At 48.3% G+C, this 138,827-nt stretch overlaps 7 protein-coding genes and 1 pseudogene across 20 annotated transcripts; 2 read left to right on the plus strand and 6 right to left on the minus strand.

Annotated features, from left to right (window-relative positions):
• Window positions 1-7,688: 7,688 nt before the first annotated feature.
• Window positions 7,689-20,760, minus strand: CATSPER4 (cation channel sperm associated 4). Of its 5 annotated transcripts, XM_033227680.1 has the most exons (11): window positions 20,656-20,760; window positions 20,500-20,574; window positions 19,908-20,051; window positions 17,952-18,053; window positions 13,673-13,770; window positions 13,379-13,499; window positions 13,038-13,171; window positions 10,973-11,147; window positions 9,600-9,811; window positions 9,121-9,286; window positions 7,695-8,164 (listed from the first exon to the last, which is right to left on the minus strand). In XM_033227680.1, the coding sequence occupies exons 1-11, from the start codon at window positions 20,710-20,712 to the stop codon at window positions 8,111-8,113; spliced, it is 1,338 nt and encodes a 445-aa protein (XP_033083571.1). In that variant the 5' UTR covers window positions 20,713-20,760; the 3' UTR covers window positions 7,695-8,110. The 5 variants fall into 5 exon arrangements, with proteins under 5 accessions (XP_033083570.1, XP_033083571.1, XP_033083574.1 ...); XM_033227679.1 differs by having other exon boundaries at window positions 7,689-8,164; window positions 20,500-20,760; XM_033227683.1 differs by lacking the exon at window positions 7,695-8,164 and having other exon boundaries at window positions 9,190-9,286; window positions 9,600-9,807; window positions 20,500-20,760.
• Window positions 20,761-21,424: 664 nt separating this feature from the next.
• On the minus strand, window positions 21,425-34,946 carry CNKSR1 (connector enhancer of kinase suppressor of Ras 1). Of its 5 annotated transcripts, none has more exons than XR_004441020.1 (21): window positions 34,305-34,944; window positions 30,635-30,792; window positions 30,349-30,530; window positions 29,322-29,406; window positions 28,859-28,900; window positions 28,677-28,781; window positions 28,006-28,065; window positions 27,848-27,916; window positions 27,433-27,534; window positions 27,128-27,198; window positions 26,982-27,055; window positions 26,762-26,868; window positions 26,657-26,684; window positions 26,100-26,272; window positions 24,056-24,129; window positions 23,816-23,887; window positions 22,986-23,059; window positions 22,790-22,874; window positions 22,596-22,695; window positions 22,340-22,521; window positions 21,425-22,023 (listed from the first exon to the last, which is right to left on the minus strand). XR_004441020.1 is itself a non-coding variant. In XM_033227686.1 (21 exons), the coding sequence occupies exons 1-21, from the start codon at window positions 34,354-34,356 to the stop codon at window positions 21,769-21,771; spliced, it is 2,061 nt and encodes a 686-aa protein (XP_033083577.1). In that variant the 5' UTR covers window positions 34,357-34,773; the 3' UTR covers window positions 21,425-21,768. The 5 variants fall into 5 exon arrangements, 4 of the variants coding, with proteins under 4 accessions (XP_033083577.1, XP_033083576.1, XP_033083579.1 ...); XM_033227686.1 differs by having other exon boundaries at window positions 22,340-22,455; window positions 22,790-22,851; window positions 34,305-34,773; XM_033227685.1 differs by having other exon boundaries at window positions 22,790-22,851; window positions 34,305-34,752.
• A 6,101-nt stretch (window positions 34,947-41,047) lies between these two features.
• ZNF593 (zinc finger protein 593) lies at window positions 41,048-42,391 on the minus strand. Its single transcript, XM_033227689.1, has 3 exons — window positions 41,736-42,391; window positions 41,439-41,501; window positions 41,048-41,344 (listed from the first exon to the last, which is right to left on the minus strand). Exons 1-3 carry the CDS (start codon window positions 41,933-41,935, stop codon window positions 41,203-41,205), a joined length of 405 nt encoding a protein of 134 aa, XP_033083580.1. The 5' UTR covers window positions 41,936-42,391; the 3' UTR covers window positions 41,048-41,202.
• A 570-nt stretch (window positions 42,392-42,961) lies between these two features.
• Window positions 42,962-48,094, plus strand: CUNH1orf232 (chromosome unknown C1orf232 homolog). Its single transcript, XM_033229343.1, has 4 exons — window positions 42,962-43,508; window positions 46,080-46,163; window positions 46,275-46,372; window positions 47,756-48,094. The coding sequence occupies exons 1-4, from the start codon at window positions 43,425-43,427 to the stop codon at window positions 48,033-48,035; spliced, it is 546 nt and encodes a 181-aa protein (XP_033085234.1). The 5' UTR covers window positions 42,962-43,424; the 3' UTR covers window positions 48,036-48,094.
• Window positions 48,095-49,244: 1,150 nt separating this feature from the next.
• FAM110D (family with sequence similarity 110 member D) lies at window positions 49,245-53,167 on the minus strand. Its single transcript, XM_033227691.1, has 2 exons — window positions 53,044-53,167; window positions 49,245-50,686 (listed from the first exon to the last, which is right to left on the minus strand). The coding sequence occupies exon 2, from the start codon at window positions 50,604-50,606 to the stop codon at window positions 49,788-49,790; it is 819 nt and encodes a 272-aa protein (XP_033083582.1). The 5' UTR covers window positions 50,607-50,686; window positions 53,044-53,167; the 3' UTR covers window positions 49,245-49,787.
• A 36,297-nt stretch (window positions 53,168-89,464) lies between these two features.
• On the minus strand, window positions 89,465-101,732 carry PDIK1L (PDLIM1 interacting kinase 1 like). 3 transcript variants are annotated; one of them, XM_033227695.1, is made up of 3 exons: window positions 101,525-101,732; window positions 97,909-98,210; window positions 89,465-91,825 (listed from the first exon to the last, which is right to left on the minus strand). In XM_033227695.1, the coding sequence occupies exons 2-3, from the start codon at window positions 98,191-98,193 to the stop codon at window positions 91,085-91,087; spliced, it is 1,026 nt and encodes a 341-aa protein (XP_033083586.1). In that variant the 5' UTR covers window positions 98,194-98,210; window positions 101,525-101,732; the 3' UTR covers window positions 89,465-91,084. The 3 variants fall into 3 exon arrangements, with proteins under 3 accessions (XP_033083586.1, XP_033083585.1, XP_033083587.1); XM_033227694.1 differs by lacking the exon at window positions 101,525-101,732 and adding an exon at window positions 101,029-101,398; XM_033227696.1 differs by lacking the exons at window positions 97,909-98,210; window positions 101,525-101,732 and adding an exon at window positions 101,029-101,153.
• On the plus strand, window positions 100,741-123,683 carry LOC117093073 (collagen alpha-1(I) chain-like). Of its 3 annotated transcripts, XR_004441021.1 has the most exons (4): window positions 100,741-102,182; window positions 103,200-103,260; window positions 121,537-121,570; window positions 123,648-123,683. XR_004441021.1 is itself a non-coding variant. In XM_033227692.1 (2 exons), exon 1 carries the CDS (start codon window positions 101,060-101,062, stop codon window positions 102,176-102,178), a length of 1,119 nt encoding a protein of 372 aa, XP_033083583.1. In that variant the 5' UTR covers window positions 100,741-101,059; the 3' UTR covers window positions 102,179-102,182; window positions 103,200-103,731. The 3 variants fall into 3 exon arrangements, 2 of the variants coding, with proteins under 2 accessions (XP_033083583.1, XP_033083584.1); XM_033227692.1 differs by lacking the exons at window positions 121,537-121,570; window positions 123,648-123,683 and having other exon boundaries at window positions 103,200-103,731; XM_033227693.1 differs by lacking the exons at window positions 121,537-121,570; window positions 123,648-123,683 and having other exon boundaries at window positions 100,741-101,997; window positions 103,200-103,731.
• LOC117093075 lies at window positions 109,470-110,879 on the minus strand (annotated as a pseudogene). Its single transcript, XR_004441022.1, has one exon. The product of XR_004441022.1 is annotated as a protein SET-like (transcript).
• Window positions 123,684-138,827: the final 15,144 nt, after the last annotated feature.

The raw sequence follows: 138,827 nt of genomic DNA on the forward strand, positions 1-138,827 counted from the left end.
GAGGTGCCATGGACTTGGATGATTGAGCATCACTGCCTGGTGTGTTCAGTGCTGTTGAGGATGTAGTTGTAGCTGACTTCCCAGAGACAGTAGGTGCCATGGACTTGGATGATTGAGCATCACTGCCTGGTGTGTTCAGTGCTGTTGGGGATGTGATTGTGTCTGATTCCTGAGAGCCAGTGGACACTGATGATTGTATCCCATTGACTGTGGTGTTTGATGCTGATGGAGTTATAATTGGAGTTCCCTGATTCTGTTTTGGGGTCTCCACTGAAGTGGCTGTGCTGGATAAAGCTTTGGTTCTTGATGTCCCTCCCTGGTCCTTCAATGTAGAAGTCATCATGGAATTTGACAGCAGTGTACCCTTGGAGGTTGTGCCGATAGTTGTGTTTAATTTCTCTTCCTGAGTGTCTTGTATTGAAGTTGTCTGCTCAGTGGACCCAGTAGAGCTGCTGGTTTGTGGAGAGGTTGGAGGAGCAGCTGATGTTGTATGCTTCTGGGACTCAGACGTTGATGTCTTGTCAGTTGTTGGTGAACTGTTAAGTACAGCTGGAGAGACAATGTCTTTCCCCTTGTTAAATAGAGTTGAAGTTGTAGATGAACACAATATAATTTCCTCAGGTGCAGAGTCTTCTGTGGAGTGTATTGTTTCTGACACAGCTCCCTAGATTGTAACACTGCCTGTGAGAAAACAAATAAACAGAAGGTAATCTAGGCTGGGTATTGTGACTCATGCCTGTAATCCCAGCACTTTGGGAGACCGAGATGGGAGGAATACTTGAGGGCAGGAGTTTGAGACCAGCCTGCTCAAAATAGCGAGACCCCATCTAAGTAGAGAAAAATAAAAATTTAAAAAAAAGAGTCCGGGTGTGGTGGCTCACACCTGTAATCCCAGCACTTTGGGAGGCCGAGTTGGGCGGATCACAAGGTCAGGAGTTCAAATCAGCCTGGCCAACATGGTGAAACCCCACCTCTACTAAAAAAAAAAAAAAAAAGAAAAATTAGCCAGGCGTGGTGGCACATGCCTGTAGTCCCAGCTACTTGGGAGGCTGAGGCAGGAGAATCACTTGAATCTGGGAGGCAGAGGTTGCAGTGAGCTAAGATCATACCACCGTGCTCCAGCCTGGGTGACAGAGCGAAACTCCATCTCAAAAAAAAAAAAAAAGTTAAAAGAAGAGAAAGCAATCTACCTATTCCTTCCACCAAACCAGAGTTATTTTCAGACATTTTGACTTGCCAAATATTCTTATTCGGAGACTCCCTAAAAATAGTATCAGGTCGGGCACAGTGGCTCATGCCTGTAATCTCAGCACTTTGGGAGGCTGAGGCGAGAGGATCGATTAAGCCCAGGAATCTAAGGTTATAGCGAGCTCTGATTGTGCCACTGCACTCCAGCCTGGATGACGAATTGAGACCCTGTCTCTAAAATAAAATTATATATATAATGTATACATAAAAATATATATATACATATATAAATGTATATTATATATAAGGTAGTGGGTGTTGATTTATATACATATGTAAATCTCACCAACTCACATTTATGTGCCAGCTCTGTGCCAATAGATTTCAACAGATGTATACCAGGCAGAGAGAATTTTACTTGTGCAGGCAACTATGTCTCAGTCCACTCAATGGCTACTCTAGACAGTGAAAGTCAGTAAAAGACAGAAATCTGTTATCTCAATTGGTATTTGATTTCTTGATACCTTGTTTGATATTAGTTTCCTACTGCATTGAATATGATTCTAGTATTTAGAGATACGACTTTTTTCTTTTTTTGAGACAGAGTCTCGCTCTGTCACCCAGGCTGGAGTACAATGGTGTGATCTCGGCTCACTGCAACCTCCCCTTCCCGGGTTCAAGCCATTCTCTTACCTTAGCATCCTGAGTAGCTGGGACTACAGACATGAGCCACCATGCCCGGCTATTTTTTGTATTTTTAGTAGAGACAGGGTTTTACCATGTTGCCCAGGCTGGTCTCAAACTCCTGACTTCAAGTGATCTGCTTGCCTCAGCCTCCCAAAGTGCCGGGATTACAGGGGTGAGCCACTGCGCCCAGCCTAAAGATATGAATTTTTTAAAGAATATGACCCCTAACTGTAAGCCAAGTGTTTCATTGAGTGAGATAGCCATCAAGGATCATTTTGATATCATTCAACTGTCGCCCTGCCCAGGTAAGGTGCTGCTCCAATGCACAGGCACATTAAATCCTTACAACCAACCTGAAAAAAAGGACTATTATTTCCATTTATCAGATGAAGAAACTGAAACTTAGACAAGTGAAGACATCTGTCCAAGGTCACACAGCCAGGAAGTGGTGCCACTGCATTTGAAACAAAGTCCATCAGACACCAGAACCCAATGCCTTCCCTACCACGCTGCACTGCCTTACAAAAACACAGCTTAATTCTCATGGCTGAGCCAGCTGCTCTCTCTAGAGAGAAAGGCCCAAATCAATTATATTGAGCTGGATTCCTTGGAAATCTTCTTTCCCCTGGGTAACATGCAGAAATAGGCCCATCACCTGATGTGCTGTTTTTGCATCCTTGGCAGTTTTCTTTCTTCTCTTTTCTTTTTCTTTTCTTTTCTTTCCTTCCTTCCTTCCTTCCTTCTTTCTTTCTTTTTTCTTTTTCTTTCTTTCTCTCTCTCTCTTTCTTTTTTTTTTCAGCCTCACTCTGTCATCCAGGCTGGAGTGCAGTGGTATCATCTTGGCTCACTGCAACTTTTGCATCCTGGGTTCAAGTGACTCTTCTGCCTCAGCCTCCCAAGTAGCTGGGAGAACCGGTGCGTGCCACCATGCTCTGCTAGTTTTTTTGTTTTTAGTAGAGACGGGATTTTGCCATGTTGGCCAGGCTGGTCTCAAACTCGTGGCCTCAAATGATCCACCTGCCTCAGCCTCCCAAAGTGCTGGGATTATAGGTGTGAGCCACTGTGTTCAGCCTCTTGGCAGTTTTCAAAAGGCTAATTCAGAAAATCGGAGGCTGGCCAGACATGGTGGTTCACACCTGTAATCCCAGGACTTTGGGAGGCTGAGATGGGAGGATCACCTGAGGTCAGGAGTTTGAGACCAGCCTGACCAACATGGTGAAACCCCATCTTTACAAAAAGCACAAAATTAGACAGGCGTGGTGACACACACCTGTAATCCCAGCAACTTGGAAGGCTGAGATAGAAGAATTGCTTGAACCCAGGAGGCAGCAGTTGCAGTGAGCCAAGATCATGCCATTGCACTCCAGCCTGGGCAACAAGAGTGAAACTCAGTCTAAAAAAAAAAGAAAAGAAAATCGGAAGTGACCCAGCCAAGTGGCAGGCTCATTCTTTGTCCTTCCCATCACTTAATTCTAAAGATGCGCCAACCCTTGTGTCCAACCCTGTGGGGACAGATCCCTTCTGGCACCATCCACACCCTCACTTTTTTTTAGAGACAGGGTCTCAGTCACTCAGGCTGGAGTGCAGTGGTGCAATCATGGCTCACTGCAGCCTGAAACTCCTGGGCTCAAGTGATCCTCCTGCCTCAGCCTCCAGAGTAGCTGGGACTACAGGTTTGCACCACCACACTCGACTAACATTTTTCTTTTTATTATTTATTTATTTATTTATTTGAGACGCAGTCTCACTCTGTCACCAGGCTGGAGTACAGTGGTGCGATCTCAGCTCACTGCAACCTCTGCCTCCTGGGTTCAAGCAATTTTCCTGCCTCAGCCTCCTGTGTAGCCAGGACTAAGGTGTGCACCACCACACTCACCGGTTTTTTTTTTTTTTTTTTTTAAGACAGAGTCTCACTCTGTCACCAGGCTGGAGTGCAGTAGCACAATCTCAGCTCACCGCAACCTCCACCTCCTGGGTTCAAGTGATTCTCCTGCCTTCGCCTCCCGAGTAGCTGGAACTATAGGCGCATGCCACCACACCCAGCTGATTTTTTTCTTTTCTCTCTTTTTTTCTTTTTTCTTTTTGAAGACAGAGTGTCCTGCCTCAGCCTCCTGAGTAGCTGGGACTACAGGTACATGCCACTAGGCCCAATTAATTTTTTTTAATTTTTTTTTTTTTTTTTGAGACGGAGTCTTGCTCTGTCGCCCAGGCTGGAGTGCAGTGGCCGGATCTCAGCTCACTGCAAGCGCCGCCTCCCGGGTTTATGCCATTCTCCTGCCTCAGCCTCCCGAGTAGCTGGGACTACAGGCGCCCGCCACCTTGCCCGGCTAGCTTTTTGTATTTTTTAGTAGAGACGGGGTTTCACCATGTTAGCCAGGATGGTCTCGATCTCCTGACCTCGAGATCCGCCTGTCTCGGCCCCCCAAAGTGCTGAGATTACAGGCTTGAGCCACCGCGCCCGACCTAAATTTTTTTAGTAGAGACGGGGTTTCACCATGTTGGCTGGGATGGTCTCGATCTTTTGACCTCGTGATCCGCCCCCCTCAGCCTCCCAAAGTGCTGGGATTGCAGATGTGAGCCACTGCACCCGGCCTTCTTTTTATTTTTTGTAGAGATGAGGCCTCACTGTGTTACCCAGAATGCTTTCAAACTCCTGGTCTCAAGCAATCCTCCTGCCTTGGCCTCTAAAAGTGCTGGGATTGTAAGCATGAGCCACCTTGCCCGGTCCCACACCCACTTTCTTCTAGACTTGTGCAGAGCTAAGGGATTGCAACAGGGCAGGGGAACTGGCAAGGATGCTTGGAAAGGGTGGGGGGACATAGGCTCTAGACCTGGCTCTATTACTGGCTTGCTGGGTGACTCTGGGAAAGGTCTCACCTCTCCCTCGGCCTTCATGTTCCTCTCAGTATAATGAGGACCTGGCTCAATGTGGAGGAGCATTCTAAACTCTAGTCATCTGTGGGGTCCGTTTGCAACAAAGATCTAGTTTGAACTGAACCTATATGTCTTGCTATAGGGGTCTCAAGTTTTTATTTGCAGAGAGGGATGTTTCCACTGAATCTGACTTTGTTTTTTCCATATAGTTAATCAATTATCCCTGTCCCCTTATGGAAAAGTCCATATTTTCCCCAACCAGTACCACATTATCTTACTGTTACTTTATAGTAAGCCTCAATATTTGGTAGGGTGAGTCTCCCATCTCGGGCTTCAAAATTATCTTGATAGGCCGTGCACGGTGGCTCACGCCTGTAATGCCAGCACTTTGGGAAGCCAAGGTGGGCGGATCACTTGAGGTCAGGAGTTCGAGACCAACCTGACCAACATGGTGAAACCCCGTCTCTACTAAATACAAAAAATTAGCTGAGCATGGTGGCACATGCCTGTGCTCCCAGCTACTCGGGAGGCTGAGGCAGAAGAATTGCTTGAACCTGGGAGGCGGAAATTGCAGTGAGCCAAGATCGCGCCATTGCACTCCACCCTGGGCAACAAGAACAAAACTCCATCTCAAAAAAAAAAAAAAAAAATTATCTTGACTGTCCTTGGCCTTTTGTTCTTCCTTACATATGTTAGGATCAGCTTAACGATTTCTGCAAGCAACCTATTGGAACTGTGATTGGAGGTGCCCTGCAATTATAGATTCAGTGTGGATTGACATCTTTCTGATATTGAGGTTTCCTGCCCAGAGAAGCTCCCTTGAGAAGTGCGACCTGGGCTCTGGAGTCAGACCTGGGTTAGCATCTCAGTTTTGTAATGGAGAATAAGTGCCCCACAGGGACAGGGGGAACATAGAAATCACTTCATGTCTCTGCGCCTCAGTTTCCCCAATTGTGAAACAGGGATAACAGTACTGCCTACTTCACTGATGGTCATGAGGATGAAATACTGTGTGTGAAGCACTCAGCACCGTGCTTAGCACCTAGTAACTACTCAATGAGTAGACCTGCTATTGGGAATGATTATCCCCTGCTGCTCCTCTCATCAGAATTGGTGTCTGCTTCCTGGACAGTTTGCCAAGGATGCTCCTATCCCTGGTAAAAGTTATGGATTCATAGGAGTCCCCAGAGGTCCACTGATTGTAGCTGATGGGAAACCCATCAGGTGAGACCATAGGGGTGATGAGACCCACAATTTCCAGCCACCTCCCAATATCTTCCCCCATACTGTCCTAGGAGCTCAGAATCCAGGGCTGCACTCCTAACTCAGGCTCAGTAAGGCATGGGGAGTGGTAGTTGCTCTTTGCTGCAGTAGGGAAGGGGAAGGGAGCATGACTTCCTAGGTCCTCAGTTCCAGGCCAGTTTGGGAAGGAACTAGCCTGCTGACACTCCAGGCTATTAGGTTGGCCAGGATGGGAAAGACAAAGGCAGAGACGATGAGATAACGAACAAGATGAAGGGAGTACATAGACAAAATAGCATCCTGGAAGAGATAGATGGTCAAGGCCAGGAGCTCCATGGAGGTCATCCTGCCATGCTCCTGCCTCTAAGCTCACTGATGCTCCATACCTTTCAGACAATTAGGGGTAAAGGATAGCCATGCTCAAACTGTTAGCTTCTCCTGAAGACACCATCTGATCTGCCACCTTCTTCCCTCTCTGGCCAGCAAGAAGAGGGGCTGAGAGAGCCCCCAGAGAAGGATGGGTGTAAAGATTGTATAGATACTCACCAGGCAGGTTAAGGGCGCCATCCCCAGTAAGTAGCAACAGCAGCAGCAAAAGCCTTTGGGTGCCTTATCTGTGCTGCTGATGGTCCTGGAGGGTGCCAGGAAGAAGTCCTGGCTTGAACAGGGGAATAGATTAACGGCTCCAAGACAGTAAGGCACTGCTGGCTCTGGTGCTGCCTCTTATCTGCCTGCTGAGTGGCTTTTCAGAGCTGGAACCAATGCTGATGGGAGGAGGATGGGGGGTGGGGTTTCCCATCAGCTGCAATCAGTGGACTTCTGGGGACTCCCATTCCAACTGTTGGATATCACCATGGCCCCTAAGTGTCAGGCTTCGCTGAACAGCAGGCAGATGTCCAGGCCTTCTAGGCTATCCCCCAACACTTGCATCCCAGGGACATAGCTGATCCCATTGGTCTTCCACTTCCTGGGATAAGAGGGTATTATTTGATTTTAGAGATGGAGATCAATCTCACCCTCTCCAAATTGCACAGATGGGGAAAACAAGGCCAAGTGACCCACTGAAGGACCAGAACCCAGGTTTCCTGTCCTCTAAGGCAGCTCTTTCTATTGCCCGTAATTGCCACAGTTTTCTGACTGTCCCCAGATTGCATACCTGCTGAGGCTCTCAAAGGCCTTGAGTATGAAGATCCCAGATAGGCTTCACGGGTCCTAAGTTCCCTGTCAGACTTCATTCACCTGACCCACAAAATCCTCCTCTCCTCCAGGAAGCTGCCAGGTCCCACACTTTAACCAATCACTCTCCATTGCCCTGGGATGGAGCTGCCTGTACTTGTGTGACTTGGTCATTGGTGATCCCATCAAACAAGGGCTCCCTAGAGTGAGGACCAGTCTCCATCTTCTGACAGGGAGAGAGCAGGTAGGGCCATCTCCTTCATCAGACAGGGGCTCCCTCCCATGAGGACCAGACTTTCCTCCGCAAAACTTAGGACCCTGAGGGCAAAGGTTATATCTCTACAATTAAGTCAGAAATTTTTAGGGGTGCAATTCTCCCTCCCATTAGACTGGAGGCTCTTCAGGGCAGTCTGTGACTCTCCCACCAGACAAATGGGATTTTGAGGGGCATAATCTGTCTTCCCTATCAGACCCAGGCAAGTACCCCAAGGAGTTGGCGATCCACCAGTCAGAGACATTGATTCCAACACAAAACTTTATTGTCAACACACAGATGTCTGGCCCTACTGGCCTTGCCTTTCTCTTCTTGGTGCTAGGGCCCACTGAGGCCCCCCACCAGCTCTGGGCAAGAGCAGGGGGCCAGGGATCCCCATCCTTAGGTCAAATCCTGGCTGCGTTGGCCAGCACCCCCTTCTGTGCTCATCCTTGCTGCTAGGGTTCCCACTCTCATCATCCAGCATCCTTCTCTGTCCTGGCTCCTCTGGACCTGGGGCTCACAGGCACCAGCCCTGCAGGTGCTGCCACCTTCACAGCCCCTGGCCTCTGCCCAGGTGTAAGGGAGAGGATGGGCTCTGGCCAGGCTCTGCCAAGCCACACTAAGGACACAGGAAGACGCAGCGGCTGGGTGTGTGTGTGCAGGCCCCTTGGCTCCCATCCTGGCCTCTCAATGGCTGTTCTTTCGTTTTTTAAGGAGTATTTGTGAGCTAGAGTCATGAACCTGCAAACCAAGAGGTCTTCTTGTTAATCCCCCTCCCCTGATATGGCAGACTCCGTTACTCACCTCCTCCAGTCTCACCAGCTTCCTCAGTCAGGCCTCCCAGGAAGTTCTTCATAGGTCTAACTTGAGCCTACCTAGTATCCCCTCTGAGTTTGGGAGCCCAGGGTGTATCCCACGCAGATGGTGTCGAGGTAGAAAAAGAAACTAAGTAACATGGGTGTGTGCCTTTTTCTCTCCAGGAGCTCTGGAGGCAGCTAGTTTTATGCACCTTAGATAGGATCCTGGGGTCCTGTGCCCACAGTATACTTACAGCCTAAGTGTCTGCCACTAGGCAGGCACTGAGCTGGCTCACGCTACACACACTAAGAAAGGGTAGGTTTGAAGGTGCTAGAGATGAAACTGGCTGGAAGGGTGGAGCCACTCCAAGAAGGAAAGTACAGAACCTAACCAGATAGGCAGTGACAGTTGGGTTAGGTGGAAATTTAAGAGGCAGACAGCCAGGCGCGGTGGCTCATGCGTGTAATCCTAGCACTTTGGGAGGCCGAGGAGGGTGGATCATGAGGTCAGGAGTTCAAGACCAGCCTGGTCAAGATGGTGAAACCCTGTCTCTACTAAAACTACAAAAATTAGCCAGGTGCCGTGGCAGGTGCCTGTAATCCCAGCTACTTGGGAGGCTGAGGCAGGAGAATTGCTTGAACCCAGGCGGCAGAGATTGCAGTGAACTGAGATCACGCCACTGCATTCCAGCCTGGGCGATGGAGTGAGATTCCATCTCAAAAACAAAAAAAGAAAAGAAAAGAAAAAAGGAAAAAAAAATGTGGGGTGGTGGTGGTGAGGGGGACCAGATCTTGGAATAGAGAGAAACTTTGACAAATGGTCTAGAGGCCCGGCTGGGCATTTGCACCTGCGTGGAGTGTCAGGGCGAGTACTGATTGGGTAGGAGAAGGAAGGCACACCTTTTCCATGTTAACGAGCGCACTGAGCAAGTCTCGGTGTTGAGACATCTGGCGGATGTCCTTGGATGACGTAGTCTCCAATGATCCGCTCGTGGAAGACTGCCTTTGCAACACCTCTGCCTCCTGCTCCTGGTTGAAGCGGATTGCACGCACCTCCTCCACAATCCTGGGGGTGGAGCAGTGAGTGCCTTTCAGAAGGCTGCAGGGGAGGGAAGCAGCCCTCCCACCTCTTCCCTGGCGTCACCCCCGCTTCACTCTCCCACACAGCCCTGACAGAGACCCAGGCGGAGCTATGCCCTTATGTGAGATGGGAGGAACTTGGAGTCTGGATTCCAGCTCCTCCACCAATAGGATGGGGGACCTCTCTAGGGCCCAGAGTCTGCCTTCTAAAATGGTGAGGGTGTGAGGCCAAAAGACTCCGACACTCCACCCAGCCTTGACTCACATGACTTGGGGGCACCCCCAGTACCCTCCCCTACATGTTGAGTTCATCTCTGATCTCCTTGTACTGCCTCAGGTTCTCCTGTATTGCCTCAAGCACCAAGCAAAAGTTGTCACAGGTGTTTTCTGAGAGGTTGCACAGGGGGCCTCCCACAAGGGGTTCCTGGAGGAAACCAGATTTCTCCGAGCGGGCGACCACACAGTGCACCAGTGGCAGCTGGTCATTCTCCTCCTCTTTCTCTGCGCCTGTCTGGGAATCAGGAGATGGAGAGGGGTCAGGACAGCTCAGGCAGGCGCGCCCCTGGCACTCCTTTCCTGCTTGGCTTCAGGATGAGTCTCTTAGGATCCCAGGGTTCTAAGGCCCTCATTTCAGCTCTAACCAGTCTTAGCCTTACTGCCTTGCTGGAGGAACCCAACTTTAAATGCACATGCCCTTTCCCCACTTCTTTAAAAATTCTCACCCCTTTTCAAAATTTAGCCCTGCCCTAGATTTCAACCCTGATAAACCCTACCCAGCAAATTTATAAAGCCCTGCCTACCCTCAAGCCCAGACCTCCAGCACTCCACTCTTTTAGAAGTACTCCACTCCTTTCCCCAACCTTATGGACGTACTACCCTGAATGAATAATATGGTAGCTAACATTTATTGAGTGCTTACTATGCACCAAGCAGTGTTCATTTACCCATGAACCCTCATAAAATAACCCTATGAGTTAAGTACTATTATTATTCCCATTTTACAGAAGAAAAAAATTGAGGCTTAGATGGGTAAATGCCCCAAGGTCACCCAGCTGCTCAGTTTTGAGTTGCCATAGAAATCTAACATCTAGAAAATCCGCGGGCAGATCACGAAGTCAGGAGATTGGGACCATCCTGGCTAACACGGTGAAACCCTATCTTTACTAAAAACACAAAAAATTTTGCCGGGTGCTGTGGCTCAAGCCTGTAATCCCAGCACTTTGGGAGGCCGAGACGGGCGGATCACGAGGTCAGGAGATCGAGACCATCCTGGCGAACACAGTGAAACCCCGTCTCTACTAAAAAAATACAAAAAACTAGCCGGGCGAGGTGGCAGGCGCCTGTAGTCCCAGCTACTCGGGAGGCTGAGGCAGTAGAATGGCATAAACCCGGGAGGCGGAGCCTGCAGTGAGCCGAGATCGCGCCACTGCACTCCAGCCTGGGCGACAGAGCGAGAGTCTGTCTCAAAAAAAAAAAAGAAAATCCACACCCCTCAGAAGCCCCAGTTGGTGGGTGGGTGGGCACTCAAGATGGGGGGCTGCTGCCTCCAGGCCTCCAACTTGGCTTTCTCCAGGCCCTTGATTATGCAAGCACACACATACATGCACATATGTTCAAGTCTGCTCTCATACACACCACTTTTCCTCCCTTCTGCCCTCCCCATCCCACGCACCTCACTAAAGGTAATTCGTTGCTGTTGTCCCTGCTCTTCTGCCTTCATCATTTGCTCCAGGTTGGTGGTCACCACGATGACAAACAGGTTGATGCCAATGAAGGCACCGATGGTGATGAAGATGGTAAAGTAGATGGCACCCCCAATCTCCATTGCATATTCCCTCTTCTCTGTCCTGCAGATGGCAGGCAGGGGCCCCATCATTTCCCTGGCCCTTCGAGCCTGAGTTTCCTTATCTATGAAACGGGAAAATCATCCCAAGGCCTGCTAGGACTTCTGCCTGTGTCACTGCTGTTGTGCAGATCCCATTCCCTACTCCTGTCTCAATAGCTGCTTTCTACTAAGCACCTGCTGTGCTGCCAGACAGTGGGCTGATTCTCTAACCAACCCAGCAAGTTGGGGATGTGCACATCAACACTATTAAGTTTAATCTATTAGCTACACTCCCTTTTTTTTTTGAGACGGAGTCTCGCTCTGTTGCCCAGGCTGGAGTGAAGTGGCACGATCTCGGCTCACTGCAAGCTCCACCTCTCGGGTTCACGCAGTTCTCCCGCCTCAGCCTCCCAGGTAGCTGGGACTACAGGTGCCCGCCACCACGCCCGGCTAATTTTTTTTTTTTTGAGACGGAGTCTCACTCTGTCACCCAGGCTGGAGTGCAGTGGTGCGATATCGGCTCACTGCAACCTCCGCCTCCCAGGTTCAAGCAATTCTCCTGCCTCAGCCTCCTGAGTAGCTGGGATTACAGGTGCCCCCCCGCCTGGCTAATTTTTGTACATTTAGTAGAGACGGGGTTCACCTTTTTGGCCAGGCTGGTCTTGAACTCCTGACCTTGTGATCCACCCGCCTCAGCCTCCCAAAGTGCTGGGATTACAGGTGTGAGCCACTGCACTTTGTTTTTGCATTTTTAGTAGAGATGGGGTTTCACTGTGTTAACCAGGATGGTCTTGATCTCCTGACCTCGTGATCTGCCCACCTTAGCCTCCCAAAGTGCTGGGATTACAGGTGTGAGCCACTGCACTTTGTTTTTGCATTTTTAGTAGAGATGGGGTTTCACTGTGTTAACCAGGATGGTCTTGATCTCCTGACCTCGTGATCTGCCCACCTTAGCCTCCCAAAGTGCTGGGATTACAGGCGTGAGCCACCATGCCCAGCCAGCCTGATTTTTTTTTTTTAGACAGTCTTGCTCTATTGCCCAGGCTGAAGTGCAGTGGAGTGATCTGGGCTCACTGCAAGCTCCGCCTCCTGGATTCATGCCATTCTCCTGCCTCAGCCTCCCGAGTAGCTGGGACTACAGGCGCCCGCCACCACGCCTGGCTAATTTTTTTGTATTTTTAGTAGAGACGAGGTTTCACCGTGTTCGCCAGGATGGTTTCGATCTCCTGGCCTCATGATCCACCCGCCTCAGCCTCCCAAAGTGCTGGGATTACAGGCGTGAGCCACCGCGCCCGGCCCCAGTCAGCCTGATTTTTATCCATTATCTACGTCATAATGGAGAATGACTGTAGAAGCCCTTTATCTACTGGGCTTCTATACTCACATGTAGAAGATAAAAAGAAATCAGTTAAGGGGGGGTCCCGCTTTCTGGAGTAAACTGGAAAGAAATAGGGCTTAGACTTAATGGAAAAGAGCTAAAGAACAGAACACAAAAATGAATGTGGGCAATGGGTGTAAGAATGAATAAAATGAGACCTGAAGTTCCCAGGAGTTCAGGCAGTTTGGTGGGCTCCAACGTGGGCTGGGACGTTGCTCTGTAACCTGAGGCATAACTACAGACCTGCTCCCCTATCCAAGGCCGACTACCCAGCTGGTTAGCGTGATGGGAGAGGTCCCCACGAAAGGGTTGGAATGGGACTCTGAAGTATGGAGATTCAAGGGTGACAAGGCTTCAGGTACCACAAGCCCAGGTATTTCCTTTTCCTCTGTTTAAAGACCTGGGAACTCCTGCTTCCACTGGGCCATCCTCATCCCAGTCCCTGGAGCTCCCACTCTCAGGGAGAGCCCTTACACCCTACCGGCTTCCCTGCCCCATAGGTGGGGTGAGACTGGAAGTCCCACCGGCACTCACTGGAAGTCACTGTAGATGTCCACCCAGCCATCCTGGGTGATGCAGATGAAGAGGGTGTACAGCGCAACCTGTATGTTCCGGAAATGCTTGGGCACGAATGCACCAAAGAGGGTTACCCCAAACACTGAAAAAACCTGTCAGAGAGAACAGAGCCCCACCCCGACTTCACCAAAGGACCTGGAAATTGGACACGCGAATGTCATGCAAATGAACGCTGCCAAGGAAATCACAGGGATTGAGGCCTAGGGGCCTCTCTGCTCGTCCAGATACCCCTCTATTCGCAATGACCCAAAGGCCCTATTCAGAGAAGGGAAACAGCTGGGGGCGGGGCAGGCACTGACCAGCATGAAGAAGAGGATGAGGACCATGATATTAGCCATGTCAGGCACCGACTGCAGGATGACGCGGATGATCCGGGCCAGGGGCTCCACCGCCATGCACACATGCACCAGACGAAGCGCCCTGTGGCAGAGCCTCTCAGGGGTGCTCCTAAGCCCTTCCCAGCCCCCTCCCTCCTCATTACCCCCACCAGCTGCCCAGAGAGGCAAAGCCGATCTCCATCTGGTCGTTATCCCCCCATCTCATTCCTGGGTTCCAGATAGGTCCCCCTCATTTCTCCAGAGCTCCCAGCTCACCTGAGAGTATAGTTGATGGAGGGGATATTGATTTCATTAATGAAGAACCGCAAGAGCAAGATAAAGACGATAATGAAGTTGAGGATGTTCCAGCCGTCCTGGGGAGTAGGCCAGTCCCAGTGGGGTCTGTCAGGCCCAGCCTGTGGGGGCATCCTAGGTCTGCCCTCCCCACATCCCAAGGATGAGTGCTCAATGTCCCTCTCAGAGCAGGGCCAGTCAGCTGCCATCCACTGCTGTTACCCTGCCGCCCCCCAAACATGCCACAAAACACACGTGTACTCTCTGTCCCATACATGTGTCAATAGCAAAATGCAGTCTCAGAGACACACAGCAAAGACCCTTACAGATACATAGCTGGTCCCTAAGCTGAGTGCCCGCCTTGGCTAAAGCATGTGCAAAACAGCCTTGCCCTACAGTTAGGTAACCTGAAAACACTTGGCTGTTCCTGTCTTTGGGTGACACACACTACAATTAATAATAAACTGAAAATGGATACTAGTAAAAACATAAAGAATACTGCTTCAGTAGCCAGTTCTGAGGTGAGATAGCTCTCACAGCACAAGAAAGGAAGACAGGCGGGCCGGGCATGGTGGCTCATCCCTGTAATCCCAGCACTTTGGGAATCTGAGGCAGGTGATCACGATGTCAGCAGTTGGAGACCAGCCTGGCCAACATGGTAAAATTCCATCTCTACTAAAAATACAAAAATTATCTGGGCATGGTGGCACGTGCCTGTAGTCCCAGCTACTCAGAAGGCTGAGGCAGGAGAGTTGCTTTAACCTGGGAGGCGGAGGTTACAGTGAGCCAAGATCGCACCACTGCATTCCAGCCTGGATGACAGGGCGATAATCAAAGAAAGAAAGGAAGAGAGAGAGAGACAGAGAGAGAGAGAGAGAGAGAGAAAGAAAAAGAAAGCAAGAAAGAAAGAAAGAAAGAAAAGAAAGAGAAGGGAGGGAGGGAAGGAAGGAAGGAAGGAAGACAGGAAGACAGGCACAGTTTGCAAGCCCTTTGTCCAATAAGGCACTTACACAGGAATGAGGTGGGGAGGAGGAGGAAACTCACAGGTATGAAAAATCTGAACAAGGATCACACTTCTAGAAATCTGATCCGCAGATACTCTGGTTAAGGTACAAAATGACAATTTGTATAAGGCTGAGAATAACCAACATGCCAGGTGCAGTGGTGCAAGTCTGTAATTCCAGCACCTTGGGAGACTGAGGCGGGAGGATTGCTTGAGCTCAGGAGTTCCAGACCAACCTGGACAACATGGTGAAACCCTGTCTTTACAAAAAAATATAAAAATTAGCCAGGGGTGTTGGCACGTGCCCCTGTAGTCCCAGCTACTTGCAGGGCTGAGGTGGCAAGATCACTTGAGCCCAAGAGGTCGAGGCTGCAGTGAGCCTAAATGGGTGTCATTGTACTCCAGCCTGGGCAACAAGGGTGAGACTCTGTCTCAAAAAAAAAAAAAAAAAAAAAAAAAAAAAGGAAAAGAAAACCAACGTGTCCAATGATCAGAAGAGACTGATTGAGTAAATGATGGCACGTTAAATTCGTTAAATCAATAGAATACTATGTAGCTATAAAAAGAAAAATGAGGCCAGGTATGGTGACCCTTGCCTGTAATCCTGGTGCTCTGAGAGGCTGGTGGAAGAGGATCGCTTGAGGCCAAGAGTTTGAGACCAGCCTGGAAAACATAGCAAGACCTCATCTCTACAGAAAAAAAAAAGAAAGAAAAATGAGAAAGATCTCTATGTACTGATATAGAAAGATTGTCAGGGCCGGGCACGGTGGCTCAAGCCTGTAATCCTAGCACTTTGGGAGGCTGAGACGGGCGGATCACGAGGTCAGGAGATCGAGACCATCCTGGCTAACACGGTGAAACCCCGTCTCTACTAAAAATACAAAAACTAGCCGGGCGAGGTGGCTGGCGCCTGTAGTCTCAGCCACTCGGAAGGCTGAGGCAGGAGAATGGCGTGAACCCGGGAGGCGGAGCTTGCAGTGAGGTGAGATCTGGCCACTGCACTCCAGTCCGGGCGACAGAGCGAGACTCCGCCTCAAAAAAAAAAAAAAAAGAAAGATTGTCAGGATCCATTCAGTGACAAAAGTAAAGTGCAGAATAATGTTTATGCTATGTTACTGTTAGGAAAGGGAAGACTGAGAGTATATACATACTTGCTGATTATTGTAAAAATAAATACTGGGAGGATGCTATAGTTTGAATGCTTATCCCCTCCAAATCTCATGTTGAAATCTGATGTTCAGTGTTAGAGGTGGGACCTAATGGGAGGTGGTTGGGTCATGAATGGCTTGGTGCCATCCTGAAGGTAATGAGTGAGTTCCCTCAAGAGCTGCTTGTTAAAAGGAGCCTGGCACAGGCCAGGTGTGGTGGCTCATGCCTGTAATCCCAGTACTTTGGGAGGCCAAGGTAGGCGGATCACGAGATCAGGAGATTGAGACCATCCTGACTAACACGGTGAAACCCCGTTTCTACTAAAAATACAAAAAATTAGCCAGGCATGGTGGCAGGCGCCTGTAGTTCCAGCTACTTGGGAGGCTGAGGCAGAATAGCGTGAACCCGGGGAGGTGGGGCTTGCAGTGAACCGAGATTGCCTCACTGCACTCCATCCTGGGTGACAGAGCAAGACTCTGTCTCAAAAAAAAAAAAAAAAAAAAAAAAAAAGAGCCCGGCATCTCCCCTCTCACTCTCTCTTTTGTTTCCTCTCTCACCATGTGATCTGCACATGCTTCACCTTCTGTCATGAGTGGAAGCAGCCTGAAGACCTCACCAGAAGCAGATGTTGGCACCATGCTTCTCACACAGCCTGCAGAACTGAGAGTCAAATACAACTCCTTTCTTTATAAGTGATTCAACCTCGGGTATTCCTTTATAGCAACACTAAATGGACGAAGACAATAAAAAAGAGACTACAAATATAAAAACATTACCTAGAAAGGATAGTGGTGGGAGAAGGGGGATGAGGGGACAAGAGAGAAGCAAGAATTCTATCTGTACCTTTCAATATAGTCTTGACCAGCACGTATCTGCATTAAATATTCAAAAAGAAAACTTTTTTTGGAAACAGAATCTCACTCTTTGGCCAGACTGCAGTGCAGTGGCGCAATCTCAGCTCACTGCAACCTCCGCCTCCTGGGATCAAGCGGTTCTCCTGCCTCGGCCTCTAAGTAGCTGGGATTACAGCCGCCCGCCACCATGCCCAGCTAGTTTTTGTATTTTTAGTAGAGACAAGGTTTCACCATGTTGGCCAGTCTGTCTCAAACTCCTAGCTTCAAGTGATCTTCTTACCTCGGCCTCCCAAAGTGTTGGGATTACAGGCATGAGCCACTGCAGCCAATAAGAAAACTATATTTAATGGGAAAAAAAAGTTCTTAAATGTATTGAGGACCCAATAAGCACAAGTCCTGCTGGCCTCTCGTACTGAGTCTGCACCTTCACATGCACAAGGAGATACAAGCCTGCCTGTCTGCAGATCCACCCGTAGATCCATTCAGTATGTAGCTCCTGTTGTGTGCCATACCCAGATCAGTTCCTGAGAATATAGGATGCCTGCCCTGTTGGGCTCACAGACTATTCTGAGGGAGATGGATAAACAGCAAATTTTAACTCCATGAAAAAAAAATAGTAATAATAAGTGCATAGCATCATGGAGACACAAAGTAGCGCCTAACCTATCCTGGGAGAGACAGGAAGACTTCCTGGAAGAGAAGACATCTGAACGAGTCTGTAAGTAGGAGTAAAGCAAGTGAATAGGGAAAATCAGATTTTGTAACATGTGGAAATTACATGAAATTCCAGTTTGGGTGTCCATGAACACAACCATGCCCACTTCATTTATGTGCGGTCCATGGTTGCTTTTGTGCTGCCATGGCAGAGGTGAGTCATTGTAACAGAGACTGTACAGCCGTGAAGCTTAAAATCTTTTTTATCCGGCCCATTACAGAAAAAGTGTGCTGATCCCTGCTGACCTCTGTAAATTAAGGTAGATGCTCTCAGCCCCATTTCTCAGATAAGGAAGTCAGGTTTGTCCAAGACTACAGAGCTGGGGAAAGCTGGAGCAGTGATTGGAATTGGAGCCCAGGCAGGCTGCACTTCTAGTACCAGTTACTTTCTGCCACGTCATACACATCTCAGAACTAACACACTCTGTCTATACACACACACATACTCACACCCTCAGTTTGTAGGGCCAGGAGTACAGGGGCAGACTGGGTAGTGTGCAGTCCCCAGGGGAGAGTAGGGGCAAAGGGCTCCAGATCTCACCTTCCAGAAAATCCAGAAGCCATTGAGCCAGCCGAGGAGAACCTCACACATAAGGATGGTCAGCACAATGTCATCTATGGCAGAGAACAACTCATAGTGTTTCTACATGGAAGACAGAGAAAAGAGGGGCAGAGAGGTCAGTGGAGCAGGGCCTGGGCAAGCCAGCAGGGAGAGGATGTATGTAGGGGAAGGAAGGCCCATATCACTACTGCTCTTGGTCCTCAGCATCTTTGTCACTTCCTTTAAAACACACTTTGCATGTGCGTGCCAGGCACTGTGCTGGGACTATCACATATCACTTCATGTTACCATGACTGTTGTCCTGCAAAGTAGGTTTTCTTCCCATCTTACAGAAGTGGAATCAGAGTGGTGCCTGTGTGTGCACAGCTAGTTGATAAAGATGGTTTTCTGACTACGGACTTTTGTCCCTAACTTCTAGAATAGGGATATTTTGGAGAGGGAGGTAGGAGAGGCAGAACAGCCTCCAGGATTGGGAGGAAAAGACCTGGCCCCTGAGGGTAGAGAACACCAAGCTCCATCTGTCCTAACCTCTCCTGCTATTCCAGCTCTCCAAATACTCCAAGTTAGGCCTGACCAAACTCCTGGGTATCCTGCCACTCATGGGTCCAGGACATGCACCCTGGATGGATGAATTGGTAGATGGGTGACTGGGGTCTGCCCAGAGCCCAATTCACTTTCTCTCAATCTCGAAACTCCTCCTTCAGCTTCCTTATGGCTGCAACCCCACTAACAGCCCCCATAGTGCCCAACTCCACCTAGCAGTCCCAAGTCACCATGTCTCCTCTCTTTCTTTTCTTTTCTTTCTTTTTTTGTTTTGTGACATCTCAGCTCACTGCAAACTCCGCCTCCTGGGTTCAAGCGATTCTCCTGCCTCAGCCTCTCAAGTAGCTGAGATTATAGGCACCCACCACAACGCCCGGCTAAGTTTTGTATTTTTAATAGAGACAGGGTTTCACCATGTTGGCCAGGCTGGTCTTGAACTCCTGACCTCAGGTGATCCACCCACTTCAGCCTGCCAAAGTGTTGGGATTACAGGTGTGAAGCACTGCGCCTGGCTCAAAAAAAGTTTTTAATTAGCCAGGCGTGGTATCTCGTGCCTGTAGTCCTAGCTACTTGCGAGGCTGAGGCAGGAGGATCACTTGAGTCCAGGAGTTCAAGGCTGCATTGAGCCAAGATGGTGCCACTGCACACTAGCCTGGGTGACAGAGTGAGACCTTGTCTCTAAAAAAAAAAAAAAAAAAGAAATTAAAACATCAAGGATAAGTCACACTGAACTTCAAGTTGGACACAGAGAAGTCTCTCATATGCTGTTTTTCCCCAAAAGTCTCCCCCACCTCTCTTTGCCTGGCCAACTCCTACATGCTCTTTTTTTCTGTTTCTTTGTTGTAGTGACTGAGATCACATCCTACTTTTTACTCTCAACTCCAGTGTCACTTTCTCCAGGAAGCCAGCTCTGATCCCCTAGATTAGGTTCGAGTGCCTTCGTTGAGCCTCCATATACTCTGGGTGCTACTTGGGCACTTGTAATGACAGTTTCTGTGTGTCTGAGACAGGACCCAGTTGTGCTTATTATCCCTGGGACCCTGGCAGTCTGCACAGTCAGTACCTGGCACTGAGTGATTCTCCTTTAGTAAGTGCTGGTTAGAACTGGATACCCCTTCTCCACAAGGCACCCATTTGCCTCCCTCTCCTCACACCATTCTTCTCCTGTCCTTCCTGTACAAATCCAATGCGTTCCTCAAAGCCAGGCTGCAGAGCCCTCTCCACCATGAAGTCTTCCTTGATCTCCAGATTCCTAGAAGGTCATAGCTGACAGACCCTTGAAGAGCACCCAATCCAACCATCATAGACAGATAAGGAACCTGAGGCCGGGAGAGTTCTCGCCCCAGGACCCCCATTAGGGTTAGTGGGGCAGAGGTCATGCTGGCGTCGCACCTGGTCTAGGTAGGAGTTGGTGCGGAGAGCGATGGTGATAGCGTTGATCACCAGCAGCAGGGCCAGCAGCAGTTGGAAGGCGGGGTGTCGGAGCAGCTGCTTGATGTACATGCGAGTGATGTACTCCTGCATGTCCCAGTTGTCCTGGGAGAGGGCAGGACCTTCCTTCAGGCAGGTGTCACCATAGGAAGCCTCTGCCTGGAGGTTTGCTCTTAGAGAATGGGGGTCCCTGGGGCCCACTCTAGAGGGGCAAAGTCACCTGAGAGTGGATCATGGAATGGAGACATCAGTGTAGAGGTCACTACTTAAATGGCCACTAAAAGTGGGTTACTATTGGGGGATTTTTGTGGAAGTCATTGCCAGAGAATCTCTTTGGGCTCTCTGATAGTGAAGACGATCGTTATATAAGGGTTCCTATGGGGGGCACTGCCAGAGAGTTACTAACATATCAAGGGCAGTCACTCAGGGATCAGTGCTAGGGAGGGTCCTCTGGGGGCATTTAGATGGGAGAGGGGGCAGAGTTACCACGAGGGTCTGCTGCCCATGAGTGCAGCTGCAGGAGGGGCCACTGTGGAGCGGGAGCTATCCTTACCGCTTTGTTCATGATGTCCCGGCGGTTGATGAGCACCTGCTCCTCTGGCCGACCGTAGGACTCGTGAATGGTACTCTGCAGGGGAGAGGGGCGGCCCCTCAGTGCAGCTACTCCCCCTCCAAACCCCATATGGTCCTCCTGAGTCCCGCCCCCCACCACAAGGCCTGTGTGGGAGGTCCACTGCTGCCACCAGGCCTTTTCATTATCCCTCATGGTTGCTCAGTCTCTTCTTTCTCCTCAAAGAATCTTCACTCCAAGTGGTCTCACTCCCCCTCCTGGTTATATCACAGAGGCCTCTGTGACCTCCAGCCTTCTGCATTCTACTGAGGAATTCCAACCAGGAGAGAAGCTCCTCCCATTGTCCCTCCTCCGCATCCCACAGAGGATGTCTGGGGATGCTGTAGGGATGCTGGGCTGGGGTTGGAAGTCAGAGGCTGATGGAAGCAGGTCAGATCTCCTGTGCAGCCTGGATGGAGTCATGGGGACATGTCCCTGCCTTGGATCCAGGAGGTGGAGGTGAGGCTGGAATGAGGAGTGGAGAAGTGTTTTCCCCAGGGCCTTCCCAGGGCAGACCTCAACCTGCACCCCTCTGTACCAGCTGCCCTGTCCTACCTGCCCAGTCTCCAGGACTGTCCCCACCACCTTTCCATGCAAAGTGCATTTCCCCATCTACGAAGTGAAAGTTTCTCATTGTGTGCCCCTAGGGAATGGGGGTAGGCGATCACCATTAGCCTTCAAAGAGCTGGGGAGAGGTGGACCCACCATCCTGGCAGGCTTGGAGCTCAGGTACTTGCATGTCCATCAACGGGCTGCACGAAGGGTCTGCCACCCCCTCTCTGGCCAAGAGCACTCACCCCAGTCCCCACCGCGGGGCAGATTTGCAATTCAAATATGGAAGTAAAGACACAAGTAGACTCATTTTTTTAAAAATTGGCTTTATTTGGTTGGAAAGTAGCCCTCATGTAAAATAAAGCACACCTGTACAGACCTGGTTTGGGGGAGAACTGTCAAGGAACTGGAGGGGCAGGGCTGTGGCCCCAGAGATGGGAGGATGGGGTGGGAGAGTTTCTTCTTTGGCAAGAGAGAGGGTGGCACAAAGCCCAGGCAGAGGGGTCAGCTTGGGGTGAGACCACGATTAGCAGTACTACTTCCCACCCTGAACAGAATCCAGGGATGCTCTGTCCTGGACATGTCAGAAGCTGCGGTTGAGGTGGCCCTTGGGTCAAAGGTCAGGAGCTAGAGTGCTGGCCAGGGTCAGAGGTCAGGAGATTAGAGGTTGCTCTCTGAGGTCAGAGGGCAGAGATGGGAGTGCTCTTCAGGGTCAGAGGACAGGGAGTGGGGGGTCTGTTCTCTGGAGTCAGAGGTCAAGATGTGGGAGCTGCCTTCAGCCTGTGCCACTCCCCAGGCCCCCAGGCCCTCTGAGTACAGATCCTGGTTCTGCTCCTTCCACTGGCGGAACTTCTCGCCTGTCAGTTCAGGGTCACCCAGCACTTCTTCTAGGACCTGCAGCTCCTGCAGCTTTGCCTGTGTGGAGAGGAGGGGCTAAGGGACCATGATCACCCAGGGAAGTGGGCAGAGTCTGAGGCCAGACTTCACTCTGGAGTCTGGTGCCTAGAAGCCAGCACCTGGCCAGCGTGGCACAAGGAGCCCAGGTGAGACTCAAATCCCCACTCGGAACCCAGAGCCCGGCCCAGTCCACAGCTGAGCCCATTGTCAGCTGCTAAGCTCAGAGTCCAGAGCTGAGTCTGGAGTCTGGTGCCCAGGGTGGAGGTGAGAGCTGCAAACCAAAGCCTGAAGCCCAGAGCTTAGTCCCTTGCTGTGCCCAGAGTCCCCAGCTGACCTTGAGTGTGCTCTGTAGCGCCCGTACACGGTGCACTCGCTCATTGAGCTGAGGGTCTCGGTTGCGCCGCATGAAAGAGCTCCGCCACTGTTCCTGGGTTAGGGGCTGTGGCCGGCCTAGGAGGGATACACCACCCTGCCTCAGCCCCTGTACCATTCCTTCCAGTGCCTCTTCACTGCTGTCTGTGGGAGGGAGGAGCAGGATGAGGATGTGCCCACCCCAGCTCCCAGCCCAGCTCCCAACTCTAGCCCAGCACCTGTCAGAGAACCAAAGGAGGTCCGTGGGCTGCGCTGTGTGGGGGTGGCTGCAGGTGATGTGTCTCCATGGAGGGGACTCCCAGCTTGAGCAGGGCTGGGCTGCAGGCAGGGTGGAAAGCACAGAGGGTCTCTGTCTGAGCTCCATGCCCTGCTATTTATCCCCACCTCCTACCCCCGGCAGCCCCCTACTCACCGAGGCTGAGCGGGACCCAGCCTCATCGTCTGGGTCTTCTGCTTCGGTCTCACTGTAGCAGTCTGGGGTGAGGAGGAGCAGTGGGCTTTGGGGAGGCCAGGGAGTGGCCTAGGGCATTTGAATTCCCAGCCCCCATCCCAGGAAAGGCAGAGGCTCAGGTGAGGGTTTCTCCCACTCAACCCTGTGAGACACCTACCCTCCTCTCGAGGCAGGGGCGCCCGGCCTGCAGACTGGTACTTGGAGATGCAGGTAATGAGATGACGCACCCACCTACGGAGAGCAAGCAGGTCTCACGGGGTTTCCATCCTCCAGGGTCCTCTTGTATGCTAGGGGCTTTTTACCCACATCATCTTCTGATGATTCTCAGAGCAACTCTGAGAAGGATGAACTCTTAGTCACCCATTTTAGAGATGATGAAACTGGGGCTTAGAGAACTGAGTACTGACTGCGTGCAGTGGCTCACATCTGTCACCCCAGCACTTTGGGAAGCTGAGGCAGGAGGATTGTTTAAGACCAAGTGTTTAAGACCAGTTAGGGCAAAAGAGCAAATCCCATCTGCCCCCAAAACTTTTTAATTAAAAAAAAGAGAGACACCGGGCGCGGTGGCTCACACCTGTAATCTCAGCACTTTGGGAGGCTGAGGCAGGCGGATCACAAGTTCAGGAGTTCAAGACCAGCCTGGCCAACACAGTGAAACTCCGTCTCTACTAAAAATACAAAAATTAGCCAGGTGTGGTAGTAGGCACCTATAGTCTCAGCTACCTAGGAAGCTGAGGCAGGAGAATTACTTGAACCCAGGAGGTAGAGATTGCAGTGAGCCAAGATGGCGCCACTGCACTCCAGCCTAGCTGACATAGTGAGACTCTGTCTCAAAAAAAAAAAAAAAAAGAGAGAAAGAAGTGAGTACCTTGACCAACCACTCTCAGAGAGCTGGACTTCGCATCTCCAGGCTCCTGAGCCCAGGCTCCCCAGCTCACAGAGGTTGGGAATTATATGAGAGTAGGGGCTAAGGGAGGCAGCACTCACATGCTCAGATCTGTCAGGGTATCAGCAGCGAAGATGAAGGGTTTGTACACATCATGGGTGAGCTGAAACACACTGTCAAGAGTGGAGGAGCATCGCTCAGCCTGGGCGTGCCCACCCAGAGCCCAGAGAGGCTGGATTCTGGGCGCCCCAGCCACTTGCCACACCACGCACTGCCATCCCATCACCCTTCCTCTCCCTTTCTGTCTCCACCCCCCAGCCCATCATATCCCAAGACTTAACTATTTCTTCTTCTGATCATGTCCACTTTCCAGACTATAGTTGGAGACATTGATGAGGCCCTCAGCCTTCTCATCCTGGGGGGATCACAGCATGAGGGTCAGGTTGGAACTCCAATACTCTCAAGGCCCAGTCAGCTCCTAGTTACCCCTCGGGCTCCTGAGGGTGTGGAGGGGAGAAGGCATCTCCTGGGCTCTCTAACAAGTCTCTCTGTTTCTGGACTCAGGGCCGGAATCTGGGGTCGGGGTAGGAGGTGTGGCCAAAGGATGCCTCTAAGCCAGGAAAGGGGAGCCAAAGATATCAGAGAAACAGTCAAAAAAAAAAAGAGCAGCCTGAAGGCTGGGCATGGTGGCTCATGCCTGTAATCCTAACACTTTGGGAGGCCAAGGCAGGAGGATCATTTGAGCCTAGGAGAGACCAGCCTTGGAAAAAAGCCCATTTCTACAAAAAATTAAAATCTTAGGCCGGGCGCAGTGGCTCACATCTGTAATCCCACTGCTTTGGGAGGCTGAGGCTGGAGGATCACAAGGTCAGGAGTTCGAGACCAGCCTGGCCAACATGGTGAAACCCCATCTCCACTAAAACTACAAAAAATTAGCCAGGTGTAGTGGCACGTGTCTGTAATTCCAGCTACTCGGGAGGCTGAGGCAGGAGAATCGCTTGATCCCGGGAGGCAGAGGTTGCAGTGAGCCGTGACCGCACCACTGCACTCCAGCCTGGGCAACAGAATAAGACTCCGTCTCAAACAAAACAAAACAAAACAACACAAAACTTAGATAGGCATGGTGGCATGTGCCTGCAGTCCCAGCTACTCAGGAGGCTGAGGCAGGAGGATCACTTGAACCTGGGAGGCGGAGGCTGCAGTGAGCTGAGATCATGCCACTGTCCTCCAGCCTGGGTGACAAAGCAAGACTCTGTTTCAAACACAAAAACCAAAAACCCAAACGAGAAGAGCCTGCTCATGCATTTGTTCCTTCAGTAGACACAAACAAACTGCTTCATGCCCCTGAGTTTTCTGAATGCTGCTTTCTCTTCCTGGTTTTCTTTCCCCTTCCCATGCAACTAACTGCCAGGTATTGCGTTGTCAGGGGGCATCTGGACTCCTCAGGAGGAACTGGATACCTCTGCTGGGCTCCCACATATCCCTTGGGCTTTCCCTTTATCTTAGTACACAGTCCCTACATTGTCCTTGAATATGTATTCATCCCTCTCCCCTAATAGCCTCTAAGTTCTGGAGAAGCAAAAACCATCCACTCTTCTGTGTGTCCATAGTGCCCAGCCTAGAACTGGGTTCACAGTAGGCACCTGAATATTGAAGGAATAAATGAGTAAATGAATGACCCATCATTGGGATGGACAGAATATCAGAAGGATAAGAAGTGGGCAGAATAGAAGTGATTTTTCAGCCAGATGTGGTGGCTCATGCCTGTAATCCCAGCACTCTGGGGGGCTGAAGCAGGCAGAATGCTTGAGTCCAGGAGTCTGAGACAAGCCTGAGCAACATAGCAAGACCCCATCTCTTAAAAAAAAAAAAAAAAGATTTTTCAGGGCTGGGCGTGGTGGCTCACACCTGTAATCCCAGCACTTTGGGAGGCTGAGGTGAGCAGATCACGAGGTCAGGAGATGGAGACCATCCTGGCTAACATGGTGAAACCCCGTCTCTACTAAAATACAAAAAATTAGCCGGCTGTGGTGGCGGGCGCCTGTAGTCCCAGCTACTTGGGAGGCTGAGGCAGGAGAATGGCGTGAACCCAGGAGGCGGAGCTTGCAGTGAGCTGAGATCACGCCACTGCACTCCAACCTGGGCAACAGAGCGAGACTCTGTCTCAAAAAAAAAAAAAGATTTTTCTCTATACCTCCTGTGATACCTTTTCCAAACTGCTTTTATACATATATTAACTCATTTCTCTCTGAAGAAAGTCCCCATTTAACAGATGGGAACATTAGAGGCTGGGACCAGGAATAAGAATGGATGATTGAATAGAGATGAAAATTGAGGCCTGGAGGTGACTCACTTGCCTACCCGTCTGTGTGTGTGGGGTCTTACCTGGGGCTGGCGGTACCAGTAGAGCGTGTGTCCCTTGAGCACAAACCAGCAGCGGCGCCAGCGCGGGCCCATGAAGCCACCGGGTGCCTTTCGCAACAGGAGCCAGCCGCCACAGTCCGGCCGGCCCAGCTCTCGGCATGACACCCGACGGCGGCTCAGCCGGGTCGCCAGGCCTGTAGCAGCACAGCACAAGCTGGGCAGTGAGGGGCTGGCAAGGTGCCCCCGCTAAACATGCTCCCTGGCCTTCCACGAGCATCCCCAAGTGAGATCTCTGAATCCACACTCTGCTCAGAAGGCTGCATGTGTCATCTCTGAGGTGGGATAACCCTTCTTATTTTAGAGATGAGCAAACCGAAGACTAGAGGCTAAGCTGTTTGCTCAAAGTCACAGACCTGGTGAGAGGCCCAGACTAGGAGCACAGCTCTGTCTGACCCCAGAAACAGCTGTTTCCAGGAGAGGCTGTGTGGAAAGGATGGGGGTGGTCTTGCCCAGCACATAAAGATTTTTAACAGCTGCTCAGACAGGGGGACCCCCACTTAGTCCAGCGCACATCATACCTTTTGATTTCTTCCGACCAACAGGACTCTGAAAGGACATTAGAAGGGTGAGAGAAGGATCCAGGTCCAGACCCACCTACCTCCTGGCTAAGCCCCTGAGTTTACCTTGTCAGGGGATTCAGGGAGCCCTGAAGTCCCTGCTACCCCTGCTGGGAGTATGGCTGGGGTTTCCAGGGGGATGGGCAGGGGCTCAGGGCCAAGGGAGGCAGAGTCTGTCAGGGAGGGAGAAGAGACAGGGAAAGTCTATGAGCCCAGTCCCAGGCTTGGGGTCAGAACTGGGCATCCGGATGCCGTGTCCAGGGCATCCATGGGGCTTTGAGACTACCTGTCCAGGCAGGGCTGGGTCCGGGACTGGGGTTTGAAGACAGGTCGAAGGCAAAGACGTCTTCAGATGGGGCCCTGGGGAGGGCAAAGGGGATGAGATGAGCCCATGGTCTCCCCACCAAGACACACCTGGACAGAGCCTGTTACCTGGGAGACAGTGGGGCCAGAGACAGTGATGGGCTCCTCCGGTGCGGGGAGTCCAGGACCTGAGGGGGCGTCTGGGGAACAACCAGGAACAAAGCAATGGAGACAGGGGTCTGAAAGCAGGTTGGGGGGGCAACAGGGGTAGGGGAGCAGCAGGGGCAGGTACCTGTGGGGGGGTCTGGAGGCAGCTGGGGGGGTGGTGGGGGAAGGTACCTGTTGGGGGGCTCTGAAGGCGGGTGTGGGGGTGGTGGGGGCAGGTACCTGTTGGGGGAGTCTGAAGGCAGCTTGGGGGCGGCCGGGGAAGGTACCTGTGGGGGGGTCTCCGGTATCGGGATCTTCTTCAGCACTAAGCTGAGTCCGGCTGGCTCCCGCAGCAGCTCCCTCACCATGTTCTTATGGGGCCATCCCACCTGGGGGACAGAGACACTGGCTGGCATCAACCTGGGTAGGAGGCTCTGAAGCAACCACCAACTCTCACCCTCGTGCTGGGGGCTCTCTCTCAACCTCCCACTTCTGCCTCCCCTCATGCAGCCTCCTGGGAGCTTCCATGGGTCCCGTCACCTGGGCTCTGCAGAGGATGCTCTCACCAGACTTAGCTGGCTCATCTCCTGGAAGGCAGCTCCCACAACCCTGGTCAGAACGCTTGGTTGCCTCCCCACCCACTAGACTTGGGTTCCACTCAGTGACCCCTTCACCTCCTACCACATCCCTCTCCTCACGTACCACCACCTGCTCGTTGATCTGGACAACCTCGTCTCCAGGTTGGATCTGCAGCTGGGAGTCAGTGGGAACCTGGTGTGGGGAATGGGGCCTGAGGTTGGCCTGGTTTGCAGGTGAGAGGCTTCGGGGATGGGTGGCTGGAAAGGGTGTGGGGCTCTCACCTGGATGTCCACTTGGGACACAAAGTGCTGGCAATTGCTGGTGGTGTGAATTTCCAGGCCCTGCAGAGGCAGAGGCTGCAGTCACTGGGGGCTGGGGGGGCAACAGGGCCAGTAGGCAGGACCCCCGCCAGACACCAGGACTCTACAGTGGGTGGAACTGTGGCAAGAGCTGACCCCAAGCTGGTCCTGACCAGACTTGCTGTGTGACTTTGGACTTGCTACTCCTCTGGGCCTCTGACTTCCCCTCTGCTAGGAACGATAGGGAAACTGGAGACCCTGATTTTTGAGGTACCAGCTTCTCAGCAACGTTCCTAAAGGGACAAGCAGGGACAGGGCAGGGATAGGGCTCTGGTCTTCCCCACTGGTCAAAGATTAAATCAAGAAAGGTCACGTCCTCTCCCTTTCTTCTAACTACCCCCGAGCCCCTGCCCTGTCTCCATCCTAAGGCTGGAACACCCTACCTGCGGCCACACCCACGTGGTGTGGGGACTGGGGAGGTGCAGAGCAATGGGAGACCCTGGCCAATCCTCTGGGCCTCCATTTTAGTATCTGTACAAAAAAGGCTTTCCCGCCAGGACAGCACGGGATTCTGCAGGATCCTGGACCCTATTTCAGGGCCCAGACAAGGCTGCCAAGAGGTCAGAAGTGAGAGGTGGGAGGGCAGGGCTCACCAATGGACTGTCCAGCTGCACCTGCTCGAGCACGGCCCTCTGCTCCAGCAGCTCCTTGGGGCAGCAGACCAGGATGTTGTGGCAGATCCCAGCCACGTGGCTGCACTGGGGGAGGGGAGTGGGCTGTCTAGCCTGAGCCCGATCGTCCCCACCCCCACTCCCTTCCCACCCCACAGACTCACGATCCTCAGGACTGTGCCCTCCTTCTCAGCTGCTGGACCATCCTGGAAGCAGAATGAGAGAGTGGGGGCCTCCTCTGAGCAAGGGCCATAGGGGCACTGCCTTCTCCTGGGGACAGGGTGGGATTCCCTGCAGTCCCTCCCACCTTCCCTATACTGGCTCCCTGCCCAGAACCACGGGGCCTCAGTGTTTTAACCAGAGGGCTCGTTTCCCTGATACCAGGCCCCCAGAAGTCACCACACGTGCCCTGCCCTCCTACCCTGTCCTGAGTGTCAAAATTCCCCTACCAGCTAGGAGACCCTAAAATGCCCCATCGTCCCATACCCAGTTGCAGGACCTCCTCTCCTCCTTTCTCGCTCGTCTCAAGCCTCATACCTGATCCTGGGCTGATTCACAGGTTATAAAAAGCTCTAGCCCAGTTTGGTCTCTAGGGCATGGGCCAAGACTGGCCCTTGGTTCTCCTACCTCATGCAAGACCTGGCTCAGCTCCTCCAACAAGTCCCGGATCTCCTGGCATGCCGAGAAGTCATTTAAGTGGGAAAAGAGGTACCTGGCAGGGGAAGAATGGCACAGTGGTTAAGGGACTATGCTTAACCACTCAGAGCCAATGACTCACCAATTACTCACCTCAGAGACTTGGGGATAATACCTGCTCTGATGGGTTTTGGTTTAGAGTAAAGGAGATGATTGAGACATCTAAAGAGATTAGCAGAGGACTTATTTGTCACATGCCTACCCCTGTTCTAGGCACTGGGGAAACAGACATTAAAGACATCATATATCAATATCAATTTAACTTCAGTTGTAATGAGTATCATGAAACATCGGATAATGAGTTTATAATAACAAGTTATTATTTATTATTTATTAATAGTATAGCTTTGAGAGTGTACAACAGGGAAAGCTTCCTCAAGGAGGTGACATTTGAAGTGGCGTCTGAGGACAAGCAGCAACCAGTGAACAGGGTTGGGGAGGCTCTCCATTCAGTGGTTGTTGATGAGACGGATTATCACAAGCTGGAGGATGGGGTGGGAACCCAGGCATCCCAGTGCCCCTGCACGGGTGGACTAATCCCTTTGCCCTGCTCCGCTGTATCTTTTTTTTTTTTCTGAGACAGTCTCACTCTGTTGCCCAGGCTGGAGTACAGTGGCATCATCTTGGCTCACTGGAACCTGCACCTCCCAGGTTCAAGTGATTCTCCTGCCTCAGCCTCCCGAGTAGCTGGGATTACAGGTGCGCACCACCACACCTGGCTAATTTTTAATATTTTTGGTAAAGACGGGGTTTCACCATGTTGGCTAGGCTGGTCTCGAACTCCTGACCTCAAGTGATCTGCCCGCTTCGGTCTCCCAAAGTGCTGGGATTACAGACGTAAGCCACCACACCTGGCTCACTATATCTGAACAAGAGCCAAGCTCTGTTTTTCTCTCCCACACCCTGGAGGAGGCCAAAGATGACAAGAGTCCCTCACTCGTCACCCCAACCTGGGTACCTGCTGAGCCAGAAGAGGAGGGCGTTGGCTTCATGCACCAGCTCCACAGTTGCACAGAGGACATCAACAGGGGTCTTGGCACAGTCCCCCAGGCGGCCTTGGACTATGCTCTGGAAGTCATGGGTTGCCCCCAGCAGCCCCTCTGTCAGGCTCTTCAGGTTCTCTGTTGGTAGCCTGGAGCTCTGTGCCAGAGAGAGGGCAAGTCACCTCCCTGGCAGCAGCCAGCCCTCATCGGCACCCCCCAGGTTGGTGGAAGGTGCAGCCAGTGTTACCAGCATTCACTCACCAGGGCCTGGAGCTGTTCCACCCCGCCCAGGATGAGCTCCTGGTGTCCCAGACACTGCACAGCCAGAGCCTCGAGGCTTCGGGGGCAGAGCTGGAGCAGGTTCTTGCCAGGCAGCTGCCAGTCCTCAAAGGGATAGTCCTGCAGGGAGTCGTCAAGACCTGGAGGGAGAGCAGGGGTCAGCTCGGGGGAAGCAGAGGTGTCAGGACCTTTTGGGCTGGTTCTTCACGCCTGCAAAGCCCTTTTCCCTCTAGTCTAGCCCTAATGATAACCCTGACACCCAGGCTGTTCTGCCCATTTCACAGATGAGGCCACTGAGTTGAGGAGCAGGAAAGTATAGGGCTCTCAAAAGTGGCCCCCAGACCAGCAGCAGCAGCCTCACTGGACAACTTGTTAGAAATGCAAATTATCAGGCCTCACACCACATCTGCTGAATCAGAAATTCTGAGGCTGGGGCCCAGCAGTTTTTCTTTTTCTTTCTTTTTTTCTTTTTTTTTTTTTTTGAGACGGAGTCTCGCTCTGTCGCCCGGGCTGGAGTGCAGTGGCCGGATCCTGGCTCACTGCAAGCTCCATCTCCCGGGTTCACGCCATTCTCCTGCCTCAGCCTCCCGAGTAGCTGGGACTACAGGCGCCCGCCACCTCGCCCGGCTGTTTTTTGTATTTTTTAGTAGAGACGGGGTTTCACCGTGTTAGCCAGGATGGTCTCGATCTCCTGACCTTGTGATCCGCCCATCTCGGCCTCCCAAAGTGCTGGGATTACAGGCTTGAGCCACCGCGCCCGGCCCTCTTTTTTCTTTCTTTTTTTTTTTTTTTTTTTTTTTTTTTTTTTTTTTTTTTTTTTGAGACGGAGTCTCACTCTGTCGCTGGGGCTGGAGTGCAGTGGCCGGATCTCAGCTCACTGCAAGCTCCGCCTCCCGGGTTCCCGCCATTCTCCTGCCTCAGCCTCCCGAGTAGCTGGGACTACAGGCGCCCGCCACCTCGCCCGGCTAGTTTTTTTTTTGTATTTTTTAGTAGAGACGGGGTTTCACCGTGTTAGCCAGGATGGTCTCGATCTCCTGACCTCGTGATCCGCCCGTCTCGGCCTCCCAAAGTGCTGGGATTACAGGCTTGAGCCACCGCGCCCGGCCTTTTTTCTTTTTTTTTGAGACAGGGGCTTGAGACACAATCATGGCTCACTGCAGCCTTGACCTCCTAGGTTCAATCCATCCTCCCATCTCAGCCTCCCGAGTAGCTGGGACTACGGGCACACACCACCACACCCAACTAATTTTTGTATTTTTTGCAGAGACGGGGTTTCGCCATGTTGCCCAGGCAAGTCTCGAACTCCTGGGCTCAAGCAATTTGACTGCCTCAGTCTCTCAAAGTGCTGGAATTACAGGCTTTCACCATGATGCCCATCCAGCTGTTTGTATTTTAATGAATCCTGCAGGTGATTGTGATGCTCCCTTAAGTTTGAGAACTAACGATACAGGGGATAAGAACAAGAGGCCATGGAGTCACTGAGACACTGTGAACACTTGAGCAAGTAATAGCACTGCTCTGTGCCTCAGTTTTCGCACCTGTAACATGGGAATAATAAAAGTACCTACCTTCTAATCATGTGTGTTTTAAATGACACGACATATGTCAAGGCCTTGGCCATTGTCTGGTTCGTGGGAGACAAGTCAATAATAGCCATCATATTATTATTGCCAGACTTTACCATGATCTACAGGCCCTGTATGATTAGGCTACCACCTCCCTTTCCAGCATCATATCCTGAAGAGCCCCCCAGACTCAACACTTCAGATGCACAGAGCTAATTCCTTGCAGCTCCTGGAACACCCTTTTACCTCAGGGTCCTTGCAGTGCTATTCCTCCTGCTGGTGTTGCTGTTCTAGCTCCTTCACTTCCTTTTTCAACTAACTTCCTCCAGGAAGACTTCCATAACTTCCCAGGCTGAGTGGGGTGGGGGGCTCTCCTCTTGTTCCCACCGCCCCCGAGCCTCCACAAACCCCTGAACTTGACCATCGGTCTTTCCCAATTTATTACAGGCTCTTCAAAGATCAAGCCTCAGATAACCATTTGTCTCTAACCCCCAGCCTGTGCCTGGACAAGGTAGACACTCAAAAATAAGAAAAGTGTCTATCGAGGGCTTACTATGTGCTATGCAAAGCTATAAGAGCTTTACATATATTAACACATTTGATTCTCACTACATTTCTAGGAGGTAAAGACTATCATTATCCTGTTTACAGATGGGAAAATTGATATAGAGGTTAAGTAGCTTGCTCACTCTTCAAAGGAATTCTTCCCCTCCTGAGCCAGGCTCCTTCACTGGGGTGTGTGTGTGTGTGTTCCCTGTGTCACATTCAGAGCACCGGACTGGGAGTTCATGAACCTGTTACTCCCTGGCTATGGGTCCCTGAGCCACCTCCTTCCTGCATGGTGACTGTATTCGGCTGCTGCCCTCGCAATAGACCCAGGAATTGAGCTACAAATGAGCTGTGTCATGATTGTCTCACTTTATCCACTTCATGAGGTCAGAGTTGCCTTTCCCATTTGATGGACAGAAAAACTGAGACCTACGGTCACAGAGCTGGCAAGTGGTGGGGGTGGGCCTGGAATCCAGTCTGGGAGTCTGAACCCAGCCCTGAATTCCTGCCCTTACCTGAGCTGGTCCTCCTGAGACTGTTTAGTGCGCTCCAGCTCCCTGCTCTGTGAGGGGTGTCCTGACTGCCTGCTCCTGGCTGCACTGCACTGCGCGTCAGGAGGCCCTTCTCTGAGTCTGACTGTGGGATCTGTTGCTTCCCATCTGTCTGGGCTCGCTGAGCCTGGACAGCACCTTGCCCCTTGGATAGGAGCCCCAGGGTGGGGCTGTGTCAACCTCTTTTCAATCTGGCCTAGGCCTTCTGCTTCTGTCACTAGGAGCTCAGGGTGTGGAGGGGGCAGAATGACAACAGAGACTGAGCAAATCACTTCCCGGCTCTGTGCGTCAGTTTCTGACTCTAAGAAATGGATTTAACAACAGCCCACTGGCCCTGGGGCCAGGGAAGATGAAGAAGATACAGTAGGCGTGGGCCTGCCAGGCCTCCCTCCTGTTTTCATGACACTGCCTCCCCATTACCACCCTAGAGGCCTCTTTGGCTGCTGCCACAATGAGGGGCCCCCTTCTGGGTACTTGGGCCCCCCAGGGTCATCTCATCTGTCTCTCTGCCCAGCACAGTACCTGGAACATGGTAGATACTCTGTAAATACTTGTTGACTGACTGACCGACTGATAGAGCCCGCAGGTTCTTCTGTTTTTTGTTTTTTTTTTGAGATGAATCTCACTCTGTCACCCAGGCTGGAGTGCAGTGGTGCAATCTCGGCTCACTGTAACCTCCACCTCCTGGGTTCAAGTGATTCTCCTGCCTCAGACTCCCAAGTAGTTGGGATTACACGGGCACCTGCCACCACCCCCAGATAATTTTTGTATTTTTAGTAGAGATGGGGTTTCACCATGTTGACCAGGCTGGTCTTGAACTCCTGACCTCACGTGACCCACCCACCTTGGCCTCCCAAAGTGCTGGGATTACAGGTGTGAGCCACCGCACCCAGTCCACAGGTTATTTTTCTTTTTCCCCTCCTCCCTCTTCCGGTGGGACCCACACCTAGTCCCCTTCAAGCCCAACTCTACCCCGGCCCCACCCACCTCTCAGCCAAGTTGCCACCTTTCCGGGGGTCCAGGTCTCTACCGGTTCCATGGCCCAGCGCTGCCGGCTCGCATCAGCTCCTGTATTGCCCCGCTGGCGCCGGAATTTCCGCTCCCAGAGCCCAGGCCTGAGGAGTGGCCAGGCTGGGTCGTGGGCGGAGCCTACTGCATACCTGGGCTCACACAGACGGCCAGGTGAGGCGCTGCGGCAGCCATTGGTCCACGCCCATTCGCCTCCTGCCCAGCCCTTCAGGCATCCTAGGGCTCTGGCATCTCACCCCAGCTAGGGGGCAGTGCCACTGGCCTCATATCGCTGGGCGGGATGCTGACCCTTGGGCTCCTCAAGAAAAAGCCACAAGAGGAGTGCTAAGCTCAGTAGCAAAGCACAGAGGCTAGGGGGCCAGGTCCCTGGGTGCCTAGGCCAGCTCTTGCTAGCTGTGTGACCTGGGGCTGACCCTAACTTCTGCGCCTCAGTTTCTGGGTCTGTAAAGGAGATATAATAGACCTTACTTCAAAGGGCAGGTGTGCACAGTATCTGAATAGCTTGAAAACATTTTAGAAATGGGGTGTTTAGCCTCCCTTTGATTTTGCAGTAGGGACTCTAGCATCTGGTGAGGACTGTGAACACTTTCTCAGAATAGCTGCTTATAAAGGCATAAAACAGGCTGGGCGTGGTGGCTCATGCCTGTAATCCCAGCACTTTGAGAAGCCAAGGTGGACGGATCAATTGAGGTCAGGAGTTCAAGACCAGCCTGGCCAACATGGTGAAACCCCATCTCTACTAAAAATACAAAAAATTAGTTGGGCATAGTGGGTGCCTACAATCCCAGCTACTCAGGAGGCTGAGGCAGGAGAATCGCTTGAACCCAGGAGGTGGAGGTTCCAGTGAGCCAAGATCGTACCACTGCACTCCAGCCTGGACCACAGAGCAAAACTCTATATTATAAATACATGAATAAACAAATGCACAAAACAAAATGCTTAGGATTACAATGAGAACAATTATCAAAACTATGTTTAAAAACAAATTTAGCCAGGCGTGGTGGCTCACGCCTGTAATCCTAGCACTTTGGGAGGCCAAGGTGGGTGGATCATGAGGTCAAGAGATGGAAACCGGCCTGCCCAACATGGTGAAACCCCATCTCTACTAAAAATACAAAAATTAGCTGGGTGTGGTGGTGTATGCCTGTAGTCACAGCTACTCAGGAGGCTGAGGCAGGAGAGTCGCTTGAACCCAGGAGGCAGAGGTTGCAGTAAGCTGAGATCATGCCACTGCACTCCAGCCTGGTGACAGAGCGAGACTCCATCTCAAAAAAAAAAACCCACAAAAAACAAAAAACAAATTTGGAGCTGGGGAGCGCTGGCACACAACTGTAGTCCTAGCGACTCGAGAGGTTGAGAGGTTGAGCGGGGGGAGTATCACTCAAGCCCAGAGTTCAAAGCCACCTGGGCAACATAGCAGGACCCCATCTCAAAAAAATAAAACCAGAAATTTATGATATTATGGGTTTATTAACATTAACAAGACTGGCCAAAAGTTAAATTTTCCTTTTTTAATGACCTCAGTGTGTTGTCGACCAGCTTGAATAAGAACATTAAACTGTGTAGTGGTCTTTGACTCCCCTCCTCTTACATATTGATCAGCAAACAACTAAAGACAGGGAATGTAGAAGAGTAGAGAAGCTCTACTGAGAACAGGCAGATTCACCCTTTGGTCACTGAACCACTGCTAGGCCTGGAGGTGCCCAGTTAATGGCGGCTACATCACAGGAGCATCTGAAACAGAAGGTGCTCATGAACAATTTAGTGGTGGTTTAACAACCACTGTGATTTTGAAATCATTCGAGCATAAATATTTTGAGATACTTGCAATAACTACAATTTGACATGAAAATGTCTGTGATTTCTTTGGTGAGAAGGAGTCTCGCTGTGTTGCCCAGGCTGGAGTGCAGTGGCGCAGTCTCGGCTCACTGCAAGCTCTGCCTCCCGGGTTCACGCCATTCTCCTGCCTCAGCCTCCCGAGTAGCTGGGACTACAGGCGCCTGCCACCATGCCTGGCTAAGTTTTTTGTATTTTTAGTAGACACGGGGTTTCACCGTGTTGGCCAGGATGGTCTCGATCTCCTGACCTCGTGATCCGCCCGCCTCGGCCTCCCAAAGTGCTGGGATTACAGGCATGAGCCACCACACCCGGCCAAAATGTCTGTGATTTCTATTGGTGACTAAGCCAAAGATACTACTAATTCAATCCATATAGAAGGAAATCATAAAGTTTGGTTAGAGTTTAGCAAAAATAAAAATATAATTTTTCCCATCCAAGTTTATGGATCCCCTGAATTCTGGACCCCAGAGTAAGAGCTTTCATCTTAGAAAAATATCTGACACATAGTAAATGTTCATTTTCATCATCATCATCTCAGGTCAGGGGACTACCAGGACTTTAGAATCAGATAAAATCAGCCAGGCGTGGTGGCTCAGGCCTGTAATCCCAGCACTTCGGGAGACTGATGCGGGTGGATCACCTGAGGTCAGGAGCTCGAGACCAGCCTGACCAACATGGAGAAACCCCCATCTCTACTAAAAATACAAAATTAGCCAGGCGTGGTGGTACATGCCTGTAATCCCAGGTACTCGGGAGCTGAGGCAGGAGAATCGCTTGAACCCGGGAGGTAGAGGTAGCGGTGAGCCGAGATCGCGTCATTGCACTCCAGCATGGGCAACAAAAGTGAAACTCCATCTCAAAAGGAGAAAAAAAAAAGGCTGGGCACGGTGGCTCACGCCTGTAATCCCAGCACTTTGGGAGACCAAGGCGGGTGGATCATCTGAGGTCAGGAGTTCGAGACCAGCCTGGCCAACATGGCGAAACCCTGTCTCTACTAAAAATCCAAAAAATTAGCCAGGTGCAGTGGAGGGTACCTATAATCCCAGCAACTCGGAAGGCTGAGTCAGGAGAATTGCTTGAACCCGCAGGCAGAGGTTGCAGTGAGTCGAGATTGTGCCATTGCACTCCAACCTGGGCAACAAGAGCAAAACTGTCTCAAAAAAAAAAAAAAAAATCAGATAAAATCAGTTCCACACTCAACTGCTATGTGACTCAGCCCAACTTCTACAGCTCTCTGAATCTGTTTCTTCCTCTCCAGACGGGGTAGATACCTAGGCCTTAGCACTGTGATGACATTAAGTACTTTGAAATCTGTATCATGGGGTAGATATGAGTTATTATTGCTTTAATTCTGTGGGGAGGAGCCAACCATTGTCACCTACTTCAGAATTTCTCCAGCACCCCCAGTCGTCAAAGCCTGTCACGACCTTACCTGTAACCTAGAGACCCAAAGTCTGAATTTCGCCCATGGTTGGCCCATGTAGTGTATGTGTGTTGTCATTATTTAATAATGTCACATACAAATTGAGATTTTCAGCTTCTCTGAACTTGGCCAGCTCTGGTGATGCCATCCCACGTTCACACTTGGTATTAACAGCCTCTTTCATTTGATGAGCCAGTTGGCTTCAAATTTGCAAAATGCCTGTCTCCTGCCTGTGTTTTGCCTCGGATCTGTGTCCTTTGAACACTCTGTGCTGCATCCTCCTTTAACATTTTTGCCTCTTCATGCAGCAGCCTCCCTATGGCACTCTAGCGAAGTCCAGTAAATTCTAATAGAGCCTTTATCACAGTGTTCGGTAGACAGATCTTGATTTCATCAAATATCTTTCCTGAGCTGCCACCAGAGGTGAGAACCAGCCCCTTTCCTCCCTGAACCACGGCGCCTTTACTCTATGCTTCCAGCATCTGCCAGGGACAGTTAGGGACACAGTAAGTGGCAACTTCTATTTATTTTTATTTATTCTTTTGAGATGGAGTTTTGCCTTGTTGCCCTGACTGGAGTGCAATGGCGTGATCTTGGCTCAGCGCAACCTCCACCTCCCAGGTTCAAGCTATTCTCCTGCCCCAGCCTCCCAAGTAGCTGGGATTACAGGCGTGCGCCCCCACACCCGGCTAATTTTGTATTTTTAGTAGAGATGGGGTTTCACCATGTTGGCCAGGCTTGTCTCAAACTCCTGACCTCAAGTGATCCACTTGCCTCGGCCTCTCAAAGTGCTGGGATTACAGGCATAAACTATCACGCCCGGCCGGCAGCTTCTATTTTAAAGGGTTTTGTTTTGTTTTTTGAGAGAGTCTTGCTCTGCTGCATAGGCTGGAGCACAGTGGTGCAGTCTTGGCTCACTGCAACCTCTCCCTCCCAGGTTCAAGTGATTCTCATACCTCAATCTCCCGAGTAGCTTGGATTACAGGTATGCGCCACCACACCCAGCTAATTTTTGTATTTTTAGTAGAGACAGGGTTTTGCCACATTGGCCAGGCTGGTCTCAAACTCCTGACCTCAAGTAATCCACCTACCTCGGCCTCCCACGCTTGGCTCCCTGGGATTACAGGCGTGAGCCACCATGCCCGGCCTATTTTAAAAAGCTTTATGAATATAAAGTTCTACATATTTGCTGTATACATTTCAAAGGTAATAGGTTAAGTGAAAGCAGGATGTGACCTTTGCCCAGTGTGTCTCTATCATGTTCCCCAGTGGGAACCACTGCTAAATTTGGGATATTCTTCTATTTGCTATATCTGCAGATAGTCTACATACTATTCTGCAAATTGTACTTTTCTTTTCTTTTCTTTTTTTTTATTGGAGACAGGGTCTGGCTGTCACCCAGGCTGGAGTGCAATGGTGCGACCTCAGCTCACTGCAGCCTCCGCCTCCTGGGCTCAAGTGATCCTCCTACCTCAGCCTCCCGAGTAGCTGGGACTACAGGCATGCACCACCATGCCTGGCTAAATTTTTTTTTTTTTTTTTTTTTTTTTGGTAGAGATGAGGTTTCACCTTTGCCCAGGCTGGTCTCGAACTCCTGGACTCAAGCAATCTGCCTGCCTCAGCCTCTCAAAGTGCTGCCCAACCATACTTTTTCATTTAAGAGATAATGGATACCAAATGAAATACAAGTTAAGTGCTTAGAGCAATGACTACTATTTTTAACGTGTCATGGGCAGCTTTCTTAATTGGTATATGCAGATATGCTTTTATCACTGTTTCAAGCTGAGGGCAGGGAAGTCCCTGCAGAAACTTTGTCTTGAAGAAATGGGTTAAACTGGCTGGGCGCAGTGGCTCACGCCTGTAATCCCAGCACTTTAGAAGGCCGAGGTGGGTGGATCATGAGGTCAGGAGTTCAAGACCAGCCTGACCAATATGGTGAAACCCCGTCTCTACTACAAATACAAAAATTAGCCAGGCGCAGTGGCAGGTGCCTGTAATCCCAGCTACTCGAGAGGCTGAGGCAGGAGAATCGCTTGAATCTGGGGGGCAGAGGTTGCAGTGAGCTGAGATCATGCCACTGCACTCAGGCCTGGGTGACAGAGTGAGACTCTGTCTTTGAAAAAAAAAGAAAGAAATGGGTTAAATGTGCCATCCCTCAAGGTAGGGGTGGTTGATTTCACAGAAATCAAATGGAAAAGGCACCCTCCCCTTCCTTCCATAATGCTGGCATCCAATCATCTGAAGTAGGGATGGGGCTCGGACCAGGGGCTGAGGGAGGCCCGCCCAGTACCTGGTCCAGGCCTGGGACTCCTGAGCACTGCCAGCCAAGGCCTCTTCTGCCTACCCAGACCCGCCTCCTTGGACAGTGGGGGAGGTGCCGCTCAAGCCTGATGCTGATCTCTTTTGACAGCTGCTCCTAAGGCTGGCAGGATGGTAGGCAGTGGGGGAAGGGACCAGATTTAAAGGTCCAGTTGCTCCGCCCCCTGCCAGACCTTGGCAGGCAGGCGCGGGTGAGCATCCTCTGAGGGCTTGGGTCTTGCGTATATAGAAGGTCAGAGACCCCTCTACCCTAGTTTCCGCTTCTTGGTATCATAAAGACCACTGGTCTTCATGTCCACTCCCACCCTACAGGCCGCCAGGGAGACCAGTGCCGCCCACCATGCGATTTCGACGCCTGACCCCTGGTTACTTCCGGGTGCTACAGGTAAGTACCCCTGATCAATAGTTTCTGGCACGACGGACCCCTTCCTCCCCCTACCATAGCTGGGTTGACACCCCCAACAGCCAGGCTGTCACGTTCCCTGCCGCCTGAGCAGGCAGGCCTAGATGGGCAGTGAGGCGAAAGGGATTGGGGTGGAATCTCCCTGGGGCAGTACCAGCGTCCTTGTCTCCTTCCCCTAGCTATACCTACTCAGCCCCTTCCCACTCCCCACCTTCCTGGCAGTCTCAACTGACCCCTGAGGCACACCCTCTGTGCACCTCCAGATGCAGGTAGCTGGTGAGCTGAAGGCAGAGCCCCGCAGTCTGTGGGCGGGAGTTGTGGCTACGGTGCTAGCTGTTCTCGGGCTGGGTGGCTCCTGCTATGCCGTCTGGAAGATGGTGGGGCAGCGGCGGGTGCCACGGGCCCCATAATGAAGAAGAGAGACTCTCACCTGGACGCTGGGGGTAGGTGACTCGGGAGGGGGCTGCAATCTCAGAAGCCTTCTTTTCTGGGGATCAGTCTCTGTCGGAAGCAGGACAGAGTAATCTGATCCCACTCCCGCCACCCCACACTGCATCAGGTCTCCATCTGGGTGCTCCAGTTCAGATGCTAGGACCTCAGAGGGAAGGCAGGGATGTGGGCTCCAAAGATAGACCAAGATAGACACCCTAGGCCTGGTGCACAGAAAGTACTAGAGAAGCCCTTCCAGCGACCTGGAAGTTGGAGTTGGAGGCAAGCTCTCTTTGTCCAGTTCCTTTATTGGGGGCAGGGCACCCAGAAGAGGCCCTCCGTTCCCCAAACCCAGAGCCAAAAGGGGTTGGCAGCTCCCTCCCAGCCTAGTCCTTGCGTCACTGTCCATGGGCAACTCCTCTGCCCTGCATCTTCAGGACATGTCAGGTAGAGGTGTCCATCTCAGGGACCTCAGTGGACACTTCTGTGGGCACTGCTAGCCGTCTGGGGGGCACATAGGATCCCATACCCGCTGCCCTCTCCGCCTCTTCCTGACTGTAGGGCTCGACGCTCAGCTGCTTCAGCCTGGGAGAAAGAAAAACAGGAGTTGGGAGCTGACCAGGTGAAAGCCCTATATGCTGAGTACCCATCCATCAATCCTCTCCTTACTCCTTCATACCTTTTCTTGTGGTCTTTGGATCGGAAGTGGGTCTTCAGATTGGCGGAATCGATGAAGTACTTCCTGTAGGGATGGAAGTGAGAAGGAGAGTGAGGAAGTGATAGTCTCCCAAGTACACCTATCTCCCTAGCCCTAGCTTGTCCCTGACGCCAGGATCAGGGTCTGAGAAACGGGAGGCGGGCGAACCCACGGGTCCCAAGAGAGAAGACTGCGCACGGCCTGGGGCGTGAACTTCACATCTCCCGGCCGGTACCGCGGACCCTCCTCCGCCCCAGGCCGGGCTCGTCCGGGACTCACGCGCAGGCCAGACAGCGGTGCAGGCCGCCCCCTGGCAGGTCGGGGTCGGGCTCGGCGTCTGGGTCGGGCTGGGGCCGTGCGGGTCCCAGAGGCCGCAGCTCGCGGTGAATCTCATCCAGGTCCGGCCGCCGCCGCTTCGCCTTCATCTGCCGGGCTAGAGAGTGCGCTCGGTGCGCGCCTGTCCGGCGGGAGCGACCCATGGCCAGAAACAGCCCGGCCGGCCAAGGGGCCAGGAGCAGGGCAGGGAGCACCCGTGTGAGCGCTTCCGGGCCGATCAGCTACGTCAGGCCACGCAGCGGGGCAAGGCAGGCTCGGCTGGACCGCCTCTGATGACGTCACTCTCGGCCAGCGGCTCGAGCGCCGCCAGGCGGCCGTCGACGTCAGTGACCGAGCTCAGGACGGGTCCCCAAAAGTGTGACCACTGAAGGGCATGGCCACGCGGGCCCTAGCTGGGGAAGCGCGGGGTGGTGCGTGCGCTTAGGGGTTTCGGGGCCTTCTTGCTGCCCTGCTCTCCCTGGCCTGGCCCAACCAGTATCAGTGCCAACCTCTGCTCCTGTTGTCCCTTCCTGTTTCCCAGACCTTGGACTCCGCGGTGGGGGTGGGATGCTGTATCTCTGGAAAGCACTGATAAATGTCTGTGTCATGAATAAATTAGTAAATGACTGAGAGTGAATAAGTTTGGAATCCCAGCCCCACCGGGCTTCCCGAGATATCTCCAGTCTCTGAAAAAGCCCTCACTTCTCCTGGCTCCTCTTATTCCCTTGAATCTCCATCCTCTCTCTGCCCCCAGCCAAATCCGTGAAGGGTGTTCCTCCCCAGAGATTGCAGTCCTCAGGCATTCAGACTCCAGAGGGCTCAGTTCCTCTCACAAGTACTGATAGAAGGACGGCTCCATCTTTGCCTCCTTTCTCTAAGCTCTGGGCTCCCAGAGGTGGGCTGGCAGCAAAGGCCTAGGTATTGCATGCTCAGAGTGGGCAGAAGCCTAGAGGGCCTTTCCTCGTTCACAGAATCCTGGTGCCTCCCAGGCTGGCCAGAGCCAATTCAGCTGGAAGGGGCCAGAGGAGCTTAGCAATAATTCAGGGGCTCCAGCTCTTTGGAATCTGTTGCCAGGAAACAAGGAGACAGGCACATGTATCCCTGGGGAGACGAATCAGTTTCCAACCCAGACAAAGGAGTGAAATGTAAGCCCAAGGTGCCCACTGGGGGACTGGGGACCTTCCTCCTCCAGTTCATTGAGGCTGAGTAGGGACAAGGGGTGGAGCCCTGCTGAGGACACAACTGGTATGACTACAGTCACAGGAGCTCTAGTGTGGGTCCCAGACCTCAGGATTTTGTGAATAGAAGATTTTCCTGGAGCCATGCTAAGAGATGAACAACCTCAAGTACTCCTCGGCCCAGGAAGAAAGCCTCTCTAGAGACAGATGTCTTCGTTATTCTTGGCCAATATGGGTCAAGACAAGGGGCTAAGGTGGCAGAAGGCTGTTCCATCCCCCACCCCCCTGACTCATTTGGATCAGGTTCACCTCCTGGGCACTGTGCCAGCTGGGGAGGCTGGTGCATCTTTAATGAAGTCACTGGATCCCTCGGACAGGCTCTTGGCCTCACCAAGTTCCTGGAGCCAGACTCACTGGTATCCACTGAGCCACCACCTTCCTGTGCTTGGGTGCCAGACCCCTTCCCCCTGCAGCCATGAACCAGGCCTTCTGGAAAACCTACAAGTCCAAAGTGGTACAGACCCTGAGTGGGGAATCTGAGGAAGACCTGGCAGAGGAGGTGGGTATCATCCATGCATGCTGGGTGGAGCATATGCAGAGGGGCAGCAGGAATGAGCAGTATGAAGTGGGGCACAGGATAGGCTTGGAGGTGGGGGGGCCACATTTGTGCAGACCAGCACATTCAGGAATGGTAAAGAGCATGGTGCAACATCAGAAAGCCAGGACATTCAAGAAAACTGAGGAAGAAGAAAAGACTTAGGGACCATGGGAGGAGTGGCCACTGTCTCCAAAGATCTCGAGGCTGCCACATGGAAGAGATTCTTCTAGGACCAGTGGGCAGTAGGCACATGGGCACACTTAGCTGGACACAACTTTCTAATGGGAGTAGAATTAGAAGTGATATAGTGAGCCCCCTGTTACTAGAGGTAGGGGGAGTGGCGCCTATACTAGAAAGGTCACTGTAGCAGCATCAGATCAAAACCATACTTAGACCATGTGTTGTTCTGACATTAAAAAAACAAAAAAACAAACAAACAAACAAACAAAAAAAAACAGGCTGAGCTGGGCACGGTGTCTCATGCCTGTAATCCTAGCACTTTGGGAGGCCAAGGCGGGTGAACCGCCTGAGCTCAGGAGTTCAAGAGCAGCCTGGGCAACACAGTGAAACCCAGTCTCTACTAAAATACAAAAAAAAGTAGGCAGACATGGCAGCGTGCGCCTGCAATCCCAGCTACTTGGGAGGCTGAGGCAGGAGAATTGCTTGAGCCTGGGAGGCAGAGGTTGCAATGAGCTGAGATTGCACCATTGCACTCCAGCCTGGGTGACGGGACAAGACTCTGTCTCAAAAAAAAAAAAAAAAAAAACAGGCTGGGTGCAGTGGCTCCTGCCTGTAATACTAGCACTTTGGGAGGTCACAGAGGGTGGATCACCTGAGGTCAGGAATTAGAGAGCAGCCTGGCTAACATGGCGAAACCCTGCCTCTATAAAAATACAAAAGTTAGCCAGGCATGGTGGCGGGCACCTGTAATCCCATCTACTCAGGGGCTGAAGCAGGAGGATCACTTGAGCCCAGGATTTTGAGAACAGCCTGGGTGACATAGTGAAACCATATCTCAACAAACAAATACAAAAATTAGACAGGCACGGTGGCACCACACCTGTAGTCCCAGCTACTCAGGAGGCTGAGGTGGGTGGATCGCTTGAGCCCAGGAAGGTCAAAGCTCCACTGCACTACAGCCTGTGCGACAGGTGAGACTTTGTCTCAAAACAACGACAACAGCAAAGTTTCTGAAACCAGGGACAGTCTTATGTCTGGAGGCTGTGATAAGTGGCAGTCACACAATCACACGAAGCGTGGCAGAGGCAGGAATTGGTTGAGAGGGGCGGAGAATGGTTTGAATGCTTGAATGTCTGGAGAGGTTGGTGTCTAAGGCTGGGCTTGTGCAGAAATGTCGGTGGGTGACTGGTGTGATCAGTGTCTGTGTGGAATCCCCAGTGAAGGTGTATGTGTAGGTGTGAACATTTTGGGCAGCAGTCTATGCCTGCATGCCTCTGTGTAGACATTTGTAGGTGTTATGTTTGTATGGTGTATGTGTTTTGGTGTCTGTGGTTGGGTGGAGAGGTTTTGTGTGTTGCGGATGGGCCTCCGTACAGCTTTCTGTGGTTGTATAAGTGCACAGGTGTGAATGGTATAACTGTGTGTGTCCTTGTATAGGTACCTCACAACATGTACGTCTATGTACAGATGAAGAGCTGTAGCCATGTGGGGCATGCTCATGTACAGGTGTTGCAGTGGCGCGATCTCGGCTCACTGCAAGCTCTGCCTCCCGGGTTCACGCCATTCTCCTGCCTCAGCCTCCCGAGTAGCTGGGACTACAGGCGCCCGCCGCTACGCCCAGCTAATTTTTTTGTATTTTTAGTAGAGATGGGGTTTCACTGTGTTAGCCAGGATGGTCTTGATCTCCTGACCTCGTGATCCTCCCACCTCGGCCTCCCAAAGTGCTGGGATTACAGGCGTGAGCCACCGCGCCCGGCCGTCCATATGCTTTTGAGTGTATATGGATGTGTCTGTGGTGGGCAGGTATGTGTGCTCAAGGGTGTCTGCAGCTCGGGCCAGTGGCTCACACCTGTAATCCCAGCACTTTGGGAGGCCGAGATGGGCAGATCACTTGAGGCCAGGAGTTCAAGACCAGCCTGGCCAACATGGCAAAACCCCATCTCTATTAAAAATACAAAAAGTAGCAGGGTGGTGGCAGGTGCCTGTAATCCCAGATACTCAGGAGGCTGAGGCAGAAGAATCACTTGAACCTGGAAGGCAGAGGTTGCAGTGAGCTGAGATCGTGCCACTGCACCCAACGGCACTCTGGCCTGGGCAACAGAGCAAGACTCTGACACACACACACACACACACACACACACACACGAGGAAAAAGGTTGTCTGCAGGGATTTACTCTGCAGGTATATCTGTATGCATTCCCATTTGCCCTTGTGGATCTGTGGAGTATATAAGTGTGTTTAGTTCTGTGGGATTTGGGGTGCCCGGTCTGTGTGTACTAGGCCAGCAGTGGAGGAGGGAGATCCCACTCCTCTGCGGCCTCTCTCATGCAGTGTGGGGATCTTGTGTCCCAGAGGGAGAACCCAGCATTAGTGGAGTCTGAGACAGCAGAACCAACCGAGGAGACCTTCAATCCCATGTCACAGCTGGCCCGCCGGGTGAGTCTTCTCCCTTCTTCCACCCCAACCCTGGGCAGCCTGGCAGAGGCTTCTGTGGAGTCCTGGGAGGTTGTGTTGGGCCCCTTCCCTGACTCCCAACCCCTTTTCCAGATTCAGGGGGTCGGGGTGAAAGGCTGGCTGACAATGTCATCTCTGTTTAACAAAGAAGATGAAGATAAGCTGCTACCATCAGAGCCTTGCGCTGACCAGTATGTGTGTATGTGTTTGTGGTGGTTCTGGAAGGGGCCTGAGGTCCCCCTTCTGCCTGGTCCTTTCCTTCTGGTTTGTTTGTCTTTCTAACCACTGAGGGCTGGAGGAGGGGCAGTCCCAGGCTGTTTGTTTCTCTCAGCAGGAAACAGGCCAAATCAGCGTATCTGGGAGATTAGGGTAAATCTCTGGAGGAATTGACCAGCTGTTGGGATTGAGGTGCTAGAAGGTATTTTATGGGCTCTCTGGATCCATCCGCTTGGGAGGGGCCATCTCTCTAAAATCCAAGAATGGAGAATACCTTTAGGTGTTTGCAATAGGTGATCCAGCTCCAAGGTTCCCAAGTATTGTCTAAACCCTCACCCTCCAAGGAAGCGTGTCACAAATATATTCCTGGACTCTCCTTCAGAGACTCCGATTTCGCCGGTGTGGCAGAGTCTTAGAGATCTAGCCATGTTTTCAGCAAGCCCCACCAGGGCCCTGCAGCATGCTGCTTTGGGAATCACTGTCTTAGAAGGTCTTTGATGCCGAAGATTAGCCGGTGGGACCCGGGACCTCAGTCTCCCTCCTGGCTCTATCTCTGGCACATTTTCCATTTCTGCCTTTTCTCCATCCTGGTCACATCCCCCTCTCACCACTGACCCTATTCTTTTCTCGTAGGGCCCCCATGACCCAGCAGCCTCTCCTGCCCCCAGGTTTCCATTCTTTCCCCCCACCCTCACCCCCGGTTCCTTAAGAAACTTCCTGGACTCGAGGCTTCCACTTCAAGCTTCATCACCTCTCTGTGACTGCCCTTCCCCCCAACATCTTCCCACCTCTCTTGAGTCCCCTGCTGTCCCCTAAGGCTCTGACCTAGGCCTTCCTGTTGCTCCACCTTTCTCCTGTGCCCCTAGTCCCCCTTTCCCTCAATCTCAGGACCTGATCCCTGTCCGGGCTCCCTCTCTTTTCCCCAGGGCTTCCCTCAGGTGGGATCTGAACAGCCCCTCCCGCTCCCACCTGCTCTCCCAGGGATCCTTCCAGCTTCCCAGACCTGGGGCACGCCTCCAGCGTCCCTCCTCGAGCCACGCGTGAACCCCGACCTCATTCTCTCCCCAGGGATCCTGATCCCGGTCGCTTCCCTCCACACCCCTCGCCTAATCCCCTGACCCTGTCCCACCCCAGCCCCCTTTTCCAGGGCCTCTGAGCCCTCCCCTTGCCTCCAGGCCCTGACCCGCCTCCTCGTCCCGGTCCCCCACTGGTCACCTGACCCCGCTCCCTCACCACTGCCCCTGACTCCGCCCGGGTTCCCCCGGCCCCACTAAACTTGTCCCTCGGCCCAGCCTCCTGTCCGATGTTCCTCCCCGGGACCGCTCGACCGCTTCCCTGACGGCGGCCCTCTCCCGCAGCCCTCTGGCGGCGCGACCCCCCTCGCAGGCGGCGGCGGCGGAGGCGCGCGGTCCGGGCTTCTGGGACGCGTTCGCCAGCAGGTGGCAGCAGCAGCAGGCGGCGGCGGCGTCCGTGCTGCGTGGCACCGAGCCCACTCCGGAGCCGGACCCCGAACCCGCGGACGAGGCCGCCGAGCGCCCCGAGTCGCAGGAGGCCGAGCCGGTGGCCAGCTTCAAGTGGGGCTTCCTCACTCACAAACTGGCCGAGATGAGGGTGAAAGCCGCGCCCAAGGGCGACTAGCGGGCTGGCCGAACCCGGCGCCCGCTGCTCCCACCCCTGATAAAAACCCAGGCCCCACAGTCTGTGTGACCGCGTGCTTTTGTCCAGACATCCAGAAAGACTGCTTTTGCGGGGGGCGACCTCGGGCGGGGTCCAACTGGAGCTCACCAAACATACAAGGCGAAAATGACTAGAGTCAGCCCGCATATCAAGATGGGTTTTTTATTTAAGGTACAACTTTCCAGGAAGTTGGGGAGCTCCAGAGGACTGCGTCCATCGCCCTCTCCAGCCTCATTTAATTCAACAAACTGTGCCTGTGGCTCTACTATGTGCGCCGTCCCTGTACTAGGAAAAGGTCAAAGATTAACTAGAGAACCCAGACTACCAGCGGGTCCCACAAAAGGTGACAAATTGAGGCCCAAAAATAGGGCTGCACTTGGGAGCTCAGAGCAGGTGAGGCTGACTGGGGCATTCAGGAAGGCTTCCTGGAGGAGAATATATGTTATCTCCGAGAAGGAAGAGTAGAGAGAAAAGGAATGGCAACCCAGTCTGAGGAAGGAGGCGCATGAACGAAGAAGGCTGGGAGGTGGGAACCTGTGATAAAAATAGGCGATCTTGTGTGTCCTTGCAGGAAAGGGAGGCAGTGGCAGGAGCCTGCGGGCTGGCAGAAAAGGTTCCCTTCTTTTCTTTTTTTATTTTTACTTATTTTTATTTTTTGAGACGGAGTCTCCCCCTGTCACCCTGGCTGGAGTGCAATGGCTCCATCTCCGGTCACTGCAACCTCTGCCTCCGGATTCAAGCGATTCTCCTGCCTCAGCCTCCGGAGTAGCTGGGATTACAGGCGCACACTCCACGCTCAGCTAATTTTTGTATTTTTAGTAGAGACGGGAGTTTCACCATGTTGGCTGGGCTGGTCTCCAACTCCTGACCTCGTGATCCGCCCTCCTCGGCCTCCCAAAGTGCTGGGATTACAGGCGTGAGCCACGGCGCCCGGCCCGGTTCCCTTCTTTTCGTGTCCGAAAGGTTGGATCCTCCACATCTCAGCCCTTCATACCCAGTGACCACAACCGGGGCAGCAAAACTCCGGGAATGGGGGCCTTTTAGGAACTGGTGGAGCCCAGATTTCTGGAGCAGACACCCCCTCGGACTCCCAAAGCGCGTTACTCCCAGCTGTAGTTTGGATCGACCTGGAGGCCAGTGGAGATCACAACCGTGTTAGTACTCATTCGGTAGAAGTCACAGCAGTTACCGTTTATTGAGCACTTTCTATATGCTGGATACTTTGCCATGCGCATTACAACTATTTTGAAATACTTGTATCCCCTACTCCTCCCTCCTTAATAACCGAGGGGTGCCGCTGCATCCAGGGAGGTCAAGTGCTTGCCCAGTGTCACAGTCAACCGGGAGCACACACTTCAAAACCCACGCGCTTAACCACGAAAACCCGTTTGCCTCCTTCCTCAGCTCCCCATTTAAATAACGTTTTAAGTTTATTCAGCAGGTTTGCTCATCTCCCACCCCAATCGTGACTCCCCAGACCGGGCCTCCACAAGGACCACGAGGCCTCTCCCTCCCCCTTCGCCGCGGGCGCAGGGAAGGGCCTTCGGCAACAACTTGTCCCACTTCCCCAAGGTTCAGACGCGAAACTGAGTTCCAGAGGGAAGGGCTTACGCAAAGGCAGCCAGCGCGCCAGAAGCGGGGTATTCCTGTCGGTACCCGGGGCCAGCCCCGCGCTCGGCACTCCCTGGGAAGTCGGCTCTGGAGCCGCGGCGGTCACACCTCTGACTCGCGCGGCGGTCCGCGGGCGCGCTGGCAGCCGTACAGCCACTGGATGACGCGCGCATTGCGCTCCACCACCGACACCGGAGGGCGCCCGTCCCGCGCCGAGCCGGCTGCCTCCGAGCCGCCGCCGCCGCCGCCCGCGCCGTCCGGGCTGTCCACGCCCCTGTCGCTGGATGTCCAGTCGCTGGCGTCCCCGGAGCCGGGCGGCGGGGAAGTTCCGGCCTGCAGGCTGGCGTCGGCCCCCCAGCTCTGCGGGGAGAAGCGCTCTGCACCCAGCACCTCCACCAGCGCGCGCTCCAGGCCGCAATAGTTGAAGAAGCGCTCCTTCTCCGACAGGGGCAGTGAGCACGTGGGACACAGCGCCCGCTTTCCCGCCGCTTCCGGGGCATCCTGGGGCGCGGCCCAACCTCCTGAAGGCGCAGGTCGCTCTGTGGAGGCCGGGCTGCTCGGGGCAGCGTCCCGCGGGGCACCCAGAAAGAGGCGTCGCACCAGCCCCTGGCCCTTGGCGTTCTCTTTGTTCACCGAAGCCTTGCAGTCCCGCTTCTGGCGGTAGAAGATGAGGGAGTCAGGCCTCGGCAGCCGCCTGCCACTTCCCCGGCGGGCCGGCCTGGGGGTCCTGGGCGATGCAGGGGGCCCCAGCTCGTTGCAGGGGTGCGGCGTGAGCGGCCCAGGACTCCCACGCAGGGCTGGCTCCTGTCGCCTAGCTATCACCTGGTGCGTCTTGACATACTTGGCTTTGTCGGCTTCCAACCTCTCCACAGCGCTGGGGGTCCGTCCTCTGGACGGGGTGGAGGGAGGGGCCAGGAGCATCTTAGCAGAGGTGTTCAGGACAGTGCCCCATAAGTAGCCAGCCAGGGGGCCAAGAGCAATTGACTTGGGCTCTCACAGACCTGCAGGGAGAGAGGAAGGTCAGGGGAAGGGGAGGAAATGCCCTGGTCCTCCCCTGCCGGCATTCCTCAGTATAGATCAGTCAGCCACCCTCTCCCATCCAGGTTAGCCGGTGCCATGTTCAGGGAGCAGAGGCTCAGGCCATCCCCTTTCCCTGTCCTTCAGAGACACTGAGCGGGGTCTCTCTGGCCACTCAGAAACATATGCCCCTTTGAAGGTGCCCCAATCTGGCCACAGGGCCATGCGAGCAGGCCTCAGCAAGCAGGACACTTGGAAAAGGAAACCCTGCCCAATTCCCGAAAGTGGCTTCAACCGGAAAAAATACCTCTTCCCAACCCAGCAGCTTTGAGCCCAAGACAAGGAGGCTCCCAGCCACAGGCTGGCTCCAGCAGGGCCCACCCTTCCCGCCCCCAAACACCCGAGGTCAGGGATATAACCACAGGGTAGGAACCTCCAGTAATTGCAGCCAACTGCCCTGCCCAGGCCCAGCAGGGCCATCGGGGCAGGAGAGGGAGGTGGTCCCCAGGCCCTATCAGCTATGCCAGCTACTCTGCCCCTGCCAAGGGGATCGCAGAATGCCAAACTGTAAACATCACCTTGTTTAACCTTTGCATTTCCATTTCATGAGGAGGAAATTGGCCTGGAGAGGAGGGGGGCTTGCTCAGGTCCTATTAAGAGTTAGGAGTCAGGACTGGAACCCAGGTTTCTTGCCTTGCAGTTCAGATTGGATCTCTCTCTTTTTTTTTTTTTTTTTTGAGACGGAGTCTGGCTCTTTCACCCAGGCTGGAGTGCAGTGGCTGGATCTTAGCTCACTGCAAGCCCTGCCTCCCAGGTGTACTCCATTCTCCTGCCTCAGCCTCCCATGTAGCTGGGACTACAGGCGCCCGCCACCTCGCCCAGCTAGTTTTTTGTATTTTTTAGTAGAGACGGGGTTTCACCGTGTTAGCCAGGATAGTCTCGATCTCCTGACCTCGTGATCCGCCCATCTGGGCCTCCCAAAGTGCTGGGATTACAGGCTTGAGCCACCACGCCTGGCCCAGATTGGATCTCTCACTTGCCTGTCACGACTTCCTACTGAGGCGGGGCCCGATGGCTCACGCCTGAAATCCCAGCACTTTGGGAGGCCGAGTTGGGTGGATCACCTTAGGTGAGGAGTTCCAGACCAGCCTAGCCAACATGGTGAAACCCTGTCTCTACTGAAAATACAAAAATTAGCCAGTCGTGGTGGCGCGCACCTGTAATCCCAGCTACTTGGGAAGCTGAGGCAGGAAAATCACTTGAACCTAGGAGGTGGAGGTTGCAGTGAGCCAAGATCGCACGCCACTGCACTCCAGCCTGGGCGACAGAGCGAGACTCCGTCTCAAAAAAAAAAAAAGAAAAAAAGAAAAGAAAAAGAAAAAAAACCTCACTGATATTTTGCATGTATTCCTGCTGCTATAAAACCAAGCAATTTCCATTAGAGATGGGCCCCTTGCCTCACCAAAAAGTTCCTTCCACTAATTCTTCCTAATAACCTGCACTCCCACTCCCAGAAATTTGCCCTCAGGGTCCTTGTCCCCTTTTTATCCTAAGACCTCATGACCCTTTTCCACCTCCTTTCTGCTGGGGGAAGGGGCAAGGAGGGGTTGTAAATCAAGAGCTGACAGTTCTCTTGGCAGTAACAGAATGGGCCACCCACATGGCCCTGCACACCCAACCCCACCCCTATCTCCCCCTACTCCCCCTGAGTCCTGAAGGCTGAGGGACCTTAGATCTGGGGACAACAAAGGAACAGAATTAACTAGGGAAGCGGGGAAGGGGTCTGTGAGAGGCCTTGGGACAGGGACCCTGCCAGGCCCAGCCCACCCCTTCATCCAGCACCTAGTGTGTAGTCAGTCTGCCCATGGGTAGTTGAGGCCTGGGAACTAAGGGGAGTCTGGCATTGTCCCCCTCCCAGTCTCCCAGGGAGTCTCCTGGGCAGTGGGTCGGATTCCAAAGTCCCAGGAAGGCACTGCTTGTCTGACCCCATGGGTGCCCTCTGTCCTCTCCTCTTCTCCCCAGCCCTGAGCAGGGAGACTATAAAAAGTCCTTAATCACAAGGACCAAAATAGTCTGTCATCCACAGCCTCTTCCCTGCCTTCTGGGCTAGCCTGGAGGCTGGACCTCAGACATCCCGCCCTAGAAGCCTGGCCGGCGGTCTCGGGCCCTCCATTCCTTTGCCTGCCTTCTCCCTGTCCTGAAGCTTGTGTTCCCAACTCTGTCCAAGGCTTCTGCTCTGGGAATGGGCCATCTTTCAGGCTCACTAGTTTGGTACCAGTCTCCCTGCCCTCAGGCCCCTGGGTTCCTTCCTACCAGAGCCCTGGGCTCAGGGTACACTCACCTCTGCATGGGAGGCCTAATTGCAGGGGTCCTTGGGCAGGTCCAGACTGAGGGCAGGAGTGGACAGCAGGGACTAGAAGTTACTTTGGTGGCAGCCAAACCTCACTCTCCACAGGAAAAGCAGAGAGCCTCCAACCCCCGCCCCCCAAATTAACCCTCGCCTTCCTGAGGCAGATCCTGGCCTCCATTAACTCTTTCCTGATCACAGTCTCTTGCGCTGAGGAGACCTGTGAACCAAGTCTAGCTCCCTTTATTTTACAGATGATCAAACAGTCCCTCCCGGGTTAGGTGATTGGCTGTGGAAGCACCGTGAGCTTGGGCAGAACCAGGACTCCAAACAAGGCCTCCTGATCCCTAGGCTTCCTCCAAAGGCCTGAGGTGGGGGCTCTGTATGTGGGATCGGCCCCCTCCCTGGGCTGTGGCAGATGCTCTGACAGTCTGAATGGGAAGGCAGAACAGGGTTCTAGTCGACTTGCTTTTTTCCCTCTGTAGCAGGCTGAGACCTGTCCTGGTCTGGGTGCTGGATGGTGTCAAGCCTGCTTTCCCTAAGGGTGAGGCCAGGAATCTGCAGCCTAAGCGTAGGGGCATTGGTGCTGTAGATGTGCAGGTGAGCCTATGGCGGCAAGTCTTGGCATGAAGGTGACCCTGGAGCTGCCTCTGCCCAAAGTCCTCTTATGGCAGATGGGATTACCTGGGAAGACAGTGATGAGGGGCTGATTCCAGGGCCAAGCCCAGGTCCTTCAGCCTGCTTCCTTCTCTGCCTACACTTGGAGCCTCTTAGAGTTTCTTCCATCAGAGTTTCTTCTCTGACACATTTTGTCTCAAGGTGAAACCCTACCTCATAGGAGAGCTCCTCCCCTTTCCCCAGCAGGCAAACTAAACTCTCCAGCCCAGACAAAAACCAGTGCCCAGCCAAAGGATCCTTGCCCCTCTTGGCTGGCCACCTTCCCCAAGTCCCTCCTCCTCCTTTCTAGCCCTCTTTCATGTTTGCAAAGCACATTCCCATCTGTGCTCTCTGATCTCCTTTGACGGCCCCCCAATAAGGACCCTAGACAGGGGTCCAGCAGGAATGACCCCCCCCACCCCACTTAATGAGTAAGGAAACAGGAGCTGAGTGGGGAGAGAGATGCCCAAAGCCCAGCTCCAAATCCACGCGTGGAACTGTACCCTCTGCCTGTCAAGTCAGTGGTGGGTCTGAAAACCCAAGGCCCATCTCCTGATAAGAGGTTTTTATTGCCTAAAGGGGGGATTTTGTTTTGGGGATTTTGTTGGTGATAGTTCCCTATTGTGTTGTTACAGCACTTTACAAAATGCCATCGGCTACATTGTCATAATCCCATGACAATCTTTGGGGGAGGTTTTATTATTTTTCACACTTATGGCTGAAGAGACTGAGGCTCAGAGAGGAGAAATGACTTATCCAAGCTCACCGAATTAGGAATAATAGTTAGAGTCTCGCTCTGACACCCAGGCTAGAGTGCAGTGGCATGATCTTGGCTCACTGCAACCTCCGCCTTCTGGGTCCAAGCGATTCTCCTGCCTCAGCCTCCTGAGTAGCTGAGATTATAGGTGAATGCCACCACGCCTGGCTACTTTTGTGTTTTCAGTAGAGACGGGGTTTCACCATGTTGGTCAGGCTGGTCTTGAACTTCTGACCTTGCGATCTGCCCGCCTCGGCCTCCCAAAGTGCTGGGAGTACAGGTGTGAGCCACCGCGCCCGGCCAATAGCTAACTTTTATTGAGCGATTAATATATGTTAGGGGCTGTTCTAAGTACTTCACATAAGGATTAACATCTTTAATCCTCAAAACAACTTGATGAAATGGCACTTTTGGGCCACGCACAGTGGCTCACACTTGTAATCCCAGCACTTCGGGAGGCAGAGGCAGGCCGGTCACTTGAGGCCAGGAGCTGGAGACCAACCTGGCCAATATGGCAAAACCCTGTCTCTACTAAAAATACAAAAATTAGTGGTGCACTCCTGTAGTCTCAGCTACTTGGGAGGCTGAGGCAGGAGAATCACTTGAACCCAGGAGGCAGGTTGCAGTGAGCCAAGATCACACCACTGCACTCCAGCCTGGGTGACAAGGCTGCAAAAAAGAAAAAAAAAAAAGTCACTTTCATTCTCCTGACTTTCTAGATGAAGGCTGGGGGTGCCAGCTTGGCTCTGAGATCTGGTCAGGAAGGGGTTAAGCATGGGAGGTGGGCAGGGCCCAGCTGGGATGCTGTCAATGGCAGGAAACCTGGTCCGCCGCCTGGGGGGAGGATGGGGCTGTTGTGTCTGACTCTGCAACCCCCATCCCTTTGGTCTTAAAGGAGCATCCAGGTTGGGTAGTAGGACCGGTAGGGGCCCCTTCACAGCTCCCTTCTAGGGATCGAGGACAGATGCTGGACCACAGAAAGAGGGGAGTCGGGGTGCAATGCAGGTGACACCCTGGGGCAGCTCTGGTCTGACAGGGGTGACTTGGTCCTCCACGCCAGAGCCCTCAATTGGAAGTGCCCCCACCTCTGCTTGGGAGGGTTTGGTCAGGGAGGGGAGACAGCCCCAGCTCTGGGAGCCCCCAGTCAGACAGAAGTGGCACAGCTCTGCCCTCAGGGATCTCTGGTTGGGGGCTGGGGGAGGGCTAAGCAGCCTTGCTTTCAGGGGCTCCCAGTGTGAGGGCAACAGACCCCTGCCCTGATGCCAATGGACAGAATCCTGGGAGACAGGCACAGACCCTCTACCCTACGGGCAAAGCAGGGTCAGGGAGGAGAGGTCGAATTGGATCGGCTTTCTGGGTGAGGGGGCCCTGAAAAAGTCAGCAGAGGAGAGGGGAGGTGGGGGCGGATGAGAGGATAAGGTGGGCTGTATCTGTCTGGCCTCGGCTCCCAGCCACCCTCGTCGAGAACCGGACCGTCCCTGTTTCTGGTTGTGGGTCCCCAGGGACTGCCTTAAAGTGGCTCTTTCCAGCCCTAGAGCCAGGACCTCAGGCAAGGGGGGAAGCGAGTCTGCGGGGGGTGTTTCCTTCCTACTTCCGACCTCATTCCCAGATCACCTTGAGGATGGAGATCGGGAATGGGCCTGAGTCAGAAAGTCTCCTTCCAGGAGAGGGTGGTGGGAGGATGGGGAGCAGTTCTGGTCAGTGTCGGGAATAACCAGCCAGGTCAGGGAGGCCTTCAGGTCCAGTCTCACATCCCACATCCACATTGTCACTTAGGAAATGTGTGTCACCCCCTCACTAGCTGGCTACAGCCCCCACACCTCAGTCCTACCTTTGATTCCAGCCCTAGTCTACCTCTCGCTGGCTGTGTGGTCTTGAGCAAGAACATAACCTCGCTGAGTTTCCTTCTGTGTCAGGCAGGAATGGTGAGAACCAGCTCCCATGCGGCTTGGAGATGCAGGGAAGTGGGGCCTGCAACCCCAAGGTGCTCTGGAATGTGGGGCCTGCAATCCGCAAGGTACAAGTTGGATGAATCTGACTTCAGTTTTTGCCCATCACCAATGCCTTCCGGCACCTCTGGCCTACATCTCTTTTCCTAATCCCACAGTCTTGCTCACAGCAGCCAGCGGCTAATCACTGGGAACACCTGCACTGTGCCATGGGCTCCGCAGATGAATCTGATGTGGTTTTACTCTCAGGTGGTGGCAGAGGCAGGAAGCTTCACCACAACTGGTGAGAGACCAGTGCTGCTGCAACCAAGATGAACACAGCAGAGGGGGTGGTGATCTCTTCTGCCCGGGGTGGGGTGGGAAACTTCACAGAGGAGGGGTATCTGAGCCCTACTGGGAAGGGATTTTTGACTGGGTTAGGAATGGGGGAGAAGGAAAGAGTGTTGGGCCGAGAGCACTGCAGGCGCCAGGTCTCAGTGACAGTAAGAGGCCAGGGAAGGGTCGCAGAGAGTGAGAGAGGGAGGAGTGCGAGAGAAGGTGGGAGGGCGTAGGAGAGAAGAGGGGGTGCAGAGAAGGGATGGGGTTTGTGAGTAGATGGATAGGTGCAGACTGAGAGAAGGGGCGCGAGGGGACTTAGAGAAAAGATGGGAGCTCAGGGAAGGGAAGGGCTCAGGGAAGGGACTGGGGTTTCTTGAAAGCAGAGCTGGGGAGAGGGTAGGGGCATCTGCCAGGCCCCAAGGCCACAGGAGAAGCCCCCCACAGAGATTAGAGCAGCCGTCCTCTAATTCAGGGCTTTCCGTTTTGGAAAGAATCTCAGCCACAACAATAGCCTGGCCCCAGTGCCTGCGCTCCCTCTGAGGGGTGTGGCCTCTGGGCAGAGCCAGGCCCCACACTCACCACCCATGCATGACTCACGGAGGAGGGAGCGGGGGAGAATGGGAAGGAAGGTGCCATTAAACTTTTTTTTTCTCTTTTCTTTTTCTTTCTTTCTTTTTTTTTAGGCCAAGTCTTGCTCTGTTGCCCAAGCTGGAGTGCAGTAGTGTGATCACGGCTCACTGCAGCGTCAACCTCCCAGGCTCGAGTGATCCTCTTGTCTTAGACTCCAAAGTAACTGGGACCACAGGTGTGCAACATCACACACAAATAATTTTTGTATTTTTTGTAGAGATGGGGTTCCGCCATGTTGGCCAGGCTGGTCTCAAACTCCTGGCCTCAAGTGATCCTCCCACCTCGGCCTTCCAAAGTGCTGGGATTAAAGGCATAAGCCACTGAGCCCAGCCTAAGCATTTTTTTTTTTTTCCTGAGTAATTATATGTTGCTGGTGAACAAAGTGAATAAGATAAGATTTCTGCTCTCACGGAGTCTCCAGCATAGTGTCAGAATAACAAAACCAACTGCATTTACTGTTCCCTATATACTAGGCACTATGCCAATGCTTCACACTCAGTGCCCCACTGACTTCTTCCAAAATCCTATGTGAAATGGTGGGTGTTATTACTAGCTCACTTTTATAGATGAGGAAACAGAGGCACAGAGAAGTAGAATAACTCACCCACAGTCACACAGCTTGTAGATGGTAGAGCTGGGGCTTTAACCTTGGGGGAGAGCTGTCCACCCCATGTGGCTTAAGCAGGGCTAGAGCAAATCTGTTCTCACCGCCTGCTGGCCTCCCTGCCTTGCTTGCCCTGTCTTCTGGACTGAGGCAAGGATGGGCATGAAGACAGTCCCAACTGCCATTCTCGTCATCTCCACCTCAGCCACCACCTCTCCACCTCCACCATCTCCCCTTCCACATACATGTCTTCATCACAGTTCCTTTAGATTGGGTACAAGGAACAAAAAACATCTCATCTAGACTAAGTAAAATAGGGGAACACATGGAAAAGAAACAGGGTTTCTCACGGAATGAGTTGGCAAGAAATCTATCCTCCTCCTACCCTGACAATATATGTCTTCATAATGACAACATTGAAAAATATGACCAGGTCCAGTGGCTCACACCTGTAATCACAGCCCTTTGGGAGGTGGAGGAGGGAGGATCCCTCGAGCCCAGGAGTTGGAGACCAGCCTGACAACATAGGGAGACCCATCTCTACAAGTAATAATAAAAAATATTAGCCAGGCATGGTGGTGTACACACCTGTAGCCCCAGCTACTTGGGAAGCTGAAGTGGGAGGATCACCTGAGCCTGGCAGATCAAGCCTGCAGTGAGCTATGATCACGCCACTGCACTCTAGCCTGGGTGACAGAGCAAGACCCTAACTCAAAGAAAAAAACAACTATTTTTAAATTTTTTGAAACAGAGAGAGTTGACAAAATGTCAAAGGTGACTGGATTTAATTAGTATTGAACACATATGGGTGTTCTGTTAAAGGGCCAGTAATGATGAGTGAGTAAGAAAACAAAGATGAGTATAAGATATACATTGTATCTTTCTCCTATAAAATTTATTTTCTTGCCTTGATTTCAGCAAAATTAATCATTGTGTTGCTGTAATCAAGTCTCACAGAATTTGTATTCTACTGACAGTAATGCCTAATTAGACAACCTCTCCTATATCTGTGTTGGGGTGTTTTTTGTTTGTTTTTTTCTTTTTTAGTTTCAGTTTACAGAAACATTGCTCTGCTGAGATACTCGCAACTAGAAATCAAAATAAAGGGTGGGCGCAGTGGCTCACACCTGTAATTCCAGCACTTTGGGAGGCTGAGGCAGGTGGATCACTTGAGTTTGAGACCAGCATGGCCAACATGGCGAAATCTCATCTCTACTAAAAATACAAAAATTAGTCAGACGTGGTGACACAACTATAGTCCCAGCTACTCCTGAGACAGAGGCAGGAGAATCGCTTGAACCCGGGAGGTGGGGGTTACAGTGAGCCGAGATCACACCACTGCACTCCAGCCTGGGTGACAGAGTGAGACCCTGTCTCAAAAAAGAAAGAAAGAAAGAAAGAAAATTATTAAAGTAATATTTAAATTTAGAGAGGAACTATGTATGTTACATAACAAGTTTAAACATTGAATAAATGTTTATTTATTTAAAAAAAAACAGGTTTAAACATATGATAAATGATGGTGAACACAGGACACATTACAAGATATGTCAATGTTATCATATACATGCCTATCTCTTACATCATAATTGTCACATCTCATAAAGCAAACCTAGATTCATGAATTAATAGTAAGGAATTGGCACCATGCTTCATTCATATTATACCTAGCCTTCATTTACAAATTTACGAGTAAAATGAATTGTTTCATATTGCAGAATGTTCCTCAGCCATTCTATGCTTCTTTTGAAAACGCAGTAGTCCTCCCTTATCTGAGAGGGATATGTTTCAAGACCCCCAAGGCATCCCTGCATCCACAGTTATTACCAAACCCTATATATACTATGTTTTTTCCTATTCATACATACCTATGATGAAGTTTAATTTATAAATTAGGCACAGTAAGATATTAATAACAAAAACCCATAATGAAATATAACAAAACAATATACCGTAATGAAAGTTGTGTGAGGCCGTACGCAGTGGCTCATGCCTGTAATCCCAGCACTCTGGGAGGCTGAGGTAGGCAGATCCACGAGGCCAGGAGTTCGAGACCAGCCTGGCCAACATAGTGAAACGCCGTCTCTACTAAAAATACAAAAAATAGCCGAGCCTGGTGGCACACATCTGTAGTCCCAACTACTCAGGAGGCTGAGGCAGGAGAATAGCTTGAACCTGGGAGGCTGAAGTTGCAGTGAGCCGAGATCACACCACTGCACTCTAGCCTGGACGACAGAGCAAGACTCTTGTCTCCAAAACAAAAAATAAAAAGGAGTTATGTGAATGTGGTCTCTCTCTCATTCTCAAAATATCTCATTGTATTATGCTTCTTGTGATGGAGAAGGGATGGAGAGGGACTGTACTCAGACCGTCAAGCAACTTAAAACTTATGAATTGTTTATTTCTGGAAGTTTCCATTTAATATTTTCCAACTACGATTGACTGTGGGTAACTGAAACTGTGGAAAGTTAAACTGTGGATAAGGCGGGGATACTGGGCTGTGCTACAAGTTGGAACACGAGGTGAATCGAGGAAATGGACACAGTACTGCTGGGAAACAACATTTTCTTATGCAAGAATCTGCAGCACTCCTGCTCTCAGATAGGATGAATTTGATGAGTTAATTGATGTCTTTTCTCTTACCTGAGTGCTTCCACCACTTAGTCTTTCCCAGCTTCCAAACAGCTCATTCTCCAACAATAGCAGCAGCACCACACACTAACTTTCTTGGCATTCGGATGCAGTAGGCTTCTGCTTCAAGGACACAGGGCAAGAGATGTGGAGAAGCATGTGTTTGTTCGTTTGTTCGTTTGTTTTTAAGCATGTGTTTCTCTGGATTGAATGGAATGAGGTGTGAGAGCAGATGTTGAGAGCTACAGCTTCCACTGTGCAGCACTGAGCACTGGGTCCTGCGTGACAGAGGCCCAGGGGCTCTTTCATAAATTCCTTTCTGGATGCTTTTGCTATATGGGGTCCTTTATTTTCATTTTTATTTATTTACTACATTTTTTTTTTTTTTTAGTTGGAGTTTCGCTCTTGTTGCCCAGGCTGGAGTGCAGTGGCGCAATCTCAGCTCATTGCAATTTCCATCTCCTGGGTTCAAGTGATGCTCCTGCCTCAGTCTCCCGAGTAGCTGGGATTACAGGCGCCCACCACCAAGCCTAGCCAATTTTTGTATTTTTAGTAGAGACAAGGTTTCACCATGTTGGCCAGCTGGTCTCCAACTCCTGACCTCAGGTGATCTGCCCGCCTCAGCCTCTCAAAGTGCTGGGATTACAGGCGTGAGACACCAGCCTATTTACTTATTTTTGGATACAGGATCTCATTGTCGCCCAGGCTGGAGTTTAGTGGCATGATGATAGCTCACTGCAACCTTGAACTCCAGGGCTCAAGTTTCAGCCTTTTGAATAGCTAGGACTACAGGCATAGCACCACCGCCCCTGGTTTATGGGTTCCTTTAAAGGGCAGGAGCCCCTCTATCCAGTTTTAAGGAGGGCACTGAGCTATGGTCAGGGAGGTGCTGTCACCGTGCACATATCCAACCCTGGGAAATGACCCTTCTATACCTAGGGAAGGCAATCCCCAGGCTTAACTCTGTCGGGTTGATTTTTCAGTCACTTACAACTGAAATAAATCTGAAGGAAGCACATCATTCCCTCCTGAACTAGGATCATGTTTTTCATGATGGTTGTAACGTTGAACATGTGCAGCCTCAGTTTGCTCACCATCCATCCCATCTCCACAGTCATTTGGAAGGTATGCTGACCAAATACTTCCAGGTTTGTTTAAAGCTGTCCTGGAAGTGCAGTAGACGTTCCCTTAAGAAGTCAGGAGACCAAAGTTCTGATCCTGACTTTGTCATTAACTCACTCTTTGTCTAGAGCAAGTCACTTTCTTGAGCCTCTAGTTTCTGATCTGTTGAAAGGAGGGAAGTGGATTAGATTCAGGGAAGTGGATTAGACCCCGCCAAATGCCATTCCTTGGGCGGATTCCAGTTGGCTACATAAAAATGTATGTAGGGGCCGGGCGTGGTGGCTCATGCCTGTAATTCCAGCACTTTGGGAGGCTGAGGCAGGAGGGGTCGCTTGAGCCTGGGAGTTTGAGACTGGCCTGGGCAACATCGTGAGATCCTGTCTCTACAATTAAAAAAGAGAGAGAGAGGCCGGGCACGGTGGCTCAAGCCTGTAATCCCAGCGCTTTGGGAGGCCGAGACGGGCGGATCACGAGGTCAGGAGATCAAGACCATCCTGGCTAACACGGTGAAACCCCCTCTCTACTAAAAATACAAAAACTAGCCGGGCGAGGTGGCGGGCGCCTGTAGTCCCAGCTACTCCGGAGGCTGAGGCAGGAGAATGGCGAAAACCGGGAGGCAGAGCTTGCAGTGAGCTGAGATCTGGCCTCTGCACTCCAGTCCGGGCGACAGAGCGAGACTCCACCTCAAAAAAAAAAAAAAAAAAAAAAAAAAGAGAGAGAGAGAAAAATTTACGTGGTGAGCTTGATAACAAGGCTAATGCCAGGCTCTCATTCTCAGAGACCCTAATTTAGTAGATCTGGGCTAGAGTCATGGAGGAAAGAAGAGAACACTGGATCAGTCTGAATTTACTGGTATGAATGCTGTTATTAGAGATTCTAGATTTAATGGGTTACCTCTTGCAGCTGAAAGTAGCTCTAATAGTTTGCTTGTTTGGTCAACTGAAATTAGTACTCAACATGACCTTTATCAGTGAGGTTGAGACACCTGGCTAAATTCCTAAGGTTTCAAAAGACAAGAATATTGGAGAAAACGTACATGAAAGCGCATGGGCCAGGCGCAGTGGCTCACGCCTGTAATCCCGGCACTTTGGGAGGCCAAGGCGGGCAGATCACCTGAGGTCGGGAGTTCCAGACCAGCCTGACCAACATGGTGAAACCCTGTCTCTACTAAAAATACAAAAATTAGCTGGGCATGGTGGCACGCACCTGTAATCCCAGAACTAGGGAGGCTGAGGCAGGAGAATTGCTTGAACCTGGGTGGCGGAGGTTGCAGTGAGCCAAGATCATGCCACCGCACTCCAGCCTGGGAGACAGAGTGACACTCCATCTCAAAAAAAAAAAGGAAAGTACATGTACCCCAGTCCCTCTGAGTGCACGTACCCCGATCCCTCTGTGGATTCCCTGATCCCTCTGTGCATTGCCCCATCCCTCTGAGTGCATGTACCCCGATCCCTCTGTGCATTCCCCCATCCCTCTGAGTGCATGTACCCCGATCCCTCTGTGCATTCCCTGATCCCTCTGTGCATTCCCCCATCCCTCTGAGTGCATGTACCCCGATCCCTCTGTGCGTTCCCCCATCCCTCTGTACATTCCCCCATCCCTCTGTGCATTCCCCCATCCCTCTGAGTGCATGTACCCCGATCCCTCTGTGCATTCCCCCATCCCTCTGAGTGCATGTACTCCGATCCCTCTGTGGATTCCCTGACCCCTCTGTGGATTCCCCAATCCCTCTGTGGATTCCCCGATCCCTCTGTGCATTCCCCCATCCCTCTGAGTGCCTGTACCCCGATCCCTCTGTGCGTTCCCTCATCCCTCTATGCATTCCCCAATCCCTCTGTGGATTCCCCGATCCCTCTGAGTGCATGTATCCCGATCCCTCTGTGCATTCCCCCCATCCCTCTGAGTGCATGTACCCCGATCCCTCTGTGGATTCCCCGATCCCTTTGCGGATTCCCTGATCTCTCTGTGCATTCCCCCCATCCCTCTGAGTGCATGTACCCCAATCCCTCTGTGGATTCCCTGATCCCTCTGTGGATTCACCGAGAAGGCCCAGAGGATGTGCTCTTCACCTAGGAGTTGAGAAAGCATTATTGAGAGTAACATCTGCATCCTCGATACATTTTATGGTGGATGTCCTTTGTTATTGGGCATATTGGAAGAGGCCGCCACTGAGATGGGCTCTCTGATCTCACTGGGGGTGATGGGGTCGCAGAGGGGCAGAGGCCAAGGGGCAGAGCTGAATTGCCAGAGTCAAGGGGCCTTCACTGTAACATGCAGTGGGGTGGAGTGACAACCAGAACCCTGTGACTTACAGGAATCTTTGACCGGAGTGTCCCTAGGAATGAAGTGGAATAACTGTGTTAAATGTTATTGAGTTATAAAACAGAAAAGCCTCCATGTCATGGCCAGAGGCCTAACTTGAATTGTCATGAGGGAGCATCTCAGCCTCTCAGCTGATTTCCAGATCTCAGCCAGTCCACAGACCTGAAGCTCTGATTGAACAGGAGGCCAGGTCCCTTAAAGAAGGACCTCGCAGCACTGCCACATGTACATATTGTAAAACTTCTCCCAAGGAAGAAGGAAGGGATAATCCAGACCATTTAGGAAGTACTAGATGTTGGCTTTAAAGTAATGCTAGTATCTGGGAACCCAAGATTCCCGTGTCCAAAACTACGGAAATACCTCGCTCTTTCACAAACCTGTTCTGCCACTGACTTCCTCATCTCATTCAATCCTTCCCTAACTCAGCACCTGTGCAATTGCTCAGGCCAGGGCTAACCTTTTGGCTAAACTTTGACCTCCCTCTCTCTCTTTCATTCCACATCTGATACATCAGCATCTGTTGGCTCTGTCTTTGAAATCCATCCAGATTTAGAGCACTCTCTCCTGCTCCACTCCTTCTGCCCTGGTCCATGCCACCGTCCCCGCTTGCCTGGCACAGTAGTAGTCTCTATTATTTTATTTTTATTTGTTGAGATGGAGTCTCTGTCACCTGGGCTAGAGCGCAGTGGTGCAATTTTGGCTCACTGCGACCTCTGCCTCCCAGTTCAAGTGATTCTCATGCCTCAGACTCCTGAGTAGCTGGAACTACAGGCGCCCGCCGCCACGCCCAGCTAATTTTTGTATTTTTAGTAATTACGGGGTTTCATCATGTTGGCCAGGCTGGTCTCAAACTCCTGACCTCAAGTGATCCACCTGCTTTGACCTCCCAAAATGCTGGGATTACAGGCGTGAGCCATCGTATCTGGCTGTGATAGTCTCTAATAAGTCTCCCTCCTTCTAACCTCATCCCGCATAGAGTCTATTCTCAATACCAGTCTAGATCAATTCTTTTTTTTTTTTTTTTTTTTTTTTTTTTTTTTTTGAGACGGAGTCTGGCTCTGCCGCCCAGGCTGGAGTGCAGTGGCCGGATCTCAGCTCACTGCAAGCTCCGCCTCCCGGGTTCACGCCATTCTCCTGCCTCAGCCTCCCGAGTAGCTGGGACTACAGGCGCCCGCCACCTCGCCTGGCTAATTTTTTGTATTTTTTAGTAGAGACGGGGTTTCACCGTGTTAGCCAGGATGGTCTCGATCTCCTGACCTCGTGATCCGCCCGTCTCGGCCTCCCAAAGTGCTGGGATTACAGGCTTGAGCCACCGCGCCCGGCCTAGATCAATTCTTTAAAAATATATCAGTCAGGCCGGGCGCGGTGGCTCAAGCCTGTAATCCCAGCACTTTGGGAGGCCGAGACGGGCGGATCACGGGGTCAGGAGATCGAGACCATCCTGGCTAACACGGTGAAACCCCGTCTCTACTAAAAAATACAAAAAAAAAAACTAGCCGGGCGAGGTGGCGGGCGCCTGTAGTCCCAGCTACTCGGGAGGCTGAGGCAGGAGAATGGAGTAAACTCGGGAGGCGGAGCTTGCAGTGAGCTGAGATCCGGCCACTGGACTCCAGCCTGGTCGACAGAGCGAGACTCCGTCTCAAAAAAAAATATATATATATATCAGTCATGTCACTTCTCTTCTCAGAACTCTGAAAAAGGTTCCCCATTTCACTCAAGGTAAAGTTAAATCCTTAGCAGCCTGCATGCTTCCCGTGGCCGGGCCCTATGAGCTCCCTGCCCTCCGGGGCTGCCATCCTCCCTACCCAAATGCACATGTCTTCCTTGCCTGTTCCTCCAACACACCAACCACGCTCCACCTGGGGGCCTGTGGACTCTGCCAGGAATGCATTTCCTTCAGTTATGCACTTTGCTGACGCCTTCCCCTCCTTTAAATTTTTTTTTTTTTTTTTTTGAGGGAGTCTCACTCTGTAGCCAGGCTGGAGTGCAGTTGTGCAATCTCAGCTCACTGAAACCTCCACCTCCCGGGTTCAAGTGATTCTCCTACCTCAGCCTCCCGAGTAGCTGGGATTACAGGTGCACACCACCACACCCCGCTAATTTTTGTATTTATCCAGCGCCATGTTTACACGGTCTTTGTTCAGGCTGGCACAGTGACTCATGCCTATAATCCCAGCATTCTGGGAGGCCGAGGTGAAAGGATCACTTGAGCCCAGGAGCTTGAGAACAGACTGAACAATGTAGCAAGACCCCATCTCTGTTTTAAGAAAATAAAGAAAAAAAGAAAACAAAAAGATAAAGGTCTTTCTCAGCCGATGCTTTGGAGTGAGGATTGCCCATCAGTGTCCCACTTTGGGTCAAAAGGCCAGACCTTGGTACTCTCATCTCCCTCAATCACCACAGGTGGGCTGCCCTGGGAAGAGCATGACCTTGGGGAAGGCGGATCTCAGCAGCTGAGGCAGACCCTGAGGGAGGTGATGGCCATAGGCAGTCAGCTGCCTACACTCCCTGCAGATGGGCAGCAGGCCCTTCATTGGAGGAGTAAAAAGAAGTACAGGAGAAGAAAAAAGGAGAAGAATAAAGAAGTACAGGAAGAAAAAAGAAGTACAGGAACCAAGGGGTGGAAGGAAGAGTGACCCCACTTACCATTACTCCAGTGGCCCAGAGGGAGACTTTGTACTTGCCAGCCCTGCAACCCTGGGCTCTGCAGGGTTAGAGGTCCCGGTCCTAAAAGGGGGCACATTTTTGCCAAAAAGATCTATATTGAAGGGCTGAGCATGGTGACTCATGTCTGTAATCCCAGCACTTTGGGAGGCCGAGGTGGGAGGATAACTTGGGGCCAGGAGTTCAAGACCAACCTGGCCAAGATAGTAAGACCCCATCTCAAAAAAAAAAAAAAAAAGAAAGAAAGAAAAGGAAAAAGAAAAACAGATCTGTGTTAAATTATAAGCAATGTCTATCTCCTGGGTGCACTGAGCTGCTTGTGTCTGGGACTAGCCATCAAGAAAAGGGGTCGCTGGGTATGGTGGTTCATGCCTATAGTCTCAGCATTTTGGGAGGCTGAGGTGGGTGGATCATCTGAGGTCGGGAGTTCGAGACTAGCCTGGCAAACATGGTAAAACCCTGTCTCTACTAAAAATACAAAAATTAGCCGGGTGTGGGGGTGTGCACCTGTGGTCCCAGCTACATGGGGGCTGAGGCATGAGAATCCAGGAGGCAGAGGTTGCAGTCAGCTGAGATCGCACCATAACGCTCCAGCTTGGGCAACAGAGGGAGACTCTGTCTAAAAAAAAAAAAAAGAAGAAGCAGGGTCTTGGGTCTTGGCACCCCTGTCTTGGCATTGGCACAGGTGTTTGACCCTGATTATAAATCGGAATAAGGCTGCTCTTATACAATGGGGACAAGGAGGAATCCCTGTGGATCCAGGGTGATCTGCTTGGGTTCTTCTTTGTGTTCCTTTGTTCCACTGTAACTGCAAATGGACAGGTCATGCAACTCTGGCCTGAGAAGGGCATAATGATCAGGGGCTCAGGCTTCTTGGGGATGAAGGTCTGGATCCCACCACCACGTGAGCCACCGAGACCAGCAGAAGTGGCAGCTGAGGGTGAAGGGAGTCTAGAGCCAATAGAGGAGGAGGGAGATGAGGACCATCACTTGCAGCCCCAGGACCGGCTGCCGTGGTGGGGGCTGTAGTTTGTCCCACTGGCATTCCTCCCCTAAGTTCCCCCTTGGGAAGAGGGCCAGAGGAATTCTGAAGGCGCTGTGCCTTCAATGTGTATAGACAGCAGCTTTCGACGGTATCCATTGCTGCCCACTAGTATGGAGGGCAGTGAGCAGATGGCCTGCTGCTGTCACCTCCTTCAGGGTCTGCCTCAGTGGCTGAGAACCCACTCACCCAAAGTCCCACGCTTCCCGGGGCAGCCTGTATCTGGCGATTGAAGGAGGTGGGGTGTAAAGGTCAGGCCATTCCAGTTTAATGCAGGACACTCAGACAGACAATAGTCACTCTAGACCTTCCAGCCAGGTCGGTTGAGCTAGAGAGGTCACGCTTGCCATTCCTAGTGAGCTAAAAAAGGATAGGTCACTGGGAGACGGGAGCCAAGTCCAAGCCTTGGTTAGTGGCGCACTCTGTGGACCTATGGTAAATTGCTTACCGTTTAAAGACTGCCCCTAATGGAGGGACTCTGAGTTTAGGTGAGCTTGGCACCATGAGGTACAGGTCACAATAATTTTGCTTCCAAAATTATCCCACCCTACCCCAGAAGATCTGCAGAAAGCAAGACCATGGGACTGGGGAGATGTGAGACTCTGAGGAATGGTTTCCACGAGGACGTGTGCAAAGCTCGTCTGATTGAGTCTGAGCAAGGGTCATCCACCAGAGGGTGGGCTTCACCCTCCAAGAAGCTTTCCTGGTACCACTTTGCCCACGGCTCTTCCTGAGCTCCAGCAGCACAGGGGGCCTCACTGTTGCCTGGCCTCGCTGCGCACTGCCTGGACATGCTCAGACTCAGAGCTGCTGTTTCACCTGGGGACCGCTCACCTGGTTGCTTACCTTGACACTGGTGCTTGTAATACCAGTTAACTGATAAGAGCAGCGATTTCTGCGTTTATATTGTTCTCTGTAGTGTATGAAATATCTTCACATACGTTATTCTCATTTGGTTCGCAAAGCAACTTGAAAAAATTATTTATTATTATGGCCACTTTTCAGAAGAGGTAACTAAGCCTCATAGAAGTCAAATGGCTTTACCAGTCACAAAGTATGTTCCTGCTGCTGCTCTCACTGACATTTATTAAGCACTTGCTATGTGCCAAGGCTGATGTTAAGGGTTCACTTATTTAATTCTACAGTAATTAAGACAGTGAAGTGTTGACAGGCAGTGTTACTAGATGTGTGCAGTTTAGACATATTATCTCTGTCTCTGATGAATGGAACTTTTATCATTAGGTAGAAACTATCTCTAGTGATGCTTTTAGCTTCAATATAGCTATTTCATCCTCTTTTTTGTGTGTGTGCCAAGTATTTCTTTTTCTAAACTTTGCCAATCTATGTCCTGATGTTTTAGATTTGTCTTTTGTAAACAGAACATATTAATAGTGGATTTTATTCTTTTATTTAGTGCGACATCCTTTATCTTTGGAGAATTTAGCCCACTTGTAGACATTGCTATATTTTTATTTATTTCACTCATTTTGTAATGTGCATTCTATTTGCTGTACTTTCCCTCCCTCTTAAAAACAACACTTTTTTTTTTCTTAAAAAAGAAAAAAACGTGTTTAAGATGGAATCTCACTCTTGTTGCCCAGGCTGGAGTGCAGTGGCATGATTTCGGATCACTGCAAACTCTGCCCCCTGGGTTCAAGCAATTCTCCTGCCTCAGCCTCCCAAGTAGCTGGAATTACAGGCATGTGCTACCATGCCCGGCTAATTTTTGTATTTTTAGTAGATACAGGGTTTCACCATGTTGGCCTGGCTGGTCTCAAACTCCTGACCTCAAGTGATCCTCCCACCTCGGCCTCCCAAAGTGCTGGGATTACAGGTGTGAGCCACTGTACCCAGCCTAAAAAATACCTTTTTTACATTGATTTTTTTTCCCCCACTGTTAGTTTGGAAGTTATTGGTTCTAGGTCTGTTTTTTTTTAATGGTTATCTCAACAATTCTAACCTAATGATGAGTCTGTTTCCTGAGTTTTCCATTTCAATTAGCATATTTTTTTCATTTTCAGGAATTGTGTTTGGTTCTTTTGGAAATTTACTTGCTAACACATAGTATCAAGACTTTTTTTCTTTCTTTCTTTCTCTTTCTTCTTTCTTTCTTTCTCTTTCTTCTTTCTTTTTCTTTTGTTTTTTTAATGAGACAGGGTCTCACTTTGTCACGTAGGCTACAGTGCAGTGGTGTGATCTCAGCTCACTGCAGCCTCCACCTCTTGGGTCCAAGCTATCCTCCTGCCTCAGGCCCCCAAGTAACTGAGACTACCAGTGGATGCCATGACACCCGGCTGATTTTTGTATGTGTTGTATTTTTAGTAGAGACGGAGTTTCACCATGTTGACCAGGCTGGTCTCGAACTCCTGACCTCAGGTGATCCGCCCGCCTCGGCCTTCCAAAGTGCTGGGATTACAAGCATGAACCACCACGCCTGGCTACTGGGAAAATATTAAAACACGGATTTCATAGTCATAACTCACATTTGTTTTATGACATTTTATAGTCTTTGCACATTTTAATTTGAGTTTCATATAGTATGGTTTGTGCATATTATTATTTATAATGATAATATATAATTTAATTTTTGCAACCATGAAGGTAGATATTATTATTCCTGTTTTACAGATGAAGAAACATAGGCTCCAAGTTTTAAGAGTAAAGCTAAATGACTCAACAGAGCCTTCAGCCATTGGTATTCATACTCCAATGTTCTCAGCCCTTGGAGGACAGAGACCTCCCCTCCCCTGATTAAGAATCTGATAAAAACTCTACACTGTCTTACCAGAAATATGTGCATTGATACAAGGACACTAAAACTTTAGGAGGGTTGGGATTCTCTGAGATCCATCCGTGGATTCTACAATAAAAACTCCTGTATATTACAGCGCTGAAAGATTGAACAAAAAGACACATTCATTTTTTAGCTTTGATCACAAATTCAGATTTTTCTGCCTGTCTTTTTTTTTCTTTTCTTTTTTTTTTTTTTTTTTTTTTTACAGACAGTCTCGTTCTGTTGCCCAGGCTGAAGTGTAGTGAAGTGTAGTGGCATGATCTCGGCTCACTGCAAACTCCGCCTCCTGGGTTCAAGTGATTCTCCTGCCTCAGGCTCCCAAGTAGCTGGGATTACAGGCACATGCCACCATGCCCAGCTAATTTTTGTATTTTTAGTAGTGATGGGGTTTCACCATGTTGGCCAGGCTTAACTCCTGACCTTAGGTGATCTGCTCGCCTTGCCCTCCCAAGTGCTGGGATTACAGGCGTGAGCCACTGCCCCTGGCCTGCATTTTTCATAGAGACGGGTTTTCTCATGTTGCCCAGACTGGTCTCGAACTCCTGGCCTCAAGTGATCCGCCCACCTCAGCCTGCCAAAGTGCAGGGATTACAGGTGTGAGCCACCATGCCCAGCCTCTTCTGCTTGTCCTGAAGACCCTTTATTCATCCAACCTTTTTTCCTAACACACATTTCCAGCAGTTTTCCACCCAGGCAGCTGTGCTTGCGTCTGTGATGATTAAGATCATGAGCTCTAAGGCCAAGGCTCCCTGGGTTCAGATCCTGGCTCTAAAACTTTCTGTGGGCCTTGGCGGGTTATCTGACCTCTCTGTGCCTCTGTTTCTCTATCTGTAAAACGGTGAAGGGTACCTACCTTGCAGGGTTGTGGGGGATTATGTGAGTCAATGCATGTGAGGCGCTCACAGTGGTCTTTTGCACAGAGCAATTGGTTGCTACAGTTTTGCTGTTGTTAACTGTTCTATCCTATATCGTGTGTCATTATTAGTTTCTTAGATCTCATCTGTAAACTGGGAGAGGATTCTTACAAATAAAATCGTTTTTAAAGGTATCTAACAGGCTGGGCACAGTGGCTTATGCCTGTAATTCTAGCACTTTGGGAGGTTGAAGTGGGAGGATCACCTGAGTCCAAGAGTTTGAGACCAGCCTGGGCAACAGGCTGCCTCAAAGACCTTGTCTCTACAAATAAAAAAATTAACTGGGCGTGGTGGCACCAACCTGTAGTCCCAGCTACTTGGGAGGCTGAGGTGGGAGTATTGCTTGAGCCTGGGAGGTCGAGGCTGCAGTGAGCCGTGATTGCGCCACTGCACTCCAGCCTAGGTGACACAGCATGACCTGTCTTCAAAAAGAAAAAAGAAAGTATCTAACAAAGTAGCCCGGTACAGTAGTAGCTCCAGTTGCCCTGGAGGCTGAAGTGGGAGGAGTCCATCCTTGGCAACACAGGGAGACCCTGTCTCCAAACAAACAAACAAAAAGCTAACGAAGTGCCTGGCACATAGTAGGGCTTATTTTCTTGAGAGGCAATTTTCCTTTTGCCATTTTAAGATCCCAGTGGGACTTTATGTACTGGAGGCTTCACTTGTCTGGGTGGAGAGACAAATGTTTCACTTTTCAAGTCTCAAGGGCAATGAAATAGCTCAGTGTTGAAAGACAGGGGAATGATCCACCCCTTCGACCTCAACAAAGGTGGTATTTCCTCAGACTAGAGGAAATAGGCAGGTGGCTGATTCTGTGAGAGCTAAGATCAACCACTGACCCCTGACAGCAAGACTTCTGATGAGATGGAATAGAATGAAAGTCCTAGTGAGTGTTTGTAGGGTGTGAAGAGTGTTCCATGTACAGGAAATACAGGCTCATGTGGACTTGGTCAATAAGCATCTCAGAGAGAGTTGGAATACCAGAGGCCCTTCTCCGAGCTCTGTAGATATGCTGGAGAGGATTAAGAGCCGCCTAAGGCATGGCTGTTTCGGAAAGGTAAAGAAATGTGATGTTCCTTAAACCTTGGTGTCTTAGGGCAAATTTATAACAATACATATATATGTTAGCCTTTAATTTTCCTGCTAATTGTAACCTGTGTATTTTGTTTCCTGAGCTGAGGGCAGGGGCTGTGTGACATTCCTTTGTGGCTCACATCATCTTTTCACTAGTAATTTTTCGTGAATGGATAGAATCCCTGAATTTTAGAGGTGGGAGTGCACTTAGGAATTACACCTGGTTAGTACTAATAGTGAGTAATTATTATGAAGGCCAAAAATACCAATCTACTGAAGACTTTCGGTCCTATGCTTTTTTTTCTCTTTTCTTTTTTTTTTTTTGAGGAGGAGTCTCACTCTGTCTCTTAGTCTTGAGTGTAGTGGTGCGATCTCAGCTCACTGCAACCTCCACCTCCTGGGTTCAAGCGATTCTCCTGCTTCAGCCTCCTGAGTAGCTGGGACTACAGGCGTGCGCCACCACGCCCGGCTAATTTTTTTTTTTTTTTTTGAGACAGAGTTTTGCTTTTTCACCCAGGCTGGAATGAAGTGGTACAGTCTCGGCTCACTGAAACCTCTGCACCCCAGTTTCAAGTGATTCTCCTGCCTCAGCCTCCCCAGTAGCTGGGATTACAGGCCTGTGCCACTGTACCTAGCTAATTTTTGTATTTTTAGTAGAGACAGGGTTTCGCAATGTTGGCCAGGCTGGCCTCGAACTCCTGACCTCAGGTGATCCACCTGCCTTGGCCTCCTAAAATGCTGGCCTCCTAAAGGCACGAGCCACTGCACCCAGCCTTTTTTTTTTTTTTTAGACAGTATCTTGCTGTGTCGCCCAGGCTGGAGTGCAGTGACACAATCTTGGCTCACTGCAACCTCTGCCTCCCAGGTTCAAGCAATTCTCCTGCCTCAGCCTCCTGAGTAGCTGGGATTACAGGCGTGCGGCACCACGCCTGGCTAATTTTTTGTGTTTTTAGTAGAGACAGGGTTTCACCATATTGGTTAGGCTGGTCTTGAATTCCTGATCTTGTGATCTGCCTGCCTCGGCCTCCCACAGTGCTGGGATTACAGGCGTGAGCCACTGCACCCAGCCCAGTCTTATGTTCTTTTTTTTTTTTTTTTTGAGACGGAGTCTCGCTCTGTCGCCCGGACTGGAGTGCAGTGGCCAGATCTCAGCTCACTGCAAGCTCTGCCTCCTGGGTTTACGCCATTCTCCTGCCTCAGCCTCCCGAGTAGCTGGGACTACAGGCGCCAGCCACCTCGCCCGGCTAGTTTTTGTATTTTTAGTAGAGACGGGGTTTCAGCGTATTAGCCAGGATGGTCTCGATCTCCTGACCTCGTGATCCGCCCGTCTCGGCCTCCCAAAGTGCTGGGATTACAGGCTTGAGCCACCGCGCCCGGCCCCAGTCTTGGAAATCCTGAGGTCAAGAAATTTCACCTGTAGGGACTGGGCCTAGGCTGAAAGGCAGGCCTTAGATAAACATGAAGTTTAACAAACAATACATTCTCTACAGTCCACTGTAGCCCACAGGCACTGATATTCCTTTAGGACAGACTAGAAGAACCCACTATCCTCCCCCATCTGCAAGCATTGATATAATTAGAGTGGAGCAGTTGAGGGCCCACAAGGTCTCTCATTAGCTTCAGGAAATCTGCCCACAAAACTGGGAGAAGCAGGGCCCAAGTCAAGACTCTGGAGCAGACTAGTGAGTCTGTGAGCCAGCAGCAGCAGGATGAGAGCCCTAGCAGACACAGGGTTTTGTGTTCTGACATGTAGGCCTGGACCAGAGTGGTTGCCTCCTTCAGGGGATAGCCAATCAACTCCAGCCTGCTTTGGGCCAATCCGTGACTTTGCTCTCTGATCCCTTTGTTGTCCATTCTTTTTTTGTTGTTTTTGTTTTTGTTTTTGTTTTTTTGAGACAGAGTCTCGCACTGTCGCCCAGGCTGGAGTGCAGTGGCACGATCTTGGCTCACTGCAGCCTCCACCTCCCAGGTTCAAACGATTCTCTTCCCTCAGCCTCCTGAGTAGCTGGGATTACAAGTCCCTGCCACCACACCCAGCTAATTTTTTTGTATTTTTAGTAGAGACAGGGTTTCACCATATTGGTCAGGCTGATCTTGAACTCCTGACCTCGTGATTTGCCCGTCTCAGTCTCCCAAAGTGCTGGGATTACAGGTGTGAGCCACCACGCCCAGTCTGTTTTTCTTTTGAAACAGAGATTCGCTCTTGTTGTCCAGGCTGGAGTGCGGTAGCCGGATCACTACAACCTCTGCCTCCCAGGTTCAAGCAATTCTCCTGCCTCAGCCTCCTGAGTCGCTGGGATTACAGGTGCCCACCACCATGCCCGGCTAATTTTTTGTATTTTCTTTTTCTTTTTTTTTTTTTGAGAGGGAGTCTCGCTCTGTCACCCAGGCTGGAGTGCAGTGGCTGGATCTCAGCTCACTGCAAGCTCCGCCTCCCGGGTTTTTACGCCATTCTCCTGCCTCAGCCTCCCGAGTAGCTGGGACTACAGGCGCCCACCACCTCGCCCAGCTAGTTTTTTGTATTTTTTAGCAGAGACGGGGTTTCATCATATTGGCCAAGCTGGTCTCGAACTGCTGACCTCAGATGATCCAGCCGCCTCGGCCTCACAGTGTTGGGATTACAGGTGTGAGCCACTGCATCTGGCCCAGATTTTCTATTATGTTATCTTTTAGGTGTTTTGCATTTTACATTTAGGTCTGTGATCCATTTTGAGTTAATTTTTGGGAAGTATATAAGACCTCTGTCTAGATTCTTTTTTTTCCTTCATGTAGATGTCCAGTTGTTCCAGTACCATTTGTTGAGAAGACTGTCTTTGCTCTGTTGTATTGCTTTTGTTATCTTTGTCAAATTCAGTTGATGGTATTACATAGGTCTATTTCTAGGCTATTTTGTTTCATAGATCTATTTGTCTATTCTTTTGCAAATACCACACTGTCCTGATTACTGTAGGCTGATAGTTAGTCTTGAGGTTGGGTAGTGTCTGTCCTCTGACTTCATTCTTCTTTGTTCAATTTCGAGTTGGCTATTCTGGGTCTTTTGCCTCTGCAAAATTCTCCTGCCTCAGCCTCCTGAGAAGCTGGGATTACAGGCGTGCACCACCATACCTGAATAATTTTTGTAATTTTAGTAGAGAGGGGATTTCACCATGTTGGTCAGGCTGGTCTTGAACTCCTGACCTCATGATCCGCCTGCCTTGGCCTCCCAAAGTGCTGGGATTGCAGGTGTGAGCCACCACACCTGGCCAACTTCTATGATATTTTCCATCAGAGGTTTGTAGTTTTCTTCACGTAAGTCTTGTATACATTTTGTTAGATTTATACCTCAGTGGCTTTTTTGAGTAAACAATTTACATCAATTTAATGTAATTTATACACTTAATTTGTACAACTTAATGTAAGTAGTAATGCCTCTTTAATTTCAAATTCTACTTGCTTATTGCTGATAAATAAGAAAGTGATAGACTTTTGTACATTAATCTTGTATCCTGCAACATTGCTATAACTGCTAATTAGTTCTAGGAGTTTTTGTTGTTGCTGATGATTCCTTTGGATTTTCTACATAGACAATCATGTCATCTGTAAACAAAGACAGTTTTATTTCTTTCTTCCAAATCTGTATGTTTTCATTTTCTTGTTTTGTTGTAATATCTAGGACTTCTAGTATAATGCTAAAAATCAGTGGTGCCTTCTATTCCGCTTCCTGAGAGCTTTTTAAAAAATCATGAATGGGTGTTGGATTTTGTCAAATGATTTTTCTGTATCTATTGATATGTTACTGTGATTTTTCTTCTATGGCTCATTGATGTGATAGATTGAATTAATTCATTTTCTAATGTTGAACCAGCCTTCATACCTGGGATAAATCCCACTTGGTCATGGCATATAATTCTTTTTTATACATTGAATTTGGATTCAAGTTGCTAATATTTTGTTGAGAATTTTTGCATCTATGTTCATGAGGGAGCAGTATTAAGGCAATGCTGGTCTCATAGAATGAGTTAAGAGGTATTTCCTCTGCTTCAATTTTTTGGAAGAGTTTGTAGAGAGACCGTATAATTTATTCCTTAAACATTTGGTAGAATTCACTGGTGAAACCATTTGAGCTGATGAATTCTGTTTTGACGGTTACTATTTATTGATTCCATTTCTTTAGTAAATGGGCCTATTAATAAAAAGGCCTATTCACATTGTGTTTCTTCTTGTATGAATTTTGGCAGATTTTATCTTTCAAAGAATCGGCCCCTTTATCTAGGTTATCAAACTTGTGGGGATAGAGTTGTTCATAATGTTCCTTTATTCTCCTTTTGATGTGCATGGGGTCTGTAGTGATATCCCCTCTTTTATTTCTGATATTAGAAATGTATGTCTTCTTTCTTTCTGTTTTCTTTTTCTTTCTTTCTTTCTTTTTTCTTTTCTTTTCTTTTTTCTTTTTTTTTTTTTTTTTGAGACAGGGTCTCACTCTGTCACCTAGGCTGGAGTGCAGTGGCATGATCTCTGCTCACTGAAACCTCTGCCTCCTGGGTTCAAGTGATTCTCCCACCTCAGCCTCCCTAGTAACTGGGACTACAGGTGCATGCTACCACATCCGGCTACATTTTTTTTTTTTTTGTATTTTTGGTAGAAATGGGGTTTCACCATGTTACCTAGGCTGGTCTCAAACTACTGGGCTCAAGTGATCCACCTGCTTCAGCCTCCCAAAGTGCTAGAGTTACAGGCGTGAGTCACCACTCCTGGCCTTCTTTCTTTTTTTCTTAGTTAGCCAGGTTAGAGGTTTGTTGATTTTATTGATCTTTTCAGTACTAGTTTTTGGTTTCATTGATTTTGTCTGTTGATTTTCTGTTTTCAGTTTTACTGATTTCTGCTCTAATTTTTATTATTTTTCTTTGGCTTACTTTGGATTTAATTTGCTCTTCTTTTTCTAGTTTACTAAAGTGGAAGATTAGACTATTGATTTTAGATTTTTATGCTTTCTAACAGTGCCACAAATTTCCCTCTAAGCACTGCTTTCACTGCATCCCTCAAATTTTGATAAATTATATTTCATTTTCATTTAGTTCAAAATATTTTAAAAATTATTTTGAAGTTTCTTTTTTGACTTGTGTGTTATTTAAAAGTGTGTTGTTTTAATCTCCAAGTATTTGGGGGATTTTCCAGGTACCATTCCATTCATGTTTCTAGTTTAATTCCATTGTGGTCTGAATTTGCACACATCGTGTGATTTCTATTCTTTTAAATTTGTAGAGGTGTGTTTTATGACCCAGAATGTGGTTAATTTTGGTGAATGTTCCATGTGAGCTGATAAGAGTGTGTAACCTGCTGTTATTGGATGAAGTCTATAGATGTCAATCATATCCAGCTGATTGAAGTGTTGTTGATTTCAACTATGTCCTTACTGATTTTCTGCCTGCTGGGATCTGTCCATGTCTGATAGAGAGGTGTTAAAGTCTTCAATTAAAATAGTGGATTCAGCTGGGCATGGTGACTCACGCCTATAATCCCAGCACTTTGGAGCCTGAGGCAAGCGGATCATGAGGCGTTCGAGACCAGCCTGACCAACATGGTAAAACCCTATCTCTACCAAAAAAAAAAAAAAATTAGCCAGGCATGGTGGCATGCACCTATAATCCCAGCTACTCAGGAGGCTGAGGCAGGAGAATTGCTTGAACCCGGGAGGCAGAGGTTTAAGTGAGCTGAGATCGTGCCATTGCGTCTCAAAAAAAAAAAAAAAATAGTAGATTCATCTACTTCTCCTCTAACTCTTGGGCTCAAGCCATCCCGCTGCCTCAGCCTCCCAAGTAGCTGGGATTATAGGTGCATACCACCGCACCTGGCTGCCTGCTCTTATTTATTCATTTTTGAGACAGTGTCACTCTGTCACCCAGGCTGGAGTGCAGTAGTGCAATCTCAGCTCACTGCAGCCTCTGCCTCCCAGGTTCAAGCAATTCTTCTGCCAAGCTAATTTTTTGTACTTTTAGTAGAGACGGGGTTTCACCATGTTAGCCAGGATTGTCTCCATCTCCTGACCTCGTGATCCACCTGCCTCGGCCTCCCAAAGTGCTGGGATTACAGGCGTGAGCCACTGCACCCAGTGTTTTTTGTTTGTTTGTTTGTTTTTTAAGAGACAGAGTCTGACTCTGTTGCCCAGGCTAGCCTTAAATTTCTGGATTCAAGGCCGGGCGCGGTGGCTCAAGCCTGTAATCCCAGCACTTTGGGAGGCCGAGGCGGGCGGATCACCAGGTCAGGAGATCGAGACCCTCCTGGCTAACACGGTGAAACCCCGTCTCTACTAAAAATACAAAAAACTAGCTGGGCGCGGTGGCGGGCGCCTGTAGTCCCAACTACTCGGAGGCTGAGGCGGGAGAATGGCGGGAACCTGGGAGGCGGAGCTTGCAGTGAGCCGAGATCGCGCCACTGCACTCCAGCCCGGGCGACACAGCGAGACTCCGTCTCAAAAAAAAAAAAAAAAAAAAAAATTTCTGGATTCAAATGATTCTCCGACCTCAGCCTCCTAACTGGGACTACAGGTACATGCCACTGTACTTGGCCCTCCATCACTTTTTTTTTTGAAACAGGGTCTTGCTCTGTCACCCAGGCTGGAGTGCAGTGGTGTGATCATGGCTCACTGTGGCCTTGACTTCCAGGGCTCAAGCCTCAGGGCTCCCACCTCAGCCTCCTGAGTAGCTGGGACTACAGGTATGCACCACTGATGCAGGATAGGCATGCCCCAGAATTGGAGCTTAGCCCGGGAGGGTTGTTGGCTTCACCTAGGAAAGAATTCAATAGGAGCCAATGGTGGTAAACAGCAACTTTTATTGAAGTAGCAGTGTACAGCAGCAGCAGAGGTATGGCTCCTTGTACGGCAGGGCAGTGCCCAGAGTAGCAGCTCAGAATATGTTCTTCACTCATATTTTTAACCCACTTTTAATTATATGCAAATTAAGGCGTGGTTTATGCAGAAATTTCTAGGATGAGCATGGTAACTTCTGAGTCGTCAGGTCATTGCCATGGAAAGGGGTGGTAATGTCCAGGTGTTGTCATGACAACGGTAAACTGACATGGCACACCGGTGGGCTTGTCTTATGGAAAGCTGCTTCCATACAGGGACCTGTGTTAACAAGTCCTCAATTTGGTCTGGTGTCCAAGCCCCGCCTCTGGAGTTTAGTTTGCCTCCTACCTTACCACCACACCCAGCTATAATTTTTTAAATTTTTTCATTTTGTAGAGACAGGGTCTCACTACATCGCCCAGGCTGCCCAGTGATTCCCAACCTAGGCCTCCCAAAGTGCTGGGATTATTGGTGTGAACCACTGTGCCTGACCGCTCCATCACTTTTTTTTTTTTTTTTTGAGATGGAGTCTCACTCTATCACCCAGGCTGGAGTGCAGTGGCGCGATCTCGGCTCACTGCAAACTCCGCCTCCTGGATTCACGCCATTCTCCTGTCTCAGCCTCCTGAGTAGCTGGGACTACAGGTGCCCGCCACCACGCCCGGCTAATTTTTTGTATTTTTAGTAAAGGCGGGATTTCACCGTGTTAGCCAGGATGGTCTTGATCTCCTGACCTCGTGATCCGCCCGCCTCGGCCTCCCAAAGTGCTGGGATTACAGGTGTGAGCCACCGCGCCCGGCCTCTCCATCACTTTTGAAGGACAGTTTCACAGGGTACAGGATTGTAGGTTAGTGGGTTTTCTTTTTGTCTCAACACTACACATTTTCCTACACTTGCTTCTTGCCTGCATGGTTTCTAAGGAGTTGAGTGTAATTCTTATCTTTACTCCTCTGTAGGTAAGGTGTTTTTTTCTGTCTGACTTCTCAAGATATTTTCTTTATTTTTGATTTCCTGAAGTTTGAATATGTCTAGGTATAGTCTGAATATGTCTAGGTGTCATTTTGTGGGGTTTTTGGCATTTATCCTGATTGGTGTTCTCTGAGTTTCCTGGATCTGTGGTTTGGTGTCTGACATTAATTTGAGGAAATTTGGCTGGGCATGGTGGCTCATATCCTAGCACTTTGGGAGGCCAAGGCAGGCAAATTGCTTGAGCTCAGGAGTTCAAGACTACCCTGGACAACATGGCCAAACCCTATCTCTACAAAAAATACAAAAATTAGCAGGCGCCTGTAGTCCCAGCTACTAGGGAGGCTGAGGCAGGAGGGTGGCTTGAGCCCAGGAGGCAGAAGTTGCAGTTAGCCGAGATCGCACCATTGCACTCCAGTCTGGGTGACAGAACCAGATCCTGTCTCAAAAAAAAAAAAAAATTGGGGGAGATTCTCAGTCATTATTACCTCAATTATTGCTTCTGTTCCTTTCTCTCTTTTTTCTCCCTGTGATAGTCCCATTACATGTAAGTTATACCTTTTATAGTTAGCCGACAATTATTTGATATTCTGTTTTTTTTTTTTTTTTTTTTTTTTTTTTTTTGAGGCGGAGTCTCGCTCTGTCGCCCGGACTGGAGTGCAGTGGCCGGATCTCAGCTCACTGCAAGCTCCGCCTCCCGGGTTTACGCCATTCTCCTGCCTCAGCCTCCCGAGTAGCTGGGACTACAGGCGCCCGCCACCTCACCCGGCTAGTTTTTTTTTTTTTGTATTTTTAGTAGAGACGGGGTTTCACTGTGTTAGCCAGGATGGTCTCGATCTCCTGACCTCGTGATCCGCCCGTCTCGGCCTCCCAAAGTGCTGGGATTACAGGCTTGAGCCACCGCGCCCGGCGATATTCTGTTCTTTAAAAAAAAATTTTTTTTTAGACTTTTTCTCTTTGCTTTTCAGTTTTGGAAGTTTGTCTTGTCATATGTTCAAGCTCAGAAATTCTTTCCTCAGTCATGTCCAGTCTACTAATGAGCCCATCAAAAGCATTCTTCATGTCTATTACGGAGTTATTCATCTCTAGCATCTTTTGACCCTTAGAATTTCCATCTCTCTGCTTACGTTATCCATCTGTTTGTGCGCATTGTTTACTTTTTCCATTGAAGTCCTTAGTATATTAATCACAATAAAAAAAAAAAAATCCCTGGCCCGATAGTTCCAGGATTCTTGCCATATCTGACTCAGATTCTGATGATTGTTCAGACTTTTCAGATTGTGATTTTTGCTTTTTAGTATATGTCTTGTACTTTTTTGTGAAAGGTGGACGTAATGTACTGGCTAAAAGGAACTGTCATAGATAGGCTTTTAGTAACGCAGTAACGTGTGGGGATGGCGGGTGTTCTATAATCCTATGATTTGGTCGTGGGCTTTTCATAGGTGAGCCTGTGCCCTTGGACTGTGAACTTCACCAGTGCTTCTCTTGGTGAAGTTCCCTTAGGTGATCAGAATGGCCAGGGGGGCTGGAATTGGGTATTTCCCTTCCCTCAGATAGGTTAGCCTCTGCTGATAAAACCACAACACTACTGTGTGTGTGTGTGTGGGGCGGGGGGGCCTGTGATTGGGTCCCCCTGGACTTTTTAACTCTCAGAGTTGTCCACACTGAGCAATTCATCAATTACAGTTTAGGTTTTCCTCCCCCTGCACCTTTTCCACACTAGTAAATTGTGATATTCTGTATCCACCAGTGCATCTCTCCAATTATGGGGGCAGCAGTTTGCCCTGTGACCTCACTGCTCTGACATATCTAAGAATTGTTGATTTTTCCATGTGTTCAGCTTTTTAATTGTTGTTAGGATGGAGTGGTGACTTCTAAGCTCCTTTTGTGCCAAACCAGAAATGGGAAGTGCTAATTTTTTTTTTTTTTGAGTTGGGGTTTTGCTTTGTCATCCAGGCTGGAGTGCAGTGGTGCGATCTCAGCTCACTGCAGCCTCTAACTCCTGGGCTCAAGTGCTCCTCCCGCCTCAGCCTCCTGAGTAACTGGGACTACAGGCACGTGCCACCACACCAGAACCCGCAGCTAATTTTTTTTTTTTCCCCAGTAAAGATGAGGTCTCACTATGTTGCCCAGGTTGGTCTTGAACTTCTGGGCTTAAGCAATCCTCTTGCCTTGGCCTCCCGAAGTTCTAGGATCACAGGCATGAGCCACTGCACCTGGCCCCTTTCTAATATTTTTAATTGGCTGGCAGACATTTTGAATTTTATATTGTTGAGAAGTGGAATTTTTGGACTCAAGTATTTTTGAGCTTTGTTCTAGCACATCATGTTACTTAGAAAAAAATGTGGCCGGGTGCGGTGGCTCAAGCCTGTAATCCCAGCACTTTGGGAGGCCGAGACGGGTGGATCACGAGGTCAGGAGATCGAGACCATCCTGGCTAACACGGTGAAACCCAATCTGTACTAAAAAAATACAAAAAAACTAGCCGGGCGAGGTGGCGGGCGCCGTAGTCCCAGTTACTCGGGAGGCTGAGGCAGGAGAATGGCGTAAACCCGGGAGGCAGAGCTTGCAGTGAGCTGAGATCCGGTCACTGCACTCCAGCCCGGGCTACAGAGCGAGACTCCGTCTCAAAAAAAAAAAAAGAAAGAAAAAAAGAAAAAAATGTATTTTGTTAAATAAAATGTATAGGCGACCATTATTTTGGACTAGCCTCGTACACTAGGCACTAGCAGACCAGGCCAAATCGGAATGGAGTCACTCATGCTGGGTGCCACATAATTAAGCTGAACTCTGAAACAGGCCAGTCTACCCCCGACCCCGCTACCAAAAAAAATACCCCCAGGAGATTCATAGCAACCAATCAAAAGGCGCCCAGTTTATCTGAGCTGGCATGAAAATGAAGTTCCCTCTGTTTTTTTTTTGTTGTTGTTGTTGGTTTTTTTAATTTTTAAATTTTAATCTTTTTATTTATTTAGAGACTGGTTAATTTTTGTTAAATTGCTTGTCTGTCTGAGTTTCATGGCAGAGTTTTTGGTTTGTTTAAATTCATTCTAAATAGACATTTAGGATGTCAGCTTCTGACTTCATGGACTGAGTTATGAGTCCCCTGGTCTATCACAGGCCATGCGTATGAGGAATAAAAAAATCAAAACATTTAAAATAAGTAATTTTGTTATAAAGAAATATAGTTATGCACCCCAAACACAGAAACAATTTCATTAAAAATTGGTCTTAGTTCTGGTGGGTGTGCCAGTGATTCTTTTAGGTTTGGACCTTGACTGAGAGAATTTCCAGTAGCTCTCTCCTCTCTGAACAGAAGTTCTGGATGATGTGATGTGCAGGGACTTAGGCCGTGTCCCCTGGGGGCTCTGGTCAACTAGTTGTTGGGACTGCCTGGGAGGGTGCAGCAACCCACTGTGCCTGTGTCTGTTTTAACCCTATGAGGAAAGTAACTTTGAAACAACCTAACAATTTTTTGTTCTCTGTTTCTGCTTTTCTCAGCCCTTTTCTGTCGATAAAACCAAACTCTTCTGCTTGGCTTATCAGAACACTCACTGTATTTTATAGAATAAGGTGTTGCCTTTTTCTAGAATCACAAAGAAAAGCCAATATAGATCTTTAAATCAAATTTGCTGTAATTTTATCTGAGTACCTTTCAAGACTTATTTTTAAGCTTTAATAGACAGGTCCAGAATAGCTGTTAGCCTTGGCCTCACTACTGAGACAATACTCTTCTGTGATGCTCTGTGTATTGGAAGAAGATCTTTCTGTTCTGGCTGGTAGAAATGGTAGAAATATCAATTATTCTTGGTCCTGTGTGAGCTCCAGGATTGTTCTGCCTAATCCTTTCAGGTGATTTTTCCTGCATTCAGGTCCGATAGTTTCTTCATAAGCATGACTGATTAGTACTTAGCTGATACCGTGTGTGTGTGTGTGTGTGTGTGTGTGTGTGTGAATGTGTGTGTGTTTTCTTTAAGGCAAGTCTTGCTCTGATGCCCAGGGCGGAGTGCAGCGGGACGATCCCAGCTCACTGCAGCCTTGACTTTCCCGGGCTCAGGTGATTCTCCCACCTCAGCCTCCAAGTAGCTGGGACTATAGGCATACACCACCCCACCTGGCTAATTGTATTTTTTTTGTAGAGATGGGGTTTCACCATGTTGCCCAGGCTGGTCTCCAACTCCTGGGCTCGAGTGATCCTCTTGGCTTGGCTTCTTAAAGTACTGGGATTACAGGTGTGAGCCACCTGGCCCTGCCCCAGCTGATGTCTTGAAGAAAACTTTCTGCAAAGGTCTGGAACTCTCACCGACAAATAAAAAACAGAACAAAAAAGGAAAGAAAAAAATAAATAAGGTCTGGAATTCTCTCTCTCTCTCTCTCTCTCTCTCTCTCTCTTCTCTCTCTCTCTCTCATACTCTGCCCCATGAATCCTAGCTGGCTTGTGCTGCCTGAACCCTGAACTCTGTCTCCTCAACTCAGGGAGACTGTTGAACTCTGTTTAGGTACTTATTCCCTGTACAGCAGCATAAAGATTCCCTCCAAGTTGGGGCAACCACAGGGCTCACCCCATTTCATCCTTTTCTCCCAGGGATCGCTGTCCTGCACTGTTAGTTTCCCAGTGTCTGAATTTGAATTGTTTACAGCAGGAATAGAACCCTGTTACTCCATAATGGCCAGAAGCAGAAGTCATCAGGATTTTTGCTTGCTTTTGTCCTCCTCAGGTTAAAATTATAACATGCAGCCAGAGTTGAGAACCACTGAGTCTACTGTAATTCCAACTTCCAAGTTCTAGACATTGCTGCCCTGCTCAACGCCCCCCTCGCAGCTGTGCTCCTACTGTTGCTTCTCAAATCACATCGGTAAACGCTCCCTGCCTTCTACCTAAAGCCAGGAGAAATGGCATATCATTCTAGTATTTGGTACTTATTACTGCTTTCCTAATTTCCACGCGTGGTAGTCTTCTGAAAGAGACAGTAAACATTCTGAATTACTATTAATCATGTTATCAGCAAGTAGAAGGAGGAAAGAAAACTGGGCTAAGGGGATTTTTATTGAACTATCCTTGTTCTTAAATAGGGCTGCAGGGCAAAGAGACACACAGGACATTATCATAACTGAATGCATTTCTCTAATAATTGTGGTAAAAATGTAAGCTAAACAAACCAATCAACGTGCTCCCTATCAGCAGTACAAATTAGCCGTAAAGGTAGCTCAGAGTCACTTCCTATGCGTCCTCCTGGGTGAACGGGAAGCACTCACATTTCCTGAGCATGCCACACATTTCTACATGCATCGGCTCCTTTTATCTTCATAGTGCTCTGAGTCAGGTACTGTCTCTGCTTAAACATGTGGGAAACTGAATTTGAGGGGCTAGGGAACTCATGAAAGTCATACGGCTAGTAACAGAAAGGTAAAGAGTCTATTTTCAAAGTCTGTGTCCTTTCCTTCTGCCTGACAATAGCTGTCACCAGTAGCCCCAGTGCACATTTTTTAAAAATAAAATTTTTCTTGAAGTATAACATACCTAGAGAAAAATGTAAACATTTTAAGTGCAGCTTGATGAATTTTCTTTTCTTTTTTTCTTTTTTTGAGACGGAGTTTCGCTTATTGCCCAGGCTGGAGTGCAATGGCACGATCTCGGCTCACTGCAACCTCGGCCTCCTGGGTTCAAACGATTCTCCTGCCTCAGCCTCCCAAGTAGCTGGGATTACAGGCACCCGCCACCACACCCAGCTAATTTTTGTATTTTTAAAAATATAGGGCCGGGCGCGGTGGCTCACGCCTGTAATCCCAGCACTTTGGGAGGCCGAGGCGGGCGGATCACAAGGTCAGGAGATCGAGACCATGGTGAAACCTCATCTCTACTAAAAATACAAAAAGTTAGCCGGGCGCGGTGGCGGGCGCCTGTAGTCCCAGCTACTCGGGAGGCTGAGGCAGGAGAATGGCGTGAACCCGGGAGGCGGAGCTTGCAGTGAGCCGAGATTGCGCCACTGCACTCCAGCCTGGGCGACAGAGCGAGACTCCGCCTCAAAAAAAAAAAAAATATATATATATAGATAGATAGATAGATAGATGGGGTTTCACCATGTTGGCCAGGCTGGTTGCGAACTCCTGACCTCAGGTGATCCACCCACCTCGGCCTCCCAGAGTGCTGGGATTACAGGCTACCAAGCAACATCTGCTACTCTAAAGCCTGGGCTTTTTCTGCTAGACCAGGATGCCTTTGGTAATACCAAGTTGCCCAACTTCTGCTCAGAACAAGCTGAGCTTGAAATACTGGGCTGAACAGGAAATAAAAGCGTAAAGTCAAAAGCCCAGGGTTTTTTTTTTTCTTCTTCTTCTCAATTTCCTTCTAACCAATGAAAAATGATTTCAAAGGTGAAAGTACTGCCTTTAAAGACGCACTTGGCCTTCAAGAGGTGTGGCAGCCTTGTAGGTTTTCTCAAGTGGGAGTTACTATCTAACCACAAACCAACCGTCTGTCATTACACTGCACTTTAGAGGATGTCTAGGATTGGTTGGCAAAGAGAGCAACATTTGAATTTAAAGAAAAGACCAAAACAACCAAGTGTCATTACTTCAGTGAGAGATAAAGTTTCCTTGTCAGAGAATACTCCAACTGGAGTCAGAGATTAGGCACCAAAACCCTGCCTTAAGGTAAAACTTTTGTCATCATCTCAGTAACTGGTGTTATTACTGTTAATTTCATCAGGAAATCAGCCCCTATTTTAAGTAAAACTCAGTGAAAAAGATATGTAAAAACCATGTGAAGGTGCTTTGTAAACTGCAAATGATTACAAAATGCTAGTAAATATCAATATTTAAAGCTTCAATTAAAAACAATCTCTAGAAAGCAAAATTTGTCTGTCTATAAAGGGAAAGCAGAAGAGTCAGAAGCTACAATTCTTTTTTTTCCCCCATTTTTGGGTTTTATTTTTGAAGCCACAATTCTTGATGCCTACTTTCACTAGGTCACATGTAGAGTTGTTTTCTGTCTTCCATATTCCCCTCTGCTGTTCCACTAGACCACTAAACAGACTGTATCTTCAGGCATAAATGATAAACATAAAAAAGTAGGCCCGACTTTTTAAAAGAAAATTAAACCATGGTCTCAAGTTACAGATTGAAAAATTGCATCCCCTCATTTATTTAATATATACTATGCTTAGTCTGAGCTGCATCCTCAGCTTAATGAAACAGAACGATAAATGAATAAAAAATTTCATCTCTGGCAATACGAGTTCTTCTTGTATGCAAAGCAAATACAGCAATACAGCATTAAAATTTTAGAGAACTTGAAATGCTGAAACTCCTATAATTCAATCATCTTTTCCTTGGCAATCAATTCTATTTCAGAAAGAATCATTTAATAGGTTAAGTCTGAAAAATACATTGTTTCAGATTTTATACCTTCTATTTTGTGCTCATGAAGTAAAGAACTACAGAACTACTCACAGAGCCACTAAAGCAGCAATGTAGAATTTTCATGGTTTTTTTTTTGTTGAAACTCACTTTATTTAAAAAAAAAAAGTCATGAACAATAAATTACAATCATTTCCCCCTTTTATAAATTCTTCATAAAATATATTTGACAATTTTAACAGAAAATTTCAAAAGTTGCTTTCATTTCTTAAGTGCTGATGACTTATTTTTTGACCATTTTGTCATGCTGGTGAATTATTTTGTAGCTGCTACAACAGTTTGATAACAATTTACAATTAAAAACAACAACAACGAAGAGAAAAAACAGACCAGCAGAAAGAACTATTCTGTGTGCTATTTATGTGACACTTAACACTTACTTCATCATAATGACAAAGTATCCCTTAGCACCAAAAAATCTACAGGAACCCCATCTTTCTAAGTGACAACTAGTGCAAAATAACATTCTAGGAACTAACTGTACAACCCCATATTTTAACTGGCCACAGTTGCCTATAAGCTCATTTGAAATATTTGGTCTTTTTTCAATTAAGACAAATTTCAAAAAACACCATAAACCATGGCAAGAGACTCTATGAGGAACAATTGCTTATTGAGTACCTATTATGGGCAAGGCACTGTGCACAAAGTTTTGCTTTCATTTTTCCTCTAGCAAATATCCAGGTATTTCCAAATATCACTAATCATCTTTTCTTACTCCTGGCTGGAAAAGGCCTTTGGCTAAATGCCATTTTTTAAAGTCATTTTATCAACAAACCTTTAGTGCTGAGCACACAGTAGGTACTTAATAAATACTTCTGACTGAAAGAACAAAGACAAAGAATTTACTATCATTTTGCTTGGCTATTTTAGAATACAAGAACTTGAGAAAATTCCAGAAGAAACTTCCTGTTACCTCATACCCCTACCCCTAATCAAAGAATTACACTTCACAGGTAAAATCTTTCCAAGTAAATGATAATCATTAACTATTTTACATGAGGCAGGACCAAAAACTATGCGCTTAGGAAACTGTGGCTCCAAGCACATAGATATTTGAAGAGCAAATGATGCATGGGCATACCATCATCTATGAATCTCTGCTGAAGTGCCATGTTATTGACAAAACATTATCATGATGCTTTTTCTTACTCCCTATAGCTCAACTTCCTTGGACATATCTGTTAAACTAATCTGGTGATCCAGAGGGTCAATTATCATGAGGTTCCAGGGTGTTTCCACTTCTAATTTCCAAAAGAATTCTTATACTTATTAGCTTGAAAGTGATGTTAAAAGTATATGATTTTTCATTTTAAGAGGCTTTATTTCAATAAAACCTTTTAGTCCAAATTTTAAACTTCCAGATCAAGTAACACATGGTCCAGAAATTTTACGTACTGCAATTTTTTGGTGATGTTTTATATTCTGTTTCCTCTGAACACATTTGAAACGGAAAAATTATGACATATTCCAAAAGTTGTGGAAGTTCAAAAAAGCTGAGATTATGCAAGCTATCAATAATTTCAGTATTCTAGGCTGGGTGCGGTGGCTCACGCCTGTAATCCCAACACTTTGGGAGGCCGAGGCGGGCGAATCATGAGGTCAGGAGATAGAGACCATTCTGGCTAACACGGTGAAACCCCCGTCTCTACTAGAAATTAAAAAAAAAATTAACCGGGCACGGTGGCGGCCGCCTGTAGTCCCAGCTACTCGGGAGGCTGAGGCAGGAGAATGGTGTGAACCTGGGAGGCGGAGCTCGCAGTGAGCCGAGATCGTGCCACTGCACTGCAGCCTGGGCGACAGAGTGAGACTCCGTCTCATAAAAAAAAAAATAAATAATTTCAATATTCTAATACTATTTTGTTCGACTTTTGACCAAAAATTCTAGTGCTTTATAAAGATTAACTTAGATACAATGTAAAGTCTATTTAACCTTAAAGGCTAATGTTCTGTTTTAGGGAAGCATTCTATCCTTTAGATTTTAACTATCTGCATTTACAGGAAAACAAATCGTAGACAATCATACAAAGTTAAAATCAAACTAACTTCAAGAGAAATAATGGTCTGTTGGTTTTTTGACATAGACTATATCAGTGATTGTATAAAATGGATAGTTTTTCTACTTTAAAAGTAGTGGTTGCCACAATATTTTATCCATTTGCCATACTGTATACGTATCTTCTCCTATATTAGATAAAGGTGATCAATATTTTCAACAACCATATTACTATCATTACTGTCTCAAATCAGACAAGAGAAAACAGCATCAGTGCCAAAATGAAAGGAACTCCAGTGACTCAACAAGTGACCATATCAGGGCAGGCAAAGTGAGGGTAGAGCTCATTTGGTTTCTTCAACTTCAGTATAATGAGGCTTAGACAAAGTCTTCAAACCAAAAATATATCAAGTATTACAGTTCATACATAGCAAAGTTTTCAGAAACAGAATCCTGTATTCAGATTTATATCAGATTGTAGAAGCTCAAGTGCAGACGTCCCAATGCAGTGGTTTAGTTGGTTAAATAAATGCTCGGTTACCTAAAGAAGGTAGGACTGAATCACCAACCTGCTACCATATGACTGCGTGACTAATTCAACTCTTGCAGCTCAGGGCACTGGAGAGTTCAAACATCCTTCAGCAGCTTTGGATCACTTAATTTCATTTATGTTTTACCAGATAATTTTAGACCCTCCAAAATGATCCCTTTAAAAAAAAAGCTGTATATTACAAAAATAAAAAAACCCTAATATGATTTCATTAGGGGAAGGGGCAGAGTAGGAAGATAAGGGAAGGTTTGTTTATTTTTCATCACTGATTTCACCAGCAAATCTCAAAAACCCAAACCTACATCAAATAATTTAAACAGATGTGGCATTTTTTTCATATGGAATGCAAAATGCGTACATTCACATACTTACATATACATAAATATATACATATATGTTTCCTTTACAAAGTTTCAAAGGTTGCATTACCAGCATGCAAACCTCTTTTCCCATGGAAATTCCTAATACTGACAAGGAATGTCTAAAATACTTAGAGACATATTTCCAGAAAACTGGACGCTCTTCTCTTCTTAGCTTTTAGAGAATTTTCCTGCCAAACTTCTATCAATAATCATTGTTTAAAAATTTACACCCACATTGGTAATACACATTTGAAACATACTAATATAATAAAACGGCCAACTTGGATTTAAGAAAAATGAGGAAAAAAAAATCCCACAAAAAATCTAAACCCTTAGAGGGTGGAGTCTAGCTTTTTATATTCTTTTTCAGCCACATAATGTTGCATCACTGTTAAACAGAAGCAGCATATCATCCATGGTATTTGCAAATAATATGTGTCACGTTTCCCAGCTGCTATCTTTAAATGCAATTTGTACTAATCTGAGTTCTAGTTCAAAAGCATCTGGGCGATCCTGAGGGTTTGCAGCCAGCATTTCCTTAATCAGTTGTTTCATTCGCCCATTCATAGACTTTTTCTTCACAGGAATGAGAAGTTCCATTTTGGGATTTTCCAGAAGTGCCTCCCCAACAGGCACAATCTCAGTTCCTTGTTTTACGTAACTCCCCAAGAGTTCCTTCTTTGTCTCTGTGTCTATGAATGTGATCCTTTCCAGCATTGCCCAGATGATAATCCCCAGAGCAAAGATGTCAGCTTTCGCTGTGTAATGTCCTTCCCAAACTTCAGGAGCCATGTAAAAATCTGTTCCACATGCTGTGGAAAGGAAACACTTGTTTACACTGACAGGTTCTTCTGGGTTCTGCCCAGAGGCTGAACAAACTTTACTTAGACCAAAATCAGCCACTTTGAGTGTAGGTTCCAAGTCACTGGTATCCAACCTGGTTTGAGAAATCAGGATGTTATCAGGCTTAAGATCTCGGTGGATGATCTGGTTTTTATGCAAGAAAGCCAGGGCACTGCTCAGCTGAAGCATGAAGCTGGTATTAGTTTTACGATTGGGTTTCCTGGACAATAGATACTCATTCATATCTCCTCCGTCACAAAAATCCATCACAAACCACAAATAATAGGCGCTTCTGGGATCAAAGGCAATTTCTCCTTTTAATGAAGTTTCTACAAGCTACAAGAAGGAAAAAAAAAGATTACAATCATTTGCATAGGTTATACAATTCAGTTATAGGAAAAGAATAATTTAAAGGTTAAGTCAGTCTCCACCTTTAAGTGGAAACTCTATTAATATTTAATCAGTGCTTTCATATATGCATTTTATTTTAAACCTTAAAAAATGCTTCAAACTGTCATTTTGTCCCTGATAAATATACACCAAAGCTCTAAACCAAGGGGTAAAAATTTTAAAATAGTTTTATTTTGAAAAGAGTCCAAGTGGCCACACATTTTCTCCATGTGTCAGTGGAGCTGAATTCTACCCACCTAGCTCATAGCTTCATGAAAAGACCAAAGTTTCAGCAGATAGACCTAGGAAATTGCCAGTTGGGGTATAAACCTCAATTAGCAAACTCTATTCAATGAAATCGCCTGAAATACACTTCTTACTCATTGCACATACACTGTCAACATAACCTGTGAAATCGAGAGAAAAATGATCAAGGAACAACTAGTTGTTGCAGAAATAGCTGTTCCTGTAGTCACTAATAAAGACTGACATCGTTACTTCATAAACTTCTATAGGCAGAATGCAAATATGTTGGCTCTTTCACTGGATGACTTTTAAAAACCAATTTATGAAAATCAAATATGCATTTTTAAAATTTTTAAATATTTTGTTTTCAAATATGCATTTTGATATAAAAAATCAACTCTGAATTTGTATATTTTTTCTTTCATACAAGCTGAAAACCTAGACTAAATCACAGTTTTATTTGTTATTATTATCTAGTTACAACTCTCCTTTACTTGAAATTCAATAGAATTACTTCACTGGACATGAACTATCACTCTAAAACACAGTATATAGTCTTTTTTTTTTTTTTTTTGAGACAGTCTTGCTCTGTCACCAAGCTGGAGTGCAACGGCACTATCTCAACTCACTGCAACCTCTGCCTCCTGGGTTCAAGAGATTTTCCTGCCTCGGCCTCCCAAGTAGCTGGGACTACAGGTGTGTGCCACCATGCCCAGCTAACGTTTGTATTTTTAGTAGAGACAGGGTTTCACCATGTTGGCCAGGATGGTCTCAATCTCTTGACCTCATGATCCACCCACTTCGGCCTCCCAAAGTGCTGGGATTATAGGTGCGAGGCCCCGTATATTGTCTTTTAAAAGCATTTGTTGTATGGTGTCCTTTTCAGACCCATGAGTTGAACAGAAAAGACCAAAGAGTTGCTGAAGAGTGAATGAATTGTTAATTTCACATTTAAATCTACTGGTACTTCCTCTACCATTTGGCCAAGCACAAGCAAAGAACATCCCTTCACGCCATCTCTCCACACAGCAGACAATAGTAATTGCAATGATCTGCAGTTATCTCTTTTGCATGAGTTTTCCTTGTTGCATGTGTTTGCCAGGGAGACAGAAAATGAAAGAATAGAAAGGTACAGATCACATAATTATTTACCAGGTGCACTGACACTAAACATGCTTTTCTTCTTCTGTCTTTACTCTCAAAAGCAAACTTCCTCAATAGCTTTGAGCAATACCGAGTCCCAGCGTTCAAAGAATGGTTTAGAGTAAGGCCAGATAGTAAATATTTCAGGCCTGACAGCCACATAAGGTCTCTGTACCACATACTTTTTCCTTTCCTTTTTTTCCCCCACAAGTCTTAAAAAAAATCTAAAAACTATTTTTAGCATGGAAAACCATATGAAAACAGGCCACAGGGCCTCTGGTTGAGAGCTATGGAAATGCAGCACCCAATCTGCTTATTTTAACATGTAGAGGATGTTAGCCATTGGTTTCTCTTGACTAAGGCCCTTCAATGGCTTCCCTGTTCTCTTAGGATATAGTCTAAGCTCTTTAACATGGGTTATGAGACCTTGTGCGCTCTGACTCCTGCTGTCCCCTCTAACCTCATCTAAAACAACTCTATCTTCTTTCAATTTTTTTTTTTTTTTTTTTTTTTTAGACAGAGTCTCGCTCTGTTGCCAGGCTGGAGTGCAGTGGCATGATCTCAGCTCACCGCAACCTCTGCTTCCCAGGTTCAAGAGACTCTTCTGCCTCAGTCTCCCAAGTAGCTGCGACTACAGGCATGCACCACTATGCCCAACTAATTTTTGAATTTTTTGTAGAGATGGGGTTTCACCATTGTGGCCAGGATGGTCTCGATCTCTTGACCTTGTGATCCGCCCCTAGGCCTCCCAAAGTGCTGGGATTACAGGTATGAGCCACTGTGCCCAGCCTCTTCTTTCAATTTTTAAATACTTCATGCTTGAAGACCTTTGTATGTACGGTTTTTTTCTGCCTAGGAAATTTTTCTCACTTATCTAGCTAACTCCTCTTCACACTACAAGTTTTAGACAATTATATATATATATTGTATGTGTGTGTGCAAGACAAGGTCTTGTTCTATTACGCAGGTTGGAGTGCAGTGTCACAATCATGGCTCACTGCAGCCTCAGTCTCCCTGGCTCAAGTGATCCTCCTGCCTGAGCCTCCCAAGTAGCTGACACTACAGGCACGCACCACCACACCCAGCTAATTTTTAAACTTTTTGTAGAGATAGGGTTTCACCATGTTGCCCAGGCTAATCTTGAACTTCTGGGCTCAAGTGATTCACCCACCTCAGCCTCCCAAAGTGCTGAGATTACAGGCGTAAGCCACTGCGCCCACCCAACGATTCATAACTTTTGAGCCACAGGATTATGTAGGTTTCCCTGTTGTATGCATCCTGTACTTGTCATTCATGATATTTATCACAAGTACACAGACTGGCCACTAGGTTCGCATGAGATTGTAACCTCTGTGAATTGTTTTACATTTTCTTCTAGGTGAGGCTTTTGGCTATCAGGAACTGATTTAATGATTCTAACTGAGATGAAGGAAGAAGACATCTGGAAAAACATGGAGAAAAATTAAAATTAACTTTTTGTAATTTTCGTAGAAATGGGGTTTTGCCACGTTGCCCAGGCTGGTCTTGAACTCCTGGCCTCAAGTGATCTGCCTGCCTTAGCCTCCCAAAGTGCTGGGATTACAGGTGTGAACCACCATGTTTAGCTTTCTATCCACTTTTTTTTTGTTTTTGTTTTGGAGATGGAGTCTCGTTCTGTCACCCAGGCTGGAGTGCAGTGGCATGATCTTGGCTCACTACAATCTCCGCCTCGCGGGTTCAAGCAATTCTCCTGCCTCAGTCTCCTGAATAGCTGGGACTACAGGCACACGCTGCCACGCCCGGCTAATTTTTTGCATTTTAGTTTCACCGTGTTGCCGAGGCTGGTCTCAGACTCCTGAGCTCAGGCAATCTGCCCGCCTCAGCCTCCCAAAGTGCTAGGATTATAAGTGTGAGCCACTATGCCTGGCCTCTATCCACTTTTCAGAGAATATAGTAAGAATGTTTCCAATATTTTCTATAAATTCAACTTACATAATAAGCACTTTTAGAAAAGCAATAAAATGAACAGAGGCTAAATAGTTATTTTTACTGTCATAAAACGGAAAACTGCAGGGCACTGGCTGGGCGAGGTGGCTCACGCCTGTAATCCCACCACTTTGGGAGGCTGAAGCGGATGGATCACTTGAGGTCTGGAGTTCAAGACCAGCCTAGCCAACATGGTGAAACCCCGTCTATACTAAACATACAAAACTTAGCCAGACATAGTGACAGGCGCCTGGAGTCCCAACTAGTCAGGAGGTTGAGGCAGGAGAATCACTTGAACCTGGGAGGCAGAGGTTGCAATGAGCCGAGATCGTACCACTGCAATCCAGCTTGAGCGACAGAGCAAGACTCTGTCTCAAAAAAACTAAAAAAAAAAAAGAAAACTTCAGGGCACAGAGTGCTAAACTGCAATATAAATTCTCAAGACTAATATTGCTCATCATACAAGGAAACTTGCAAGTTTCTTAATACATGCATTCATGTATTTGTTTTGTTGTTCCTAGTCCAAAACTTTTGTTTTAAAAACAGAGGTTTTGTTTTGTTTGTTTTGAGACAGAATCTCGCTCTGTCACCCAGGCTGCAGTGCAGTGGCATGATGTCAGCTCACTGCAACCTCTGCCTCCTGGGTTCAAGTGATCCTCCCACCTCAGCCTCCCAAGTAGCTGGGACTATAAGGTGCATGCCACCATGCCTGGTTAATTTTTGTACTTTTTTTTTTGTACAGATAGGGTTTTGCTATGTTATCCAGGCTGGTCTTGAACTCCTGGGTTGAAGCTATCCTCCCGCTTCACCCTCCTAAAACGTTGGAATTGGAGGCGTAAGCCACCACACCTGGCCAAAAACAGACTTTTTCTTTTTTTTTTTTTTTTTGAGATGGAGTCTTGCTCTGTTCCCCAGGCTGGAGTGCAGTGGTGCGATCTTGGTCCACTGCAACCTCTGCCTCCTGGATTCAAGAGATTCTCCTGCCTCAGCCTTCTGAGTAGTTAGGACTACAGTTGCATGTTATCATGCCAGGCTAATTTTTGTCGTTTTTCAGTAGAGACAGACTTTTAAGTGGTAAAAGTCTGATGGTAAATTCTGAATTTAGACACACTCACAAAAAGTTGTTTTCTTTTCCAAGAATGACTAGCTTTTTTTTTTTTTTTTGAGACAGAGTCTCACTCTGTTGCCCAGGCTGGAGTGCAGTGGCATGATCTCGGCTCACTGCAAGCTCTGCCTCCTGGGTTCACGCCATTCTCCTGCCTCAGCCTCCCAAATAGCTGGGACTACAGGCACCCACCACCACGCCCGGCTAATTTTTTGTAATTTTTTTTTAGTAGAGACGGGGTTTCACTGTGTTAGCCAGGATGGTCTCGATCTGCTGACCTCATGATCCAACCGCCTCGGCCTCCCAAAGTGCTGGGATTACAGGTGTGAGTCACCGCACCCGGCCAAGAATGACTAGCTTTAAGAAATTCTGCCCTAGTCTTTAAGAAGCTATGTCTTAATATATATTCTGTTCTTTGAGTATAGAGCTACTAGAGATTTCAATTTCTGGCAGAAGCCAACAAAAGAAAAACAGAAAAGCTTTTCCATTTCCTCAGGTTTACAGAAGAGTAATTTGGGAGTTAAGAAAGCATAAGCTTTAGCTGTCAGTCTTAGCTCCTGCTCCCAATTCTACCACTTACTATGTATGTGACTTTGGATAAATTCATTAGCTATACTAAGCCTCAGTTTCTTCATTTGTAATGCAGATAATAATAGTCCTTTCCTCATAGGATTTTTTTTTTTTTTTGAGGCGGAGTCTCACTCTGTCGCCCAGGCTGGAGTGCAGTGGTGCAATCTTGGTTCACTGCAAGCTCCGCCTCCCAGGTTCACACCATTCTCCTGCCTCAGCCTCCCAAGAAGCTGGGACAACAGGAGCCTGCCACCACGACCTAATTTTTTGTATTGTTAGTAGAGACAGGGTTTCACCGTGTTAGCCAGGATGGTCTCCATCTCCTGACCTCGTGATCCGCCCACCTCGGCCTCCCAAAGTGCTGGGATTACAGGCGTGTGCCACCATGCCCGGTCCTCATTGGATTGTTTTGAGCAATTGCTTTTAAAGCACTCAGCACAGAGCATGGAACTGAGGGCAAATTCAAATGTTAGCTGTGAGCACTGTTAATAACATTCAGGTGTTAAACCATGTACTGCATGAAAATTAACTGGAATTGCATGGTGAAGAAACCAAATATCCCTCTAAAACAGCAGAGGCTTACATTCAAACCAGTGATTTATAAAAGAGATGCTCAATTACTTAGGTGTGTTGCTACTGCTTGTGGAATTTTTCCTTTTCTTCTGTCCTCAAGTCCAAAATTACTGATTTCAAAGAAATGAAGTTATTAGACTGTAGTCTCAAGCACTTCTCTAGCTCCTATCTTGCCCCATTCCTATGCAGACTGGCAAGTACCATTGCATAACAGGTGGCTTATGTTATTTTTAGGTATGTGCATCACAGGTTTAAATAAAACCTTGTTTTAAGCAAACATCTACTCAATTCTTGGCAGACACTTATCTATTTCTAACTACAAAACACCTGCATTTAAAGGGAAACGTTCTTCTGACCCTTTCATTCCTCTTCTTGCTGACCAATGCCATGTTCAAATCATTTCTATTTCCCAATCAACAACACATACCTGTAAATAAAGGGAAGAATTAGAGCCGTGGGACATCTTTTGCACCATTCCATCCTTTTGTAGGATGCATTCCTCCAAGTGAATCACATTTGGATGTTGGCTCTTGATACTGCTTAGTGCCCAGAACTCACGAAGGGCTAGTTCAACATTTTCAGGTGCGTGACATCGAATTTTCTTCACTGCCACCCGTGCAGAGGTCTTTCTGATGACTGCTTCATACACAACACCGTAACTACCTCGGCCTACCTCCCGTATTAGATCGTACTTTGGCTGGCTACTCACCATCTTCAAGGTCGAGGTTTCTGGAAAAATCAACAAAGTGCTCTGTTGAAATTATGTGTACCTACTGGCTTGTATTTCTTCTTATGTATGATTTACTTGTCATCTGCCTTTTTTTTTTTCTTTTTTTTTTGAGACGGGGTCTCGCTCTGTCGCCCAGGCTGGAGTGCAGTGGCCAGATCTCAGCTCACTGCAAGCTCCGCCTCCCGGGTTTACGCCATTCTCCTGCCTCAGCCTCCCAAGTAGCTGGGACTACAAGCGCCCGCCACCTCGCCCAGCTAGTTTTTTGTATTTTTTAGTAGAGACGGGGTTTCACCGTGTTAGCCAGGATGGTCTCAATCTCCTGACCTTGTGATCCGCCCGTCTCGGCCTCCCAAAGTGCTGGGATTACAGGCTTGAGCCACCGCGCCCGGCCTCATCTGTCTGTCTGCAGTGCTTGAAGGATATTTGCTATATCTAGGGGAAATCTAATTTTAGGAATAGTAACAATAAAGCTAACAGGTAGTATTTACCATATATCAGGAACTGTTTTAAGTTCTTTAGAATATTAAATTCAGTTAATCCTCATAATAATCTTATGAGATGGATACTATTATGGTCTTTTTATAGATGAAACTATATAATGGAGAGGTTAAATGAAATGCCTAAGGTCAATAGCTAGTAACTGGTGGACCTGGGATTTGAAACCCGGCCATCTGCCTCAGATGACCAAGATATGAAGCACTACAGTATACTGTCTCTTATATGAACTGCTTGAAAACGTCACTGTTAAAAATACACCCCCAAAATTCAGCATTCTTATTTACTGATCAGGAAAAAACAGGCAAGCAAGCAAAATCGCAGCTTCTCCTTCAGGCTACCACACACATAATGGTCATAAACAGCAAAAACAGAACCCCCTCACAGTTAGAAATACAAACACCTGGCTTATGCTTAAGGCCTGAAAGTGAACCAAATCATTTATAGAACTGAAAATGTTTGTTTTCATTCGTAAAAGTGGCCAAACTCTATTTATATTTTAATTTTGTCTCATGTCATCTCTTTATTTCTTACAAAACAAATGAAAATAAAGTTTGTGGAAAAGAAACGTTTTTTTTTTTTTTAAATTTATTATACTTTAAGTTCTAGGGTGCATGTGCACAACGTGCGGGTTTGTTACATATGTATACATGTGCCATGTTGGTGTGCTGCACCCATTAACTCGTCATTTACATTAGGTATATCTCCTAACGCTATCCCCCCCCCTCCCCCTCTTTTTTTTTTTTTTTTTTTTGAGACGGAGTCTCGCTCTGTCACCCAGGTTGGAGTGCAGCGGTGCAATTTCGGCTCACTCCAAGCCCCGCCTCCTGGGTTCACGCCATTCTCCTGCCTCAGCCTCCCGAGTAGCTGGGACCACAGGCACCCGCCACCACGCTCGGCTAATTTTTTTGTATTTTTTAGTAAAGACGGGGTTTCACGGTGTTAGCCAGGATGGTCTCGATCTCCTGACCTCGTGATCTGCCCGCCTCGGCCTCCCAAAGTGCTGAGATTACAGGCATGAGCCACCACACCCGGCCATTAACGTTTATTTAAAAATAAAATAAGCTACTTACAATACAGCTACCTTTTTGTAGTCATTTAACAATAGCTATTTTAAAATTTTTATGTTTCCTTTTTACTAATCATAAGAGAGCTGGAGTAAACAATATCTATTTAGTTCTAGGTCATTTTTGCCAACAAAGATCCTGCATATCAAGGGGCTCTCTGACAGAGTTCTTGGGAATTCAACTTAATGAACGGTTTAAAGGCGAGAGAGCAAAGGCCCTGCACAGAAACGCTGTGTTGAATGCAGAAAGTCTAAAGTGTGCTTCCTCACTCCCCAAACAATGTCTAGATTCTAACGAACTCCACGAACGAATTCGCATTTGTTGATTGTGACCACGGGCAAGAAAAGTAACCTGAGATTGTACAATATTTATTCTGTACAGCTGGGGAAGCAAAAGGCTACTACTGACCCTAGAGCCTGAGAAGTTGGGATCCACTACTTGAAGTCCGTAGGATAGATTTAATAAAAAGAAATGACTTCTGAGATTGCTTTCAGTCCCACTTCCTCTAACTGGACACCCACCCTTCAAATCGCTACTGAATTTCCTAGTGTCTAATTTCCTGCCACAGAATCCTCTGCCCCGGCTGCACAGCAGACGAGCTTTCCTGCTCTACGGGGATCGCCAATCACATCCACTCAAGGTGGCTCGTGTCTCTGAAGCAGTCCCATGTCCTCTCCAGCCTGGTACGGTCCCCATGGGGAAGAGCACCCCCCTGAATAGCGAGGAGAGGGGTGTTTATGAAACCCGTGGGATCCTGGATCAAATGATGCATTCGGTGCGAACCTAAGTGACTTTCGACCGAAAGTGGCGGGCCCTCGCTCCCACTGCTCTAACGAGGCGCTGGGACGCGGGCCGGCCAGGCCAGACACCTGCTGGCACCCGGGAAGGGCTAGTCCCGGCCAGAGGTGTTGCCCGACGCGGCCACTCAGGCCGCGCTCATTGGCCAAGTGTCAGGCCCTCCCCCTCCTCGGCCGTGCTCAGATGAAGCCCGGAGGTGAGCCTCCCGAGCCCCTTTGCTCAGAGGAGCCAGCCCTGCAGTTGCTTCAACTCCTCGGGCAGGGGGCTGAGGGCCGAGGGAAGGTGGCCCCAGTGCGAGAGGAGGCCGCGGCTGGGGCCGGTGGCCTGAGGAGCGCGGGGCCTTCCCCGGGATGACTCCGCTGACAGGTCTGTGACAGGCGTCCCAGGGAGGGAGACACATGCAGGGCCGTCGGCTCTGCAGCAGGGCCTCTCGGCCACGCCGAAGGGCCAGATTTACCTCAGGGTAGACGCCGCCGCTTCTCCCTCTCATGGGCTCTGCAGGCCGCCATTATCGGGCAGCTCGCGCCTCCGCTGCCGCCGCCTCCAGTCAGCAGCCGGCGCGCGCCCCCGTGGTGCGCGCGGACACACCCCCTTACGCCGACGGCCCCGCCCCCCTCCGGCTTTCCGTAGCGCGAGCCGGGACGTTCCGCGCCACCGACGAAGCGCGCGGCCGGCGGTCCGCTCGCCTCCTCCTTCTCCCGAGGATTTGCAGAGCCTGGAGTTGTCGGAGGTGTGCGCGCTCCGGAGCGCACCACTGGTGCTGCTCCCCGCAGGGGTGGCCGGGCCCTGGAACCGCGAGGCCACGCCATGCCGGGGCTCGGCCACCCTCCAGCTGCAGCGGGCGCTCAGGGCCCCCGGCCCCAGGGACGGTCTGCAGCGGCAGGTCTGGGCCTGGGGCTGCGCGCTCCCGGCCGCGGCCTCCCCTCCCCCTACCCGCCCCCCTTCCGACCTACCGAGCTGCGGGCTGGGGTGCGGGGCTCGCTGGGGTGGAACGCCCGGTGCATCTTCCGCGCGGGTCTCGGGTGCTTACGGGGCGCGGTGCTCTTTGGCGGGCCCGCCGGGAGGTGCGGCCCGACCAAGGAGGCCTGGCGTCCGCCCCGCCGGGAGGGAGACAGCAGCTTTTGTCCGAGTCACTGAGCCATGTTTGCGGGCGGTGCAGTTACCGAGACGGCGGCGGCGGCGGCGCGGGGCTGGGTGCGATCATCTGGGAGGACGCCGTCCCCTGCCCCGCCGGCGCGGTGGTATCTCCCTTAAAGAAGCCGGCGCCTCATTGTTCCCCAGCCGCGGCCGCAGGGAGCCAGGGCCACCTCCTCGGCGTGGGGAGTGAGGGGACGGCGGCGCCTGCACCTGGCTGCGGTGCCCGTGGCGCCCCCCGGAGGCTCCTTGTGGAGGGTTGGCCTGCAGTCGGCGCGCGGGAGAAGCCTCGGTACGAGCCAGGATCCACCGCGCTCCGGCTGCTCTCGGGGCGGGACAGTCAATGGGGGCCCAGCGGCTGCGGCAGCCGCAGTCGCTCGGCTGCCACACGCTGTCAGTCAGATCCCTCAAGCTGTCGGCCCCACAGCCAGCCCGGGGTCACTCAGTCCCGCATCTCTCAGTCATCCAGTTAGATCAGTAAGCATCCGCCAGAAACGTCCATTCCTTCTTCCCCAATTTTTTCTGCACCTATTACTTCTCAGCAGGGTGATGATTCCTCCTCCCAGCGCTCGCTCTATAAGGCACGATGTACAAAGAATCCCTGTCGCTGTGCTCAAAGATCAACCCATTTTATTTTCTGCCCTCCATTTATTCCCCTTCTCCCTAGAGTCTGGCACTGGGTTAGGTCTTTATATAAATGATCTTGCTTAATCCTAACCAGACCCCACAAGGGGAGGTTTTATTATCCTGTTTTTATACACATGATCTTGCTTAATCCTAACCAGACCCCACAAGGGGAGGTTTTATTATCCTGTTTTTACAGGTGAGGAAACACCTGCCTCTTTTCACTGAAGTGTCTGTTTTGGGATGTGTCTACCTTGAATACCCACTCCTAGTGTAACACCCTCTCCCCTTAAAAAAAAAAAAAAAAAAAACTAAAAAACCCACAACGGTTCTGTAATCTGTTAAGATTTTTGTCCTGAGTGCCATCCAAGTGTCAAGTCTTCAGCTGTTTGCTGGAAACACTGGTGTCAGCCAAGACTTATTTCCTGCCCTCAAAAGTAGAGGGAAAATATAGAAGGCTCTGCGAAGACAGCTAACTACCTGTGTGGGTTATTGATCCGAATCAGGGGAGGGACCTCCCTCTCTCAATCAAAGTAGCGTTTTCATTTTGTCTCAATCATTAAGTATCATAGGAACCCTTGCTCTCAAGTTGGCTGCAGATGAGATTTGAAATCCACTCTCACCCCCAATTTAGGCTCACAGTTAAGTCTGTGAGGTGGGTTTAGATCTTGTGGGGCCTGAAGCTTAAATAATTTGGCGTGTCCTCCTGAGGAGAAAGGTTATAAAATGGCCCTGGGAACACATACCTGGAACATTGGAAAGGGTCCCTATAAGTAAAGGACTCTGAAGCTTAAGATTCATTAGCTTCAGGGTAAATGCTTCCCGTGCTTATTATGTTATGTCATTTTTTTTTTTTTTTTTTGCCTGTAGGCCTCCTGAGGGGAGGAACCTTGTCTGTGATTGATCTCTGCAGCCTCCTCAATCTGATACGGTATCAAAATACACCTAAGGCTAGCATTCTCATACATGGCTGGTGGGAAGGCAAAGTGATACTGTTAACAAGGAAATTTGGCAATATATAGCCATATTATTTGATCCAGTAGCCCTAGATCAAATACTAGATTTCGAGGAATCTAACCTAGTAATATATTGGCAAACACACACACAAAAAACCAACAAACCTGTATGTACAGGGCTATTCATTGTGTCATTAATGAATGAATAGCAAAAGATTGGAAACTGCTCACATGTCTAATGATAAAGAACTGGTTGAATAAATTATAGTACATACACAGGATGAAGTACTATGCAGCCATGAAAAAGTATGTGGAAGAGGCCTGGCGTGGCTCGCATCTGTAATCCTAGCACTTCGAGAGGTCGAGTAGGCAGATCACTTGAGGTCAGGAGTTCGAGACCAGCCTGGCCAACATGGTGAAACCCTGTCTCTACTCAAAATACAAAAATTAGGCAGGCGTGGTGGCACTCGCCTATGATCCCAGCTACTTGGGAGGCTGAAGCAGGAGAATCTCTTGATCCTGGGAGGTGGAGGTTGAAGTGAGCCAAGGTCACACCACTGCACTCCAGCTTGGGTGACAGAGCAAGACTGTCTCAAAAAAAAGAGCAAGACTCTGTCTCAAAAAAAAAAAAAGATGTGGAAGATTTCTTATATATACTAATACACATATACTAATATCAAGTGATCTCTATTAAGTGAAATAAGCAAAGTGCATACAGTGTTTATAGTATGCTATTACATGTGAGTAATGGAGAGATAAATAAACGTTAAGTACTTATATTTAAAAGGTAGACAATGGAAGAATAAATCCCAAACTTCTACAAAAATAGTTGCTTATATGGGATGGAGGGCATAGGGATGGGAATGAGATTTCTATGAATATACCTTTTATATAGTACAATTTTGGAACCTTATAAACATTTCACATTTATAAGACAGTTCAATAAAATGAAGCACTCCATAAAAATTAAAAACAAATGGAAACAAATGAACTATCTCTAATGTCAGATTGGTGGTGTAACACAGAGAAAATAATTTCAAACGGCTTCTTAAGTATTTTGATTTTTTTTTTTTTTAAGAGATGAGTTCAGGCTGGGTGAGGTGGCTCACGCCTGTAATCCCAGCACTTTGGAAGGACTAGGCCGGCAGATCATGAGGTCAAGAGATTGAGACCATCCTGGCTAACATGGCGAAACCCGTCTCTACTAAAAATACAAAAAATTAGCCGGGCGTGGCGGCGGGTGCCTGTAGCTCCAGCTACTGGGGAGGCTGAGGCAGGAGAATGGTGTGAACCCAGGAGGCAGAGCTTGCAGTGAAGCCGAGATCCCGTCACAGCACTCCAGCCTGGGCCACAGAGCGACACTTTCCATCTCAAAAAATAAAGAGATGAGTTCTCATTCTGTCGCCCAGGCTTGAGTGCAGTGGTGATTATAGTTCACTAACTTCCAACTCCTGGGCTCAAGGGATCTTCCCACCTTATCCTCCTGAGGAGCTGGGACTATAGGTATAGCTAATTTTTAAAATTTTCTTGTAGAGACAGGGTCTCACTGTGTTGCCCAGGCTGCTTGTAAACTCTTGACCTCAGGTGATCCTGTTTTATCTCTCAAGGTGTCGGGATTACAGTCATGAGCCATCACACCTGTCCTTGATTGTACCTTTCTAATGGGGTATAGTCTAAGGACAAATAAAACTGCATAGAAATACAATTGCATTCATTCGTCTTATTGCTAGTAGTAATATTGATGTTGTTATTTTGAAACTATGATATAAGAACAAACAAATAAGTAATTATGTCAATAGCATTAGGAACCAAGATTTTTCAGTGTATGAGAAAGTGTTTTAAGGAGAAAAGAAGCTTAGGATAAACTTAGATCTGAATTAGATAGCAGTATGTATTTTTTCTTTTCAAAAATGTATTTTCAGCCTGGCGTGGTGGCTCACGCCTATAATCCCAGCACTTTAGGGAGGCTGAGGCTGGTGGATCACCTGAAGTCATGAGTTCCAGACCAGCCTGGCCAACGTGGCAAAACCCCATCTCTACCAAAAATAGAAAGATTAGCCAGGCACGGTGGCAGGCACCTGTAGTCTCAGCTACTCGGGAGGCTGAGGCAGGAGAATTGCTTGAACCCAGGAGGTGGAGGTTGCAGTGAGCTGAGATTGCGCCACTGCACTCCAGCATGGGTAACAGAGCAAGACTCCATCTCAAAAAAAAAAAAAAAAAGTATTTTTTTTAGCTCTGTCTGCCGAAAAGGCCTAGAAGCAATGACCAACTCAGTGCACAGATTTACTCTCTAAATACCATTTAGAGGAACCATGTTGGCCAGGCTGGTCACCCAGCCCTGGAACACCCCTAGTGCACAGATTTAGTCTCTAAATACCATTTTCCAGTTAAAAAAAAATTAATTTAAAAGTCATTGACCAACCTTAAAATCACTAAAATGTTTTAAGGTTAGTGTCTGTTCCTCAAACAACAGTCCTGGAATTGAGTCTTGTTGGACTTGATTGGCTAGGGCATAGAGGATTGGAGATAGGGTCCTTAGGCCCTTCCTCGACAAGCTCTCTGTGTCTTGAAGGATGGGGCTTACTGATGGCCTTAAATCCAGAGGCTGTGGGGGCCACTAACAAATGTCTTGACATATACCTTCCCTAAAGAGTCAACTAGTGCCTGGCATATGGTGGCACTTTGTTCATTAAGTCAACAGTGCTCTCCACAAAATATTCTTGCCTTTAAAAAAAAAAAAGAGAGATGTCTGGGTGTGATGGCTCACACCTGTAATCCCAAAAGTTTGGGAGGCTGAGGCAGTCAGATTACCTGAGGTCAGGAGTTCGAGACCAGCCTGGCCAACATGGTGAAACCCCATCTCTACTAAAAAAAAAAAAAAAAATTAGCCAAGTGTGGTGGTGCACGCCTGTAGTCCCAGCTACTAGGGAGGCTGAGGCAGGAGGATTGCTTGAACCTGGGAGGTAGAGCTTGCAGTGAGCCGAGATCTTGCCTCTGATCTCTAACGTGGGTGACAGAGTGAGACCCTGTCTCAAAAAAAAGAAAAACAACAACAAAAGAAAAAGAGCCTAAGCCTTATGAAGCCAAAATCTAATTACCAGTTTACCAGAAATATGAAGGATATACAAAGACCATAATCAGTCAAACTCCAAATGTGGAGCATTCTACAGGACAAGTGTCCTGGATTCTCCGGTAGATTCATGATACAGAAGTAAAACTGGACAGTAGAATGTGAAAGTGACTTACCAAATGCAGTAACCTCATTTGGATTGAGATTCAAATGAGTTAGCTGTCAAAAGATGTCTTCAGAAATTTAAATATAGGTTAGGCACTGTGGCTCACACCTGAAATCCCAACACTTTGGGAGGCTGAGGCAGGCAGATCACTTGAGGCCAGGAGTTTGAGACCAGCCTGGCCAACACAGTGAACGACACAGTCTCTACCAAAAAATGCAAAAATTAGCCAGGCGTGGTGGCACACACCTGTAGTCCCAGCTACTTGGGAGGCTGAGGCAGGAGAATCGCTTGAACCCAGGAGGCAGAGGTTGCAGTGAGTGGAGATTAGGCCACTGCACTCCAGCCTGGGCTAGAGACAGAGTGAGACCCTCAAAAAAAAAAAAAAAGAAAGAAAAGAAAAAATTAAATAAGAACTTAGATAAAATTAAGGAATTATTGTTCTTTTTTGTTAAGTGACACAGTGCTTGTGAAAGTAAGTCTTTTTCTTTCTTCTTTTTTTTGGAGATGGAGTTTCGCTCTTGTTGCCCAGGCTGGAGTGCAATAGCGCGATCTTGGTTCACCGCAACCTCTGCCTCCCGGTTTCAAGCGATTCTCTTGCCTCAGCCTCCCAAGTGGCAAGGATTGTAGGCATGTGCCATCGCGCTTGACTAAGTTTGTATTTTCAGTAGAGACAGGGTTTCTCCATGGTTGTCAGGCTGGTCTGAAACTCCCGACCTCAGGTGATTCGCCCGCCTCAGCCTCCCAAAGTGCTTGGATTACAGGTGTGAGCCACCGTGCCCCGCAGAAAATAAGTCTTTTGCAATTGGAGCAGCACACGTGCATTAGGGATAAAACAAAATGAGGTCTGGAATATGCTTTAAAATACTCCACTAGCAGCAGAGCAAACAAAAAGAGAGGGGAAGATTGACGAAATGTTGATAGTTGTTGAAACTTAGTGCTGGGTACATGAGGCTTATACCATTCTACTTTTGTGTATGTTGGACTCTTTCCATGATAAAAAAGTTAAGACAATCACTCTCAAAAAAGGAAATGAGTATTTTGGACAAATGGAAACTTGGATGTAGCAAGCCTGCCCCCTGGTGGCAGGTTCCATTGGTGAAGCTGATGCTCCAGTCTCACTAAAGCAGGTCTGAATTCCCAGACCTGTCAAGATCCAAGTCCTTTATCCCACAAGAACCCTACGAAGTGGAGAATATGAGCCTAGTCTTTTACATCTGGAGAAACTGAGACTCAAAGGGACTCAGTAACTTAAGTTCCTAATAAGTCACTGGTGGAGCCAAGACTCCTGGAGTCTTTGGACTCCAGGTCCCCAGCCCCATAAATCAATATGAATCTGAGCCTTAACGTTTCCTATCTGAACAGAGTTCACATGGGAAGAGGCAAATGGGCTGTCCCTACTTAGAATGGGTCCACTGGAAGCAGATTATCATGGAGCAATTTTACCTATAAACTATAGATAAATACAAATTGGTAGTATAAATAAATAATAGGTAATATTCATACTACCGTCTGAGCGAGGCACTGTGCAAAGTACTGTTTATAGAGTGATCTCATCTCATCTGCACCGTGACCCTGTAAAGCACATACTATTATTGTCCTCCCTTTTACAACTGAGGAAACAGAGGTTCTAAGAGGTGAAAGTCACACTGGCACTTCAATTGGGGTCTAACTACAATGTGTGTGTGTGTGTGTGTGTTTGAGATGCAGTCTCACTCCCCCCAGGCTGGAGTGCAGTGGCACAATCTTGGCTTACTGCAACCTCCGCCTCCTGGGTTCAAGCGATTCTCTCACCTCAGCCCCCCAAATAGCTGGAATTACAGGTGCCCGAGTAGCTGGAATACAGGCGCATGCCACCCCACCTGGCTATTTTTGCATTTTTAGTAGAAATGGGGTTTCACCATGTTGGCCAGGCTAGTCTTGAACCCCTGGCTTCAAGTGATCTGCCCACCTTGGCTTCCCAAAATGCTGGGATTACAGGCATGAGACACCATGCCCGGTTGTGTGTGTGTGTTTGAAAAGACTATTTTTAGAGAAGTTTTAGGTTCACAGTGAAGTTGAGTGGAAATTACAGAGTTCCCATATATACCCTGTCCCCAAGGCACATCTTGGAGTCTTCCTACCAGATTGCTGACTCTGAATTTCTCCTCCAGAGAAATTATAAGAGGCGTCATTGATGCATTTTAGAGACCTAGTACCCACTGAGCCAACCACAAGTTGTTATCAAAATGCCACAATGAGGTCGTTAAGGGCGACTGGCTAGGCCTGTCAGTGAATGTTTTGGGAGCAGCTCCTAACTGCTGTAGCAGGGAGAATCCCCATCAGTGTCCCCTCCCTTCTCCTTCCCAAGCTTGGGGAGCTCTAGCCCCATTTCTTTCTCTCTCTCTCTCTCTTTTGTTTTTTATTTTCTGAGATGGAGTCTTGCTTTGTTGCCCAGGCTCTAGTGCAGTGGCGCAAACTTGGCCCACTGCTCCCTCCGCCTCCTGGGTTCAAGCAAATCTTCTGCCTCAGCCTTCTGCGTAGCTGGGATTACAGGCATGCGCCACCACGCCCCCACGCCCGGCTAATTTTTGTATTTTTTTTTCGTTGTGTACACATTTAGTTTTATTGTAACAAAGCAACTTGTACACTTTTAACGTTTGAAACTGAGCATCATCTTTCCAGTGAAACAAAAAGAAAATTTAAAAATTAACAGGAACAAAATTACAATAGAGCATGTCAATTCCAAATAAGATCCTACAGGTTCTGCTGATTCTCCCATTGAGTGGCAGGACTCAAGTCATCATTAGGAGAGAATTTATTTTTAAAAGTGTCATCTTAAACTGCAAGGATGTCTGTCAAATATCACAATGAAACATGCCAAAGGAGAAGCCATGTTGTCAAAATACCCACTTAACCCACCCAAACATCTCAAGCCACCCTTTGCTGACCTTCTATAACCCCATTTTTTAAAGTTTTTTTTCTTTTTTTAAACAAGAGAAAGTAGACAGATAAATGTTGGTAAATGCTAACTGTCCATATTCACATAGAGACACAGTGTACTCTCTGAGCCCAACATACAGAGAAAGGAGGAAAAAAGCTAGAATCCTATGCACTGCTACACAGAGGCCTAGCACCCTCCAGCTTCCAGCAGAGCGAAGGGAGCGGGGTTTTCTTTTTTCCCACAGAACTCGGTGGTGTTGATTCCATACAGTTTTTGTTGAGACAGGAAGGGATAAAAATGAACTTCGAACAGAAAGGGGTAGAGACTCTTTTCCCATTGTATTCTGCTCAAGGTATTTCCCCCCAAATAAGTTGAGAACCATGGAGTACAGAAAAGAGACCTCAAGAACAGGGCGACTGAGCACAAGAGGAAAAAAAAAAAAAACAAAAAACTGCAACTTGCTCCCAGGGACTGGAGAAAATTTTAAAAAAGGAAGGTTGGAATCCATCAGTGTTCTATTACCCATCTTCTCCTTCATCCTGCTCTCCTTCCTGCCCTTCATCATCATCATCTTCTTCACCTTCATCTTCATTCCCTTCTTCATCAATATCTTCTAATCCTTCCTCCTCTTCATCATCATCATCATCTTCTTCTCCTTCTCCTTCTTCATCATCTATATCAGGAACCAAGTAGTTCTGTAATGAGTTTGGCCAAATATCATCTTTGATGACCTCTCCTAACTCATCAGCACCTGCATCAGAATGGTCAGTAAACCAGGTAAAGAAGCTCTGTGGTTCCTCATGCTGTCTTCCTGCTGGCTTTATTCTGCGTTTGACTTGAACGTTTCGTCAAATCCTTTCCAGATTTCCATTTGCTTCTGGTGGACTTTGAAGATGGATCACCACTCTCCTTCGGATGAAATTCTTTGGAGAGAACTTTATTTTCAAAGTAAGGATTTCCATCAGAATAAAAATCTATTCTGTAACCTGAGTTAATATCTTCAAATTCTGTCACTTCAACTCTGGTCAAATAATGCAGTGCCTCTTTGTCTTCCTCCCCAAGCAGTGCAGACACTTGTGGATGGTTGACAAATGTTGTTACCCAAAAATTTGGGATTTTGGTGATCAATTCTGACCTCTTCTGAAAAAATGGTTGGCGGAGTTTGTTATATTTCTGTTCTACTTTCAAAATCTCCTCACTGGCTCGTTCATTAAGTCTGTCTATTTCATTTTGTATTTCCTTAATGTGTTCAATTGCTTCTTACTGTTCTTTTTCTCCTTTCTTCGGCAAGCCTGCAGAGGCCAATATCTCCTCCGGTCCCAGAGCAGGCGGTGGTCTTGGTTTCTTCTTTTGAGGCAGGAGTGGAGACTGGCATTTAGGGGCCATGCTGTTAGGGAAGTCCAAGAACCAGACCATGAGTCTCCTCGCCCGTCCGGAAGCAGACTGAACACCCTAATTTTTGTATTTTTGTTAGTGATGGGGTTTCGCCATGTTGGCCAGGCTGGTCTCGAACTCCTGACCTCAGGTGATCCACCCGCCTTGGCCTCCCAAAGTGCTGGGATTATAGGCGTGAGCCACTGCGCCCAGTCTCCCTAGCCCCATTTCTGCAGGGGGAGGCTGAGGGAGAAACTCCTTTAGGGAGGATACTAGCTTTGGCACTAACACGCTGTGTTATCTTGAGCAAGAAAGACCCCTCCCTGTTGTGGGCCTCAGTCTCCCCATCTGCAAAATGAGGGGGTCTGACCAGCTCATCTCTAAGGATCCTTCCAGCTCCAACACTCTGATTCTTCAATCCTACACCTCCACTATGCTTGTAACAAGAAGACCAAAATGTTTGTTTCTGATCCAGCCCCCAAGACAAGTGATCTGGGGGCCCACAAAGGTCTTGTGCCAGGTATAACTTTGGCTGTTTTTGTCTTTGGATGGGTCCTAGTTGTCTTCTTGGTGAGGACTGAGAACAGCTAGAGCAACTGATGGTTAAGACCCAGGTTCACATCTCCTTCTCCTGTGTCCAAGAGCTGCTGGGGTGCCACCATCTGAAAACCATGCTGGATGTGAGGGTTGAGAGTGTCCTAAACTGAAGATTCACCCATCTCCTCAGCAGGTCCTGAGGTGTTAAAGCTTGGGTTTCCTGTGATTCTCTGGCCTCTTCTGGATGCTTCATGTTGCAAGAGCAGAAACTCAAAATGACTGAAAGGAATGATTGGTACATATACCTAAGAGAAATGGAGACAGGAGGGCTAGCTTTGGGAAGGAAGTTTGATTCAGCAGCTCACATGTCACCAAAGACTCCAGTTTCCTCTGTTCTGCCTCCCATGATGCTGCCTTCGTCTTAAGGCTGGCTTCCCTTGTGGGCCTGGGGGTCACCAGTGGGAATTCAGCCTTATGAGTTCACATCCTGCAGGAATGAGAAAGTCAGCTTCTCTATTCCTCAAACAAGATTCCTAAAATTAAGTCTTGTTGGACCTGATTGGCTAGGGGCTAGGGAGTAGGGAGTAGGGGATAGGGTTGTGAGCCCCTTCTTGATCAAGCTCTGTGTCTTGAAGGATGGGGCTTACTGGCAGGCTTAAATTCAGAGGCTGGTGGGTAGCTAACAAATGTCTTGACATATACCCCTTCTCAGAAGTCAATTAGTGCCTGGCACATGGTGGCACTTTGTTCATTAAGTCGACAACTATTTGGTGAATATCTACCACATGCAAGAAATTGTGCATGATGCTAAGAAAAAGCAGTGAACGAAACGATAAAGTCCCTGCCCTCATGGACTTCCTCTGGGAGGGGAGACAGACATATAAATATGCAGACAGTACAATTCAACCAGTGCCAGCTGAGGTTACATAGCCTAGGGGAGGAAATCCAAACTGTGCTTCTGTGGAGGGGAATGGCGGGTAGGAAAGCTTTAGAGAGGAGGTAGCATTTACACTGGGCCTTAAATTTAGTCGTTCCACAATGTATTCATATTTCAAAGTATTATGTTGTACACATGTGTAAATATATAAAATTTTTGTCAATTTAAAAATAAATTGAGATTTGAGGGTCAGAGTGAGACACTCCTTTAAGCTGACATTCTTCAAATATTTGCTCTATGGTTATTTAGAGCAGGGGCTGGAAAGGAGGTACAGATAACCACACTTAGCTTCTCGATGGTCCTGACATCTTGGGCCCTGGACAAACTGTAGACCCCACAAGGCCCACTAATCCATGTACCTGCGAATGTTACTTAGGCTGGCCCCTGACCTCCCGGCCCCAAGCCTTATCCACGTTTGTCTTCCAACAGTATACAGACTTCTGCTGGAGAGGAGTGCTAGTGAATGGAATATTCTCCAATGTGTATGGGAGCCAAAGCGCCAGGCACCGTGCTAGGCACTGGGGATGTGGCCATGAAGGAAACATACAGCATACACAGTGCGTCTTCGTCTGTTCATGCTGCTATAACAAAATGCCTTAGACTGAGTAATTTATAAACAACAGAAATTTACTTCTCCCAATCCTAGAGACTGCGAAGACCAAGATCAAGGTACCGGCAGATTCCATCTCTGGTGAGAGCTGCTCTCTCTTCTTCCAAGATGGTGGCTTGGTGCTGCATCCTTACAAGGCAGAAGTGGGAGGGCAAAAAGGGATGAATAGCTGCCTTGCACCCCTTTTACCTTTTTTTTTTTTGAGATGGACTTGCGCTCTGTTGCCAAGCTGAAATGCGGTGGCGTGATCTCGGCTCACTGCAACTTCTGCCTCCCGGGTTCAAGTGATTCTCCTGCCTCTGCCTCCCGAGTAGCTGGGACTACAGGCACATGCCATCACACCCGGCTAATTTTTTTTTTTTTTTTTTTTTTTTAGTAGAGACGGAGTTTCACCTTGTTGACCAGGATGGTCTCCATCTCGACCTCATGATCCGCCTGCCTCAGCCTCCCAAAGTGCTGGGATTACAGGCATGAGCCACCACGCCCGGCCTCTTGCACCCCTTTTATAAGGTCACTAATCCTACCCATGACGGCTCCACCCTCATGACTTAATCACATCCTAAAGGCCGTACCTCTTAATACTATCACACTAGCAATTCAGTTTTAACATGAATTTTAGGGGGACACATGGAGACCATAGCACAGTGCCTGTTCTCATGAAACTTGCCTTCTTATTTACACCCACAATGATCATGGAAAGAGACACAGACACAGTTCTGGAGAGTGCTATGCAGGAGAAGCTCTAGGGTGCATGAGACTTATTAGGAGGTAGGGGGGAGGTAGTATGGGCCACGGAAGGCCTCTGAGCATATGACAGAGGCCTTTTTTTTTTGAGACAGTCCCACTGTGTTGCTCAGGCTGGGGTGCAATGGTGTGGTTTCAGTTCACTGTAACCCCTGCTTCCCGGGTCAAGCGATTCTCCTGCCTCAGCCTCACAGACAGCTTGGGACTACAGGCACACACCACCACACCTGGCTAATTTTTTGTATTTTTAGTAGAGATGGGGTTTCGCCATGTTGGACAGGCTGGTCTTGAACTCCTGGCCTCAAGTGATCTGCCCACCTCAGCCTCCCAAAGTGCTGGGATAACAGGTGTGAGCCACCATGCCCAGCCACATGTGACGCTAATGCTAAGAAATGACTGAGAGGCAGAAATGAGCTAAGTGAGCAGCGGAGGGAGGAGCATGCTTGGCATTCAGGACGACCTGTGCCAGCTGCTCTATGCAGGCCTCAGCTGGAAGTTTAAATCAAGAGTTGGGGGGAGATGATGGGGAGAGGACGACACTAGGAACCTCCATTGTGGCTATAAATACAAGCATTTGCTTCCAAAGCCCAACTTTATCAGTAATAAGTCCCATATTTTTATCTTTCCATTGCCTTGGTAGCCATTTGGATTTCCTAATAGGTCCAGATCCCAACTGGAGGGGGAAGAAGTTATATAAGGTTTAGCCTTAAAACCCCTACACAAGCAGGAGTGAGATCCTGTAGGGTCTTGTAGATCATGTTATGGATTTGGGGATCAAAGCAACAGGTCAGCAAGGGTCTTTTTTTTTTTTTTAATTGTGGTAAAATAGAGATAACAAAATTTGCTGATTTAATCATTTTAACTGTATAGTTCAACAGCATTAAGTACATTTATATTGTTGTGCAACCATCACCACTATCCAGAACTATTATTATTATTATTATTTGAGATGAAGTCTTATTCTGTCTCCCAGGCTGGAGGGCAGTGGATCTTGGCTCACTGCAACCCCCACCTCCCCGTTCAAGCAATCCTTCCACCTCAGCCTCCCAAGTGGCTGGGACTATAGGCATGTGCTACTATGTCCGGCTAATTTTTGTATTTTCAGTAGAGACAGGGTCTCATCATGTTGGCCAGGCTGGTCTCGAACTCCGGACCTCAAGTGATCACCTGCCTTGGCCTCCCAGCATCTGGGGTTACAGGTGTGAGTCACCCAGCCGGGACATTCAGGGTTTTTTTTTGTCATCCCAAACTGCAACTCTGTATCCATTAAACAATAGTTCCCCATTCCTTCTCTCCCCAGCCCCTGGTAACCTGATAACCACTATTTTACTTGTTTTTTTAAGACAGAGTTTCACTCTTTTCTCCTAGGCTGGAGTGAAATGGTGCAATCTCAGCTCACTGCAACCTCCACCTCCCAGGTTCAAGCGACTCTCCTGCTTCAGCCTCCCAAGTAGCTGGGATTATATGTGCCTGCCACCAAGCCTGGCTAATTTTTTGTATTTTTAGTAGAGACGGGGTTTTACCATGTTGGCCAGACTGGTCTCAAACCCCAGGTGATCTGCCCGCCTCGGCCTCCCAAAGTGTTGGGATTACAGGCCTGAGCCACTGTGCCCGGCCTCTACTTTCTGTCTCTATGATTTGACTATTCTAGGTACCTCGTATGAATGGAATAATTCAGTACTTTTTTTGTGTGTCTGGCTTATTTCACTTAGTGTAAGGTCTCCAAGGTTCACCCATGTTGTAGCATGTGTCAGAATTTCATTTCTCTTTAAGACTGAACAACATTCCGTTTTGTGTATATACTGTGTTTTGTTCATCTGTTAACCTGTCAATCACCAAAGAGTTTTAAGTAGAGATTTTATTTATTTTATTTTTATTGTTTTTGAGGTAGGGTCTTGCTCTTTGCCCAGGCTATAGTACAGTGACATGATCGTGGTTCACTGCAGCCTTGACTTCCTGGGCTCAAGCAATCCTCCCATCTCAGCCTTCCAAGTAGCTGAGACCACAGGTGCGTGCAACCACACCCAGCTAATTATTTGTTTGTTTATTTATGTGGAGACATAGTCTTGCTATGTTGCCCAGGCTGGTATTGAACTCCTGGCCTCAAGTGATCCTCCTGCCTTGGCCTCCCAAAGTGTTGGGATTATAGTTGTGAGCCAACACATTCAACTAGGTAGAGACTTTAAACACACTCATATGTCCAGTTTAAAAGATCACGCTAGGCTGGGTGAGGTGGCTCACACCTGTAATTCTAGCACTTTAGGAGGCCAACGTGGGCAGATCATTTGAAGTCAGGAGTTTGAGACCAGCCTGGCCAACGTGGTGAAACTCCGTCTCTACTAAAAATACAAAAATTAGTCGGGCGTGGTGGCACATGCCTGTAATCCCAGCTACTCGGGAGGCTGAGGCATGAGAATTGCTTGAACCCAGGAGCCGGAGATTGCAGTGAGCCAAGATTGTGCCACTGCATTTCAGCCTGGGCAATAGAGTGAAACTCAGTCTCAAAAAACAAAAACAAAAAAAGATCACTCTGGCTGGCAGATGGAGACTGGATCAAGAGTGAGCAAGAGGGCAAGGAGAGATGAGCTGCAAAAGTTTAGGCAAGAGATGATAGTGGTCTGGACCAGGCTGTGAATGAGGCGATGGAAAGAAGTAGATTTAAGGGCAGATGGGAGATTGCACAGGATCTGGTGTTTGGAAGTTTGGGATGGGAAGGAGGAATAGCCAAGGAACTGCTGCACGTAGGGAAAACTCACTACTCCTTATAGGCTCAGAGCTGAGGGGGTCTTTTGAGCTGAAGATAAGGGTGCCTCTCTACACATCTCAGGGCTTCCTTCTCTGCTTTCTGACTCAGACTGAGACACCAAGAAATTTTCTGTTGATCATTTGGCTTCCCCTGTGGCTTTCTAACAAGGGAGGACACACCAGTCTTTTGATAACACACATTCTTGCATACTTGACTGATAAATTTATCTTTGTAAACTCACAGATTTTTATCTGCTTTATGATTGAGTCAGAGTCTGTTGCTTCATTGTTGTTAGCCTAAGGGTGAATCCTCTCTTAATGTAAGCAAAAAGTTAGAGTTTTGACATTGTAAAGTTGAGGCCCAAACTCCCTATTATGGCAACTTCACCAAGAGAGTCTTGTGGATCTTTCTCATGGCATTCAGACTTCTCGTGGAGACACCCTTCCGGACCACTGTATTATATGCTGAGTATTCAAGCTCAAACAGGGATAGGGAAGTAGACAATTGAGTTGAGCTGGACACTGTAGTGATGCTATGCACCCATAGCTTGCCCCTCCAGTTACATTCACTGTTGGTGCCACACACTCTTTCAGGAAAGCAGTCTGTCAGTATTTACCAAGACGCTTTCAATATCAGTCCTGCTTCTGAGAGTCTGTAGCCTAAGGAAATGATTTAAAATGTGACATTCAATGTAGCATTATTATTATTATTATTATTTTTGAGACGGAGTCCTGCTTTGTTGCCCAAGCTGGAGCACAGCGGCGTGATCTCAGCTTACTGCACCCTCCGCCTCCCAGATTTAAGCAATTCTCCTGCCTTAGCCTCCTGAATAGCTAGAATTACAGGTGTGCACTACCATGCCTGGCTCATTTTTTTTTCTTTGTATTTTTAGTAGAGACGGGGTTTCACCATGTTAGCGAGGCTGGTCTCGAACTCCCGACCTCAGGTGATTCACCTGCCTTGGCCTCCCAAAGTGCTAGGATTACAGGCGGGAGCCATTGCACCTGGCCCAAGGTAGCATTATTGATAACAGTGAGAAACTAAAAGCAAAACGTGTCCAAAAACATATCCATAGGATAGAATATTCTGCAGCCATTAGAAAGTGGACATTCTCAAAAGAGTGGATCTTCTTCTTAAACAGGTGAAACTAATCTATGTTGATAGAAGCCAGAAGGTTACATGAGGGGAAGAAAGGTAGTTATTGACTGGGAAGGTGAGGGAATCTTCTGGAGCACTGGAAATGTTCTGTACCTTGAGATGGGTGGTGGTTACATGGGTGACTACACACATGAACATTCACTGAACTTCACATTTTATATGTGTGCACTCTACTGTATGAAATTAGACCTCAATTTAAAAGAACGAGCTCTAAGACCATGTAGCAATCAATGCCCAGTGGAAAATGTCACCAAGTCCTTGAGAGACGGGCTTTGTCTGTTCTGTTCCTGGAGAAAAAGGGCTTTGTTCTGTTGGCTGCTGTATACTCAGAGTTTAGAACAATGCTTGGTGCATAGCGGACCCTCAACAAAAACCTACTGAATTATTATAGTAAATGCTTAGGATAAAATGTTAAAGTCCCAAAGTTACACAACTCTTTTTATTTATTTATTTTTTTCTTTGGATGCAGAATCTCACTCTGTCCCCCAGACTGGAGTGCAGTGGTATGATCTCTGCTCACTGCAACCTCCGCCTCCCAGGTTCAAGCGATTCTAATGCCTCAGCCTCCTGAGTAGCCGGGATTACAGGCATGTACCGCCACACTCAGCTAACTTTTGTAGTGGAGAGGGGGTTTTGTCATGTTAGCCAGGCTGTTCTCAAACTCCTGGTTTCAAGTAATCTGCCCACCTCAGCCTCCCAAAGTGCTGGGATTACAGGCATGAGCCACCATGCCCAGCCAAAGTTTTACAACTTTTAAGCATATGATGGTTATGATGTTATAAAAATGATGAACAGGAAAAAATCTAAAGGAAATAGAGTGAAATGGGGTTGGTGGTTGTGCTGAGTGGTGTGGTTATAGGAGACTGTATTTTATTTTATTTTATTTATTTATTTTATTTTATTTTATTTATTTTATTTTTTGAGACGGGGTCTCACTCTGTCGTCCAGGCTGGAGTGCAGTGACATGATCTTGGCTCAGTGCAACCTCCGCCTCCAGGGTTCAAGCGATTCTCCTACCTCAGCCTCCCGAGTAGCTGGGATTACAGGCGTGTGCCACAGCTCCCAGCTATTTTTTTTTTTTTTTGTATTTTTAGTACAGATGGGGTTTCACTGTGTTAACCAGGATGGTCTCAATCTCTTGACTTCGTTGATCCACCTGCCTTGGCCTCCCATGCTGGGATTACAGGCATGAACCACCGTGTCTGGCCAGGGGACTGTTTTTGAAAATTTCGTTGATGGATGCCTTCTCTCCATTCTATCCATGATTCTGTATGTAACTTCATTTGGAAACAGCAGCTAACGCTGAGAGAGTGCTTATTCTGTGCCAGGCTTCACACTTACAGAAATGTCTACTTTACATTTTTTTTTTTTTTTTTTTTGAGACGGAGTCTCACTGTCGCCCAGGCTGGAGTGCAGTGGCCGAATCTCAGCTCACTGCAAGCTCCGCCTCCGGGTTTACGCCATTCTCCTGCCTCAGCCTCCCAAGTAGCTGGGACTACAGGCGCCCATCACCTTGCCCGGCTAGTTTTTTGTATTTTTTAGTAGAGACGGGGTTTCACCATGTTAGCCAGGATGGTCTCGATCTCCTGACCTCGTGATCCACCTGTCTCAGCCTCCCAAAGTGCTGGGATTACAGGCTTGAGCCACCGCACCCGGCCTACTTTACATTTATCAACTCACTGCATGTTTGCAAAAATCTTATGAAGTATTTATCACTATCTTACAGACAGAGAAACTGAGGCACAGAGAGGTTAAGGAACCTGCCTAAGGTTAAGCAGCATTAAGGGGTGGCCCTGGGAGGGTGGCCCAGCAGGAATCTGGCTCCAGGGGCTGCAGGCTTAACCAGTATGCCTCACTGCCACTCAGAAGCCAAGATCAAAAGGCTAAATTTGCAGCCTCTGTGACTGAGAGGCTCGAACAAATGGGCTGCTCTGCTCTCCTCCCCCTGTGATTTTCCGTTTTTCCTGGGAGACTCCAAATATGAAGCACCTGAAAGGGGTGAAGGGAGGAGCAATGGATGGAGAACCAGGGACCAGAGGAGAAGAGGTGGGCAGAGGCAGAAAGGCCCCGCCTGCTCCAAGCACAACCTCGCCTTCCCTGGGCAGAAACAAATGTTCCTGTTACCCGATTCCTCACTCTAGAAGCCTGGGGAGGGCCCCTCTCCCAGGCTGGCCCTACCCCTGGCCCCTGGGGCCATCACGAGGCCTGGGCCAACAGCCCTGATCCTGCTGTTCATCCACTGGAAACGTGGCTTCCTGGAAGCTCGTCCCCTCCCTCTGTGCCCCATCCTAGTCCACTCTGTTCCTGGAAGTTGAAGAAACCAGGCACAGAGCTTCCGTTGCGCACCAGCCAGCCAGAGCAGCATGCCTCCCTCTGGCTCTCACCACCTACTAGAGGGGAGAAGACAAGGGCTTGGTGCTGCTGGAGGATAGGATTTGAGTTTCTCTCTGCAGCTCACTTGCTGTGTGGCCTAGGGCAAGTTCTTGACCTCTCACAAGCCTCAATTGTTTCATATATGAAATGGAGATACTAAAAGTACCTGAAGGGGTGGCTGTAGGATTGAATGCAACAATGTGGGTGATGCATTTGGCACAGTGGCCTGGCACTATACAGCACTCAAAACAGGGTAACTATGGTTACTATTATTATCCTGCCACCCTCATTCTCTTCAGGGTTATAGAGGGGTTGGAGAGATGGCTGAGAAGTCACGCAGATGCCTTGGCTCCAGTAGGAAACGCCTTTCTTATCAGTGTAGACGTCAGAGTCTACAGAGTCGAGTTACTAATACCCAGCCAGCCCACCAGCTTTGCATTTAGCATTCCGAGGTGGAGAGGTGGGGAGAGGAGGGCTGGGAAACAGGTGGCCAGGGCAGGAGAAGGAGCTGCTGGCCTCGCTCGCCATGGGAGCAGTCCTTCCCAGCCTCAGCAGGCAGTACTTGGCGCCTTCTCTGCCAGACACTCTCCACCTGCACTCTAAGGTCTGGGAAGGTGTGAAATTCCTGCATGAAGTCAATCGCCAGGCTGTCATCTCCTCAGTCCCCTATGGGCACAGCACTGTCCTTCTAGGGATCCAAAGCCCAAGAGAGCAGCGCTCCCAGAAGGAAGAGATACAGGCATGGAACAGAGGACTCTCAAAGCTGGAAGGGGGCTTAAAGGACCCCCATCTGCCTTAGGGGTTTAGACATAACCCCTGCCTTGGACTCAGGCAGACCTGTGTGATCAGGAAAATCTACATCCTTCAGCCTCAGTTTCCTCAGCAGTTAACTGGGAATAATACTAAGTTTGAACCCTTTGTTTGAAATGTTTGTTCCTCGATGTTGTAAATAAATAGTACTTGGACATAAATTTAATTTATTTAATAAGGCCATTTTTACTTCCTGCCAGAAAGGGTACACTCACCAGCAGTTTTGCCACGAGAGTACACCGAACAAAGGAGACAGGGTTGTTTATAACCTGACGCGTCCACCCCACTGCTGTGTCTGGTTTCTGTTGGCTGGAACGGGACCTCACATTCTGTATCTGTCCGATTGGCTAGCGACTTAGAACTTTTTAAAAGAGGCAAAGGTAGAGGGGAACAAAGGAAGGAGGAAGTAACTTGTAGAATGCTGAAAAAGGTAAAAACACTTTTAAATAAGGAAGAGGAACAGGCTATGACCTAATGCTTGCTTGGACCAGTATAAGCATGCCAGGGCAAATATTGGAAGCTAAGAACATAAAGTATATTGATTTCTTTATTACAGCTTGCAGATATTTAAGAATGTTAGCACAGGTCTTTGAATAAATTTTGCTTCTAAGAGAAGTTACTATTTATTCCTAATTAGACGGGGAGGAAAGTCTTTGAAGAGGAACCTCTACTTTACTTTTTACACCTTCCACATATGAAAGGAAAATAAAATCTTGGGACCCCCAACTCACTGTGCCAAAAGGGAAAGTTAAGTTTGGAAACTGAGTCACACATAAACAATTGCCTTTCCTTCTCTTCTTAAACAGGTATCTCCCCAGCTGGCCTCCCTCCCCTGAAAATGTAAGTGACCAGCTTATCTTGACGGGTATGGGACAAGAGGAGACTAGAAATAGTCCTACCACCCACCCCAAAGGAATGCGTATTTGACTTCTCCCTCTGCTGTGTGTTTATCTTATGTAAGGTGTAGATTTACTGAGCACATTGGGCATGAGAGGAATACATAATTTTTTGTTTGTTTGTTTTTGAGATGGAGTCTCACTCTGTTGCCCAGGCTGGAGTGCAGTGGTGCGATCTCGGCTCACTGCAGCTTCTACCTCCCAGGTTCAAGTGATTCTCCTGCCTCAGCCTCCCAAGTCGCTGGGATTACAGGCATGCGCCACCACGCCCGGCTAATTTTTGTATTTTCAGTAGAGACAGGGTTTCACCATATTGGCCACGCTGATCCCGAACCCCTGATCTCAGGTGATCCGCCCATCTTGCCTTTCCAAAGTGCTAGGATTACAGGCATGAGCCACTGCACTCGCACCTAGCCAGAATACAGACTGTTCTTCTACCCCCTCCTTTCCCTGTGCAACATGTGGATTCAGTGAGGGCTTAGCAAAGCCTCAAAACAATGTAACCACTTGTCTCGGTTTTTCTGCCCTCCTTTTTTTTTTCTTTCCTCCTTCCTCTCCAGCTCAACCTTGGCAAAATAAACCTCTAAACTGACCAAGACCTGTCTTAGACACTCTTCTTGGTTTACACATGCAATAGAAACATTTTCATTTGGCCATTGAAAGGACAAATGAAATAATTCCTAAAAGCACAGGGATTAGCGTACAGCAAGTGTCTGGTAATAGTGGGTGTTGTTGGTAGCTCAGCTCCTCATTTTTACACACAACTTCCCATTTTGTTCTTCCCCAGGGGAGCCGTGGCAGATCTTAAGAAACAAAGATCTTCCAGGAATTTTTCATTCCTCCACTTGAGCTAACAAATTATACCAGACAATGCTTCTTTGTTTTCTTAAAACAAAAAAAAAAAAATTAAAAATTGATTTTAAAAAGGTAATACCCTTTATTTTTTATAGCAGTTTTTAGGTTCACAGCAAAATTGAGAGGAAGGTACAGACATACCCCATAGAGCCCTGGCCCCTACACATGCACAGCCTCCCAGACTATCAACATCCCCCACCAGAGCGGTACCTTGGTTTTTTTGTTTCTGTTTTTTTGAGACAGTCTCGCTCTGTCGCCCAGGATGGAGTGCAGTGGCCCGATCTCGGCTCACTGCCACCTCCGCCTCCTGGGTTCAAGTGATTCTCCTGTCTCAGCCTCCCAAGTAGCTGGGACTACAGATGCCCATCACCATGCCCAGCTAAATGTTGTATTTTTAGTAGAGACAAGGTTTTGCCACGGTGGTCAGGGTGGTCTCGAACTTCTGACCTTAGGTGATCAAAGCAGTACCTTTATTACAATTGATAAACCTATGCGGACACACTATCACCCCAACCCGGAGTTTACATTAGTGTTCACTTGGTGTTGTACATTCTAGGAGTTTGGACAAATGTATGGTGACATGTATTTACCACTGTAGTACCATATAGACTAATTTCACTCGTGTAAAAATCCTCTGTGCTCTGCCAATTCATCCCTTCCTCCCTGCTTACCACTGACAACCACTAATTTTTTTTTTTTTTAATTTTTTTGAGATAGAGTCTCACTCACTCTGTCACCCAAGCTGGAGTGCAGTGGCATGATCTTGGTTCACTGCAACCTCTGCCTCCTGGGTTCAAACAACTCTCCTGCATCAGCCTCCTGAGTAGCTGGGATTACAGGCGTGCGCCACCATGCCCGGCTAATTTTTGTAAGTTTTAGTAGAGATGGGGTTTCACATGTTGGCCAGCCTGGTATTAAACTCCTGAGCTCAAGTGATCCACCTGCCTTGGCCTCCCAAAGTGCTGGGATTATAGGTGTGAGCTACTGCGCCTGGCCAATCACTAATTTTTTAATTGTCTCCATAGTTTTACCTTTTCCAGAATGTCATATAGTTGGAATCATATAGCATGTCAGCCTTTTCAGATGGTCTTCTTTCACTTAATTATATGCATTTAAGGTTGCTCTATGTCTTTCCATCACTTGTTAGCTCATTTCTTTCTTTTTAGTGCAGAATACTATTCCAGTGTCTGGATGTACCACAGTTTATCCATTCACTTGCTGAAGAACACCTTGGTTGCTTCCAAGTTTTGGCAGTTATGAATAAAGCTGCTATAAACATTCATGTGTAAGTTTTTGTGTGAACATAAGTTTTCAGCTCTTTTGAGTAAATACCAAGCAGTGTGATCACTGGCTAGTATAGTAAGAGTATGTTTAGTTTTGTAAGAAACTGTCAAACTGTCTTCCAAGTGGCTGTACCATTTTGCATTCCCACCAGCAATGAATGAGAGTTCCTGTTGCTCCACAGCCTTGCTAGCATTTGGTGTTGTCAGTGTTCTGGATTCTGGCCAATCTAGTAGGTGTTTCATTCTAGTAGTGGCGTTTCATTGTTGTGTTAATTTGCAATTCCCTAATGACACATGATGTTGAGCATATTTTCATGTGATTATTTGCCATTTGTTTATCTTCTTTGGTGAAGTGTCTGTTCAGATCTTTTGTCCTTTTTTTTTTTTTTTTGTCTTGTTTTGTTTTTTTTGAGACGGAGTCTTTTTCTGTTGCCCAGGCTGGAATACAATGGTGCGATCTCAGCTCACTGCAAACTCCGCCTCCCAGATTCAAATGATTCTCCTGTCTCAGCCTCCTGAGTAGCTGGGATTACGGGGGCCCACCATCACACCCAGCTAATTCTTGTATTTTTAGTAGAGATGGAATTTCACTATATTGGCCAGGCTGGTCTCGAACTCCTGACCTTGTGATCAGCCCACCTTGGCTTCCCAGAGTGCTGGGATTACAGGCATGAGCCACCAAGTCCAGCCTTGTCCATGTTTTAATTGAGTCATTTGTTTTCTTTTCTTTCTTTTTTTTTTTGAGACGGAGTCTCGCTCTGTTGCCGAGGCAAGAGTGCAGTGGTGCAATCTCAGTTCACTGCAAGTACTATCTCCCAGGTTCATGCCATTCTCCTGCCTCAGCCTCCCGAGTAGCTGGGACTACAGGCGCCTGCCACCACGCCCAGCTAATTTTTTGTATTTGTAGTAGAGACGGGGTTTCACCATGTTAGCCAGGATGGTCTCAATCTCCTGACCTCGTGATCCGCCCGCCTCGGCCTCCTAAAGTGCTGGGATCACAGGCCTGAGCCACTGTGCCCGGCCCATTTGTTTTCTTATTGTTGAGTTTTAAGGGTTCTTTGTATATGTTGAATAATAGCCCTTGTCTTTTGCAAATATTTTCTCCCAGTCTGTTGACTTGGCTTGTCATTATCCTGACTGATTTTTATTAATGACTCAGGATTTCTTTTCCTCTGTTACTAAAAAGTAAGTGTTCTGACCAGGCGCAGTGGCTCACACCTGTAATCCCAGCACTTTGGGAGGCTGAGGCGGGTGGATCACTTGAGGTCAGGAGTTAGAGACCAGCCTGGGCAACATGGCGAGACCCCTGTCTCTACTAAAAATAAAAAAATTAGCTGTGTGTGGTGTTGTGTGCCTGTCATTCCAGCTACTTGGGAGGCTGAGGCATGTGAATCCCTTGAATTTGGGAGGTGGAGGTTGCAGTGAGCCAAGGTTGCACCACTGCACTTCAGCCTGGGCAACAGAGTGAGACTCCATCTCAAAAAAAAAAAAAAAATTAAAAATTAAAAAATAGATGTTCTTAAAAGTTTGTATCATATGAAGAGCAGAAAGGCTTGACTTTGCCAGTGGTCTTGCCTATGGAGGACCCCACATTTGGCAGGTAGAGCAGGTGACATCCTGTATGTTCAGGATTGTGGCCCAGAGAGGGAGTGTGACTCACTTGAGATTGCACAGCATGTTCACTAAGATAATATCTTCTTCTCACACACATAGCCTTCATAGTAATCAGAGAACTCTTATTTGGTTTGAATGAGACTCTTGGAATGTGTCTTCTTTCTTCTGTACTTTAAAAAAGTTGCAAAAAGAAAAATGTAACAACAGCAGATTTTTTTTGGAAAAGGATAAAACCAAAACACCCATAATCATAGCGCCTCAATAACTGACTGTTTCACTTTTCTGAGGATGTTATCTATCTGGCAAAGGTTGGGAAGAGGTAAGCCCACGTATTGTAATAGTTATCATCTTAGTGTATCTTATGCTTTTTTGTTTTACCTTTTTTTTTTTTTTTTGAGATGAAGGTTTGCTCTTGTTGCCCAGGCTGGAGTGCAATGGTGCGTCTCGGCTCACTGCAACCTCCACCTCCCACATTCAAGTGATTCTCCTGCCTCAGCCTCCAGAGTAGCTGGGATTACAGGCATCCGCCACCACACCCGGCTAATTTTGTATTTTTAGTAGAGACGGGGTTTCTCCATGTTGTTCAGACTGGTCTCAAACTCCCGACCTCAGGTGATCCACCCGCCTCGGTCTCCCAAAGTGCTGGGGTTATAGGCATGAGACATCACCCCCGGCCTTGTTTTACTTTTTTCCAGGTTTCAATACAATGTATTAGAATGGCTGCATAACCCTTGGGGCTGTCTCTGGAGTGTCCTTCCCCAAGGTTGTCACTCAGTCAGCTCTTCCACATCATCCAAGTCTCAGATCAACTGTCCGCTCCTCAGAGGTCCTTCCTCGAACATCGTATCTAAAGCATCCAAGGCAATCTCCCTGATTGAAAGTCTCTCTCCGTCCTATTACTCTCTATATTTATATTTATATATACACACACACATACATATATTTTATATATATATATTTGGGTTTTTTTTTTTTGGTAGAGTTGGGGCCTTGCTATGTTGCCAAGCTGGTCTTGAATTCATGGACTCAAGCGATACCCCCATCTCAGCCTCCCAAAGTCCCTCTTTTCCTTCCTTCCTTCCTTCCTTCCTTCCTTCCTTCCTTCCTCCTTCCTTCCTTCCCTCCTCTCTCTCTCTCTTTCTTTCTTTCGTACTCTCTCTCTCTCTTTCCTTTTTTAGAATACTTTATTATTGTTATTTTTTTTTTTTTTTTGAGACGGAATCTCGCTCTGTCTCTCAGGCTGGAGTGCAGTGGCGCAATCTCCACTCACTGCAAGCTCCGTCGCCTCCTGGGTTCATGCCATTCTCCTGCCTCAGCCTCCCAAGAAGCTGGGACTACAGGCGCCCGCCACCACGCCCAGCTAATTTTTTTTGTACTTTTAGTAGAGACGGGGTTTCACCATGTTCGCCAGGATGGTCTCGATCTCCTGACCTCGTGATCCGCCCACCTCGGCCTCCCAATGTGCTGGGATTACAGGCGTGCGCCACCGCGCCCGGCCTTATTGTTATTTTTTTATAGAGACAGAGTCTGGCTATGTCGCACAGGCTGGAGTGCTGCAAAACCATCATAGCTCACGTTAGCCTCAAACTCCTGAACTCCTCCTCCCTCAGCTTCCTGAGTAGCTGGGACTACAAGTGTGTGCCACCATGCCCAGCTAAGTTTTAAATTTTTTGTAGAGACAGGATGTCTCTATGTTGTCCAAGCTGGTCTCTAACTCCTGGGCCCAAGTGATCCTCCCACCTCAGCCTCCTACAGTGCTGGGATTGCAGGCATGAGCCATTGCTCCCAGTCGATTCTGGTTTCTTTTGTCTTCTTTTTTTTTGGAGAGATAGTCTCACTCTGTTACCCAGGTTGGAGTGCAGTGGCGTGATCTCAGTTCACTGCAACCTCTGCCACCTGGGTTCAAGGGATTCTCCTGAATCAGTCTCCTAAGTAGCTGGGACTACATGCACACACCACCACACCCAGCTAATTTTTTGTATTTTTAGTAGAGACAGGATTTTGTCATGTTGCCCAGGCTGGTCATGAACTCCTGACCTCAGGCAATCTGCCCACCTCGGCCTCCCAAAGTGATGGGATTACAGGCATGAGCCACTGTGCCCGGCCTGGTTTATTTTCTTGATAGCATTTGTTACACCAGAAATTATCTTTACTTTTAAAAATCTGTCTTCTCCTGCCAGAATATAAGCTCCCTGGGGAGAAAAGGGAACTTTTCTCTCTTGCTTTCTCTGTATCTCCAGTGCCTAGAACAGTGCCTGGCATGTAGTAGGTGCTCAACAGATATTTATTTTATCAACTCGAGAATTCAGCTGACTGACCGGGCTCAGTGGCTCACGCCTGTAATCCCAGCACTTTGGGAGGCCAAGGCAGGCGGATCATCTGAGGTCAGGAGTTTGAGACCAGCCTGGCCAACATGGTGAAACCCATCTCTACTAAAGATACAAAAATTAGCCGGATGTAGTGGTGGGCACCTGTAATCCCAGCTACTTGGGAGGCTAAGGCAGGAGAATTGCTTGAACCTGGGAGGTGGAGGCTGCAGTGAGCCGAGATCGAGCCATTCCACTCCAGCCTGGGTGACAGAATGAGACTACGTCTCAAAAAAAAAAAAGAACAGAATTCAGCAGACCACAGTTTACCTAGTTGGTCATTGAATATCCTTTTTAAAAATAGCTTATTAACTGATGCTGCAATAGATGTCTTGGGGAGCCAGTATATCAAGGAGTTTTGGAAGAAGGTTTTGGCAAAAGACATGGGTTCCTCTCTCACCTCTGTCATTTACTAATTTTGTGATGTTGGGCAGTATATTTAACTTCTCTGAATCTCAGTTTCCTTATTTGAAATGAGGGTAATATTAGTGCCTATCTCATAGGGTTATTGTGAGGTAAATAAAAGGAAAAAAAATTAAATAAAAACAATGCATGTAAAGAGAGTGCTTAGCAAAATGCCCATGAAACAGGAGCAACCCATTCCAGCATGTTCTCTGTGCCGGGCACTGCTCTAAGTATTCCCCAGGTGTTGTCTCATGTAATCATCAGAATCATCTTTTTTTGTTGGTTACACAACAATGGTTATTTTGTGAACATTTATTCAGCTACACAGTTACTCATGTACTTTTTGGTATTTGGATTACAGTCAGTAAAAGGTTTACTTAACAACAATAATAACAACAATAAAAGCTCTATGAGGAAGGAAACTTTATCATTCCCATTTTATAGATGAGGAAACTGAATCTCAAAGAAGTTAAATCATTGGCTCAAGATACAGTACAGCCAGGTGCAGTGGCTCATGCCTGTACTCCCAACTACCCAGAAGGCCAAGGTGGGAGAATTGCTTGAACCCAGGAGGCAGAGGTTTGCATGAGTTGAGATCGTGCCATTTCACTCCAGTCTGGGTGACAGAGCAAGGAAAAAAAAAAAAAAAAAAAAGATCAGGGCTAGGCGTGGTGGCTCATGCCTGTAATCCCAGCACTTTGGGAGGCCGAGGCAGGTGGATCACCTGAGGTCAGAGGTTCAAGACCAGCCTGGCCAACATGGTGAAACCCTGTCTTTACTAAAAATACAAAACTAGCTGGTTGTGGTGGCACAGGCCTATAAATAATCCCAGCTACTTGGGAGGCTGAAGCAACAGAGTCATTTGAACCTGGGAGGCGGAGGTTGCAGTGAACTGAGATTGTGCCATTGCACTCCAGCCTGGGCAACAGAGTGAGACTCCGTCTCAAGCAAACAAACAAACAAAAAGATCATACAGTAAGTGGGTGGGGCTGTGGGTCCAGAGCCTGTGTGCTTAACCACAGCTCTGAACCACAGCTGCTCACTGCCAGACCCATTTAAGCACTCATTAAACAGTAGCTTTTTATTATTATTAACATTTAACATTTTTGTTGTTTTAAAAGCTTTTCTCTATTTTAAATAATACTTCAGAGTATGTGTTTGGCCATTTCTGGCATTTCTCTGGTTTTGAATGACTTCCTTTGGATACAATCCCGAAGACAGAATTAACTGGGGAAAATAGGGTCCAGAGAGTTGATGTGACTTACTCAAGGTAAGTAGTGGTGCTTGGAGCAGGGCCACCATGTACAGTTGTATAGATTATTCACTTCACTTGATCTGGGGTGAGTGCACTTCCCAGGGGAGTTCAGCCTTGGGCAGGGTTTGAATAGGCAGAGGAGAGGGGGTGTTCCAAGTAGGGGCCCTTAGAAGGGGAGAACGAGGAGGGTGCGATGGAGAAATAGTGGGAAATCAGTTCCAACGGAGCAGAGAGTCGGAGACAGGATTTTAGGAGACAGGTGGGACTGGATCATTCATTCATTCCATAAACACGCTAAGCTGCATTGTATGCCAGGTGCTATTCCAGGACCTGTAGATAGCAGTGAACAAGCTCATCCAATCCCTGCACTCATGGAACAGATACTGTCTTGGGTGGAGGGTGGGGACAAACAACTGACACAGAAATTGAGTAAAATATAGATTGTGATAAATATTGAGAAAGAACCAAGCAGGTGCTCGGTCCGGGAGTAGTGGGATGGGGCCTATTTAAATAGAGTGGTTAAAGAAGGCTTCTGTGAAGAGGTGACATCTTAGCTGAGGAGGAAAAGACTATTCTAGGCAGATCACACAGCATGTGCAAAGGCCCGGAGGCAGGATGCTGCAGAGATGGCATTCAAAGCCATGCAGAAGAGAGTCTTGAGGGGTTGTAAGTTTAGAAGTCATTTCAGACAGCCTTGAGCAAAGGATTCTTTTCCCCCAACCCCATCCCAGCTTTTTTCTTTCTCTCTCTCTCTCTCTTTCTTTTGGAGACTGGGTCTCACTCTGTTGCCCAGGCTGGAGTGCAGTGGTGTGATCTCAGATCACTGCAATCTCCGCCTCCTGGGCTCAACCAATCCTCTCACCTTAGCCCCTGCAAAGTAGCTGGGACCACAGGTGTGCGCCACCATGCCCGGCTAATTTTTGTATTTTTTGTAGAGACGAGGTTTCTCCATGTTGCCCAGGCTGGTCTCAAACTCCTGAACTCAAATGATCCTCCCGCCTCAGCCTCCCAAAGGGCTGAGATTACAGATGTGAACCACTGCACCCAGCCCCCAGTCTGATCTTTGTTCTGAGTTCAGCTGTACTTTTCCATCTGCCTGCTGGTTGACCCACAGAGCAGTCACCTCAAAGTCATGTGTTCTTCCCAAACAGCTCCCCACCTCCCATCTCCTTCTAAATCTCTACACTCTCCCTTGACTATTGCTGAGCATCTTGAGTCTTCCTTCCTCATTCTCTCACTTCTGTCTCTTCCTTGGCCACCTTTCTAGACCAGGGAGGCAACCAAGTACCATAGTGTGATAGGACCACACACAAGCATTGTGAAAGTACTCAGACCTGGGCTCAAATCGCAGCTCTGCCATTCAGTTCATTTCACAGGGTCTTGGTTTGTTGGTTGGTGTAGGGAAGTTGTACTTTGGTGGTTGGAGAGTAAATGAGATGATGTTGGAGGTGACAGCAGCTGGCACACAGTAGGTATCTGATGAGTGACAGTGCCTTGCCCTTTCCCTACCAACCTTGGGAACTGTCTTGTTTTCTTCATAGCTTGGCTCTTTCTATTTGGGAAGCAGAGAGGTGGTTGAAGTTCTTGGGTAATCATTGACTCCCAAAATATCTCTCTGGGGAACCAATATCTCCAATATTTCTTTTCAAAGTATTTTAAACAGTTAGCTTAATTTGCAGTCATAATACTATCATTAACTGAGTGTTTATTACCTGTCAGTTACTGTGCCAAGTACCTTATATATTTTCTTTTCCTTCATCCTCATGACAACTCTGTGAAGAAAGTTCCATTATTGTCACCATTTTATAGTTCAGGAAACTGAGGCTCAGAAAAATGAATTGACTGGCTTAAAGTCACATAGCTAGTTAAGGGATGAAACTGGGACTTGAACCTACATTTATCTGGCAACAAAAACCTGAGTGCCTGATCACTAGACCATCCTGCCTCACAGCCTATCTGGCCAAAGTAGAGAGAGAGTCAACGTTTCATTTCCTGCATGGCTGGAAGCTCAGAGAAGTGAGAGGCTTGTTCAGAGTCCCATAACGGACTGGACACTAAGCCAGCGTATGGTGGGTCTGGCCCCAGGTCCCAAACCTGCCCCAGCAGAGAAAACTGGGAGGGGTGAGACTTCAGGGCATCCTGGACCTTCCTCCTAGAGCTGGACTGCCTCTCCAGAGCAACCGAGCCATAAACACAAGCGGCTCTTTCAACACGACACTGAGCCTGAGTCACTGAGTATTTATAGATGGCCTCTTCTCCTTGCCTCAGCTTTGCCAGGATTTATCAGGTTCACTTGGGGTTCGGAGGGTGACAACCTGTTTATCATCCAAGGTGCCCAAGCTAGATGTTGGGACATTCTCCGAGAACGAGATCTGGAGTCCTGCCTGTGTTTAGACCTTGCCTGACCCCCAACACCCAGACTGATGCAATTCTCCCTATCCAAGTTGTGCCCCCTTCTACCAGATACTCCCCATGCTTACCCCATCACAACCTTATATACCTAGAGAATTCATGGTCTTGGGTTAAAATGGGACAGAAATGCTGCTTCTTTCAGGAAGACATCCTGGATTGATCTAGGAAGGTTAAAAACTTTCCCTAACCCCACTGCTCTGAGGGAGTAAACTCTCTCATTGGTCAGATAATTAAATTAATCATCATAACATTTGCTAAGACTTTGGGAGGACAAGGTGGGAGGATTGCTTGAGGGCAAGAGTTTGAGACCAGCCTGGCTACATAGCGAGCCCTGTTTCTACAAAAAAAAAAAAAAAAAAATTACCGGGTGTGGTGGCACATGCCTGTAGTCCCAGCTACTTGGAGGCTGAGGCAGGAGGATCACTTGAGCCCAGGAGGTTGAGGCTGCAGTGTGCTGTGATTGCATCACTACACTCCAGCCTGGACAACAGAGAGAGAGAGAGAGAGAGAGAGAGATACCTTGTTTCAAAAAAAAAGTAAAACAAACATTTTCTAAGGACCTTCTGTGTACCAGATACCATGCTAAGAGTTTTAACATTACCTTTTTTTTTTTTTTAAGATGGGGTTGCCCAGGCTGGAGTGCAGTGGTGCAATGACAGCTCACTGCAGCCTTGAACTCCTGGGCTCAAGTGATCCTCACGCTTCAACCTCCTGAGCAGCTGGAATTACAGGTATGTGCCACAGCACTCAGATTAACATTACCTTTTTGAATCCTCACATTTTTGTAAGTTAAATATTAATTTAATATCATCTTCATAGATGAGGAAACTGAGGCTCACAGAGATAAAGTAACTTGCCCAAGCCACACGACTTTCCTCCTAGTAAGTAGCAGGACTGTGCTCAAAATCTACGTTTTCCTTGGTTCAGTGGTCCAAGCTGTAGGTGACCTTGGACAAGTTACTTCACTTCTGAGCCTCAGTTTCTTTATCTGTAAAATGGAGACACTAATACCAACAGTTATACAGACTGAATAAACCTGGTACACAGTAGACTCCCAACTGCTGACTCCTGTCCCACACCTGCTAAATTTGTTCATTCTAAGTTGCTTAGGACAATCAACCAGGCCACATCTGGCTTAGACTCTGGGGACTTGAACCTGGGACCCAGGCTCTTCCAGCCACGCCTGCTCCTCTGCCCCTACTCTTTCCATCTCCTTAATAGTAATCATGTCCTGAGTGACTCAGAACACAGGGGCGGGGTGGGTGAAGCGGGCAGGGGAGAGTAGGGTGGCGAGTGAGTAGGGGCATTGGGGGTGGTTGTGTATAGAGGCACAGTAGACAGACCTGGCTCTCGCTCCTGGGATCTGTTTTGGATGGGGCCAGCCTCCAGGCTGCTGGAAGCTGGAGCTGGAGGTGTCAGTGCTGAGTTAACGGAGCGGCCCTTGGGGCCAGATTTAGCGGTTGAGTTCTGACCCCAGAGGGTGGCTTAGCTGCAGGCACTGGGCCAAAGCCACTTCTGTGATTCCTGCCATAGGGTTCTGGGTCTCTGTACAGGGCACTCTGCTCCTTTCTGCTGTCTTCACCACGCCCTCCCCAGCCCAGTGCAGAGCCTTTAACTTGGGATCAAGGCCTGGCTGTTCCACCTACTAATGGTATGACCTTGGTGTCCTAAGGGTTGTGATGATTAATTGGGGTGTCCAGATAGGGTTGTCTTCCCCCCACCTCCCCCAACACCACTGGGGCCCATGAGGTCAGGGCTAGTTCTCCTGTCTTCATCCTACGTCTCAGGGTCCATTCCCCCAGGCCTTGACCTGGCTGTCCCAGGGCCCCCAGGGCTCGCCTTGCATGGTGCTTCCAGAAACTCTGATCCGAAGTGGCCCCTGGCCTACCCAGGGTTGTGCCAGGGGCCAGCTCTGACAGAGGTGAGGGCCCAGTTCTGATGAGCTGTAGCTCGAGTTTCCTGCTAGGCCTCGTTAAATGGGCTTATTAAGGAGCCTTTAGAGGGCCTCATTAAGGAACCCTGGCTCCTAGTTTTTAACAGTTTGGAGATTTCTTTCCATCCATTTCTATGCCTGTACCACATATCTGATACATACGTTTATTTACATACCCATGTATAATATTTTTTAAAAGAATAGGATCAGATTATATGTCATAGGCATGTGTTTTTCTGTTTATGCCTAACAATATATTGCTGACATCTTTTGATATTGGTATTCAAGATGGAAAGCTCAATGTCCATTTTTTTGAATTGGAGGAATATTTATGTATATATAAAAGTATTTATTTTTCTGCATGGACACTTGGAATGCTTATTGGGGTATGCTTTTTGTTGTTATTGTTGTTTAGTAAACTTTTTCTTCAAGTATAATATACATTCAGAGAAGTACACAATTCCAGTCCCAGCACTTTGGGAGGCTGAGGTGGGTGGATCACTTGAGGTCAGGAGTTTGATACCAGCCTGGCCAGCATGGTGAAACCCCATCTCTACTAAGAAATATAAAAATTAGCCTGTAGTTCCAGCTACTCGGGAGGCTGAGGCGGGAGGCTGCTTGAACCTGGGAGGTGGAGGTTGCAGTGAGCCGAGATTGCATCACTGCATTCCAGCCTAGGTGACAAGAGTTAAACTCTGTCTCAAAAAAACAAAAAAAAAAGTACACAGTTCCTAGGTGTACAATGCAAGGCATTTTCAGAGAGTGAGTATACCTGCATCACCTACACCCAGGTCAAGAAACAGGCCATCACCAGCAGTCACAGAGGCCCCATGCTTCCTTCTGGCCTTCTCAAGGATAACCACCATCCTGAATGCTGACAGCTCAGATTCATTCTGCCTTTTTCGAAGTTTACATAAACGGAATTATACAGGATGTCCTCTTTTGCTTGACATTCTATTTATGAGCTTCTGCCATGTTGTTATGTGTAGCAAGATTTGTTTACTCTAATTCTGTATAGCATTCCACTAGGTGACCACACGGCAATTTATTTATTTGTCCCACTGATGGACATTTGGGCTGTTTCCAAGGTTTTGCTACGGCAAACAAAATTGCAAAAATGTCCTGGTGTGTAAATAGAGCTATATATCTGCATATCTGTATCTACCTATCTAATTATATCTTTCTGTTATCTTTCTAGTTTTTTGATAAGATAGAATCCTCAGAATATAATTGCTGAGTCACATGTATGCATAGTTAACATTTTTCTTTGTCAAATTGCACTCTCCTGCTCCCCCGGGGCCAAGAGCAATGCCAGTCCCCATGTCCCTACCCCTCACCAAGCTTGAATATTATTCGTCTTTAATACTTTTGTCTACTGGATCCAAGAAAAATCAGATTTTATTATGGTTTTAATGTGACATTTTTAAATTATTGAGGATAAGCACTTTTTTGTTTTGGTTTTTGGGGACATTGACATTTATTCTTTTGTGAATTGCCTTTTTATATGTTTTGCTTATTCTTAAAATTTGAATGTATTGTGGATTTTGACATTTGGTCTTTTCATATTTCTAGTGTTTTCTCCCCCACCAGCTTTGTTTGTGAAGCAACTGCCGGTTTAAATATAGTTTGTTTTCCTCCTGCTCACTGTTTATAATCTGGATAGTCCCTGAGGGTGTGTATGGCAAACCCCAGGTTCAAGCTGTGGGGGTGGGGAGCGGAAGGCCAGGTGGGGTGGGCAGCTGAGCCCCCAAGACTGTCTCCCAGGGGTATAAACAAAGGAACATCTGGATCAGCACTGAACCCTTGGACTTGGAGTTTGCCCCAGAGGCTTCCCCCAATCCTGTTTCCAAGTCTTCCCAGTGGCACGTCGGGCCTCACTGTCAGTGAAGAGAGCCTCTCACCCAGCCAAGGGGCCAGGTGGGAATCAAGGGGCGCCAGGGCCTGTGTTAGTCCTGGAAAAAGAGGGAACGGTTAAGAATAAGGGCTAAACAGTCAGCGATCTGAAGTCAAATCCTGAACCCTCTGAGTGCAATGCCGGATGAGTCTGCTAAAATCCCACAGCTTGGGTGGCTTAAACAACAGAAATTTACTTCTCACAGTTCTGGAGGCTGGCAAGTCCAAGATCAAGGTGGTTTTATTCTGAGTTATCTTCTCTTGACTTGTAGGTAGCTACCCTCTTGCTATGTGCTCACATGGTCTTACCTTGGTGTGCATGCATAGAGAAAGGGAGAGAGATGCAACCGCCCAACTGGTTCACCTTGCTTGCTGCCTAGACAGAGCCGATTTATCAAGACAGGGGAATTGCAATGGAGAAAGAGTAATTCACGCAGTTGGCTATGTGGGAGACTGGAGTTTTATTATTACTCATATCAGTCTGCCCAAGCATTCAGGGATCGGAGTTTTTAAAGATAATTTGGTGGGTAGGGGCTCAGTAAGTGGGGAGTACTGATTGGTCGGGTTGGATGGAATCATAGAGGGGATCAAAGTTAAGTTTTCTTGCTATCTTCTGTTCTGGGTGAGATGGCAGAACTGGTTGAGTCAGATTACTGGTCTGGGTGGTGTCAGCTGATCCATCAAGTACAGGATCTGCAAAATATCTTAAGCACTGATCTCAGGTTTTACAATAGTGATGTCCCCAGGAGCAATTTGGGGGAGGCTCAGACTCTTGGAGTCAGAGGCTGCATAAAATCTAATCTTGTAGCTAATTTATTAGTCCTACAAAAGCAAACTGGTCCCAACAGAAGAAGGGGGTCTTTTCAGGAAAGGGCTATTATCAATTTTGTTTCAAACTAAATGCCTCCCTAGATTAGTTTGACTTAAGCCCAGGAATGAACAAGGACCGCTTAAAGGTTGGAAGCAAGACGGAGCTGGTTAAATCTGAAATCTGTCACTGTCATGGTTTCCTCAGTTATAATTTTTGCAAAGGCGGTTTCAGAGAGACATAGAGACAGCAAGAGAAACAGAGAGGAAAGGAGAGCAAGCTTTCTTGTGTCTCTCTTGTTGTTTTTTTTAAAGACGGGTCTCTCTCTGTGGCCCAGGCTGGAGAGCAGTGGCGTAATCATAGCTCACTGCAGCAGCCTCCAGCTCCTGAGCTCAAGAAATTCTCCCACCTCTGCCTCTCAAGTAGCTGGGACTACAGTACGTGGCATTACACCCAGCTAATTTTTTTTTTTTTTTTGGTAGAGACAAGGTCTGTTCTATTGCCCAGGCTGGTCTCGAACTCCTGGGCTCAAGTGATCCTTCCACCTTGACCTCCCAAAGTGCTGGAATTACAGGCATGAGCCACCATGCCCATTCTGTCCAGCTGCCCAGCCTTGTGTCTCTTCTTATAAGGGCACTAATGCCATTGGACCTACTTTCATGAACTCATCTAACCCTAATTACCTCCCAAAGGCCCCATCTTCAAATACCTTCACATTTGGGGTTAGGGCTTCCATATGTGAATTTTGGGGGAACACAAGCATTCAGTCCATGACAACACCCCAGTCCATTTCCTAGAAGTGTAACCTTAAGCAAGTTACCTAATCTCTGTGTGACTCAGTTTTCTCATCTGTAAAATGGGGATGATAGTGGTATCAATGTCATGAATTAACAAATGAATTAATACCTATTAAACACTTAGAACAGACTGTGATAGCCTCCAAGATAGAGCTCAATAATTCTTGCCTCCTGGTAATCAGGTCCTTGTGCAGTTGCCTCCCATACTGTATCAGGGTTGGTCTGTGTGTCCAATAGAATACAGTGGAAATGATGTGTGTGACTTCTGGGGCTAGGTCATAAAATATAGTACCACTTTTGTCTTGCTCTTTTGGATCACTGGCCCTGGGGGAAGCCAGTGCCATGTTATAAGGATGCTTAAGCAGCCCTGTGGAGAGGTATTATATACTGAGGAACTGAGGCCTCTCACCAAGTTGCCAACCGTGAGTGTGCCATCTTGTTAGTGGATCCTTCAGCTCCAGTCAAGCATTCTGCTAAACTCAACTGCAGCCCCAGCCTATATCTATATCTATATCTATATCTATATCTATATATAGACTCAGTGAGACTCAAAAAAAAAAAAAAAATACAGTGAGAGTCTCACTGTGCTGCCCGGGCTGGAGTACAGTGGCACTATCACAGCTCGCTGGAGTCTTGACCTCCTGGGCTCAAGTGATCCTCCTTCCTTAGCCTCCTGAGTAGCTAGGACTGCAGGCATGCATCACCATGCTCAGCTAAAAATTTTTTTTTTTGTAGAGACAAGGTCTTCCTTTGTTGCCCACACTAGTCTCAAACTCCTGGATCAAGCTTCCTGCCTCAGTCTCCCAAAGTGTTGAGGTTACAGGCTTGCGCCACCGTGCCCAGCCCAAGCCAACTTCTTGACTACAACCTCCTTAGAGACCAGATCCAGAACCACCCAACTTAGCTGCTCTTGAATTCCTGACCCATAGAAACTGTATGAGATAATAAGTGTTTATTTATTATCTTAATAATAATAAATTATTGAGCTGCTACATTTTGGGATAATTTGTTATGCAACAACAGATGGTATGCAAGCCATGGGGTTACCTATACTCACTGTTCAGTAAATGCTAACTTGTGTTACTCCCAGCTGTGATAATGTTAACAACGTTTGTTAAGTGTCTGCCATGTGTCAGACGTGTGCTATGTGCCTGTGCAAATGGACTCCCACTTCTGTGCTATTGGTTTTCAGCAAGGGATAGAATGCTGGGGGAGGATAGTCAACAGGAACCCTTGATTCTCAGGACTAGAAATGCCCACAGACATTACTCTAGCCATTTGTTGTTTCATAGATGAGGAAACTCACACACACAGGTCACATAACCTGCCCAAGATAAAAGGGCTGATATGTGAAGAGGTCAAAACTTGAACTTAGATCCATTTGTCCTGTGGCAGCCTCTTTGTTGCTCTGCACTCTTAGGGTCTTATAGTAAGGATTTATTATATTTCACAGTTTATATGTTGCACAGTTTATAAAGCACTTTCAATACTTCATTTCAGGATAATTAATGCAGAGCCCCCTCCTGACCCTACTTGCCTCCATTTGCCCTGGGACAGTCCCTTTCTCTAAAGACCATCCA

Source organism: Trachypithecus francoisi, unplaced genomic scaffold (assembly GCF_009764315.1).
Source record: "Trachypithecus francoisi isolate TF-2019V2 unplaced genomic scaffold, Tfra_2.0 Lachesis_group12, whole genome shotgun sequence".
NCBI lineage: Eukaryota > Metazoa > Chordata > Mammalia > Primates > Cercopithecidae > Trachypithecus > Trachypithecus francoisi.

Bases quoted from the DNA above. Each gene is read 5' to 3' on its own strand.
- CATSPER4 (XM_033227679.1), bottom strand. From the start codon at position 20,712: ATGAGGGATAATGAAAAGGCCTGGTGGCAGCAGTGGACCTCCCACACA. The intron at 13,771-17,951 runs GTGAGATCTGGA...CCTACTCCCCAG, and splicing joins GCTTCTGGATTTTCTGGAAG to GACGGCTGGAACATCCTCAA. The intron at 8,165-9,120 runs GTGTGCCTTCCT...CTTGGTTTGCAG, and splicing joins CGCTCGTTAACATGGAAAAG to GTTCATGACTCTAGCTCACA.
- CNKSR1 (XM_033227685.1), bottom strand. From the start codon at position 34,356: ATGGAACCGGTAGAGACCTGGACCCCCGGAAAGGTGGCAACTTGGCTG. The intron at 30,531-30,634 runs GTGAGTGAATGC...TCTCTGGCACAG, and splicing joins TGGAACAGCTCCAGGCCCTG to AGCTCCAGGCTACCAACAGA. The intron at 23,060-23,815 runs GTGAGTGCTGCC...TGCTCTCCGTAG, and splicing joins ACCCTGACAGATCTGAGCAT to GTGGGTGCGTCATCTCATTA.
- ZNF593 (XM_033227689.1), bottom strand. From the start codon at position 41,935: ATGGGTCGCTCCCGCCGGACAGGCGCGCACCGAGCGCACTCTCTAGCC. The intron at 41,502-41,735 runs GTGAGTCCCGGA...CCATCCCTACAG, and splicing joins CACCGCTGTCTGGCCTGCGC to GAAGTACTTCATCGATTCCG. The intron at 41,345-41,438 runs GTATGAAGGAGT...TCTTTCTCCCAG, and splicing joins TCCAAAGACCACAAGAAAAG to GCTGAAGCAGCTGAGCGTCG.
- CUNH1orf232 (XM_033229343.1), top strand. From the start codon at position 43,425: ATGAACCAGGCCTTCTGGAAAACCTACAAGTCCAAAGTGGTACAGACC. The intron at 46,164-46,274 runs GTGAGTCTTCTC...CCCCTTTTCCAG, and splicing joins TGTCACAGCTGGCCCGCCGG to ATTCAGGGGGTCGGGGTGAA. The intron at 46,373-47,755 runs GTATGTGTGTAT...CCTCTCCCGCAG, and splicing joins TCAGAGCCTTGCGCTGACCA to CCCTCTGGCGGCGCGACCCC.
- FAM110D (XM_033227691.1), bottom strand. From the start codon at position 50,606: ATGCTCCTGGCCCCTCCCTCCACCCCGTCCAGAGGACGGACCCCCAGC.
- PDIK1L (XM_033227695.1), bottom strand. From the start codon at position 98,193: ATGGTGAGTAGCCAGCCAAAGTACGATCTAATACGGGAGGTAGGCCGA. The intron at 91,826-97,908 runs GTATGTGTTGTT...TCCTTCTTGTAG, and splicing joins ATTCTTCCCTTTATTTACAG to CTTGTAGAAACTTCATTAAA.
- LOC117093073 (XM_033227692.1), top strand. From the start codon at position 101,060: ATGGGCTCTGCAGGCCGCCATTATCGGGCAGCTCGCGCCTCCGCTGCC.